At 35.0% G+C, this 121,896-nt stretch overlaps 3 protein-coding genes across 5 annotated transcripts; 1 reads left to right on the forward strand and 2 right to left on the reverse strand.

The window, feature by feature from the left end:
- Positions 1-5,880: 5,880 nt before the first annotated feature.
- On the reverse strand, positions 5,881-9,013 carry hoxc12a (homeobox C12a). Its single transcript, XM_067445725.1, has 2 exons — positions 8,325-9,013; positions 5,881-7,544 (listed from the first exon to the last, which is right to left on the reverse strand). The coding sequence occupies exons 1-2, from the start codon at positions 8,908-8,910 to the stop codon at positions 7,306-7,308; spliced, it is 825 nt and encodes a 274-aa protein (XP_067301826.1). The 5' UTR covers positions 8,911-9,013; the 3' UTR covers positions 5,881-7,305.
- Positions 9,014-15,826: 6,813 nt separating this feature from the next.
- hoxc13a (homeobox C13a) lies at positions 15,827-121,173 on the reverse strand. Of its 3 annotated transcripts, none has more exons than XR_010905305.1 (3): positions 121,090-121,173; positions 120,890-120,977; positions 16,863-17,000 (listed from the first exon to the last, which is right to left on the reverse strand). XR_010905305.1 is itself a non-coding variant. In XM_067445724.1 (2 exons), exons 1-2 carry the CDS (start codon positions 19,350-19,352, stop codon positions 16,744-16,746), a joined length of 921 nt encoding a protein of 306 aa, XP_067301825.1. In that variant the 5' UTR covers positions 19,353-19,437; the 3' UTR covers positions 15,827-16,743. The 3 variants fall into 3 exon arrangements, 1 of the variants encoding a protein (XP_067301825.1); XR_010905304.1 differs by lacking the exon at positions 16,863-17,000 and adding an exon at positions 97,980-98,206; XM_067445724.1 differs by lacking the exons at positions 120,890-120,977; positions 121,090-121,173 and adding an exon at positions 18,689-19,437 and having other exon boundaries at positions 15,827-17,000.
- On the forward strand, positions 67,866-107,739 carry calcoco1a (calcium binding and coiled-coil domain 1a). Its single transcript, XM_067445723.1, has 15 exons — positions 67,866-68,069; positions 70,043-70,195; positions 70,282-70,384; positions 71,818-72,020; positions 73,367-73,579; positions 73,763-73,911; positions 75,484-75,553; positions 75,641-75,796; positions 76,520-76,774; positions 76,858-76,983; positions 78,432-78,527; positions 104,366-104,453; positions 105,138-105,391; positions 106,153-106,244; positions 106,873-107,739. Exons 2-15 carry the CDS (start codon positions 70,064-70,066, stop codon positions 106,898-106,900), a joined length of 1,965 nt encoding a protein of 654 aa, XP_067301824.1. The 5' UTR covers positions 67,866-68,069; positions 70,043-70,063; the 3' UTR covers positions 106,901-107,739.
- Positions 121,174-121,896: the final 723 nt, after the last annotated feature.

The raw sequence follows: 121,896 nt of genomic DNA on the forward strand, positions 1-121,896 counted from the left end.
GGTTTCAGTCAACCAGGTCTAAGTTATTTTGAACGAGCTCAAATACACATAGCCATGTATTTGAGACAAAACTCCATCGTAAAACCGTTAATGACAGGGAACAATATCGATTTCTCTCATAGTGTAGTCATTCTATCTAGAATAAACTTGTTAATGCGAGAAAGGTTTTGCGAGATAATACTGAAAACTGCTGTTCCCACCTTGTGTATATTAGCTACTCGTTTCACAACTAAAGTCCAAGTCTTGTATTCACGCAGTGAATAACAACAACTAGGCCTACTAGCGTATCTGACACATTCGGTCTCTGATTTTGTAATAGCTGTTCTAAAGGAGACAGATTTCACATGTATGTCAACTTATTCAAAATCTTCGTACAGCTTCAACACTATACTACTAGCTGTAGGACCCTGAAATTCAACAAAGGTTCGTCCTTTTCTTTCTCTAAACAAGCACTATATCCCCACAAATGCTCTGCCCCTGCTGGAGATTTGGACAATTGTTGATATTGTGATGTAGCAGTTGAATTGAAGGGGCAAGTTCAGCTGGAAAGAAAAGCTAGAAAGGCGTTCAGAGTCTAGAGAGACAGAGGTGTTGTAAATGTTTGCCATTCTCCTCCTAAAAGCTTTACGACATTGTCAATGACATTTTTGCAATTCTTTGCAGCTAATGCATATAAATATAGAGTTAAACTTAAATTACAGAACCACGAATTAATGTTATACTCAGACTAAAATGGTGCGGCTAATGCTTCAGACAAGAGACCAGGAGAAATAGACCGCACGCTAAATGTTTGTATTTGTCCTGTCCCGGCGGTCAAATTCTTCGACTTTTCTTTCGTGCATTATCACCAAAATACTTTTTTGCCTCATACCTATAGAACATCGACAGAAAATCAAACACACAGTAGTTGTGATATAGCAACAACGATACCAAACAGCAGTTGCAGGCAACACTCAAAAGCCCTACAGTTTACCTCCAGGGCTAAAACCTCAGCAGGGCTAAAAAGGGAAACTGTGTAATAGCATTACTGTCCCCTCATGGCCTAGATAAATTTAATTGGATGTAAGTCGGGCTGTTAAACTCGCTCGTATGAGCTGTGAACAGATTCAAGCAACAACAAAAATGGCCCTTCTTTTTACAGAGGTCTCTTTGAGTGCATAGCTGTGGAGAGTTAGCACAGGCATCCAGTACCCAACTGTATTAATTGCACATCGCAATTAAAGAAATCCTAGAAGCTTGTTGCTCAAACGGTCAATTCTGAGCATGGACAAACAACAGTAGTAATCTTTGTTACATTGATTGATATGAATTATTTTGTTAGTGAGTGCATGTGATTATAGAATAACTTTAGCACGAGATGTGGCTAATTGTGTAGGCTGCATTTCAACCGTGTACAATTGAGGAAACTTAACGAATGGTCGTCTGTTTATGCCGAAAAGAACATCCATTTAAACACCGATAGTACACAAAAAGCTATCGTCTTTGTTGCAATACATTAGTACACAATTGTTTTCATATACTGGTAGCCTACACAAGATGATATTGCTGTATTCAATTATTGTCAATTATTTCCACGTCCTAAAATTACATTCTTAAACTTGACTGATAGGCCTACAGTTACGGGCTAACCTTTTGCTTTTGTTCTGGAAAAAAAAAAAAAACACTAATTACGTAACCTAATAGGCCTTGAAAGTCGACTAAAGCGGGATGGTCATTTATTCTACTATTATAAAAGATGAAAAGACAAATTATTGTTTCCAGAAACAATATTTAAAAATATTAATTGTATGTTTACGAAGCCACAATATGTAGGCCTATATATCCAATTGAAAAAAAACCCACCAAAATCAATATTTATATGTATCAAATATTTTAAATATCACGGGTGCAAAATGCACGTGAAACCCCATGCATCGATTGTTCTTCATGTCAGAACTTTATTATTCCACGATAATCATTTTTCCTTATTTGCATCGTGTTCCATAACAGTTTTCTGAAACGTAAATGCAACTTCAGGCACATTGCTTACATAATCTACCAAGATGTTTGCTTAATATTTGTTGATCAAACTGATTCGACGACAGTAAGCGGAATTTATTGCGGAAACCAGATTTCCGACACATGGCTTGTTGATGACAAGATAAAGGTATGTACTCACAACAAAACTACTAATATGACACTGCATGTCTGCGACACGACTTTTTTTTTATAAGCAGCATTGCATTTTTTACATAACAAAAGGTCAGTAGCCTACCGTCATTCTTCTTCTTTCTTTTTCTTTTTCTGATGGACGTGGCCTTGTTAAGACCAATACATTAATAAAAACACCGTAAATATTTCCAGGACCTTACTCCGCAAAGCTGATTCTTATACAACGAATACCCAGACATTAGTCTATAATCGCTTTAAATCCAAGATTAGCAAGACATAGCCTAAAAGGTTTGTCGCAACGAACATCGGAAATGTGTATTCGCCCCTTACATCAAACAACTGAACGTAGGTAAAATAGGGTGAATTCGGGGTGACTGGGACACTTTTTGCCATATAGATTACCCGGAAAAATCAATCTGAATTTGCCCTACGTTTATTTCGTATTAGGCTGCATCGCAGTGAAATTGCTATTTTTGCCAAACACTATGGAGCAGATAATCTTTTATAAAGGGTGGTTGTGTTATATTTGTAATGTGGATTGTTTTTGCTGAAATTAGTTTAAATGTTTATTCACTCTCATAGCAATTATTAGGAAAAACAATTAAACCGATTGAATTAAATATATGGTGTACTTTAACTTCATATTAATGCTTGAATTTTGTCTACAATGTCTATTGGATACTTGGTTCCTATATATGGGACACACTAACTTGACCTTCAATTTGTAAGTTGCTCCCGCCCACTAAGACAGGGCTAACGCGAGGGGTGGAAGCGGAAAGAAGGCCCCAACATTCTAGAAACAGTCACAACTATTGTTTGCAAATATATATATATATATATATATATATATATATATATATATATATATATATATATATATATATATATTCTTTATTAACTTAATACATGGTAGCCTACGTAGTAACCACTTTCATTCGTACTTTTCATTGCAACAAAATTCTCCCCTTGTTTGCTCAAGTAGGTATTGTACATAAACACGTTAATATCAGCCTTTCGTTTGTATTAATGGACTTATTCAGAACGTATTTATTAGTTTTGCGCTGTTCTGCATACGACAAGCATGCAGCGAGGTCTTATTTTCATGAATGTATCGTACAGTTGTGCCATTGCGCTGTATAAAATTCGGCATATATTTTCTAATCACTTAAAAATTAAGATACTGTAAGGGAAATAATTCTAATACTACTCAAAACAATGATATATTTAGTATACAGGATCATAGTTTATAGTTGTTTAAAAATATAAATAAGTATGCATGCTGTAATTATTTTTATATTACATAACTTTTATTTTTGACGTCGCGGCGAAGCTTTATAGTAACAGAAAATGTCCCATGGCTTAGGCTAACTGCATTTAAAGACTTGCTGATATGTTAAATGCTTGAATGTTTTATAATCCAAAAGCAAGACGTCAACATCCTTAAATGGATATGTTATTATGAACACTCTGTAAAGAATTTTGTATTTGTATACTAAATATTAGATACAACTGGAATGAAAGCTGAGTTTGCCATGCGAGTGCCAATTAATGACGCTACAAGTTAATAAAGTGAATAAAAAATAAATAAGAAAATAATGAAATTGATTATGCCGAATCTAGGCAGTAAGTACATAATAAAAAATAATATAATAAGGAACCATTCACCACCGTCATTACAGCACGAACTGCATAAGGCTTAATTAAAAATGCCATGCAGAAAGTTTATAAGAAATGTACGAAGACCATTCAAATAAAGATCATTATTAAAATAATTTTAAGAGATAAATTACAACTTAAAACAAATTACGCTACAATTGGAATAACATTTACCAGATTCGTATTCGGCAAATGTATTTGCATACAATTGTGTGCCAATAACTGTTTGCTTTTCAGATTACCTTTTTTTCTTCTTCTTCTTTTTAACGTAAAAGAAGTTATTTTTCCTAGTGCGGTATCAGTCATTGTAGTTTAAACTATTGGTCTTTTGGTAGGCCGAGCAAATGTTGATACTGCTTAAATACAGAAGTAACCAAACAGTTGCATGAGCTAAATACTGAAGTTACTAGCGCGTTAAGACGGGCACATGCACGTTTACAGAGTGTTTATAAAACTACTCATTGTCAAGAAATGTTTCTGTATCTCTCGAAGTTACACGTAAGCCTCATTTCACAGACATACACTCACAATCATGTGTGCAGTGCAAGAGACGCCAGAATTGACTTGTCCAGTCTCTACACGTCTGTGATAGGAGCAGAGCACTTAGTGAACCACATGACTACACAAGTTTTGTGTGAAGGGCACTGAGGTGCTCAATGACCTCTGAGCCGGGGAGACGAGTCGTCATAAACAGATTTGGCCAGTCTCAAAGTCAAAAGCGCCGCAAGCGCATAAAATGCCATTGTTACGATTGCAGCACATTTGCTTTAAAGGAAGCCAATAGACTTGACACTAGCCGTGACTATTGAACCACCTCAACCCTAAGATCCTCTTTATTTGCATTCGATGGAATCACCAGTGATTCTCCATTAATTTAGTATTTAAACAGATAACTTACAACAAATATCGTGCGGTTTAACAATGTAACATACCTCATGATGACCAATATTAGATTACAAGTTGATCCTAAAATTCAGTACAAAAAGTTCAAATGCCTTTTCGTGAGCAGTTAAAAGTAATCACCTATTAAAATCCTAGCAATCAAAAACAAAACAATCTTCTCACACTAGATATTTAAGCAATGAGCAATGAACTAGCAAAAGTTTGAAACACGGTCCAAAACGTCTTTAACTCTCCACAGTTCCAAAATAGGCAAGCAAAGTATTACATGTCCATGCAGTTAGTCCTCATGGGGCCCTGTTTTGGCGTCTGTTCCATTTATCCACTAGGTGGATGTCTTTACCATTTCCAACCACTGGTTAAAGCATATCATATCAATATTGTTGCACTACATGTGGCCATGTTGGCAAACATTCAGATAGCATTTTTAGTTTTCTCCTGAGTGTTAGAAACAACCAATGTTTTATGTCCTAACCGTATAGCTGGGCTACTGAAATAATTAAGAGCCAATATGGTTAAAATAAGGATAATGCAATGAAATGTTTCTGAAAACGGTAGTTTGAGTCGGCTTTCCTGCTGTTGCTGCATGGAAAAATGTGTTTAGATAAATTTATCAGATTCAAATAACACTCATAGGCCTTTCACAATATAGACATGGGGAAATAACTAAGTTTAAAGACTTTATTATTCAGAAACTGTAGGTTACACATATATGGATACATTCATGAACAGTATTTACAATACATTTTAATAGCAAGATACAAAGGAATGCGACACTGGAGCATTCACAAAATCACAGAACAACACAGAAAAATTATACATCGGAGACAATTTCACAAAACATTTCAAAGAGGGGGAAATGAGACCATCATTGTTATATAGTTGTTGATGTCATTCATATAATTGTATTTTCCATAGATTCACAAAAATAGGGTTTAAAGCAAATGTCATTGGCCAAACTATCAGACCAATAACAATAAAAAAATATAAAACGTAGCACCGACTTCTGCCAAACTCCTTAATAATAATAATAATAATAATAATAATAATAATAATAATAATAATAATAATAATAATAATAATAAAAAATAATAATAATAATAATAATAATAATACTTGCAAACGGATATATCTTCTACTTATAGATTATACCAACTTTTAACCAGTCCGGTGTCCATACATTTAAAACGTTCTTTTCAGTTTGATAAGGTGTTATAAAATAATAGCTACATGCGCCTTTTTGACAAAAAAAAAAAAAAAAAAAAAAAGCCGGAAAAAACATTTGCTTTTTGTAACCTTCTAACTACAGTCATTATAATCATGCAGCAAATAGGAACTATTTCACTGGCATATAATCCATGATCTGAGTAAATAATGTTTCTAACAACACAATGGGTCCCGCTAATTAGCAATTTAAATCTGATCTCTTCTGTATGATTGCTATTTTCATTACAGTTATAAATTGATTAATTTTTTTGTTTTAATTTATCATTGCGCGTCTTAATATTACTTAACCATGCATTTCTTTCCCAGAAGCATTGTTGTGAATTAATTAAGTAGACCTAAGCGAATATGTCCAAATAACCCTGATCAAGGGACAAGCAGTCGTTAATGGGAAATTTATGCTGTTAAAAATGCAAATATGATGGAGACGAGTATAACGTTTTTCACTATATCAAGAATAAATATTTTATTAGCAGGAAGTCGCGTTTGTGCGGCTTAGCTGGAGGCCTACTAATTTACACTTTGGCCAATATATATTTGTTGAAGTAATCATCTAACATTTGTCAGAATGACATTTCACTGGCTAGATCAAAGTCTATTCATAAAAGCTGTTCTGTAATTGCAGTTTGGTTCTCAAGGGCCCAAGATATGAGTTGGGTCACTAACTTTGTGCCCGTGACCGTGAACGTGCCATAGAACACGTGGCGATGACTGCGGAACGGAGATAAGACGTTGATGGCTTAACGCTTCTTATAGTTACAGTGAGTTTGAAACACCCTTTCTTAGCGACAACTGGCAAAAATAAAAACATAGATGGAAGATTACGAACAGTTAAGGATTTGAATTATGATAACATATGGCGTTTCATTTCTTTTTTCTTTTTTTTTGTAGCTTAGAACACTGATCATGGCACGAGTGTTATAATTTCAAAAGATCTTTTAACACTCCGAACAATAAATATTTAGCGATAATTCAATATAATTAAGACTGATAAGAAAACATTGTACTGTCCGAAATTCTATCTCACAGCTTTTATTTGTCTGAAGTTCTAACTAGCAGGTAATTATTTAAAGTGAGAGATGGTTTAGACAGCTTTTTACTTTCAAAACTTTCAAGACTAAAACATTACCACCGAACACATGCCCAAAATTGCTGGGCACAGACCCTCTTAAATAAACACTATAGACCACATCGTATAAGCAGACTTTTGGAGCTATCATTTGGTCGCGTACCCATAAATGTTGAACTCTTATTCGCGTTTTCAGAATGCGTCATGGGGCAAGACTTTCAGAGTAAAATGGGCCAATGGCAGATTACCCTTAACTAAATACTGCTGTTTGGGCTGGTACTGAGCAATGTATATTTTGTGCCTCCTTAGAAGAAGGACAAAGCCTGCTCCCTTAGTAACAGTCTCTTTTTCTTCATCCGCCGATTTTGGAACCAAATTTTAACCTGTTGGTCGCTGAGATTGAGCCTGTCAGACAGCTCCCTACGTCGCTGCCGGGTGATGAACTCGTTCAGCATGAACTCTCCTTCAAGCTCGGCCAGCTGCAGTTTGGAATAGGGCTTTCGTTTCTTGCGGGTCCGGGTGTGCATCGGGTACCACGGGGCACCTAGAGGGACATATCACGGGTTTATGAGAGAGCTTCAAAACATCTCCTAGGCCAACACATCAACATCTCTCCACATCTTCATGCCACGTAAAATACACATTTCTGATGCATTTGATATTGTGAGACTGTTAATATGACAATTAGATATGATTCAATGACAATCTGAGGTATAATGCAACCTGTCGATATGACAAATTTGTCTGTTTACATAGAAAGAATGCCTTAGAACGTTTACTGTTCTAGTTAAATGTACATTAACGCGGTAATTGTCCTATTTGCGAGAACCCTACTTATTTAGCGGTTTCAATGCGTATTAAACGACTTCTTGCTGCACGACAACAGATATTAATTCAGTTTACGAGTCATTAAAACAAACGTTCTGTTTTCTCTGAACAGAGCAATTGCCATTGTACAAATATGGTCCTCTTAATAAAATAGTGTCAATGTTTTAGCAAAACCTACGTCTGACAACAATAAAAATATGCTTTTTCTGTAAAAAGCGTCAAACATTGGCAACGGGATTGTTGAATTTTATGATGTTGTGTTTACTGGTTGTATAAATGACTGAGCGCTTAAACTGGTGAACGTGGAGCATTTTAGGGCAACCCCTAGTGGCCTTGAACAACCACGCAAGACCCATGCAGGAAAATCATAACAGTTGCCAGTTAATGCCTAAATAACCTGTCATGCAAAAAAACAAAAAACGAAATAGCTGGAGCAAGATAACTGTACTGTGTGCTTTTGTTGTCTTTCGGTTGTAATTAAAAGCGAGGGACAAACCTCCTCCACTGGCGATATTGCTTGCGTGGTTTCCTTGCGATACCAGGGTTTGTGGATCGCTTGCTGAAGTCTTTCCTCCTTCGTTTAGCACTGAAGAACTGGAGTCGGACTCTAGCGACTGACATGATGGCGGGTCTTGGGTCAGATGTTCGGTGCCATAATCATACTTTGAGAAGGTGCCACTGTTGCCCATCCCATTGTGCATCCCGTGATCAGACGGTACTGATGTATCTCTTGCTCGCTCCTCTCGTTTGAGATTGTTGCTGTCTGAACACGACTCTCTGGTGCTGCTGGAATTGCCATAATAACACTTGCTTTCCTCCAGTCGGGTTATTTCACAAGATCGATTAAAAGAGGGGTTAATGGATACGGGACTGCTAAAGTAAGACTGAGGATATCCATTGCACGACTCCGATGGATTCCACGGGAGAGAGCAAACATTGTCCCTTCTAGGGTACGAGAGAGACGGTAGCCCCGCCAGCTGTCCCCCAGAGGCTCTAAAATTCGGGAAGTAAAACCTGTCTCCAGTGTGGATGTTTACCAAAGGTCCCACAAACCCAGGATTAAGAAGATTATGCTCGCCCATTTCCGCGGGCCAGACCAACAGCTTCTAGTTTATTGCAATCTGACATTTAACGTAGTTAAACCTGGAGGTGCACCTGATTGGTCATCTCCACGTCACGTGCCGGAGCTTACTCGAACACTAGAAGGTACCACCCACTTGGTCCATTTCAGACAAAACAAAACATTAACTTCTGTATTACGGGTTTTATATGCTTTTTAAAAATACTATAAAATATCTTATTAAAAATGTAAAATCTTGTTATTCTTTTCCCCTAGCTCAAAGGTTCTAAACGGATCATCTTGCACTTTCCTGTTTAGAAATATATAGAAGTGTCCCTAGCCTCGTTTAATCTTTATTACATGGCAAATAATAAATAGATTAAAATGATTTTAAAAAGAAGAAGGAAAAAAAGAAGAGAGACTCGTTCCCTACAAAGAAAAGGCTATTTCCCCCTTAAAGCAGAGGATGCTTTCCCCATTGTTTTCAAACAAATTACGGTTGAATTCAGTGTCATATAAAGATGTGATGTTCATTTTTTACAGGCTTGTTTTAAAGAAATACTGATGCTCAGTGCTGAACTCCACTCATATTTACTGTAGTGGGGTCAGCAGGTTGAAACCATTGGCTCCGTAAAAGAAGATGATATTCTATAAGATTTTTTTTTAAGACCGTAGCCTATATTTGAGATAATATGCTCGTCTAGTACACCTCACATGAACAACTTTAACAGATACATCCTATAAATACTCGCAGTCAAACTCACGAAGAGTTGTTACACATCTCGCAATTCTTTTATTTGAATTTTACAAGCTGGCAGAGGGCATTAAAATGATTCTGCCACTCCAAATACACCACACTAGATCACATTAATTGATTTTTGATTGTAAATATATAAAGTACACGCAAATTTCCTTATATCAACTGCAACTTCGTGTCATTGTCACATTTAAGAACACAGTGAAGCGAAAATACGACAAAGACAATAACTACGGATTAACCCCTCTATTTTACATTGGTGTGTTTAGGTAACAAAGTTGATATAAGCGCAATTAATTGTTGGTCTAATATTTAAGGCCTTTCGTTATTGGGTTTTTTAATACTTTTATTTTATTGTACTTAATAATTATACATAAAAACAGTGGGTTGTTCAGTATTAAGTGTCACAAAACCTTGTTTTTTTAATTAGGCTATATCCTTTATATCATCTCTCTCCTTTAGAAGTGGAATGCAAAAAACATTACATGTAAATACAGCTGCCATGCTTATAATATTTAAAAACCATGAAATATATTTTTTTTTTAATAACATTAATATTAAACTTTTTTACCACTTTTTTGTTTACACGTTTGTGTAGCCTATTGATTACATGTTCATGCTAACATATTTATGAAGGAGCAAATTATATTTGCATTCTTCGTTCATTTTAAATAATCTGTGTTGTTTATTCCACGAGTCTCTCAAGTGTAAAACACTGAGTAGTAGTAACTTTGCGGCTGCTGTCAATCTAAAGCTTGCGTCAGCGTATCTGTGGGGCGTGTTTGTAAGAATGCATAGGACCAACTTATTTTTATTTTTGTTCAGCCTACTTTCAATTAAAACGACAGACAAAATAACCACAAACAACTCCATTAATGGCGATGGGTATCTACGCTATAAAAGCAATGATACGGTGTTCAACTCATTAGAAATATAGACCCAAAACAACCAAAAGACTACAAATGTTGTCCTCTAAATACCCCAATGGTTATTACATCTAAATTTGAGAGACACATGTGCATGTTTTACGGCTAGACTAGCTACTCCATACTTCATGTAACTAATTAACATGCTATGTAACACAACGTGCATATAAATTTTAAATGCTATCAGATATTTCACTAAAATGTCAGGACTTTTGTGCTAATATAAATGTAATCACCAAATATGAAGCTACAGAGACCTGACATTTAGTTACTACTTTGAGAAAACACTAATTGCTAATTATGACTATTCATTTGTGTCAATTTTTTAGTTATACTTCTGATCAGTTTTAGTATGGATACGTTCATTATTTTTACCCAAGAACAAAACAGAGTACAAGAATTTGTTCAAATAGTTACTAGTTCTCACTGAGAATGAATGGCATTTCAACAACTTAAATGTAGTCACAAAAAATATTCGCCTCAAACAACCTGACTCAAATAATAAAGCTTAAAAGTCAGATAAAAGATTGTATTTTCTTACCGCAAAGATGGCCAAAGTGAAAATCTCCAAAATCTCTGGAAAAACGGCTAAAATAGTTGTTAGTTCAAGGTCAGTGTCTAGTGCACTGTCTGCGCCGCTGTGAGATTGCTGTCTTGGAATCCCTTTCCCGTCCAGACAGGGCCATAGCGTAAACAAAGGCCTTTTTATTGTCTTTGATTTTGGAAGACAGGTTGGCTCAGTGAAAGCCTTGCAGTGAATGTCCTCCGAGGCCAATTTCTTGAGGAAACAAAAACGTATACATTAAAATGCGAATTAAACGCAAAATTCCTGTTCTCAAATACATTAACTCAATTTAGAGAAAGGATAAAAGTTTGATGATATAGTTGGGTATCCTAATAGCCTTTAAAAATGTAATACTACTAAGAATGCCAACTACAATAGTAAATTAAAATAATGAAGATTACACTAAAAACACAGCTATACAAAACAACGTAGAGAATTAAAGACGCAACTTCCAGAAATGGTGTGTATGATGATGGCACAAATGTAAGCTATGCTTTGCCCTATTGCATGTATTTTTTTAATAACAGGTAGAATTGTTGTTTAAATAGTCATTATAAACTGAGTTTAAACAAGACAATGGTAATATGATTAAACAGAAATCAATAGTTTCCGAAACACTTTAATGCGGTGTTTGAAAATTGTAAACCTGACATAAGTTTGTTTATATTTACTTATATTCAATTTTATTTTGTTTTGTTTTCGTGAACTATGCAACGATATACTTCCAGTTAATAATATTAGGCTACAAAATACAAATAGAAAAAAAAGAGGGTTACATTGAAAGAGTCGAGAATGTATCTTAAATATAAATCATACAATATGCAACACACATTATATATATATATATATATATATATATATATATATATATATATATATATATATATATATATATATATATATATATATATATATATATATATATATATATATATATATATATATAAAATACACACACATTTGGGAATTAAGCCGCACTAAATGAGCAAGACGAACTTGTCAAATAAATCCGGCATCGTGTATTACAAATATTGTCGGATCTTTGCTCAAATGCTGTTGTTAAAGCGCTTTAGATAAAAACATAAATATGCTAAATACATAAATATAAATGTCGATAAAATGTAATCAACCCAACCCATCCTAATACAGTTAAATGTATCTGGTATGCATGCCTTTTAGTAAACACCAGCTAGCTAATTCTTCAGAAATGCACTTTAATCTACATATTAGTTTATTAGTCATCTTCATCGTAAATTAAACACACATATTCAGTATAAGAGTAGGCTACACGTGAGCCAGACAAAAATGTAAACCTGTGCAAAGCATGTGTCTTCGTGTTAAATCTCCAGTGCTCACTTCCTGATATTTCCACCATACGCCACCAGAGGTTATCAGCCCCCTTTCTCCTCAACCCACTGATCTCTCTCTCTTCACATTCCTGGTCTGTTTAGAACCGGCGAATAAAAAAATAAAACACCTACGTAAGTCCATATGTTTGGCTGAACAGGCCTTTTGCACAAAATATTAACATGCATCTAAACCATATAGTTGTGAAATTAGTTTATTATATGTATTTAATCTCAAACTCGATATTGCCTGCTTAAAATGTAAATAAAAAATAAGTAAAAATCATACGTGCACTATATTTATATTTATAAATCAGGCTATTTATATAAATTTGATCAGTATAATCTAAGACAAATAGGTTATGGATTTAAGTGCAACATTGTTTATATTTTTAATTTAAAATGAATAATCCAGCAGTGGTGATAAGAGGGGTAATTCTAGATAGATCTACTATAATAATAATAAAGTGCATCAAATTATCTGCTTTCTATATTACAATACCACTATTTGTTTTATGCAAAACCAGCAAGAGATAATTGTAATTGTATTAAAAATGCTTTTATAAATCATTTTATAAATAGCAAGAAATAGTGCGCAGGAACCAACATGGGTTTTAACTAAACAGCTTGCAACTAGCAATGAGAAATATATATATATATATAATATAGCCTATATATTTAAATCAAGTTAGTCATTTGTACACGAACTTTAAAAATGCAACAATTTAATAGGCTAAATTAGTTTAACATTTTTTGCAGAGCGCATCAAATGATGAAATTATTACATGGGGCAATAAATTAATTTAAAAAACTGTTTTGAAGCGTGCTGTGACGAACGTTAGTAGGAAAAAGTATTTAAAGCGAAGAAGTTCTCTTTTTCCCGCACTGAACATAGCTACTATATTTACGTGTTTTCAATAGGCCTTGCGCCTAACCATACAGAAAACGGTTGCTTGACAGAACAAGTGCATCAATAAAAGATCATTAAAAAAATGTTATAGGCTAGTTCTATATTCATAAATGACCTACTCGTTTCCATATTTAAAACACTAAGGCAATGCGCATATCCATTACAAATAAATAAACTAGCCGTACCTTTTGACGTGACCCTGTGGCGGATGCATCTCTTGATATTTAAAGAAGTATTCCTCGGAGCACTGTCTTTTGCAGACGTAAAAGCACTACCTGCCTTCGTGGTCAATATAACCTACACCTCATGATGAGAGAATACAACCATTGGTGGTTTAAAACTTATAGGGGAAAGGGATCGCGGAAGAGAAAAATGGTGTGAGAAGTAAAAAAAACCGGGGGACTTAAAATGTACACAGTGTAGCCTAGATTTTCACAATGACAAGGATTTTGGATATTCAGAGCATTTTCTCTCTTTTTTATGTATTTATGGTGTGTCATTAACTCTCGCCGTCTAGACAGGGAAATAACACCTTGTTTGCCTGAAAACAAACCACGGGCAGTGGTGTCCAGCCCCTCTGTTTATTATTCACAAGACTCTGTGATGTCAAGGTCAAAGCGACTGCATAGTCATGGTCAAGGGTAACGCGCGATCACGTGACGCTCAAACATAAGGCTTAACTATCATGCAGTAAACATTACATTTCTCTGTTTTCAAAGTAACCAACTTCAAAACAATATACAAATAGTGCTGATAGTTGACTGATAAAAGAAAGAAGAGTTCTACCCGAGTGTGCACCCTGTTACTGGAGAATTTTAAACGCTCGTAAGACATTATTTTTTACTTATAGGCTTTTTTTCTTATAATGCTTCATATATTTTAATACCTCCTCTATAGGCCGCCTACATTTATATAACTTATAAATCTAATAGCATTTCTTATCCCTAAGCATCTAGACAAAAGGGAGTTAGCGACTATAGCATAGTCTCCTTGATTGGAAATTATAGGCCTGTATGCATATCCAATAGTCGCTAACTTCCATTTTATTCTGTATATTAGAACATTGTGACAATTGACCCTAAAGAACTGGATTACACACACACACACGCATAATGACACACACATTATATATATATATATATATATATATATATATATATATATATATATATATATATATATATATATATATATATATATATATATATATCATTTATTTATTAGAAAATTGTGACAGAATCGTTTTAATTAATTTTTTTTGTATTTTATTTTTTTCTAAAATCGGTTTAAAAATATTGGCATACAGTAGGCTTGGTATAATTGATTCTTGATTATTCCGGTGTACTATTGTATTTATATATATATATATATATATATATATATATATATATATATATATATATATATATATATATATATATATAATAGGAAGTGGAAGTATTTAAGTTATGCGTCAAATGTATACACACTGCCACAAGCAATAGCGTGTAGCCTACCAACAAAAATACTTAAGTTTACAATTTATAATGTTTCGGACAGTTAGCTTAACCATTTTAAAAGTTAATATTATATTATTAAACTGCTAATATTATTTAAAATTGGTATTATATCAAACAATTAATGAACACCTCCGACCATACCTGCAGAGTTTGAAACGTGGACGGGATAATTCATGAACCGGTACCAAACTGCGAAGATCAAACTGTGTCAGAATGTTGTCGTGGCATATTCAAAGTAACATTTCGTTGAAGATTCGCCTTCTTTTACCTTTATTCTTCAAAATTAGTTAAACTGTAGTACATTTTTTTTTGTCCGCGTAAGACATAGCCTATACGCACCTGACTCTTGCTTAATTTAATAATATAATATTCAATATAAGTACAGCAAAGATTTGCAATATTATTTCTGTAAATAAGTAAAATAAACACTACATGTCTAGATCTTTACATACACGTGCATCGCTCGCATGCTTTATATGCAAGGCCTATACAGGAGCACACGCATACACTACGTGGACATTCGGATTCAAATGATATTCAGCTCTAAACTTTATAGATGCATGTTTTTAAAATAGAACATGTAAAAGTCAAAAGTTAACTAATCATACTAGACCTTTTCCAGATGTCATTATTTGAAGGTTGTGCATATTTCTTATGATTGCTAAAATTCATCTTAGCAACGATACTGGCACTGCGCCTATTCAACAACCCTCACTTAAATGACACACAATCTATTGTAAGAATTCATTTACAAACTCATAGGAAGAAAGATGGACAGATAGATCTGCATGTATGTATGAAGCGGCCATAAATGAGCCACCGTAGTCATTGGCAAATGCACTGATTGACTTCAAATATGTACTCAACAAATTCCATTGTAATTTTTATTTATGAAATATGTCTCAATTCATTACTTTAGGAATTGAACACCACAATACAGTTCACATACTGCACGAAAAGAGATACAGACAAGTTGTGTGAACAGCTCCAATGCTTTACGATACACATTTCTATATAAAAACAAAAAGGTTGTGCATTAATGTTTAATACTAAATGATTTTAAATGCTTACAATCATTCCAGTTGCATGGCAGAGTCATATCCTTCACTGCTAATAGGGACACATACAAATGATCTTGAAACATTCCTTTTTACAGACCTGTCATACGCGAAATCTAAATTAAATAATAGAAGCATTAAACTGTACAGTTAACATTAGCAGCCTGGTTTACCCTCGGCATTAAAAAGCAATGTATCCCACAGTGAACCATTTAGCTTTTGAAGTCTCGCAGGCTCATTCTAGCAAAATCTTTTGTGATCTCCACGACAAACAAATTGCGGTTTCAATTCGTGACTCAGTTCAATATTTGCTACAGCCTTTCGAAAGTTTATACAAGTCTTGGTTCATCCAAAGTGTCCGATATATTTTTTTTCTCTTCTCGTGCGTGTTGAGCCTCTCGAGTGTTTTCTGCTGGCTGGCTTTGACGCACATATGAAGAGATGCAGAAGAATCGCGTCTCCTTTCGTTTTCAGATGCACGTAAACCATGTGTGTCTTTGATATTGGTGTAATTTTAAATATTTATTATTTATAATATGTACATTCATAGAAAAGGACGAAGTTGAAATGTTTTTTTTTCTCTGTATGTTCACAGTTTTGTATCATATGCCCAAAAAGCCAAAGAGTGAGCGGTTGTTGTACTGTGTGCATGATTTAAATTAAATAAAGTGAAAGAAGACAGGTTAGGCTTGAGGCTGCCCGGATGTTCTTCATTCATGATTTCTGAACAGAGGTAAATATCAGACTTTCTGGACAGAAGGATATAAGCTGGCGGGAAAATTAGGAAACATGCATCAAGTATGCATGTGATTATTAGTCTTGGATTTACTGACAAACTTTTTCTCCTTCACTCTGCGGTTCTGAAACCAAATAGTAACTTGGCGTTCTGAGAGGTTGGTTGTCGCAGAGATGCGTCGTCTCTTGTCTTTGGTGATAAACTTGCTCGCTGCATACTCCTTTTCCAGTTCCTTCAGTTGTATCTTGGTGTAGGGAACACGCTTTTTACGCCCTCTCCTATAACTGCTGACTTCTGGCTGCAACGGAACAACATCTGAAAAACAGAAAGTGAATGGAAGCATTATTATAACCCGCTTGTCCAATGAGACACTGGTGAAAGTTCTGCTCAATTTGACAAGATAGTTTTTCATTTCATTGTTACGTCAAATCATTTACATAGCTATATGGGACAGTTATGCTCTTATTGTGAGTTACCTTATGTATTGATTAAATAATATAATAATTATTATTATATTAGCTACTAATATATCTATCCATCTATAAGTGTGTGAATTATATTTTTCAGTCCAATTTACTGAATAGGTTAACCAACACTGCATAGCCTACTGATAATAAATATTTCTTGAGTTTGGATGGATGTGATTTGTGAAAAGACCAAATCGTCCTCATTTTAAAGTCTTTTTTAAAACTGTGGGTATATGACAAGTGTTTGTCACACAAACACTCCTCAGTTACAATAAAATATTCTGTTAAGTAAAATCACGTGCATTTTAATTATAATGTAACAGCACTGACGCCCAGCAATTCCCCAAATCTACTTCACTGTGCCATAGTAAAGGTAAAATAAGGTGAAGGCTCATCTAGCAGCTGAAACACAGACACATTCAGATGTATTCTAGGATTTTCTCTGTCATTGCATAGATAACATTTTAAACAGAGGCAATGTCCACTGCCCTTCTGTCAGAAACGTATTAGTGTCTAACGGTCCCAAACAGACTGTAAGAATCGGTAAAGAACTGGTTTGGACTATGTATGAAAACAATGTTTTTCGAAGTACTGCATAAAAAAAAAAAAAAGAAGAAGCCTATTTTGCTATATTTTAAAATATAGGCTACCTGTTTGTGCGTGACCTCGTTTGGGGGTGGGTGGGGGTGTGGGGTTGCTAAACGGGTCAGGGGCGTGTTGGTGGTGACAAGTATTCGCTATAGCCACTATAATGCGACATTATACCGAGTCCTAGCATAGTCTTGGCATTTTGTAATTTTGCACAGCTGAGCTAACAATACTGAACAATCGAGTCGTGCAATATTTTTGCCCACAGCTAAAATCAATAACTTGACTACAGAACGTCAGCTGCTATTAGAAAAATGCTGCTCCATGGCATTCACAAAATGTCCATAACAGATTGCGGGGCACCGCTCCCGATCACTGCTGACAAAGATTTATATGCGTGGTGCAAATAAGACCTATATTATCATACAGGAGGAGCAAAGGTAGGCAGTATTGCCATATCCCAGTTCCAAATTGCGTGACTTTCCTAGATTAAAAATCCTGTGACTCAATAATATCCAAGTTAATATATGACTATCCACTATAACCAGATTCAAAACCCAAACGTTGTACTATTTTATGTAAGGGGGTGTAAACAAAACGCATATGAGCGAACTAAACTCGGTCTTGCTATGGAAAGCCAGTTGAACATTTCCCAACTGTCACGTGTCAAAAATGAATAGACCAAAATCTGAACATTTGACAGGTTCATGCAGACCTTGTGGGTGCGTAATGCATTAATTAGAAGTTGGAGTTGAAATATCTTAAAATCAACTGATGACTTCAAGAATGTATATATATTGAAACATTTAATTAAGGAGAATACTATGCAGTTTTACAGTAGGAGAAAATAAGATCTTATAACATTATCACTGTTATAAATGTCCCTTGAGTTTTTTTTTCTTCTTCTTTTCAATACTTAAATGGTTTTACACCTGTGGTAAGACATACCTGGAAACGGAGATTTCCAAAGATGAGAAGACTGTGTTTGCTCCTTTGAACAGTACACCTGCCCATCCCAGCCATTCGACAGAGCCCAGTGTTGATAGCCCTCCATGGGGATCAATGCATCGTGACGTGGCTCGGGATGCGCGCTAATACTGGGAACCACCGACATGTCTAAATATCCTGGAACTGCCTGGTACGAGCTGGCAAAACTCGGGTAGAAAGCAAACTCTTTTGCCCTGCTGGAGAGCTCCTCCGTGGGCAAAGCGCTGCTCGTCTCAGCATACTTTTCTGCTGGGTGGTATGAACATGGTTTCTGCTGCAAGTTCACGTTGTGCGAGTGAGATAATCTGCAACCGTAGTAAGGGTTTCCAAAGGGGTAGCCATAACTCAGAGAGGCGCTAGATGACGTCTGAGGAGCGGGACACTGTCGCCCAGTTTCTGGGGAAGATATATCCGAGTACACGGATCCCTGGTGAGTCGCTATGGTGCCGGAATGCCGCCCCAGCGCGGGGTGTGAGATCAGTTCCCTGCAATGAGTCGCAGGGCAATTCCCGCTCAATCCTTCCATAATTTGGCTTTTATTTTGATTATTTTCATTCGGGCTTTTTTCATACACGTACATGAAGGTGTCCGCCCAGCGTGGATGCAGGACCAGCGAAGTCGTCATATCACGGGCTGCCGATGCTTTTTAAAAGTCGCCTACTCCAAGACTGATACCTCATTTCCAACTACATTTTACGCACGCGCATGCGCACGACTATATCCATGTGTCCAGTTCATTAAAGCGCAGGCACGTGATATGCTAACTAGCCCAAAGAGACTGGATTGTGGGTGGGAAGAATAATCCCTTTAAACAACTACTGGCTCACGTTTCACGCCTGGCTTCTAATGTCTTTGGTGCCCAGGCATTGGCTAAGTGAGTTGGAGATAGTCCTTCTTAAAGGGGAAGGCTTTAAGCTAAGGGTAACGAAAACAACCTCAACAATTCGGCCGACAAACGTCTGGACACTTAGCAGTATGCACTGCTTCATCATTTAAACTCCAGTATCAACATTCTGAAAAGTCGCAAATCTGTAACAACATAAATACATTCATGGGCGCGCATATATATTTATACACGATACATCATTTCACAAGAGTTTTACAGAATATGAGTAGCATAAGCGCACAGCATATGATTAAATTCGTATGAATTCAGATGTGTGTCGGCTATTTTATTACAATAAAAGCAACCTGGATGAACGGGAAATACTTGCGTTATTTAATATAGGCCTACGCATCAATTATTCTGCTGTAAATACATGCTAGAAACAAATACAAAAAAATCAACAATAATATAAAATAAAAATGGGCTGCAATCTGAAAAAAAAAAGAAAAAAAGAAAAAAAAACACTGCCAGATAAAATCAAACATACTACACAGAAAAAAGGGTATTAATGTGCGCTGTCATGTCATTTCGTGTCATTTTCACTATGAAACTAATGGCCCGAGAGCCCAGTTTTTTTCTGTGTTTCTCCATCTTTTTTTGTGTGTGTTTATATTATAATAATTATTATAATGATTTTCCATGTGCCGTTTTACATTTGGGACCGCATATTGATGTGTTGATGTGAATAAATTATTGACAATCAGAACAATATTGATTTTTTTTATAATCAAAAATGTAAAATTAAAGTATGGATACATTTTTACATTATTTAATAATACCTTCCCTACCACTGACTTGTTACAAAATTTTCACCGTTATGATTGTACACACTTAAAAAAAAAAAAAAAGAGAGAAAGATTTGCCGTTTTCCCATGAATGATAGTAGCTTAATATGTTATGCCTAATTTTATTCTTATTTAAATATAGATTGTATAATACGAGAATATTTAATTAGAGGCTCAGCTATAATTTTCATGACAAGAATGAATGCATTGCCCCTGGATCAGATGATGTTCTTCCGGTCTGATGTTGCACATTTACAATGCAACGTTTCAAGAGGAATGAATAAGAGTCCCATACCCTGTTAAAACATTCCTCTGTTATTAGTTTCAAATGTGTAGCGACGAGACAGCGAGAGAGACGGCCCTTGTGTACAGGTAATCTGAACAGTTTTTACCTTTTAGACAGTGTTGTGTTTTATATATAAATGTCGATGAGTTTATTGATTACTCCTATTTGCAAAGATACATCCATTGTTGTCTTCACAGACCGAAGAATGGACAATTCTTACAAACGGCAGCTGCATGGAAGTCCAAGGTCAAGGTAAAAAACGCAGACAAACAAGGTCGTAATCAGAGTCTAGACAGACAAGAATGAACTTCACACTCACTCGTATGCATGCAAACTCACTGCAGTTTGAAAGGCTAAAAGATTCAACCTGGGAAAGCGGAAAAGAAACTAGCAAACCATCCAACGCAATTTCTACTTTTTAAAGTTCACCGACAACTGTTAAACTGTTACGAGTAGGAAGACAAATACGACTAACAATGCAGAAAACCCCTTCCGGTGAATCTGCTTCTTCCTCTCGTAGTTCTGTGAACAGTTCCTCTATATGACATGTTAATTATGGAGCTTCTAGCTTTTATTCTCCAGATTTGTTGACATTAAACATGTTTCGCTACAAGAACCATGTTTGTTACAAACCACAGAACAATGTTTAGGCTAATGCAGCGATTTCTTACATTTTCTTCAGAAAAAGGTGAAGGTAGAACATTTGTTTCCTTATTTTTCCTTTTAATGTGAATTTGCAATACCGTGTGTAAACTAATTTTAACCTGGATTCATATATATTATTAACTAATAGATAATTCTCTCAACCTCATTTTTAACCATTTGATTAGATTTCAACTATTAAAAGTAGATTTAATTCGAGAGCTCATGTACAAGCTTATCAGTTATAATCCATATAGCACAACATACCTTTTCTTATAATAACAACAACAAAAAAATCCCAAGGGATATGGAAAATAAGTCTACTCAATGAAAAACACAGCACAGTCGCAGCTAAAATGTATTTACACGTATGAAGTTTGATTCAACTTCAAGATCGCATTCCACACGGAACGTTGTTATAGGCTACTGCCGCTTGTTTACAAATTGAAAGTATTAGTTCAAAACACTCAGTAATCTGTTTGAATAAAACAACTTGGAATAACGTAATTAATAGCTATATTTGAAACGGCCAAACAATATATAATTTAAAAGACTCTGTTGACAATATCCGAGCCATTCTTGTATGTTGAAGGTCCGAGTCATGCATTTTAAAGCGAATTATTTACAACTAAACGTTTAAGGTGTCTCCTCTCTAACAAATGCAAAATTCTGCGTATTGTAATCTAGGGCTTTGTACTTCCCTGGTTTGTTTAATATATTATATATATATATATATATATATATATATATATATATATATATATATATATATATATATATATATATATATATATATATATATAAATAATGAATGAAAAATCTGTAGGCCTACTTTTTACCCTCTCACTAAAATATTATGCGTTTTTTAATGGTTAAATATACGATTCAATAGGCCTGTAGTTACATTACAGTTCCGTAATAGCAAGTTAACAGTCAAATCAGTCAGCATTGTTTGAACAAGAGGGCTAACATAGCATAGGTTCCATCGAGTCTCAACACACGGCGCCTTTAAAACGGTGACCACAGTGTCAAACTGGAAGAGGATTTAGTGAGTGTGCTTGTGTCTGAGAGTCAGTTTGTGTCCATGTAAACTAGCGCCCCTGATTAATCACCTTTCTTCCTTGCAGTTTTTGTTTAAATGACAAAATACTAACGCATAGTTTCAAATGTCCAACGATTAATTTCAAATATGGCAAACGTGTTCCTTTTCATTACTGACAAATAAGACAAAACAATTACTGAAAAGGCATAAGAGCTCTAACATTCAAGTCTATACGTCTCCTTGTTTACAACTGTGCGTCTTGCACGTCTCTGCGTGTTTCACTTTGCCACTGGCCTCAAGAAGAGTTTTCAGGCATTATCTTTGACTTTGATGTTTTCACTTTTTGTTGCAACACACACACACACACACACACACACACACACACACACACACACACAATTCTCCATTTGAATTACCGTTGTGGTGGAATTCAGGTTGCTTCTTAATTACAGGGCCAAATGCATATTATAATTAGAAATGAGCTTTCTGATATCTGACTTTTTCCATTATCACACTCCTAAGAAGTAACAAGGAGTGATCCTTTGAAAATACATATGAAAATCTGAATATTTAAAATGTTTAAAAACATTAAAAAAGCATTATCCGTGCAGTTCGAGGTCTAAAAAGGTCTGACAGCTGACGTCATCGAACCTACATCTGAAGGCGACGCATCGATAATGCACAAAAAAGGATTTTTATTTTCTGACAGAACTGAAGAGAAACTGTCAGTCAATCACGTGGCACATTTTTCTAATGTTAACGCATATAATGGTAAAAATGAATAGATTTGTTTATATATTTTTTATTTCGTGTTTTACTTAGGCTACACTAAAAACTTCAGTCTGATTTCATTGCTCGGTTATGCATTAAATACCCTACCAATCTATCAGCCACTGCATTAGTAGAGTAAACCTGTCGGCTTCTCTATCCATCTCTATCACACTTTGCCCAAATCTTCATTCAGATTTTCACATGAACCTCTCGAATAAAACAAATGAAAGCATAACCATTTTAACTAATTTTGAGACATGAAAACAGGCAGACTCATTTAGATCATTTTAGATATTGAGTTGATCGTATATTCAATAATGTAAAAGTAATAATTTAAAGTTTTGCTTGTCAAGTTCAAGGAAACCTATCATTCAGGGGTTTGGGAGCTGCACTGTTGTGTCTGTGCGTCTTATGTTGTCATGGAGTGGTGGGTGAAAAATCGATTGCAACATCAGTTAAAGCTCGCTAGCCTCGGCCCTATTAAAAGGTGGCTTCTATTCTGGTCTCCATTGCACGCACAGAGGCCATCTGAATATTCACGCTGTACAGGTAAAATCGATGCAGATAACGTAGCCTATATAAATATAGTTAAAACAGCAGATTTTTTTATTAACCAAGTAAGAATTCTCTAAAAATACTCGATGTATAGGCTACATAAGACAGCATAATTGTATTTTGAACAACTGAACAAAGTTCTTCTTTAAAAAAACGCAACCTGTTATATGCGTAATTTGTAAAATAAAAGGGGTAATGTTCTCCAGGCACTTAGAAGCTACATCTTTGCCGCTGCATGCACATTGCGGGGGTGCTGCAGGCCTTGTTTAGAAATTGATTCTCATGCAACAAAATTACATCTTGCAGAGTGCCAGCGTTCATGAATATGTATCAATATGTCACTGCAGTGCCACAGTGCTCCTACATCATTCAATTCAAAGTTTAAGCTAAGAAAAGAACAGTATAGTTGAGTAGGAGCGGAGGCATTAAAAAAAAAAAGTCGTTCAAAACAACTCGTTATGGTCACCTCTCCTATACCAGAAAGGAATAGCGTCCCCTTGAAGGAACAAATCCGTAAAATCTCGCACAGTTCAGCAGAATAGGCTGAAGCGTCTCGGTGCAATGCGGTAAAATGTGTGGCTGATATGAAGTACAGCATGTGCAAATGAGATAATGTAAATCTACGGTCAGACACAATAAGAAATTGGAATAGTAAGAAATGGAAAGCGTTATTGCATAGCCCATAATAACAATAGACCAGGATCTTCATTTTTAGAAGCCTGACAGTGCATGCTCAGATTTCTTTGTTAATTACGTCATCTGCTTTGCAATTATTTATTAAAACAATAGGTTACACTTAAGTGAGAATGCAAAATATAAACCAAAAGCAAAATCACGAAAAAATGATTATGTAGGCTAGACTGTGGAGCACGTTTTCTGTTTTGCCGGTGTATTTATTACTTTTTTTTTTTTAAGTCGGTGTCGTAAAACTAGACAACATTAAAATCCAAAAGCACTGACTCAGAGGAGCTCATGCATGTTTTGACAACTCGTCCTTGTGCTTCGGATTTTCAACGTTACCTATTTTACCACGTTAAGCCCTTTGGATTCAGAGAGCTGCATTACAATGGCAACTAAAGGTCCGTTGTCCGTTCGTCTAGCAAAATGTCTCCCCCACTTTCAGGCACGTCTAGTCGGAAGTCCAAGTTCAAGTTAAAGGAGGCGGTCAGTTCCTCTGCAGACATGTTAATTGCGACAGCATGTAAGTGCAACTTTCTCGGTTTCTGATTAGCCTAGTTTCCTTTAAAAATATGGGTAAGACAGTCAAATATTTTATTATTTTTTATTTCCTCCATATCTAACGGAATACCAACGTGCCAGAAGGGGGATATAAAATGAACTTGGAATATGAGCTGGAATATTTTGGACCAAATTCATTGCACACACAGAGTCCATTTTTAACGGTTTTGGGGTCAGCTTGAAGAAAATAAAGACTAAATTATGTAGGCTAAGCAATGCTGCAAGGTCTTGTGTTATGCATTTAAAGTACACATCAATTTTGGATCATTTCAGAATTGTATCTTTAAAAAACAGTAGCAAAACACCGACAAACACCAATTTACTTCAAGATTCTACATTTAACAAATAAACTGGCCTTATTGTACTATACTGCACCTTTTAAAGCTATGCTGCAGGCCTATCAAACACAGACTAATTCTGATATATATATATATATATATATATATATTTTTTACAAAAGGCATGTGTTATGGTTTGTTGTTTTACCAGGAGGAAAAAGTAACAGAAGTTTGTTTATGCTACTAAAAATGCAGGACATATTTTAATAAACGACTAAAACGAGTCCACTAAACACGGAGGATGAATGCCGTTTTCAACTAAATGCAACAATTAATTTGAACAGCTGCGAGTTATTTTACGTGTGTCTATGTTTTCCCCCGTAACAGCTGCAAACAGCAAAGCTTGTATTTCCACAATAACTTGGTACCATTAACATCAGTTATTTTGCGTTATATTTTACAGGCGTTCAGTCGCCATTGGAAAGATATCTTTTTTTATTCACAAAACGTTATCAAGTTAAAACTTGTCGTATCGTATAAAATAACTAAATACATATAAGAACCCTTAATGAAAAGCTAATTAAACAATTTTGCTGTTTATCTCAAATCTGCCATCTATTTAAATGCGACGATACGCATGACTGAATACGTTTCCACACAACCGTATTCTACTAAATGTATAACCCCATCGCAGTATGTAAACAAATCTTAGAAATATCAAGTTATTTTTAGAGCTACATAGGTAGGCCTACACTCTTAAAAATAAATGTTCTTTATTGGCATCGATGATTTCATAAAGGACCTTTGCACGAAATGTTCTTTACTTTGGAAAAGGTTCCTTAGATTATTGTGACTTGAAATGTTCTTCACACACACACAAAGTTATTTTAGGAACTGATCGCCGTTTTCTGAGAAACCAAAAATTATTATTCTATGACATCATGGCGAAAACCGACTTTTGGAAACTATAACGCGTAAAACACAATTTACAACGATCATCCTGATTGATTCCTAATATGAATGCATGCACCTTATATATAGATGAGAGTTCATCAGCTGTCCTAAATCTGAAAAGCTGGATTATTAGCCACTGTTGGGAAGAGATCAAATGTACAGAAAATGCTGGACAACCAAAGTAAGTTGCAGTGCAAATGATTTCTCTAAAGTTCAATACTCAGGGAAAATCCATTTATAATCGAGGAAACAAGGGTGTGTGTGTGTAAATTCGCATATTATTGTTATTATATGTAGAGTACATGTGAATACATGTTGTGTAATTGCTTAATCTGTGCAGTTGTAAAAAAGAAAAAGAAAAGAAAAGAAATATCCCTCTTTATTATGCACTCAAATGTGTGTGGTGTTTGTACAGACGTGCAAAGAGTTGAACGGTGGAATGTTAAAGCATGGAGAAAAAAAATCTGGGAATGTGACGGCTTATTCTGACAGTGCTAAAATGTCTGGAAAAACACCACGAGCAGCCCCAAATAATCTATTCAGTTACATCTTACAACGATCCATACGACCCATTAGTGTGTCCAGGAAAGTATGAACACGTAGTGAAAAGTGGTGGTCATTCTGGCCTCCAATTCATTGCTATAGGGGCACAGCTTCCATTGTAGGTTTACTTTCTCTGGTACCTTGACGCGCAACTTAATTCTTTATATTCGGTTTCTCCATTTCAAGTACCGGTATCGGTTTATCTTTAAGGACAGTGCATTTTATACTCAGAAACAGTGGGTTACACTTTGTTCACACAACATTTTATATAAAGTTGCACACTTTATCAAATCCGTTCAGTATTAAAACAAAATAACTTTTCCCCACTAGCCACTACTGTGCGCACGTACAGATGATCCATCCTATATTTGGTAACATGTTTGTATACATGTAAACTATTAAGGGAAGCGAAACTGGATGGTTTGTTATTGTTATTATTCACCGCTGTAAAGAAGTTGAATAGTCCTGGGACCCAGTAATAGACTTTTGTCCACTGTAGTGGACATCATATTTTAGTGAGTTTCTGTGACATCATACACGTCACCGGTTTGTCCTGTAAAGAGCACAATCGGGGCTTTGGATAACAAATGTTTGGAGGTTTCACCAGGACAAAAAACTTCTTCTTGGTCTTTAAAAATGGCTGACATTAATATTTAGCACTCTTATGAACATTTAAATCTTATTACTTTTCAAACTGTTTGTTATAAATCAACATCTCCGGTAAATGTTATGGAGTTTCTAATCAAAATATGTCTGTTACAAAACATGTCATTTATTTTTTAACAACTGAATCAACTACAGAGGACATATAACATATGAATATATATATATATATATATATATATATATATATATATATATATATATATATATATATATATATATATATATATATATATATATATATATATATATATAAAGTCACTTTTTTCGTATGCTCTAAAGTCTAAACGACATGGGGGAAAAAACTAAGTAAAAAAAACTTTTTTTTTCTTGGTCCCAGGAGGATATTCTATCATTTAATACATGTATCTCACGAAAATAAAACAACTTGTATGATTTCAAAAGGGATGCGTGTTCGTTTCAATCGTCATATTGTAGGCGAATTAAACCAATCAGAATTATTTCCCCCTCTCTTTTACATCGTTTAACAAAACATGATGAAGTTCAAGGCACAAGATGGCACTTGCAGACTTCAATCGTCCCAAAAGCATGAAAAACGTCCATAATATTAGAGCATTTGCATTTGACTTGAAGTATAGTTTGTGATCTTCAACACGTAGCCACAATATAAAATCGACTGTTTTCTCAAATTGTGCGTACTAGAACAAATTAAAACGAGTTACAGCATTTAGCCATTCGTGCAGTTGTTTTCCCGACCTTATGATGAATTGTGTATGAACACATCCACATAATTACGAATTTAGAGTGCCTTTAAGGAAAAGGATGCTCTCAAATCAAGTCACGGGCATGAAAGAATAACCTGGAGCCCTACCAGTGAGCTCTTTGGACACCTTAATTGGTGTAGCCTACGAAATAGCCTAAAATCGCACTAGAACACTAAAATTATAGGCTACCACATTTTAAACCAAGGCATCAGGGAGAAATAGTCATTCATTCCTACGTACATGTCCTAAAAGCACGTTAACGCAAGGACAAATTACGCATTTACAAAAAGCGCGTTTTGAACATCATTATTAATGTTAATATATGAAATGAATACATTAGTATAAAACGTAGATAAGCATTTTCACAATCGATTCTTATTCGGGTGGACAGGGACAACAAGTAAAGTTCAAGTTCAAAGTCTCTCACAGCAGACAGCCAAGGAGAACGCGCAAGGAGACCCCTTCACCTCTAACAAAATAAATCACACTATGAATACACAACTTTTGTCTTGAATTTTTAAAACATCTTTCTATGTGCAATCGTGTTTTATGAAACTAACAGTTCAGTTGATGAATCAGAATTCCATTCTATAGACGAATGTGTTAAAATACGAGTTTGCAATTTATATACAATATTTACAAAAATACATTTCACAGTAGGCTGATAACTGATTTGAGAATCCACACGAGGAGAGCCACTTTCCCCTCACAATGTTCATAAACATGCATGGTCAGTGGTGCATTAGACATTTAGTTCACGGTCCGTCTTGATCCAAACGACACGTCTTTGGACAGATTCTGGACCGTTCCTCCGTTTATGTGCAACATTGGATATGTTATTTTCTGCCCATACATGCTGCCTAAAATTGCAGCTTCACAAACCCAACAATAACGGCCTGTTAAACTTAAAATAGTAAGAGATACTCATCACCTCTCCAGTTTAACATTCTATCATTCAAAATTCAATGTTTGCTTAACTGTTCCCCGTGTTCTCATTTACAACCAATATTTTCAAACGTTATAGTCTTGTAAAAACATATATCAATAAAAAGTGTACTTATTTTCTTTCGTTTCCTAGTATTAGATTAGATTTCAGCATAAAGAGACCAGAACAATACGGAAGTTACAGTTCAAAACATCTGCACTTTAGTGATGGTCTGGGGAACCACGATCGTGAAATGTCGTGGATAAATTTGTCTAGTTTATCAATAAATTAGAATTAAATAAATAAATAAAAATGTATTTTTAAACTATCATCTTGCTGGAAAAAAATATTCATTGTGAGCCATAATTCCAATTCAACTTTTCCACTAAAACTTTTCTTAATAACTTCGCTAAACAGCAATAAAAAAAAGTTTGCTTAGAGACAAGTTTTATCAATTTGCACCGAAGAACGCAACATGTAAAGTGTTTCTTAAATATGTCCACAAATGAGAACCTGTTCCAAATAATTTTAAATAACGGAATGTAAATCACATGGATAAATCTCTCGATATTTTTTCAGTTTGAAGCTATACAAAGGCGTGGGACGGTCATCAGATAAAGCCATTCTACCCTGAGTTCCAAATAAACATTTTAACTATGCTTAAATGTGTGTGCCTCTAGTCCTCCGATTGGTTTTATTGATTTAATTGGTATGTTTAAAGACCTATTCTTGTTTGGATAAAAGTTGTTTTTCTCAGTCAAGCCGTCCATAAATGCAAAGTAAATACAAACCAAATGTAATTTGAAATTAAAGCTTTTTTATTAACATATCCAGAGTGGTTATGGGGCATTGAAAAACCGCATTTTGCAACATTTCATCCTGCGTGGGATTTTATGAAGAGCCCTACAGAAGTGAGGAGTTGTGATTTTAAATTCGCCTATATCAACAGTGCGCGCACTCAGGGTGCTTAATTAATCCTGTCTTTAATTAGATAATTAACGCATCCTGCTGCTGTAAAATAATATGCATGAGTGAGATATTAAATGCTTGAAAGGGCTTAACGCGACTGTCGACGGCAATAATGTACAGTCTCTGAACGCTGGACAATACATGTACGTGACTTACAGTCATTGCAAGAGCTCGGATGCTAGTGAACAAGCACGTGATGGTCTGCAAAGTATAGACAACAAGAGGATGGAGACGAATCAAACACGTTCATGTTACTTGGCAAAGCAATATGGCCTCATTATATTATAAGAAGGCTTGCAGATTAAAGATGTGGGATGTTTTGGTACGGCCCCTTTCCTTATTTGCTTCGACTCTGTGGCATACTGGATGACTTTCAGAGAGAAATTTTAGTACTAAAAATTTCCAAACATTTTCCCCACTCATTTCCCCACACATGATTCACCACTAAAAACTGAGATGACAGTGAATATAAGGGGACACTTCATAAGAGATGGAGCTGTAGGGCTCAACGAAGGTTCATTGTGGTCAGCAGTAAAATCAGAGAATCAGCTGGTGAGATTTAGTGTAGTGTTGGATAAAACTCCACAACACAGACGTCTTGCAGAGATCTTGGGTCGCTAGCTGGGTGTTCAAGATCACTGCTGAGTTTGACATGAAGCAGTCTTAATACCTGCCATGAACAATCCACAAGCTTTAAATTATGGTCATTAATTTAAATTATGGTCATTACCTTTTGCAAGATACACTAGTTATACATAGTTGGGGTGTGTGGGGTGTGTGTGTGTGTGTGTGTGGGGGGGGGGGTGTATGGGTAAAAAAAAAGAATAAGAATGGACAACCATCAGTTTAAAAGAATAGTAAGTATACAAATATTTCCATATTGTTTTTAAATCAAAATGTGACTGCTGAAACACCCAGTGGACAGCAGTGGTTTAATCTTTCTTGTAATTTCTAACAAACCACCAGTTTAATAATAAATACTTATTTATTAGATATATCAGGTATTTTTGTGCCTGGCCAGTGTTCAATATAAATCTGAATTAATTATATTACTTACACTTAACTTTACACTGTAAAAAAATATTTAAAAAAATAAGTTACCTGGTTGCCTTAGTTGAGTTTATTGAAATTAAAAATTGAGTTAATGCAATGAACATTTTTGAGAATCGACAACCTTTATTTAAATATTAGTAAAATATTTACCATATTTGGTAATTTTGTGTTTTATTTGTGAAGACACAGTGAAGCATGCCAAATTGTGCTATTTTCATGATGTATCACATTTTATGTGGTTCAGATACAATAATATTTTGGGTTTTCTATTTATTAAACCAATTTTCTTCTTTGTATCAAAGAAGGTACATTTTTAATTTCAACAAATTTCAATTTTAAGGCAACCAGATTACTTAGAGTTAAACCAACAATTTTTTGTACAGTCATGGGGTGTCTGGGATCCCTAACCCCCTTCAATTTGAACACTGCACTAGAAGTCACACTTTTTTTAATAACCTTCAGCAAGATTCATCCCAAACATTTGTAAAACATAAGAGCGCACGCACACACACGAAAACGGATGAAAGCTTGGCATCGTTTTGGCTACCCTAAATTCCTGATAATGGCCTGATTTCACAGACAGGGCTTAGATTAAGCCTTTCAAACAAGTTCAATTAGGAGATTTAAGTAACTTTTATAAACATGTCCTAAAAAAAAAGAAAAGAAAGAAAACTTACTGGTGAGCAACTTGAGACAAAATGCTACTGACATTAAGATTTTTTATATTTCGGTTAAACAGCTCAAACATGCGTTTTAGCCTGAGACTAGCTTAAGCCTGGTCTGGTCAAAGAGTAAACAAAACACTAACACTAACTATTAACTTATTTTGTGGGAATTAGCATTAGTGAATAGTTTCAATGACACTATTGTTATTGTTCATATTACTGTGGCTCTTAGTGTATATTACTTACTGTGATGAATGGTTGTGGCATGGAAATGTTAATGAAAATAAATGTATTAACTGCTTTGTAACATTATAGGATCAAAGCACCATGATAGTTTGTCATTACAAAGCGTGATCAGATTCCCAAAAGCATCGTTCCATTGAATTGTTTCAGTAATGACAGAACTTGCAATCATTTTGGGAAACACACCCATTGGCATTGCACAAGAAGGGTCATCATAAAACCTGGAGAATCTGTTAACATTCCTGTTCACTTCAGCTGCAGTACACTTTATATTTGCCATTTGAAATTTGCCTTCTTTACTCATGGGACCACAGAAGTACCGGAGCTGTAAAAGTAATGTGACTAAACACTTCGGGGCTCAAGAAAAGTGTCATACTTTGACCCATATTGGTTAAATGTGGCGTTGTCAGGTATGGTTGGATGCAAACAGCAATGTTTTGATAGGGTTACAGAGCCACAGTGTTTGTACTTTGAGGGCAGATAATTATTGTTTACTACTTTGCATTTTGAGCTGGGATTGGAGAAAATATTTTAATTCAGTAAAGAAAATAGCAAATTAGCATTAGAAAATGACCAACTCATGCAATCATGTTCATATTAACCACACATTTACAGTATTATAAAAAATAAAAGTGTTTACAAAGAAAGAATCAGTTTAACTTCAACCTCTACTACCATGTTCAAAAGAAAAGGAATAAAATAATAAGAATAATGCATCAATGCATCACATCTCAGTACCATGGCTGTACAAGCCTTTGGTCACTTTGTGTGTCAATAATACATAATTTTAACCTGTACACTTGTTGATCTGAGGATGAACTGTCAATACATTAGACACTGAGAAAGAGAAAGATGGTATACATCAATACAACCCATTTTGTTCATTGTTTCTAGAAACATAATGAGCAATAAATAAATAATTTGGTGTACAAAATGTGATCTCAAAATGAAATTGATTGGCATCTCTGGCATCTGATCTCTGGCAAAATGATCGCTTCACAGTCAAATTACTATCAGAAAAAGGCGAAAATGCGAGTGCTCCCTGTTCCACATGGACCACCCGCATTTTCGCCTTTTTCTGATAGTAGTTTGACTGTGAAGCGATCATTTTTAATGGCATTGTATTAATGTACCTTACTAGCAATTTTATAGGATTTATATTTTTTATAGATATTTTATATCTATAAAAAGCAAGATAAATGACCAGGGAACACAATAAAAGTGCCTTTAAACAAAAAGTGTGATAACCAAACAGCTTTTACAGAGGTTCTTGGCATCAATGCATACAGATATGCATCACAAAGAATCACAAAGTAACATTACACTTTTTATTGTGCGGTTCAAAATGGTGACGAAGATACAAGACTCCCTCTGCCAAAAATCTATATCTCTCCCAGTGACATGCACTTGAAATTAGAGCTAGAGGGGAGATTTTTAATGCCAGGGTAAAGTTTACAAGTATTAAATTACTCCACAAGCCTGTACTGTTCATTTGCATGACAATATAATGGTGGTCTAGTTATGATGTTGTCATCTAGGAATCAACATCCTGTTGTAAAGATGAAAGAAAACAATGCTGTTACTATGTCTTATACTGAGAATCTAAACAAAACTTTTTTTCAGTTTGTAGAGCACTTGAATGAAAACAGCAGCAATTATTAAAACCTTTAATATAAAATAAGTAACATATTCACAGTAACATATAATATACTGTGATTAATCAACAGGAAAATCTATTAGTTCAAGTTTTACCCCATTCACCAGTGGTGTCATGCCTTAAAGGGTTAGTTCACCCAAAAAAATCATACATTTTTGGGTTTGGGACGACATGAGGGTGAAAAAATTAGTTTTGTTCATCTTTGAAAAACAAATGAAGCTCAATGAAATCTGAGATTTCGGTCGCTCCATTGACAGCTACACAACTACCACTTTGACACTTTCGTAGATTCATAAAGAGATAAAACTAATCCATATGAATTAGAAGTTTATTCCAAATTTAAAAGACTCAATCACTTTATTCATTTTTGTATGAACTAACCCTTTAAAGACATGTATCAGTATTTTACACGAATGCACAGCAATTAGCAAAGCATTATATGACAATATTGCATCTGACCGCCACATTCAACACAGTCTATAGTGTTAATCAGTCTACACTTATCATTGTTCTTCCCAGAAACATCTTGTTTAGAAACTAATCTAGAAACCCTTCATTTGATGCAACCATGTCTGACCCAATCCTTTAGTCTCCTGTCATGTTTTTACCAAGCATCATGTTATTTCACTCAACATAAAATAATAAAAAAAACTGCTAATGACAAAAGACTTCGTTGTCATGCAAAACAGTACACAGTAAGCTTTTGGAAAATGTTACTTGGTTTGTGTCTTAAAAGGCCAGGCCTCAAACCCAAGCCACACTGCGAAGCTCCTGGTCTCCATGACCCAATGAGGGAAAAATGTCTCTTGAAACAGGTCCATGAGAGGCAACCTGGTGTGATTTCTCGTTTGTTTCCTTCAGTTTTGAATGTGTATTGTTCCTCTATCTTTTTTTGACACCTGTATGCAAGCACTGATTCAGTTTCCATTACAGCATTGCCCTTTTGTTAATTAGTCTCCATCTGGTTCCAGTTAAAGTCACTGATGTCACCACTACCCTCCTTATAGTGCGCCAGTCACTCCAGAGAAACATGGAAAACATTAAAGCCGCCTCTAATTAAATAACCAAGGAGCATTTGTCACTATCTGTGTCTCTTGGCTAAGCTTTGACTCCCACTTATAGACTAAAACATTTGGATTTGTTGCAAAGCCACATGCAGTGGCTAACATTTATTGTCTTTCCACACCCACACAAACAAAGGAAGAGAACAGAGACTAAAAATGTCTAGGTATATGCATTAAAATTATTTATGGATCCTGGATCAATACAATCAGTGGTGATCTGACTATTTTATTTTTCATACAACAGCTGTACTTATCCCATATGTAATAGAATCATGAAGCACTAATATACATTAAAATTTCATCGGTTTTTGATCGGCTGATCGGTTTTTACAAGTTAAAATATAATATATACATATTTTACATTAAAACTCCAATTAATAAAATGTTGGAAGAGCAAAAAAATATATGTTGAACTAATTTTCTTACTTGTGCTTAGTTAAGAAGACATTATATTAAGTCTGCAGAAATATATTTGAAAAAACATTAAATCAATTGATATTTTCAAATCCAGAATTGCAAATGTTGACTGGACTAAAAAACGCAAATCCAGTCAATATAAAGGCTATTCGCCAACACAATATTTTACACAAAATATTTTACTATGGTAAATAGATTTTTGTTTGTGCTGTTGAAATGGGCTGTTAGAAATATTTGACAATAGCCTTTGACAATCAGAACAATATTTGTGAAATTAGATGTATTTTCGATGTTTTGTTTAATGGTAGGCCTATAATGAGAAGATCCTACAACACTTACATATTACATATTTAATATACATATAATTCATGAACATATGTAGTTAATTGTGGCATTTAATCTGCCTAATTTTAATGAATACGTACAAGAGTTTGTTTGACTACGCGGAAGGATCTGTGTTGCTCGTTTGATTTCGCGGAAGGATATCTGGGGTGATTTCAATCCGCGGAAGGATACAGATCAAAGGACATCGCGAGTGTCACCAGAGAGGCAGCAGCAGCAATTTTGAGGGTGCAGTTCACGCGTCAGGTAAGCGTTAATGATTAAATTGCAGACAAATATGTCGAACATATTAGGCTTGTGTGGATATTTAACGTTAGAAGTGAAGTAAGAAGTAAATTAGAAGTAAATATATCCAAGGGAAATAGGGATTATTTAGGCCCTAAGTAATGTCTTGGTCAAGTTCACTCGTCATCGAATAAATGATTTGGGCCTACGTTACGTTAATGTGGTCTTTAACCATGTTTAAGTAATAATACATAATTTTGTTTTAAACTATAATACTAGGCTTTATCTCAGCCTGTTGTGTGCTATTTTTGTGTCAGACAAACTTTCTCTCATTAGCTAGGCTATAGGCCAAGGTGCAGTGGTGATTTTTATACGAGCAAATTTACTGAAACATGTCAAACGTGTAACTTAATGTAGGCCAAATAATGTACGCTATTTAGGGTTACGTGGTTGTGTTGAACGGGATTTTTCGTGTTCCAACTTTTAAAATTGTCCCGTAAAGTTAAGGCAACAACATAACGACGAATACTATGATAAAATGGTGCTCATTTCATCGTCCTCACAAGTGGGACTAATTCTAAATAGCGTAAGAGAAAAAAATCAAGCCATGTAGGCTTACGTTGCAAAAAAGGGTTAAAAAAATAGTTTGCAACTTTAGTTTAGTCACACATGCAAGTAAATTCTTAATATTGATAAAATGTATAAAGAATATAATGTTATTTTTTTAAATTATTTTTTTCTCTCTTTCTCCAACAGTGACCAAGATATCCATTGATGCTTTGTCGTCGTTGCAAAGTTTCTCATCCAAGCCAGTCAGTTCATCTTAAAGGGATAGTTCACCCAAAAATGAAAATTCTGTCATTTACCCTCATGTTGTTCCAAATCCTGTATAATTTTCTTGTTCTGCTGAACACAAAATAAGACATTTGTAAGAATGTTTGTAACAAAGCAGATAGACCAACCATTCACTACCATAGTAGGGGGGGAAATACCATGGTAGTAAATGGTTGCTCCATCTGCTTGGTTACAAACATTCTTCCAAATATCTTTTGTGTTCAGCAGAACAAAGAAAATTATACAGGATGTGAACAACATGAGGGCGAGTAAATGATGACAGAAATTTAATTTTTGGTGAACTATATCCCTTTACCAGCTGAAACTCTGGCAAGTAGCAAGAATGCTCCATGTATCTACTTTGACTGTGTGTGCATTTTTTTAAACTAAAGCTGCATTAAAGGCATTAAAGAAAAGTGACATGGGCTTTGGTCATTTTTTTATTATTTAAAGAAATTTGAAATTAATTCTTGTGAAAATGTATTGTTTGTATGACAAATGTTATAAATAGAGATGATACAATGTGTTTTTATTTGTTTTTATCCTCGCTATAACATGTTGTTCCACTGCAATTTCTAGTAACAATTAAAACCATTTAAAAATGAAACCCTTAAAACGTTTTAGTTGAATTAATTATAAAAACAGGTTGAGTAAACATTCATTTTAAAGTTGAAGTCAAGTTTGAGCCAATTAAAAAATATTAATTCAGGTAAAAATTTCTAGAACGAAATTGAGTGAACGTAAAAAAATATGTGGAACTAGTTACTAAATAATAATCAATTTTTTACAGTGCACATTAGTTGGTTTTTGTTGGTTTAACTTAAAAAATGTTTAACCGGCAAGGCTTTAAAACGCGGCTAACATCCCCAAACTTTAGTGCATAACTCACAGGCACACTCAGAGCCGAAATAAACTGAGAGGAATATTTCAAATGGAGGGAAATGGAAATAATTAATTAAATGCAAAACCGGAAAAAAGAAACGCAATTCACCAGTGCATATTGAACCGTGAGTGCCGTACTGAACAGTTCAATATTATATTGAGTATTGTGACATCCCTAATATCTATCAGCCGGATATGCAGTTTATGGCGTATGCTATTATACATACAAACCCCCCCACTACCCCACTACCCTAAACCTACCCAAGAGCAAAATGCGTATAAATAGTACGAGTGTGCAATGTCGTGGAATGTATACGGCAAAACTCATTTTGGCGTGTCTATGGCACGCTGTTTTTCGCGTGCATGAGACACGCATTTTATGGCGTATTATACATACGAACCCCCCACCCCACCACCCTAAACCTACCCAAGAGCGTGTCATATATACGCCATAAAGTGCGTATCATATCCACACGAAAAACAGCTTATCATATGCACGCCAAAATGAGATTTGGCTGCACACTCGTACTATTTATACGCATTTATGTGTGATCGGGTTGATGATATACGACATAAAGTGCGTATCATATGCACGCCAAAAACAGCGTATCATATGCACGCCAAAATGAGTTGTGGCTTATACATTCCAAGACATTGCACACTCTATTTATAGCATTTACATGTGATCGGGTTATATGCGAATTAAATGTTTAACTGGCAAGGCACTGCATGCACTTGAGCGCGCCTAATAAACGTCTGTCAAACACACGTGATTACTGGACAGTCTTACTGCGCTATAGGTTAACATATACACAGTCGGTTGTATCTAAAGTGAAAGTAAAATCGCTTGCGTCTATATATGAGATGTGAGCAGGTCTTCAATTGACAGCAGCAGCCTAGTGAACTGCATGTCATACTTAAATGCTAGGCTACTGTACATCTCTGAGCTGCCACTGTAAATCTTTATACATGTATTTTATATTATACAATACACTGGAAGTGTGTACTAGGCTCTGTGAATTAAATAACATCAATTCACAGAATTTCAATTCGGTCAACTGAAAAATTTAGATGTGATCAGTCACTTGAAAATGTTCAATTGGAGACCTGATTTTTTTTTTTAGAGTGTGTATATTTTTGTAAAAGCATATACACTGTAAAAAAAATGTTGTTGGTTTAACTTAAAGTAAGTAACCTGGTTGCCTCAAAATATAATAGAAGAATAGAGAATAGAACAGATATATAGAGTAGAATATAGTATAGAATAGAAACTCAAAATATTATTGTATCTGAACCACATAAAAAATTGGATGAATCATGAAAATAGCACTGTTTGGCATGTTTCACTGCGTCATCAGAAATAAAACACACACAACTACCCAATATTCTTACAAAATCTTTTAATGATATTTTAATAAAGGTTGCCGAATCTCAAAAAAATGTTCATTGTATTAACTCAATTTTAATTTCAATGAACTCAAAATTAAGGCAACCAGGTAACTTTTCTATATAATGTTTTACAGTGTATATGATTTTGAGAAATGCAACAGTTAATTTTATTTAGAAGTCAAAATGTTAAGTGTACCATACAAATACCACATCATTAGAATAGACCTGACTATAATTTTGCATGCATGACATTGAAAGATATTAAAACATGGACAAAATTATGCAAACAAAGGATAATAATGTAATTGCTACAATTCCTTTGGCTTCTCAGTGCATACAATTTCAAATCTGTCAAATTGTTTCAAAGACTATAGCTTCCTTCTCTTAAAGAAACAACAAAAAATACCCAAAAATTAAACAGTGTCATCATTTACTTGCCTTCATATCATTCCAAACCTGAAAGACTTCCATTCATATCCGGAACACAAATGAAAATATTTTTAATAAAATCGGTGCAATTTTTGTCCCTCGATTGACAGCTATGCAACTACCACTTTAATGCTTAAAAAAGTCCATAAAGAGATCCTAAAATGAAACCATATGAATTGAGTGGTTTAGTCCAAGTTTTCTGGAGAGACACAATCATTTTATATGATGAACAGATTGAATGTATGCTTTTAGTCACATATAAGCATTGATCAGCAAACAAACAAGTTTAACTGAACCTGGTTGATGCTCAAACGTGCTGCAATACAAGAATAAACCTCATTGGCTTTTTAGGTAGCTCAAATGTGCTATGTAACCATAGAATGAAAGAAAAAAAAGAAAAAAAAAACTAAAACAAAACGTGGACAAAAAATGGACATAGTGTCCATGATGTCACCCACAGGATTCTGAAGAGCAGAGCTGTGTCCAGTTGGTTTCTAATATGCCCTACACTCGCTAACTTCCCTCAGTCTCGTTCACTCGGATGTGTGTCATTGCTTACGTTGCATGAGTGCCCACTACTGGCTGAACCTTTTTAATGGACTGATCACTTGGAAGCCACATTGGAGTTGATTTATTATTTATTTCCTTTATACCATCCACATAAACCTCCCTTGCCCACTTCACGAAGTGGAACGCACTTCAAAATGGTGGGGAAGTGCTAAGTTCGCAAGTGCGTGTCTAAAAGTGGAGTGGAACGCAGCACAGTTCTGAAGCAAAGTAGGGTCGAGCTGGCATTTGCCATCTGACAATGGGCAAAAAGGCAGGACGTGGCTGGAGCTGAGGTGACGATGACAGACAGCAAACAAACGGCTATCCACCTGTCACTCAAAGTGTCCGTTCCCTTAATTATGCAGAACTTTAAGGTTTTATATAATGTAAACTAATATATATATAAAAATTAACCCCCTCGCATGTCATGAAAGACAAAATTAGCTATATAGACAAAAACCACAATTTGTTCCAGGCTGTAGGCCCAAAAATGTTTCTTCTTCTGTAAAGTTGGGCATTTTTATATTGGGCTCAATGAAATTCTTGCCTAGCGGCCAGTCGGTGAATTGCAGTTTAAGTCACTTCCAGAGAGGTTGAGTGAAACTAGGGGAGGTTGCTGCTTGTGTGTAACACACAAGAATATCAATAAACCTCATTGGTTCTTGCAGAAGCTCAAATGTGATGCATAACAAAAGAGAATGAACCTCATTGGTTCTTGCATCTCAAGGAACCTTCTTGAGCTTCCATTTACCATCACTAAGGTGTGTGTTGATAAATGTGTGTGAATAAATGCCTAAATTAAATCTGTTCATCGTATAAAACAATAATGTTTCTTCAGAAAAGTCTAAACTGCTCAATTCATATGGATTAGTTTTACCATCTCTTTATGAACTTTTGGAAGCATCAAAGTGGTAGCTCTCAATGAAGGGACAGAAATTGCTCCGGTTTAATCAGAAATATCCTAGTTTGTGTTGTGAAGATGGAATGACATGAGGGTGAGTAAATGACAGAATTTTCACTTTTGGGTGAACTATCTGAGGGCAGAAAAACTCCCTAATGTCCAGTAGGTGCAATGCAAATGGATGATTTCACAACCAGTGTGAATAAATAAGCAGCTCTTACATTTTAGGTCAAGGGCCCGTTCTTCATACCTCGCTTAATACATCTAAGATGATTCGACAGATCCCAGATGTTTTAATCGTGATAGTTGATTTTTGGCTAATTTGCTTCTTCAAACGAATTTGTGGATTGGATTAAAATATCTGGATTAAATTATGAGATCACTGCTCCTGCCTGTGTTCCCTGAAGAGGGCAGATGCATCCATACTAGGAAACCACGATCAGCAATGCAGCGATTGGCTGGCTTCAAGACAACGTAATGACATCATATCATTAAAAAAGCCACCTGGCAAAAAACTTGTCAAAGAAAAGAAAAAGAAAAAAACAACAACGAATTTCTGGACCTTTATAAGGAAACACACAAACGACCAAACCAACATAAAAGTTATGTTGAATGAACATGAACATGATTCCACATATTATATATATATATATATATATATATATATATATATATATATATATATATATATATATATATATATATATATATATATATGATTTTATAATATTCGTACACACTGTCCATTTTTATTTCAATGTTTTAATTTAATTCAATTTGAAGCAGATGTGTTATGTATTAATTAATGTTTCTTAACAATCTAGATCAAGTTATCTGCATCTCTTGCGCTGCATCCAGCCACTCCCATATTATCCGTTATCACTCAAATTAATGCACAATGTGTGTAAACCTCCAATACAATAAAGTAATTATTCCATCACAATTCACAAATAAATCTCTCAATCAAGTGACTATGTGTATAGTATTATACGCAAATTTTGCACAACATTAAAATATTTTCTTATTAACGTTTATATTTATTTTGATAAACATTTATTTGAAAATATTTTAATGTTGTGTCAAATAATATGCTACTATAGACGTAGGGGGATGTGTGAAAGCAGACCCTATAGACATAGCCCTATACATTTCACTTTCAGCAGCCAGTTAGAATTAGTTAAATGTAACAATATGCAAGTAGCCTAATGACAGCACTGAGTTGTAAAGATACATTCAACCCACACAATTCATCTAGGAATTTCAACAATTATCATCCCCAGTGAAAAGAATGAGAGCATAACTCGGGGATCACATCTACAGTCGAACGTCTCAATACACGAGAAAGTTTAAAATCACAATTTTGGCGCGGCAGCCAAGAACATAAACATCTTAGCCTACCGTTTCAGAAGAGTTGCAGAGTCGACTCCCTTGAAAGCCAGGGTGCTCATTTCACATAAAATCAATTAGATTCACATGTTTCTAGGCCGCTGTAATTAGCGCTTCCGACAAGTCACTGGACTAAACCGATGTCACGCCATCGATTCTTATTTTCGTAACAAGCAGAGTGTCCTATAATCAATGAGCCGAATTCATGAAACTTTCGTAAATATATGAGAAAATTCTGTGTAATGTGAGTGTAAAATTGACCTTTACGAAAACTCTCCCCCATATTCACAAACGCTTCGTATACCACGGATTCAGTAGGCTAGTTAAACGTGCGTAGGCCTATATTAGTAAATTCCAAACATGCGTAAATAAGGAGCGCGTGTAAGCTCATTCATAATTAGCATAATCCCCGCCATTAGTTCAGAATCAGAAAGAGCTTTATTGCCAAGTGTGCCTTTCACACACAAGGATTTTTTTTTGGTGCTGAAGCTTCCAGTGCACATAAACAATACAAATACAACACGGTAATAAAAAAATTCTAAGAATAAAAATATGAAAAAAAAAATATAACAGTATAAGGTCACGGGTTACATTTAGTCAGAAAGACATAGATAATGAGCATTTAAAGTATTTGGGTGGTAAGAATAAATATAAATAATAAATAATATAGGATGTTTTTATAGGATGTTTTTATTTTTCAGTTTTTAGTTACAAATGATGTGACCAGAATCGCTTTGGAATCTTCTGGATTTCTTTCTCCAGCAGGATCTCACGAAAAATGCGTATAAATAGTATGAGTGTGCAATGTCATATATACGCCAAAACTCATTTTGGCGTGCATATGATACGCTGTTTTTCGCGTGCATATGATACGCACTTTATACATACGAATCCCCCACCCCACTACCCTAAACCTACCCAAGAGCGTGTCATATATACGCCATAAAGTGCTTATCATATGCACGCGAAAAACAGCGTATCATATGCACGCCAAAATGAGTTTTGGCAGGACAGGCTCCAGAAGGGAGCAGAATCTCATTAAAGGGTTAGTTCACCCAAAAATTAAATTGATGTCATTAATGACTCACCCTAATGTCGTTCCACACCCGTAAGACCTCCGTTCATCATCGGAACAGAGTTTAAGATATTTTATATTTTATGCATATGCATATGCAGTCAATGCCTACTTTACTGTCCATGTCCAGAAAGCTAATAAAAACATCCTCAAAGTAGTCCATATGTGACATCACTGGATTGGCTGCCAATGTCACAGGATTTCAGCAGTTCAGATCAAACTGCCAAACTGCTGAAATCACGTGACATTGACGACCCGAATTATTGATCGATTCACTGATTCATGAACCATTTGAATCTTTTTGGAGGAACACAGAAGAGAAGACAATGCTGAATAAAGTCATAGTTTTTGTGATTTTTGGACCATAATGACTCACCCCAAGTGTATGTACACTATACTGTCCATTTCCAGAAAGGTAATAAAAACATTATCAAAGTAGACAATCTAATTGGTTAATTAGGATCTCTTGAAGCATCAAATACATTTTGGTCCAAAAATAACAAAAACTAGGACTTTATTCAGCATTGTCTTCTCTTCCCTGTTGTTTTTAATCCTCAAATAAAGATTCAAACAGTTATGAATCAGTGTATCGGTTCATGATTCGGACCGTGTGTCAAACTGCTGAAATCACGTGACATTGGCGATCCGAATCATGAATCAATTCACTGATTCATAACCCTTTGAATCTTTATTTGAGGACTGAAAAAACAGGGAAGAGAAGACAATGCTGAATAAAGTCGTAGTTTTTGTGATTTTTGGACCAAAATGTATTTTCGATGCTTCAAGAGATTCTAATGAACTAACTGATGTCACATATAGACTACTTTGATGATGTTTTTATTCCCTTTCTGGACATGGACAGTATAGTGTGCATACACTTGCATACGCTCTCAGACTAAATAAAGAATATCTTAAACTGTGTTCCAAAGATGAACGGAGGTCTTACGGGTGTGGAACAATATTAGGGTGAGTCATTAATGACATAAATTTCAATTCTGGGTGAACTAACACTTTAATGCTCATTGGTTTAAACAACCGTGATTTATGGTTCTTTATTTAAATGTTTGATTTTAAAACTTTGATGTGTATACATTATGTGTGAATATTCCCAAACTCTCAGTGTGATTTCTCTGTGGGTTTTGTGATTGTTGACATATTTATAAAAATATATAAAAACATGTAATTAAAGTAAAAATTATTGATAAACATGTCTTTCGAATGGAAATAAATAACAAAAACGTTGGTTGTCTTGTTCATAATATTTACACTCACCTAAAGGATTATTAGCAACACCATATTAATACTGTGTTTGACCCCCTTTCGCCTTCAGAACTGCCATAATTCTATGTGGCATTGATTCAACAAGGTGCTGAAAGCATTCTTTAGAAATGTTGGCCCATATTGATAGGATTGCATCTTGCAGTTGATGGAGATTTGTGGGATGCACATCCAGGGCACAAAGCTCCAGTTTCACTACATCCCAAAGATGCTCTATTGGGTTGAGATCTGGTGGCTGTGGAGGCCATTTTAGTACATTGTCATGTTCAAGAAACCAATTTGAAATGATTCAAGCTTTGTGACATGGTGCATTATCCTGCTGGAAGTAGCCATCAGAGGATGGGTAAATAGTGGTCATAAAGGGATGAACATGGTCAGAAACAATGCTCAGGTATTTCCGTGTGCCAAGAAAACATCCCCCACACCATTACACCACCACCAGCAGCCTGCACAGTGGTAACAAGGCATGATGGATCCATGTTCTCATTCTGTTTACACCAAATTCTGACTCTACCATCTGAATGTCTCAACAGAAATAGAGACGTATCAGACCAGGCAACATTTTTCCAGTCTTCAACTGTCCAATTTTGGTGAGCTTGTGCAAATTGTAGCCTCTTTTTTCCCATTTTGTAGTGAAGATGAGTGGTACCCGGTGGGGTCTTCTGCTGTTGTAGCCCATCCGCCTCAAGGTTGTGCGTGTTGTGGCTTTACAAATGCTTTGCTGCATACCTCGGTTGTAACGAGTGGTTATTTCAGTCAAAGTTGCTCTTCTATCAGCTTGAATCAGTCGGCCCATTCTCCTCTGACCTCTAGCATCAACAAGGCATTTTCGCCCACAGGACTGCCGCATATTGGATGTTTTTCCCTTTTCACACCTTTCTTTGTAAACCCTAGAAATGGTTGTGCGTGAAGATCCCAGTAACTGAGCAGATTATGAAATACTTAGACCAGCCCGTCTGGCACCAACAACCATGCCACGCTCAAAATTGCTTAAATCACCCTTCTTTCCCATTCTGACATTCAGTTTGGAGTTCAGGAGATTGCCTTGACCAGGACCACACCCCTAAATGCATTGAAGCAACTGCCATGTGATTGGTTGATTAGATAATTGCATTAATGAGAAATTTAAAAGGTGTTCCTAATAATCCTTTAGTTGAGTATATTTTCATATAAAAGCAACAGAACTTAAATTACATCCAGTTTATCAGAAAACAGTGCACGAGTGTGAATCCTGCAATATCTGCCTTTGATCTCGCAGGTGTCTGATCCACTACAAAAAGAGAGAACTCTGTCTTGCCTGCACTTTTTTCACTCCCTTCACTGCAGCTGCCTAGTGTCGCCTTCATGTCAGGGGAGGCGCATCTCAAACAAGCACTTTGCAAGGGCATCGTTTTTAGTTACTAGTATCTCATTTTGGATTTTTTTTTACTGAATATAAAAATGCAGTATTAACTTCTCCATTGTTGTTGTTCAGTTGATGTACAAGTGGGATGATTGGTCGGTGTAGTTTTTGTCCCGCCCCTCCACTGTGATTGGACGGCCTGGTAAAAAGTGATGAGCTATTACCCCACGTTAAACAGTAAAAAAAGAAAAGATTGGGGAAATCAACTCTTGAAATATGATTATGGTAGGCCTGCATAGTGCATCAAAATACAATGTCATCAGTTTGCCTAAATTAGAACATGTTTTACGCACCATTTACATGTGGTAGGGAGCAGGTCTAAATTTCTTTCCTATACCCTCTAACATTTTTAAAATATGAACATTTTCGTGAAGCAACTTTACGAACGATTTAGCCTACACTCAAATTCGTTTTGCTCGTGTTTCATGAATGAGTCCCATAGTCTGCATATAAACTACTTTCAGACAGACGGAAATCAAAGTTAAAGGTGCACTATGTAGTATTTTTGCAGTAAAATATCCAAAAACCACTACGCCAGTGTTATATATTTTGTTTAGTTGAGTTCTTACAATATCCCAAATGTTTCCAACTATTTGCAAATAGCAAGAACAGGGAACGAACTGGGACGTCTGAGGAAGTCGTCTGTCAACTGCATCATATCTGTGTTACCCTCGGTTTCCGGTTTTATTCTGCAGAAACGCTTTACTCTTAACAGAGTGCAACAAGTGTCACAGATAACATTTTAAACACACTTAAATGTATCTGATATGATAAACAGAGCTGTTACCTCATACTCATGACGGGAAAAGCGGAAATGGCACCAGCGACTGTGTCCCGTCATAATAAAAGTCCCGCTGCTTGCGAGCTGTGTTTGCGTAACAATCGCTCCAGCGGCCTTGCTCAGCTCCACAACATTCGGTCCTGCTCTGCTTCATACTACAGTAAAGTTAATAATCACATTCATGAACTAGATTTCTGCCTGAGTCCTATCCTGATTTTTTCCCACCAGCTGTGATGTGAAGACTACATGTCCCAAGATTCTGCTCAAACTTGGCTTCATCAAACTACACCTTTGTTTTGAATAGGCACCCTCTAGCGGATGGAAAAGTTACATAGTATAGCTTTAATACACATTTTCATTAATTTCTTAAAACTTTTAACAGAGACATTTAGTCTGTTTTTATTCACTAATCTGATGCAGGACCACCAGAGAATTCATAAACTCGATCTTTCAGTGCTCATTTGTAATTGTGCCTGGGCATTTTTGTAGTTGTGTTCAGTGTGCAAATGTTTTATTGTCATTCAGGACAGGTGAAACCACAATCATTAATTAATTCATTTATATTTCATGTAAAAAGTTCCTTCATTTTTGTAAATTAGCAGGTTTTTGTTGTACACACTCAATTTAACAGTTATTCAAGAAATCGCGTCATTTCAAAATTATTTATTAATGCTTGCTTAAGATATCGTATGAGCTGGTATCGTAACATGAATGAAGCTTAAATATTCAATCCCATGCACACAAACCAATCGACCACCACAATTTTAAAAGCAACAGAATATAAGGAAAGTTTTTAGCTCACACAGAATTGGAACTGTTATATTTCAATAATAATAATAATATGTCAATAATTACTATATTATTTACATTAGATTGCAAAAGCAATGCTGTTGCTGATGATTTTTATTGATTATTATTTGGAACAGACAAATTTGTCATGGACGTGTTTCTTTGAAGAGGTATTCTAAATATACAAAGGGTGCTTGCTTAAATTTAACCACTCGAAAGAATTATATAATCCAGTTCAGTTGCTTTTCCACCACACAGTCGTCTGTCAGTCCATGCGGTTCAGTCCACTTGTCTTAATGGCTTTTCCTGATGGCTTGCTGTTCTCAGGTAATGACATCTGGGTGTTTACTGTGCTGACTGGCTGAGACTCACTGCAGGCTGAATGAGTACCTGAGGGGTGGCTGGATGGCGCGGCAGGCCGGTTTATGAGGAGGGATGGTAAACAGACAGCAGCGATGGCCAAAACCAAGGTCCTGCCCTTTGGATCGAGCAAGTAAAAGCCAGAGAAAAGAGCCAGCCAAGCAGGAAGCAAATGCACGCTCCCTATTCACTACATCATAAATGCTCTCTTCATTTCAGCCAAATCTGAGCTGTTCCTCAAGAACTTGGACATTATATAATGCATCTACTGATATAATTTATATCTTATCCTTCATTATCCATTATTCAGGTATGTGGATTTCCACAGCAACCTTCCATAGAAAGTTTATTAATATCATCATCGCAGGATTCTGATGTTTTTTCCCCCCCCCCACACAGACGGATTTGTTCTAAAATATGAGGGCAATCAAAATCCCACATGACTCAAAACTGGATCAGATCCAGTTTCACTTCATACTTCCTCTCCCATCCTTGTGATGTTAATCATTGTCCCACAGTTACCAGTGTTCTTTTATCACACAACACTTTTATAGGAAGACATAATGTTTGGCTGTAAACATGTCTCAAACAACATGCTGCTACATTTGTATGCCAACAGATCCTGAAACCCACATGAAACTAATTACATCATCCACCATTCTTACGTTTTTTCTGTGCCTTCAGCCAGAAAGAAAGATCGACAGAGAGACAGACAGATAAAGAGAGGCAGAAAGACAGGTTTGCGACGTTAGCTGAGATCTTCTTGTTGTGGTATATTCTCCTTGGCACTAAAAGTCATAAAAGGCCTTCAGGTTTTACAATGTCATGTCCAAACGCAGCATCCCCCATGGCTTCTCTTTTCCCTTCTCTCCCTTTCTCTCCTACCTCCCTCTGAGCTACCTTCACCTCCCCCCCATGCTATCTTCCTTCATCAGTTGAAAAAGACAAGCATATTTTTAACGCTGAAAAGCACTATGAATATTGTTGAAAAGTACAGACTAGAAGGAATTTAGTGGTCTTGTTTGTCTGGCATTGATTTTTTTGACAGTGGTCAGAATGTTCTAATGCATGTGGTACCGATCGAACAAACTCAAAACCACTTTTGCTACTGATGCCTTTCCAAGAACACATCAGAAGTGCCGGTTTAGGCTTAGGGTGCCAGTGAATGTCCATTTTAGTGTTTTTGTTGTTTTTGTTGAAAACGTATTGTTTAAAAAATAGTGATCAGTATAAAAAAAAAATAATGTTAAAAAAAAGTGTCAAACATTGTGAAAGTCATTCCTTTCTTTAAAGCTGACATTCTGATTTATTGTCGGCCTTTCAAAACAAAAGACTCAGAGGTGACCAATAAATCCGTCCGTACTTTGCTTCCTCAAGCTATTTGTCCTCTTGAGGTGTAAAACACTCTGAGGCAAGCCCTACTTGAACCAGAGCTGTGAACATATAGCGTCCACCAATTATCCTGTCTGTCTGCTCCTCTGCTAATTATGGCTTGCCTGCTGTGTTTGTGCGTGAGTGTGCGTGTGTCTCTCTTATGGACAGACGGGGGCTAATAACACCATATTTTTTGGAAAGACAGAAGGCCTCTGGCCATCGCTTTCAACACACATGCCACACAGGCAGTCCCACCCACAGTACTCAGACCTGTCATTGACGGCCATCCCCTTTCCCACTCTAGACTCACGGCAGCTGTGGCCTAGCGTGACAGAAAAGTGCAACAAATTACTTTGCTACCGCTTCTGGGGGCAAATGTCAAATATCCCTCCATATTTACCAGAATGGAGTCATGCACAGACACTAACACAAGGATGGGTATTTTCTGTGCAGGGTGTGGATGACATGTCAGAGAGAGAGAGAGAGAGCGAGAGAGAAAACTGGTTTCCTTTTCTGGATACCATCCAGGACTGTGCACAGTACCAGGCAGCTGTCAGTAGGATTGATGAGCCCAGCTGGTGAAGATGTGCTGGGTGTCAGCAGGGCAGCAGATTTTAGCGGGGCCAGAGAGCATTCGCCGCATGAGTTAGGTGTGATCTGAAGAGGACGTGATTTAGAGTGCTACGACTGGGCAGGTGAGATGACTGTGCAGCGGATACTTTGCTGGTGAATCAGCCGAAAGTCATTTCAAGAAGAGGGAGGAGTGTGCAACGGTAAGCAGAGGTCAGGTTGTGTTCTTTTGCGTAAATATAAGACATTGCTAGAGGTGCAAAATCTCTGTGCAGATGTCCAAATAAATGGTAAATCATTGCGGGTGCTCAAATGCTTTTTGCACTGAGTGTGTCTGCCACCCCAGGGGCTAGCGAATGACTAAAACATTAGCAGGAATCCTCAGGGCCCTCACACGCTCTCCCATCCCCCTCCGTGCTAGGCCTGTGCAAACACACACATGCACACTGAGCCAAAATGGTGCCCATTCACATGCACACTTTAAAACATCATGGCCTCTCTCCGGCTGGGGAATGCGTAGCCGTGCGTTGCTTCGCTCGTATACACAAAGTGTCTATTTAGGTGTGTGTCCTCATTCCAAGAGCTGTAAAGATGCCATTGGCATCTCAGCCCAGAACACTGAATCGAGTTACAGGTGTTCCTTTTAACACAGTTGCCCTGAGAAAAAAAAAAAAAAAAAAAAAAAACCTTTTATGACCAAGCTTGTATGGAGGCCTGGGGAACCAGAAGTGACACAGACCCACAAAACAAGTTAAAACCACGTACCTAAGATCATAGATACCAAACACACACACACAGAGAGGGAGAGAGAGAGAGAGAGAGAGAGAGAGAGAGAGAGAGAGAGAAAGAGAGAGAGAAAGAGAGAGAGACAGAGAGAGAGAGAGAGAGAGAGAGAGAGAGAGAGAGAATAAAAATCTCATATAATTCACAACATATCATCATTCTCTTGAAATGTTGGTCAGAAATTTTAATGTGTATAAACGGTGTGTGTAAATCATCTTGTTTTATGATGTAAACATTCTTCATTTCTTCAAACTGCATAACTAGTCTTTCACTAGCTAAAGTGAGCCGTTCGCTCTCCTTACCCTTCTTTTTACAGCGTGGTTGAAAATAAAAATAAAGCCACAATGAATCTCTCTATATTTTTAACACAGACATTTGCATTTTAAAGGGCATCGTGATGAGTTAACTTAACAGTTCCTATGTACAGTTACATTATTGCCTCTAATAATTATCAGTGATAAACTGCCTGAACATTAAAAAGAAATACAAATCCATTCACATTTTTATGGCTGGAAAAATTATAGCGTGACATTTGAGAGTCATTGAGCTGCAGCTTACGGGCTTATTTTGGAAAGTCAAAGACATCTCAAATGCTTTGGCAGTTTGTAATTTGGCCGTGGTTTGGGATGGTTACAGTGAGATGGCCTCGACAAAGTCCTTTTTATTTAACACAAACTCTTAAATGATAACTGTTGGGAGTAATACCTTGTTAAAGGCCTATAAGTTGACATGAACCATGAATATATGTATTTATAGTCGCAAAGAGTTGAGAGACAAAAGAGTATCATTTGCAACATGGCTCATTTCATTCACAAATGTCAGTGTCCAGCTAGGAATTCAAAACTTTAAGACTCATAAACAGAAGAAATAAATATTTTATATTATCATTATTACTACCACTACTTCTACTACTACTATTACTTCTGCTTTTATCACAACTATTACTTTTACTACTACTATTAATAATAATAAATACAATTTAACAACTGTAAAATATACTTCTCAAAATACATTCCTGCAGATATACAGACTGGAAGAGTTGCACTGGAACTGCAGTCTGCAGAATGTATGCGTTTATGTGTTTTGTGAATGTTTCACCGCCCTCTGGCGGCACAATAAAGTGTCGCAGCACGCTGCCCTTCCCCCAAACCTCCACAGCAGTGGTCCAACAACCTTGCTCTTGAAGGTCCCCCGGCCAGCAGTACAGATTTTGTATCTTGTGTTTTGTATCTTCCTACAGTCTAACATAAGTGAATTGACTCATCAGCTTGCTAGCAGAGGCTCAAAGACCCGAAAACGGTAAAAAAAAAAGAGAAGGTAGTTATGTAATGTTGGGAGTTGTCCCATTGCTCTACAGCAGTAATGTTGACATGCCAGCTGTTTGACAATCTTTTGGCATTATTTTACTCAGCCATTAAAATCGAATTAGTTTGCATGCGAAATATTCAGCATTTCGTATCCCTGCATGTCAGAAATGTTCTTGCATTAATTATTTTCACATGGTTAAAATGTTTGTGTTCCGTCAATTCAGTCACTTATGTTGCTAGCCATGCTAATAAAGATTAAATAATTCATAAATATTTCATCAATTAGAGGTGATGATATGGATATTAATTATATTTGATTTGTTTCATTTGATAAATGTATGATGGTTGCACAAAAGAATGTATGTGAAGTGACACTTTCACACTACTCAAAACAAACTACAATAAATTAATGCAAATATTTAGATAAAACAAGTATGGTGATTAATAACCATTTCATACCATTCATCATTCTTGTTTGTTGTGTAGTAATAAGCCCTAATTTATGGAAAAATCCTGTTTGTTGATGCGCGGCATTATTTGTATTAGGCTGTATTTTGACCTAATACAAGCACCAGTATCAATACAGTTAGCTCACAATAAAAATCAGGTTCAGTGAAAATGTGTTCACTTTTAAAGACGTGACTTTCATCATTATGAACTTGATTTCAGCCTGCAGTCCTATAGTGAGACTATAGGTGGCAGCACAACACCTAAGACATCAAGTAGAACTTTCCTCATGACCTAGGAAACTAAATCAGGCCCCATGTCTGAAAATGCAAGCTTGCCTGCTACACAGTATGCAATTGCAATATGTCAAATTAGTAATATGTCTGAATACTCAGTACTCATGAAAAATAATAATCTCATATTCTGAAGTCTGTGCAAGTCTTGTATTATTGTTGTACCTCTCAAAATCTATTACTGACTGATTTTGGATTCCTACTATGTCTTTTTGAAGATTTTTTAGTACTCGTCTTATGCCAACGCCAGCATTGTTGAAGAAAAAGTAGACCTATTTAAATGGTGCAAAATTTGAATGTGTCTCATATGTCTTTAATGTTTGTCTTTTTTGAGGGGTCATCACTCATCTTGTAAGCACTCTGGAGTCATTTCAAATTAATTAACAAAATTACCTCCAATTAAAAAGCGGCGCCGCAGACCTGACAATTCAGGCATCCATCAAGTCAGGGAGTGGCGCGCTGCCTAACAGGCTTGCAATGAGAAAAAAAATGAGGAACAGGGAAACGCTGGCATGACCGGGTGCTTTTTTACTCTGCATCTATGAATCTATCTATGCTGTTACAATTCAGTGCCAATAAATGGACATGTAATCCTGAGCCCCATCACAAATACTACCTTGTGACAGAATGCATAAAAAAATGGTACCTAAGAGGAAATTTACACACACACACACACACACGCACGCACACACACGCACACACACACACACACACACATGCACACACGCACACACACACACACACACACACACACACACACACACACACACACACACACACACACACACACACACACACACACACACACACACACACACACACACACACACACACACACACCTGTATCAACCAATCAAAGCAGGAATACGGCAAAAGAGGCAAGCAAACCAATGGAACAAAGAAGGAAACAAATCACAATGGAGATGAAAATAACAGATAGAGAAAATGAAAAAGAGATTAGATGTAGGAAGAAAAGATAAAGAAAAAGGGAGGAAGAGTGCAAATGAGGTGAGAGAAGAAGAGAGATGCGATAAAGTGGGAGATAGAGCGATGATGATGAGAGAGAGCCTGTGTGTGTGTGTGTGTGTTGGGCTGGGAGACTGTAGAGGAGATTTATGCTAGTTGTATAATTTCTTTCCCCCCCATCTCAAACTCAACCTCAGGCACCGGCCCACCCTCCCTGGGTCTTCTGCACCACACACACACACACACACACACACACACACACACACACACACACACACACACACACACACCTCTACCCACCCGCACCGGAGCCCGTGATTAAGATTCAGGCGGGATACGACTGCAGCACTTTGCAAATGGAAGACTAGACATAATTTCCCTAAAATGCTGTTTTTTATCACCGATTTCCCCTCCACCAGCCTCCCACCACACGATTGATAGCTGATGGCACCTCTGACAACTTAACATTTTTATGACCAGATTTATGGGCTATCTGCTCCTGCCTTTTTATAGCTAAAACTCTGTAAAAATGCTTATTTCTGTGATAAGGAGAGGGAGGGCGAGCGTGTCTGTATATATGCAGCCGAGAGAAGGCACCGGGCTAACGTATATTGTCGGTGACGAGCAGTGGAACCGCATTGCAGAGTGAGGAGCGTGAATCTGTGTCCTCCTGGTTCCCTCAGGCTCTGAGCTCCACTGATCCTGAACTAGAACATTCTATGAGGTGGCCAGGCTGCAGCTCTGTGACAATGGTGGGGTGTGTTCAGAGTGAAGGAATGCCTTCAAAGGGAGGGTCTTTTGCTCTGCATGAATTACATGGCGTATTCACTGAAATACCAAAGAAATGAATTGGATGCCTGGTCGAACTGACTTTGATTTTGCTGAAATAAATCACCTTTACATTTATTGGACTTCTCAGGGAGATTTGCAGTTCAATCAACATAGTTTTATAGTTATATTTAGGGGGCTTAAACTTGTACCGTAATACTGCCTTCTGAATATGGAATACTGCATGAGTATCATCCTGGCTGATACCTGGCTTTAATCATCAGTGAATCTACTCTGTCTAATTATTTTATACATAACAGCATTATTTGCATTAATTTGCAATGCTATTAAATTCTTCATGTAAGATCTCAAAACCTAACCATGAATTTGTCCTATAATGGTTTCAACACTATAATTCTTTTCAGTTATTGTAAGTCATAACGACTGGTGTTTGTTTTAATTGTGCATTTAAGTATTCTTCACCAGTAGAACATCATCAAAAACCACAGATTACCCAAATGTGGCATTCATTTGGCCACTCTTTAAATTGTGACAATGAATTTGATGAAATGTCCGATTTAACCGTAAACACGACAGACATTAAGTGCAGAGTTTATGTGGCTAAATTTTTATGTGCTCACTGTTTATGTCTCCATGGCAAACTGCTCTTTTTATGTGTCAGTGGAACCAACATTTCTTCCTGAATTGGTGAGGTATTGTTTATGTGTTGGCAGTGCCGTACAGAACGCCGCTGGAGAATTTTCTTTTCTCCAGCAAATCATGCACGTGCACAAGTTTGTGCTTTTTTTTTAATGAATGCAGATGTCCACATCTATTTGTTTATATTTTATCACTATGCTGAATTCAAACAATCATGGCACTGCAGAAGCAGTTTTAGATTTACCGGCATTTAAGCTCCTCTCACATTCACATTCCATTCTTTCACACACATTCATTTCTTTCTGCATACATACCTTCCAACTTATTTTTTAAGTCTTAATTTATTACATTTCCAAAATGACTCGCATTTCCTGGGAATAGAACCCATAACCTCATCGTTGCTAGCCCCATGTTCAACTGCTTGAGCTACAAGAATGTTAATGCTCCTTGCTGCTTTTCTCTCTACTCAACTCCACCATTTCTTTCTTTGCCACAGTGATTATTTGAGTGGACCTCAGTGTAAAATGATGTTTCCTTACCTCATCATAACCACAAATCATACACTTTGGATTTACAGAGGAATGAGGTCCAGTCACTCATTTTCCACACTACTCTTCCACAGACATTCAGTGTCACACTATTATAGCAGCTCTATCTCTCCATCCATCAATCTATGCATTTTTAATAAAATAATAATTAAAGTTTGGCACAGGAAGTTTATTTTCCCAGAGGCTCCATTATTAGGCCAAAACAGATCCCGGTCTTTGAGTACATTTTGCTTTAGCATGATGCAAATGCTTTCAGTGTAATTTTACTAAATGCTTTCAAAACCCTGCAGGGTTGTTCTTTTTTTATTTTATTAACGTTGAGTAGTTGCAGAATCAACACCTTTCTGTTTTCATCTCTCTGACTCTCCACCTATAGGCTCAAACTCCCTGAAATTTTCCATCACTCCGTTTTCCGTTCTGGGTGTCTAGAGAGGTGGTGGTGGGAATTTTACGAGAAGGAATCTGAAAACGGAAAATGTGTGCTTCTAAAGTGCTCATACCCAACAATCTTCCTAATGCAATAAAGTGGAGTGTTAATGTCTTCCAGAGCAAAATTCTCAACACTGATGCTGTACATGGTGATCATTGCTTTGTTGCTGACCTGCAACAGTTAGCAGTGCATGGAACTGCATTTCAGCTATTATACCAGGTTTGTGTCCTTGATATATATTTTTAAAACATGTGGGATGTTCAAACTCATTAGTTGGAGCTTCAGCTTAACCTGGATAACACAGGTGTGCAGTGTGTATGTGTGAGAAACAAGCTTGTTTGTCTTTATTTAGCCACACAAATAACTGCATAAGCAGCTCTGTGTGTGTTCACTCTGTACATCAAGTAGATCTGTAATTGGGCCCTGCTGATTACCTGGCTCCCATTAGGAACCCTGCGGATCACTGTCTGGTTTCTGAATTCTGGAGTTCGCCCAAGGCATTCACAAATGTGTTTGGCCTCCATGCTCGCTCTGGTATCTAATTGCCCTCATTTTCCTTGATAACTGGACAAGTACTTGCTGGTCATATTACCGTGACGAACAGGAGTGCTGTTCATACTCACGATGATTGCTTTGTGTATAGCAACCATAATTAACATACTGTAGCATTATTCTGTTAAAAGTGAAATGTGCCTGACTGAAATGCTTCTTAACTTCCACTTTTCCAAAAATAGACAAAAACATATGAAGCAGGAATGCACAATATCTCAGTTATTGGTTTTCAGCTGATATTAGAGATTTAAATGTATCAGTATCTGTTGAAATCGGATATTTAATAGATATTGTGTATGCTCATTTTACTTATCTTATTTAATCTTTAGCTAACCTAAAGGGTCCTATTATGTCCTTTTACAAACTCTTGATTATGGGGTATATGGGAATTTGCTTTCATGCTTGATTGTTTTACATTATTACAGCACCTCTCTTCCCAGTCTGTCCTGAACATGCGGTTTAGTTCTGGTTTCGAAGCCCCTCCTTCCGAAATACAAAATGTGCTGTGATTGGTTGGCTGGCCCAGTGTGTTATTTGGCACTGCTTAGTACATATTCTGGAAATGTCACGGCTCTTACCATAACCGCAAGCTTTACTCAGCTGTATATAATAAGGATGGTATCAATTTCAAACCAATTCAAGCCTGATTCAGATTAAAGAATGTCAACAAACAAGAAGATTGTCCAGGGGTCTGTTCTTCGTACCTTGCTTAATACATCTGAGATGATTAGACAGATCCCAGATCTTTCAATCATGATAACTGATCTCTGGCTAATTTGGTTCTTCAAACAAATTTGCAGATTGAATTAAAATATTTGGATTAATTCATCTTTTCAACGTAATGACATTGTATATTTAAAAAAGCCACCTGCAAAAAACTCAAACAAAAACAAAAACAAAAAAAACGATTTTCTGGACCTTTATATGGAATAAATCTGTTTTGATGAACATGAGTCCCAATTATATTCACGATTTTATAGTATTTGTACATTGTACACCTTTTACATTTTTATTTCAACATTGTAATTCAATTTTTAATTCAATTTGAAGCAGATTTGTTACATGGGTGTTAATTTAAGCTTCTTAACAGTCAAGATCATATCTGCATCTCTTGCGCTGCATCCAGCCACTCCCATATCAGTCATCACTTAAAGGGGTGATGAATTGAGGAATCAGCTTTCCCTTGAGCTTTTGATATATAAAAGGTCATGGTAAATTAAGAATATCCTGTAAGTTTCAGAACTGAAAACTTCCTTGTTAGTCAAACAAAAGCTTTTATAGATACCAGGCTCAGCAAACGGTCCTGTGCTTTATACTGACGTCAGTGCGTGACGAAACACCGCCTCTACGTGTCTATACGCATATCTACAGCGTGTCTAATCCAGTAGCCTCGCCCACCGACTCATGGAGGGCTCGTGCTAGCTGGTCAACAACAATTTCATGCCGAGGAAGATTAAGATATTGCGCTACTCCTAGTTGTGGAAGAACAGTCGCTGCATAAGCTTCCTTTGAATCCTATTAGGAATGTGTGGTTGAACTTTATTTTTAATGAAGTTCCAGCTCACGTGGGGAAGACATGTTCCCTTCAGTTCACTGCGGGATCAAATCTCCGGTCGATGCTGGATTTGGATCCGACAGGAATGGTGCAACACACCATGTGAGTAAAACGTGTTTTTATATGTGATAGTACTGCAGTGTTATAGATCGTTTTGCTTATGTGTCCGTGTCTAACAGAAACATACCTCAGCACGCTGGACTCGTATTCTTTAGACACGTAGACACGTATGGGCAAGGGCTCGCAAAGCCCGACAGGCCGATCAATCTCATTATATTCCGTTCTTATTCTGCTATTCTCTCTCTCTTCCTCTCTTGTTGACATCTGAAGGGCGGCCTAACGTGTATGTGTGTGCGCGCGCGGTTCACGCTTATATCATCCGATCTTGCAGGCTATGTGTAATGTAAAAATAATAGTCCAATCAATCGCGTGTCGATGAGAAATAAAACATTGTGTTTGTTTGATAAAGACGTTTAAGAGCCCTGTGATCAAAAAAAATGGTTGTCGGTTCTCCCTCATTCTCTCCTCTCTCATGTCACTAATCTGACAGGGGAGCTTAAGCTCATTAAATATGCAAATCTTCTCCAATCCTAGATGTGGGCATTTACTTCAAAGTATCCAGTGCGGCACGCCCATCAGAACCCAGCGTTTTGGAGAGAGCCTCAAGAAAATAGCCTATTACTTATGACGTTTTTGAATGTAAAAAACACACAAACGTCATTAGTTGACCTCAGACAACAGTATACATTTTTTTTAAAAGCCAGTACTTGACACCTTTAAATTAATGCACGACCACCATCTATACATTGATCAGTGTGCTCGACGCATATTAACTGTAACGTGTGTAAACCTCCAAAACTATAAAGTAATTATTCCATCACAAAAAATAAATCTCTCAATCAATGACTCTATCTATAGTATGCACCTTTAATATTATAATATTATTTTCAAATAAACTATTATATTCTCATTTAAAATTATTATTGCCCCTGGTTCAGTAAGGAAATCTTGTAATAAAGCAGCAGTGGCTGGAGCAGATTTTAAGTATCACCTCTAGATGCAATCTAATCCTGTTTACATGAAGTAAGCCTGCTCCCGAGCAGGTTTAAGCTAACAGACCTGTTGCTATGACATCAAGTCCTAGATGAGCGTTGAAGAACCAAACAATCCGAGATCAAGCCAAATCGTCAAATCCAGCTAACCGAGTTGGCGACGTACGAAGAGCGGGCCCCAGAACAGATTTCATGCATGGACATTGCAAGCACAGATTTTCACAAATTGAAAATTATGAATTTTAATTTTTGGGTGAACTAATGCAGCTCAATCAGGCCGTGCAGGCTCCCGTTCTTTTGTTTTTGCGTATATTGTGGGTGGGGATTATTTAATTGAGTAACATTATGACATCACAAAGCCTGGAAATTTTTTTGTCCAAACAAGCCATTCGTTGTACACTGTAAAAAAAAAAAAAATCATGGGTCTTGTAATTTTCACAAAACAAATCAAGGTGATTATTAAATTGTGGTGTTATTGTAAAATTGTGAGACCATTTTACAAATAAAACCAGATACATTTTCCTAATGTTAAGGCTTGAATTGAGGAACCGGTTAAGCTGATAAAATTAAGGGGGAAAAGGCTACCTATTTATTTTAATAGAATTAGTTCAATTATGCAATTTTATTTAGAGACACAATTGTTAGTTCCCAGCATGCTTTGATATGGCTGGAAATGGAGAGTTAATATTGAAATAAAGTGTTATTTTATGTGTTTTCAAGTTAAGGGAAACATCTGTTAATGTTTAATGACCATTATGTTTGACATTTGAAAGAGTTTCTGTTATGTTGAAGTTTTGATCGTTACCAATGTGCAGAAGAGCAGAGCTTGGTTGTGAATAACTGCATGTACTAAATATTATGAAGCATGTTGTTTTGTTCAACGAGTGTGATTCTACTTGTTCTGTGCTAGCAGCAAACAGTATATTAATTGTATAACGGTACTCAAAGTCAAATATAAACAGCTGATTTCCATTCACTTTAATGTGTACCTCTTTTTAAAGTCGATTCAAAATAAAGCACATTTCACTAAAAATATTAAATAAATTGTTTCATAGACTAAATAATTTAGGTGATTTTACATTATTTATTCAGGTAGATTGCATATTTTTTTTTTTTTAAAAATCACGCCTTAAAAACTACTCAATATTACTACTAAATGGTACTATCATTTTTTAAGTAAATAGCACATGCAATTTTTTACAGTGTATAGTTCTTGGAAAGTGAATTCTATTAAATAAAATATCTCCTTTTGGAGAGGACTTTGAGCTTTGTAACCTTGCAGATCTTTTTAATGCTCATACAGTAACATTACACACTAACTAAAGTTGAAAAAGCATAATTGGACCCCTTTAATTCTTCACATAGCCTTAATCTTTAAAAATAATTAAAACGGTTAATTAAAGTAATAAATAATATCATTGTTTAATTTTGTACATTATAATGTTTTACTTGTACAATTGAGAAAAAAAAAGTATGTTTATATACTGGCCATTTGTTGGTTAACAAATATTACACAAAAATAATGCATAGAAATCTTGATTAAAGTTTTCAGGAGTTGTATCATAAGAAATATGCTCTCTATTATCTAGGTGTGTTTACATACGCAGAGCGTCTCTCACCATACCACAAATAGAGTTTTTAAAAACACAACAACACTTGTGCTTCTTTTTCTCTGTCCACAACTTCTTAGTAGCAGTTGTGGTCAACTTTCAATTTGTTTGTGAAGCTGGATTTTAAACTCATAGCACAAGCAAACTCAGTGTTTACATAAAAGCATAAAAAACAAAGCAGCATAAAAGATCATTATAACCGAGAGAAACCTAAAAACTTGAAGTGAAAAGAAAATACATTATTTTGATTCAATATTTAATATTATATTAATAATATATTTTATATAAAATAATATAGCACAAATAATACATAAAAATAAAGATTTTTTTCCCATGTTTCATATCTGTCTTAAGATACATACATGATGAATAGTTGGCACAGAACTTCAAGGAGCAGGCTCAAACTGCTTCCCATGTTATTTCAAACACAGCCCATGTCTGGGATAAAAGGAATAATTACATTTTCCATTTTGCCAATGTACGCATTAAAATAAAGCCTCAATGATTGACCCTCAAAACTATAAAGGGTGATTAAATCGGGGAAATGGATCACGTCTTAGGCAAACATATAATCATAAGTTAGGCTTTCCAAATTCCTATAAATCATTTGGCATTTGTTTCAAATCCATCAGTAATGAGCATTCACTGTATTTGTACGTTTCTCTGTACCATGCCTGCATGTATGTATAGTTGCTTATTTGTTTCATCTTTGCCTGTTTTGTCTGGCTGAAATTTTCCAAAGCTTGCTCTTTAGGATGTTCCTCATTACTGTGAATATTAATGCGGCCAGAAAAAAAGGGGAAGGCAGTAGGACAGGGAGGAAAAATGTAAAAGGAATTTGGAAGAGCTTTTTAAAGGGGCCATTTCATCTGAATCGTTATTTTTTTGCGGTCCTCCCAAGGCTCGTAACTGGCGGTCTATGAAGAGAGACAAGCCGCAGAGGGGCTTCATTTAAAACCTAAAGGTCACAGCACAGAGAAAGGTCTCCAGCTCAGCCAAAAATATAAAGAAGTTGAGGTGGAGAAAGAGATGGAAAGAAAGAGAGAGAGACAGAGACAGAGAGAGAGAGAGAGAGAGAGAGAGAGAGAGAGAGAGAGAGAGAGAGAGAGAGAGAGAGAGAGAGAGAGAGAACAAAGGGGGAGTGCATGGGTAAAGTGATACAAGTGAGTAAATGGCAACTACTGAATGCAAATATATAAAGAACTTAGAGGGATAACACAAATCAAGCCAAATCTAATGACAAAAACAGAAGAAAAAAGACATTTCGAAAACATGATGGAGTCATTAAAGCAAACAGAACACAGTATTTTTCTAATGAGCTTATGTGAATCAATTCCATCCAACCACATATTTTCTTATCCTCATTCTGTCGATCTTCGTTCTTTCACATACAATTATTTTTCTGGACAACTCTTAGGACAAAATCAAAATGCTGTTAGGAAATGTGCCAGCATGCCCAGAAATCTGCACCAGAGCCATCGCTTAAAAGTGCATTGGCACTCTGCCTTTAATGCAGGTACCTGGCAGTCACGCTTTTCCAGCTTGGTTGAAACCCAGTCTTTGTCAGATGGGAAATTAATTTCGCTGTGTTCCTTCCCGTGAATAAACCTTTTCCCTTCAGCCATTATAAGCCAAGAACAAAAGCCACCTTTAAATTTTCAAAGCAAAGTTCTTACATTCTTACTGCTATCCCTTTTGACTCTGAAGTTGTTTCTATCAACAGTTGTTTAAAGGTGTTCAAGCATTGGCCATTAGCACTGGTTGTCTACTGCAGTGCAATCTGTGCCATCTCTCCAACCACCATGGCAGCTAGTCCTTTAAACACCCCTGTAATCAATCACTTGTTTATCTGTGGGCTCACTTAAATTACCCAGTGAGTACACCACACAACAGCACAAACCCAGAAGAGCAGTGTGAGGCAGACGACAGACCTTGATCTAAAGCCCTGCACTCTGCACTGATAACACACCGACTTCCCCTTTAATGTCCCCAGCACAGAGAGATGCACCAGGCCCCCTAGTAAAAGGAATGGCCCTGCTCGCTTGTAAAAGTAGGATCCTGGAAGACAGAAAGAGAGCGAGAGAGAGGGAAAGAGAGAGAGAGAGTGGGGGATGGGTAGGAACAGGAACGAAGGGAAGGAGGAAAATCACACATCCAGGAATTAACTCCCTCTATCCATTGCCTGGATCAATCCCCTCTGCAATTCCCAATCCGCCCCCATCTCTCTTAAACTCATACCCAATTCCAATCATGGCCACAGTAAAGCTCTCTTGTAAAATACCACAATGCGACCTCAGACTTCAGTAAATTAGATGCCGGTTGGACCCCTTTGCTTTGAAATACAGCGCAGGTCTGCCTAGAGCAGCATTAAAACTGAGGTCAGCCCAGCCACTGCACACAAGAGATATTCCTCCTGCCATAACGGTGTGTTTGTGCAGAGGTATGTTTGCAAACCTCATTTAAAGGAGCCGAATGAGAGGCTAAAGCCTGCCAGTTTGGCATCGGCTTTGTGCATGTTTGTCAGTGGGTCTGTGCGCGTGGGTCCCTGGCGAGGGTGTACCCAGTATGCGTCAACGTGCTGCTTGGGCCAGACATGGCCACCGATCAGATGGATGATCAAACTCTAATCATTCCCTCACGACCCATCCCGGGTAAAGCTGTCATTAATTTTGCGGAATTACATCAAATTGGAGACATTCTTTATGCGGCCCACGGCCTACAGACAGTTATACGATGGGGACTGCTGTGCTAAGCAGATGGGGCAGCTTGGCCGTGCATACTAAATACTGCTGCCCCCCTTCATGTTTCTCCCCTTCGCTTTGGCACACCAGCACGCTCTCTCTCTCTCTCTCTCTCTCTCTCTCTCTCTCTCTCTCTCTCTCTCTCTCTCTCTCTCTCTCTCTCTCTCTCTCTCTCTCTCTCTCTTACATACTTCCCTCACTCTTTGTCTTTTACCCTTCTGGGGTCTTTGATTGACTTTAAGATTTTACTTTACCTCTCTTCTCCCTGCCCTTCTATAATTCAATTTGGATAGCATTTTTTCTTTGTTTCTCATCAGTACTATCCACATGCTCTCTTTCCACCAGGAAGCACTATATGTTTAGGGTGTGGTGGGTGTTCGTTACTGACGTTTACACTCCCCTCCCATTTTCCGATGCCGCCATGATATAAGCTAAATGTCCCACCCCAGAAAGCCCACTGTCAATTCACTCTTGTTGCAACTATGCACTCATTCAGATGCTTTAATCTTTCACACAAGATATCATTTCTGTCTGAAACATGGTTGATCATCTATACTTGACCACTTCTCAATCAATAAAGTATTTAAAAAATATATATAACATACTTATAACATTAGTCCTCCAAAATGATTGGGTATAAAACACATTTTTGTATAAATAAATAAATAATAATAATAATAAACAAAAATAAATAAATAAATTGTTAAAAAAATGTGGGCTCTGTGAAATGTTTAAAATGTTCTTAAGTAAAAGTATCTTATGCTCACCAAAGCTGCATTTATTTGATTGTAATATTGTGAAATATTGTTACAATTTAAAACTGTTTTGTATTTTTAAGATATTTTAAAGTATAATTTATTTCTGTGATGGAAAAGCTGAATTTTTAGCATCATTACTCCAGTCTTACATGATCCAAACATTACTTGTTAACAAATTTTTAATCAAAACAGTAATATTTTTGTGGGAACTGACATTATTTTAGAAATTATTATTATTATAATGGTAATGTTGTGCATCATAAAATTATGATAAATTGGATTTTCTGATTGAGTACACCAATTCACTGGCTTGCCAGCTGATAGTAACTACCAAAACATGGTAGATTCATGTTAATACAGGTAACAAAGGTCTGATTTGTGGAAAACAATTCGAATTACCACAAAAACTCAATAGTCGTCATTCTTCAGGTTTTGCAGTATCTATAAAACAAGCATGAGGAATCCCTGACCAGGTTAGTAATGGGATGATAAAATGACTGGCCAACATGCACCAGATCTTCTCATTGATCTCCTCAGAAACACTTGACATGGAGCGCCTGGGAGGAGGAGCGAGGTTAGGAGTGTCATGGGCCTTAGGGAGACTCGTCATCAAGCAAGGTCAGTAACACACTGTCTGTGTGCCATCAATCACACGCCTCTGCCCTTCCCCCCTTCCTGCCTTCCTCTCACGCAGCCTTCGACGCATTTCTGCCAAGCTCACTCTGTTAAAACAATCTCAGCACCTTTATTGGGCTGCCTCATTTACTGCCTGCATGCAATTACAGGCTGAGGGTGGCCATCTTGTTTTCAGTGGCTACGACTAGGGCAAACTGGTTCTAATGCCATTATACAGGCACAATCAAGGTGATGCCGTTTTTCTTATACAAACTTTTTTTTGTTTTCTAACACACTTTAACACACATAAGGTCTAAAAGGGGGAACAACAGTATGGTACAATAGAATATACAGAAATAGGTGGAAACGGGATATGTGAGATATTGACATAGAACAATAAATAAATAAAAATTACAATAATACAAAATGATCATACTCCCAGGTGGTTTAATATAGGTTTCCACATTTAAAAAAAAAATCTGATTTGTCATTGTTTGTAATAAATTGTATTCTCTCTATGTTCACCAGTTCACTAAACCACACATCAAATGTTGGAACCACGTCCAGTTTCCACCTCTGAATAAACAATCTCTTTGCAAGAACCATAAATAAGGAGAGAGACTGGCGTTCATACAAGGAGGGTTCTGTAATAACCCCCAAATGCAATTATGTTGCCTGGAACAATCTTCTTTTTCAGTCAAAAATATCAGTCCAGTATCTGTGAAGTTTACAACATGTCCATTCAGGGTGATATTAAATCAGTTGATCATTTTGAATCTGATTTAGAGGATTCCATAATGTGCATGCAGCGCATTGAACAGTGTTGTAAGATCTTAAAATAGTGAAATGTTCACTTAAGCCCTAAATCCTTAACATCAAAGGCATGAGCGTGTTAAGTCAGCACTTCATTTAGAATGTATGTATGTACTTTGTATGTATGTACTTTGACTAAGTAAAAGTAATGTATGTACTTTGACTAAGACAAGGTAATGTATGTACTTTGACTTGTGACCTCCTAATAGTGCCATGAGACCTGGGTGTTATATGTGCCAAATTCCTCAAGAAACTTAAATATAATTATTCATGCATTAATGCCTTGAATATGAACGATAACACGCCTGGCTGATCCAAGCTTTTACTCCAGGCTATATAAAAAATTAATAAAGTGAGTTTTACTTGCGTATCAGTTTCTTAACAATTTAACAATTTATATCTGAAAGATATATTTGAAATGTATGGGCATTCACTTTTGAACTGTTACAGTGTCAATAAATAAAGGATATATATATATATATATATATATATATATATATATATATATATATATATATATATATATATATATATATATATATATATATATATATATATATATATATATATATATATAAACCCTAATCATTCTATAAAAACAAACTACATGATTATAAATAGTAATATGTTTAAAGAAAAACCTAGTGGACAATACACAGCTAGACCGCCACTCTTCCCTATTTCCTAAAAGTACACTGCCATCTGGTGTTCAAACCAAGAACATCAGACAACTAATGTTTTCGTCTCCTCTGTTCTTTAAAATAACAAATATTAAAATCCAATAACTATTTATTAAATATACAATACATTTATTTCACTTTTTTATTACATGAACTGCCAGTTAGCTTATTTTAAGAGAGCCTAAGAGTGAGAAACAAATTATTGTAGGAATCATTGAAAAATGATAGGCATTTAGCATCTGCTTTTCAGCTTCACGGCCAAGCATTCTAGTTTCAAGTTTCTGTGAGTAAGCAAATGTAGAGTTCTGTTTACTCAAGCTAAAATTGTGTCTGTCTACTGGCACTGCAGGAATCAAAGCAGAATAACCCTGGAAAGATGTCATTTGAAAGACATCAAGTCATTGTAGTCATCTGTCAAACATGTATCTGTTTGTCCCACGCAGGTGCTTTATATTATGTATCCAAAAATGATTACACATTATATAACGCCTCTTAGAAACCAGAACCATGCATTCAAATCGCTTTTTGAAGCGGATCTTTTAAAAGAGTCGTTTGAACTGCTTTACAAAAGACCGAGTTGAATCAGGTTAAATGGTTCTCGAATCAAACGACTCACTGAACCGAGTCTTTTTCTGACACCTCCGGTTCGTGGCAAGCCAAGAAGCCACGAGTGAGCTTAAATAATGAGCATTTTAAGTTTACCAAAGATTTGACTAATGTGGCGATAGATTACTGGGTAGTCTATTAGCAAAATGATTACAAATATAGCAAATATTATTTATTATAATTACAAATGTATGCATATAATATTACAAACATACTGCAAATATGTTGACTCAATTGTATGACACTTATTACCACACATACAAGACAGTTTGTTTAAACGAATATCACTTTTTAGTCATGAGACATAAATTAAAGAGATAGGTCACCCAAAAATGAAAATTACCCCATGATTTACTCCACCCTCAAGTCATCATAGGTATGCAAGTTAAATACAAAGACGGTTTGCCGGAAGTTAGAAATTGTACCTTATAAAATTTGAAATATGGATATTTTCTTTACACAAACGCATCGCTTCGCTTCAGAAGGCCTTTATTAAGCCCCAGAGACGTGTCGAGCAGTTATGATGGATATAGATGCACTTTTATGGACTTTAAAAACTGCCATTATAAAGCTATGAAGAGCCAGGACATGTTTTAATATAACTCTGATTGTGTTCGTCTGAAAGAAGAATGTCACATACACATAGGATGGTTTGAGGGTGAGTAAATCATGGTCATTTTCATTTTTGGGTGAACTATCCCTTTAAATCACTGAATTATTGCTTTGACCTGTTCGAAAGAACCGATTCGCGAAAATGAGAGTTCATTTCGCAATCGCGTTGCTTTTTACCATGCGTATTTCACGAACACGTATCGCATTGGCAAAAAGTTGATTGACATACACATTTAACCAATAGAATCTAAGTCGATGAATCCGATGAGAAATGTGAACCAATCAGAGCTTCAAACGCATACCGTTACCATGACGTTTGATTTCTCACGTCGACCTTCAAAGCATTCTTCGTTACAGATGGGGATTTTAGTTTTTTTGAGCGTCTGAGCCATGATTCAGAATAAGAGGTAGAACTTCGTTTCCCACAATGCAGCTGGCCTCTCCAAAGCACCCATGCTTCTGTTTTTGTTATTGTTGTGAGATGTTCGTGGCACAGCTCATCTCGGCGAATGTGTCAGTGTAAATTACACTTGTCATCAGTCTCATACATGTTTTCTTCTATATGACCGACCGTCGTTTTTCAAGAGGACATTTTTCTGATTATCTTCTCTAAATTGGGTGAGTTTTGTTATACGACGTTTGCGGTTTTTCCACAAAGGAGAAAAAAAAAAAAAAAAAAAACTGCTGCATGTTCAGTAGCACGCAGCTAAAGACAAAGCATGCCATGTTTATAACACCCAGAGACAGTCCCATGGAATGTATTAACAATAATTGTTATAAGGCGGTCATGGTTTTCTTTTTTAACTGCTGTAACAAAGTGTCAGATCTGCTCATGCATAGTTTTTTTCCTTGTTGCCACGCTGTACCGAGTAACTTGAGATTGTTTCTAACTTCGGGCCTCGCTTGCAATAGCCATCCACGATTGTTTACCATGCAAACAGGTTATTTCGCAAGTCAGCAATTTTATGCCACAACAACCAGGTGTCCTGTAATATTAAAAGTACATTTAATTATATTTGATTTATCTAGTGTTTTTGCCCACAACTAATTTATCCATCTTTTTTACTTTAAACGAGTCATGTACCGAGAAATCAAATTATCCTAGATAATTGTAGGTAAAATAGCTTGATACTGAGCTCTGAAATTAAGCTGCAAGTTTCTGACATCAGACAAATGACGTCAGAAAATGCCCTTGGTCTGTTCATGGAGTCTAAATATGGAGTTTGTAGTTTATTATGAGGTGCCAATAATGGGCCCACCTGTCATTACTTGTAATATATACATTTCACACAGTCAGTCACAGCATTTGTGGCACAAGACAGCCTGTCACAAATGCTCTCTAAGAGTTGATGTGTATCCGGGTAAGAGAGTCCACACTCATCATCGGTCATCTGCAGAAACTTGGCATCTAGTTTAACATAAACAGTACCTCTTCACTTGAGCAACACATTCACCTCTCCCCTACTGTCCTCGGTAAGCCTAGATAATAATGCCCATGCCAATGTCTATGGACTAATTAAAGCCTGTTTAAAATTCTTTTTAAAAGTTATATAGAGAAATATAAGGCATGCATATAGCGCTAACTACACATATAGACCGCATTGTTCTAGATAACATGTATTGCCTTTTACCTCAAGCCACATAATTAACTTGTCTATAAACTTTTTCTTAACATCAGAATTCTAGGACACAATTTATCTGGAATATATTGTATTTTAATTTAAAGGGGTAATTCACCCAAAAATGAAATTTATGTCATTAATGACTCACCCTAATGTCATTCCTCACCCGTTCATCATCGGAACACAGTTTAAGATATTTTGTATTTCAGTCCCAGAGTCTATGCCTACTTTACTGTCCAGGTCCAGAAAGCTAATAAAAACATCCTCAAAGTAGTCCATATGCTACATCAGTTGGTTAGCTGGTTGATTCAGACGGTTAATGAATCAGTGAATCGATCAATGATTCGGGTCGCCAATGTCACGTGATTTCAGCAGTTCGGAACGCGTCAAACTGCTTTCGACCCGAATCATTGATCGATTCACTGATTGATTAACCATTTGAATCTTTTTGGTGGAACGCAGAAGAGAAGATAATGCTGAATAAAGTCATAGTTTGTGTTATTTTTGGACCAAAATGTATTTTCGATGCTTCAAGAGATTCTAATCAACCAACTGATGTCAGATATAGACTACTTTGAGGATGTTTTTATTAGCTTTCTGGACATGGACAGTAAAGTGGGCATTGACTGCATATGCTCTGGGACTAAAATATAAAATATCTTAAACTCTGTTCCGATGATGAACGGAGGTCTTACGGGTGTGGAACGACATTAGGGTGAGTCATTAATGACATCAATTTAATTTTTGGGTGAACTAACCCTTTAAGTTTTTTTTTAAATAAGGTTAGCATTATGTATTGACCATTTTTATTTACCTTTGCAGTTCATCTGTCATTTTTTTTAACACTAATATTTCATGTAATCTCTCAAATAATGATAGCATGAAACTACATGCATAATAATTCAATAATTATAAAAATGGTCCTAAAGTAGTTTTAAACTAAATATGTCCATTTTAATAACTACCCAGGTGCATCACTATCCTGTTGCCATGGAGAAAACATGGGAGGTGGAGTTTCGCAATGTCGGAAGTTGCTATTTCCCTCAGAGCAGAGTGGACTGCCACTACACCATCAACTCGCAGCACACATGGGCCAGTAATGATTGGGTTGGACTATTTAAAGTAAGAGACAGCCATCTAAGGGACTTTTCAGCACTGATGTGGCCCTTTTGCTTAATTGAAGTTGATCTGTTTGCTTTTACCCTCAGGTTGGCTGGTCATCAATCAAGGACTACCATACGTTTGTGTGGGCAGTGGCACCATCCAACTACAAAGAGGAGACCTCTGTGAACTGCTGTGTTCATTTCCAAGGTCTCTAAAGCATTGATTTTGGTGTTCAAGCCCTCTTGAAAGTCAGCTGATGGTCTCAATACAGTATGAATAAAGAATAGTGTGCATTAGGGACATTTAAAGAAGCTAATTACAGTTTCTTGCATTGATTCACCCAGCTGCTGGGATCATTCACTGAGATGCATTCAGTACATTAGCAAATGTTTTCCCTCAGATGACCTGTGAAAGAGATAAAATGCCACAAAGGAATCCGTCTGTAGTTAATTATTAGTAGGATGGGCTGGATGCACACAAATTAGCCTAGATTGACTTGCTTCTCTACAATGTTTTGTAAATAATAAAGCTAAAATGCTTGTTTTGGCAATGCTTTAAAAAGAATGAAATTAGAGATGCAATTTATTTTAAAAGGTTTAACCATGCTGATGCTATAGTGTGCATTACCATAAGCATGGCCAAATCCTGTGACAGCCATTAAAGTGTTGTGAGAAACATGTCTGATCAGTGTCTAGTGAGCCCTAATTATTCAGGGCTTCCTAATAACCAAGTAGTCAATTAACCTTTGAGACGACCCAATGACTAGCTGATTTCTGAAAAGCACATCAGTATTAATTAAACTGAGTGTGTGAGCGCTACAGTAAATATAGTTAATTGAAAATAAAATGTACAACCGTTCAGAAGTTTAGGGTTGAGTTTAAGATTCTTACGCTAACAAAGCCTGCATTATTTGATCAAAAAATAAGTACAACCAATAATATTGTGAAATTTTCTTACAATTTAAAATAAATATTTTCAATACTTTAATAGTTTTACACTTTAATACTTTAATTATTTTTTCCTTTCTTTTTGTGATGGCAACGTTGAATTTTCAGCATCATTGCTCCATTCTGATATGTGGATTTGGTGCTCAGGCAACATTGCTGATCATAATCAATGTTAAGTTGTGTTGCTTATTGTGAAAACCGTGATAAAACTCTTTCTTTGACAAATAGAATCTTCACAAGAACAGCGCTTACTTTGAATAGGAGTAACATTACTAATATCAAGTCTAATTTATAGTCACTTTTTATCAATTGAACGCGTCCTTGCTGAATAAAATTATTCATATCTTATCTTTCACACAAAAAATGGACACTTATTAAACTTACTGTGAACAGTAGTGCTAGACAGAGTTTTTGCGAGGCTGTGTCATCTGGGCTGAGATTTGCACAGTGCAGAATGGCAGCATTGTAGTTTGTGGTGAGTATGACCTCAGAGGTAAACCAGATGAGGTCATCAGCAGTGCCCCTGGCTTCATGTGATTGTGTAGGAAATCTCCAAACTTATATAACTTAAATAACCAGACAGGAAATATTCAAATAGACTTCGCCTATATTCAAAACCAGAGCCCACACTACAAATGTTTTGTTGGCCTGTATTTGGCCTTTCATTGTTTCTTTTTTCTCTCCCCTCTTCAGCTTCTTACCTACCAGGGCCTAGTGCTCAGCAGTACCAGTTTGTGTATGTGGATGGAAGGGGAGAGGTTTGTTCTCGCAGCTCTGCCTTTACCTTCTCAGCCCCTAAACCCATGGAGGAGCTGGTGACTCTGGAGGAGGAGGGTCAAGGAGAGGAAGTGGGCGAGGACATGTTGATGGTCATCCCCAGAGCCCAGCTACTGCAGGTCAGATGAACTCAAAGAATATGTGAAGACTAATTCAGTCAGTCATTACATTCAAAATAAGACAATGCCAGAGGTCCGTCCACCTAGGGCTGTAGCATTCTGTTGGTAAGCAATGTAAGAGATAATCCACGGCTAGCTGTGCTTTAAATTATTTTAATGCATGTCGTGGAGGCAAAGAACCACCCGACATGAAGCAGAGTGCATTCAAATTGTTTAAAGCACAGCTAGCTGTGGATTATCCCACTTAATAGCCATTTGCCAACATTGACAAGTTAAAGCTGTTAATGATGTTTGCAGCACAATTTGACCAGAAAGGTAAAAAAGATCCAGAATTTTGCCCACTATTAATCAGACACAGAGATAAAGCAGTGTGGTAAGTTACATATCTGAATGAATTAATTATAAAACTTATTTTAATGAATTATCAAGCGAGAGAGAGAGACTGTGTGCGCATTACCTTCTACTAGCACACTACATTATATCTGCAGCATACTCTAATAGTGAAGCTGTGCATTTCAAAAACATCAGTGTTACCCCCTTGTTGCTCAGAAATTATACAGCATACCGTACAATAAAGGCTTTTTCCCCTCATACTTTTGGTTCACTGTTTGTGCAAGAAAGGGTAAAATAGAATAGATGTCAGTGTATTGATACTTTACTTCACAGAAGACCTCAGACAGAGTTTCCTTTTAACATTTCCACAATGTGTGGGTTTGTTGTGTGGTTTGAGAATCACATGAATGGCTTTAGAGCTTTACAACCAAGTCAGAAATGCTATTTTGGGTCCCACTTTATATTAGGTGACCTTAACTACTATGTACTTACATAAAAATTAAAAAAGTACAATGTACTTATTGTGTTGATATTGTATTGCAAAACACTTTTGCTCATATTGAGGTGGGATACGGGTAAAGTTAGGGACAGGTGTGGTGGTATGGGTAATTTAAGTGTAGGGTTAGGTGATAATTATATGCAGGTAATTTTTTTAAATGCAAGTAAAAAAAAGTGGGTCCCTATTTTTTTTGTGATAGCATGTGAAGACATTTAAGATGATTATTTATATTATATACAATAAACTTAATTATTACATTAAATAATGTATTATATAATATATTTGATTTACTTGGTCTGCTACAATAATGTTATGTCTTCACAGCAAATATTTATGTTTATATATATATAATATTAATAAAATAGTGCATTTTTTCATATTTGATTTACAATGTAAGGTAAATAATGGAACAATTTAATTGATTGACAGACCTAATTTAAAACTAGGCTTTCTTACTTTGTATTTTTTTATTATTATTAATAACTGTTTCTTTCCCTGTTGTTCTTCCTAACAGAGACGTCTGCAGGAGTGTTTGAAGGAGCGTGCTGAGCTGCTCCAGGCTCTGGAAGCAGCAGACCAGAACGTGGAGAGGGAGAAAGGCAGGAGAGACAGAGACAGAAACTCCTGGGAGCAGAGCCGCAAGGAGCTGGAAAGGAAGATCTGCGAGCTGAAGGAGGAAGTGAGAGAATATATAGAGAAAGTAGAGGAGATGAAGAAGAAGCAGAAGGTAGTGTAAACACATTCCAAGAGCCTGTGTGGTCAGCCCTGGGTTATGGTTTTGTGTATATTTTGTCTTTACTGTGTTTACTGTGGTGTATATGTTCACACACTGGCAGAAAGCTAACTGATAAACGATTTTAGTTTTACAGATTTGTTTAAACGCCTCACTATCATCACACATCTCTTTTAGGAAGTCGAGGATTTAGGTGAGGCCTTGACAGAGGAAAAGAGAGCCCTGCTAGCTCAAAAAGAAGCTAATGAGCAGCGAATCAGAGAGCTAGAAGAGGACATTAAAATACTGACCCAGAGAGGCCTGGAGAGAGAGACTGACCTAGAAAGGTGAGAGGATTTGTCTTTCCTAGTAATTGAATGATCTTTGTTACAAATGTGCAGAGTTTGATATTGATTCATAATAGATTCAGATTAGGTGCATTTCAGATATAATGAACATGTTGCTTTACATATGAAAGAAATTGCTTCTCTGTTGATGCTGTAAATAATTTAGGGCAGTGATTCAGGCTAATTTAAATTGGTAACCTTTGTTTTTGAGGAGGTATTCATCGAAAGAATCATCTCAAAAGAAACATTCATTTCAGGCTACACTGGTCACAGTCATGATGTATGTTATTGATCAGTGATGCAGAAATTTTGTGGGGGAAAAAACGGTTTTGGGCATATTCTCTAGTTTTTGATGGATGAAATCATTGATTGATACATCTTCTCTGATTACGTATTTTGACTGTGTCACTGTCTATTTCATGCAAAAACCAAGGATAAGCTACAAATGTTGGCAGTGTAGAGGAACTTCAATGTGATCAAATATAATGCTAGAGTAGCAATATATACAATTTGTTCTGCTGAAATATCAAGAAGCCCATTGTTGCAGTAGAATTTTACTATGACAGCACACTAGCTTATCGAGTTCAATGACCCAGTTACCTAAATTTAATTACCAAAACATTATTTTAGAATTTTTTTAAAACTGAAAACCAAAATAAAAGTTATCATGTCAGTGCATTAACTAGAAATTCACAAAAAATAGCCTAAGAACTAATAAGAGTTATTTGTTTATAACTGAGACTACATTGATTGTGTTGATGTTTGTTTACAACTATTGTGTCTTAAGTGACCACTTCTGATCCGATTTCTGTTATAAGTAGTCCTCCTGTGTTCTCTAGGACACATCAGGACTTAAATGTTTCATATATCGTGGCCATATGGTAGCCTAGAAATCTAGACGCACCCTAGCGGCAGCAAATCTAATCTGCCTGCGAGTGTCGTTTAGCAACTCTCAATACCCTTTTGAGCTGTAATCGCCAAACTCTTGCCGGACCAATCACATCGTGTATAGAGTCGATGGGCGGGGCCATAATGATGACGGCCGAGTTGCGTTTGAGTCCTTCTAGTAAACACAGAAACTGGCGAACGGCGGTCTTTCGAATCAGCTTTGACCGCGACTCTGGAAGACTTGGAGTTAAGCTTTTCTCTGAGAAAAGAACAAAGAACGGCACTGAAGTCATTCTTAAAAAGAGATGATGTGTTCCGAGTTTTGCTGACCGGATACGGCGAATGTTTAATCTATCAACGAGCTCCGTTTCACCTTCGTTGCTCTGGTTGGTCGTAGCGCTATCCTATCGTGTGCAGAGGGAGTTTGAAAGACAACCGTTTATCCCGCCCCTCGGATTGAGCCCTGTCTATGGTGAGTTTCCAGACCAAACATCTTGATGTGGGTCTGGCTTGTCAGGCTAGCCATATGCATGACCCTACCTCCAAATGTTGTTGAAGTGATTGGATCATCTACAAGACACATTAGACCCCTTCTAGAGCTTAGTTTAATGTTATGAACAGGGTCAGATTGTCTCTTTAAGTCACATTGTTTCATTGGTTCTCCTGTGTGCCGTTTCTACATAGGATGAGGGAACGGGCCAAGAGAGCAGCAGCTCAGAAAAAGGAAGATGAGGATGAACACGAGAACCTGAAGGTTTCTAAGCTAACACTTGTACATAAATAAACATAAACACAAGTACATGGTCATTATTGTGCCATTGTTTTGTGTACACTACACTAGATAAAGATGGAACAGACAGAGAAAGAGCTGCACAGTCTTTCATCAGAGTTTCAGAGTCTGAGAAGCTCACTGGCCCAGAGAGACACACATGCTCTACAGCTCCGAGACACCATCACCACCCTCACACACAAACTCAACAGCGCTCACAGGAAGGAGGTAACACTCCAGCAGTTTTCACACCCCATCTTTCACCTTAAATATTCAAAGGGGCGTATACAGGGTGTATTGTCTCAGAACAGATAACTGATGCCATTTATCTATGAAGTTCATGTTATTTATAAGGGGGTCAAGGTTTGGCTGGTAAGCATGGTCCAGACAGCCCCTGGTGGTCGATGCTGTAAATACAACATATGGGGTCAGAAAGCATGTCTTTCTACTTTGATGGCCATTCTGACTAAACATTATATTATAGTTTACACTACTGTTCAAAAGTTTGGGCACAGTGAGATTTTATGTTTTTTAGTGTTACATGATCCTTCAGAAATCATTATAATATGCTGAATTGGTGCTTAAGAAACATTTCTTAAAATCAATTTTGAAAACAGTTTTGCAGCTTAATAGAAAAATATTTTCTTTCAAAAACAATCTTACTGGTCAATAAACTTTTGAACAGTGGTGTGTTTTTTTATTACTTGATTTTTTATTATTATTTTTATTAAATGCTTTTTTTAACGATATATAACTTCCCATCTTCTGCTAATTGGCAAGTCAGCATGAAATACTGAGAAAACTGCAATGTGACATTTGAACCATATTTGTATAGTCCATCAAGTAAACACAAAAACAAAAACAAAAAAAACTAAACAAAAGATAACGATCAGATGGATGCTAGAGGTCATGCAAGCCCCCCTTAGATTGTATCTGTGTCTTGTTGATCAGGCAGCCAATGAAGTGGCATTGAGTGAACTCCGAAGTGTTCAAGAGCGTCTGAACGTGAGTGAACGCTGTGTGGAGACTCTGAGGGGGGAGCTGAGAGACATGGTCGCTCAAAGGGACACCACACATGCTGAGCTCCATCAGGCCCGTCTCCAGGCCGCACAGCTCACACTTCAGCTGGCAGATGCAAGCCTGGCTCTGAGAGAGGGCAGAGCTAACTGGGCACAGGAGAGAGAGACCCTGCAGCAAAATGCCGAGGTATGTATAGCAAACATTATTTATAAAAACACAAAGGCAATTTTGAGACTGTTGTTCATTGAAGTGACTGCATGAACTGACAGATGGACAAAGTCCGCCTGGAACGCCTAAATGATGAGATCCAGCAGAAGGAGAAGATGTTGCAAGAGGCGAGGATGGAGAGAGAAAAAGCAGTAGTGGAGCTGGGACGAGAGAAAGACTGCAATCGGGTAAATAGAAACAATATAGAAATGATAGATCATAGATGTTTTTTCCAATTAACATAATTAAAGCCTTATTTCAGCCATCTTAAGTCAGGGGTCGGGAACCTATGGCTCGTGAGCCACACCTGGCTCTTTGACAAAAATCAAGACCTTGTCTGATCTCTCACCCTTTACCAAAATATGATCTTATAATAAAGACATCAACAGAGATCGGCTCTCTGCAGAAAAAGCAGCCAATCTCAATTCCCTTGTTTTACAGTCTATCGAAGTTAATGAAAAGTTTGTGATGATAATAATAAGTTGCAAGTGTCACAAGTCGCAACAGCAATAAACAAACCACTTAAAGTCCCTGTAAAGGCAATTCTATAAACATGTGGTAACCTACAGCTCCTGCACTGGGATTCAAGCAGCTGCATAACTTGTTTAAGGTAATGGAACATTTTTTAGAACAGCAGCAAAAATGTAATAGTAGACTTAGGATATATAAACTTTAATATATCCTTTTATTGAAACTGGCATTTTGTTGTGCAAAGAGAAATTTCGAAACATTTCACCAGCTGGTACTTTTGCCTCAGAGCAAAGATCATATTTATGATAATCTGCATGGATTTTAAAGTTATTAGTAATGAAACATGAATGAATGAGAAAGAAAAGAGGGGATTGTGCTTTATATTGAAAATAAATGTTAAAAATATGAAAGAGAACTGAATTCTAGTGACATGATTCTGTGCACGTGCTCCAAGTGCAACACGGACAAGCCTAGCAAGGCTAGCCTTTGTTTCTGTTGTGTGCCTAAATGGCCAAATAAACATATATCAAAATGCCAAGTCGAGTATTCACGTAAACACATATTTAAGCATTGTCTCTCTCTCTCTCTCTCTCTCTCTCTCTCTCTCTCTCTCTCTCTCTCTCTCTCTCTCTCTCTCTCTCTCTCTCTCTCTCACACACACACAGACACACACACACACACACACACACACACACACACACACACACACACACACACACACACACACACACACACACACACACACACACACACACACACACACACACGCACAGGATTTGTGCTAATCAGTTGGTAACTCAACCTCACAGTGAAAGCTCTGCACAATTAATTCCATATTGCAACTTATTTATTGTCTGCTGCATATTTATCTCTTTGGTAAAAAAAGGTCCCCGACCCCTGGTCAAGCAAACAGTTTCATGTTTTTCAAGTAATAAAGTAAGCAAATGGTTTTTCTAGTCGATATTTAATGCCATACTTTGTAAGCGTTAACATGGTTGATATCACACATTTTCTTACATTTGTTTGGTGACCTAGAATTACCTAAGACACTTACATATTCATATAAAATGTAAATGAATGTATAAATTACATTTGCTATGTAATGTAAATCTAAATATTTAAAGAATTGTACTTTATAGTACTCTTGTGAAATTTATGTTCTCAGGTTCAGCTAAGCGAGACTCGTCGTGAGCTGCAGGAGCTGAAGGCTAGTCTCAGAGTGGCTCAGAAAGAGAAGGAGCAGCTGCAGACAGAAATACAGGCAAGATCTTGGCTGTTTTAGCAAAACTCACTGTTGTGGTAACATTCTTATCAAAGCAATTTTAAAGGCTTGTTCTAACAGCTCAACTAAAAACTGGGGATGCACCGATTTGAACATTTTGGCCAATACCGATAACCCATTATTCTTTATATTTGAAAGGCGATAAATCTAAATGTACATTTGAATAAACTTTGAATGCCTGATTACAAAAACAAAACAAAAAATGTGCAATTTTTGTTAGCATTAGTTAATCAACAATGAATGAACAATACTTCTACAGGATTTATTAATCTTAGTTCATGTTAATCTCAACATTTTCACATACAAAGTTGCACTGTGAATGAACTGTTAATAAACACAAAAATGTTATTACTAACATAAACAAATGTTATTGCTCTCTGTTTGTTAGGGTTAGTTAATGCATTAACAATTGAGACCTTATTTGTAAAATGTTACCGAAAACGATATTGCCTAACAAAAAAATAAAATACCTAAATAATGCAAACAAGTTATTGGACAACATTACTTAGGCAGCATATAAAGAATCAAAATTCTTGAAATGAAATGGCCTCTGCTTGGACAAGGAAATGGTTTCAATCAAACCAGATTATTAATGGAAATAATACGAGAACAATAAAAGTGCTAGTTATTAAAAATAAAACTTCTGTGTGTTTAAAAAAAATAATATTACAGTAATAGTAAAGTACAAGTAATAGTACAGTATCTTTAATATTAGTCTATTAGTCTATCAATTAGCATTGCTATTGAAAGCATGCGCTGAAGCTGAAGAGAATAAACAACCATAAATCCAAGGGATTAGAAGGTTAATTAACAACTAAACGTATCATATATGAGAACAATCAGATTTGTTTATAAAATAAATATAATATTACAACAACTTGCACAAAATCAAGCACAGGTGAAGGTCTATAACTCCAGTGGATGCTCTTCCCCCGTTTGAGAGTGTTGAAACTGAAAATGATCACCGGTAGGCTACAATGAAGCCCTGTGGGTTATTAACTAAAAAAAAAGCATCCTATATGAGATAAATCAGATGTTTAAACTACATAAATGTAATGCGTTGTAGAGAGGAAGTGCTTTTCCCAAAACAGCATGCTGAAACACAGCTAAACCTAGAGAATTCACACCGTTTTATTAAATAAATGATGTCATTACAGTGTTATGTATATGACAGTCCCAGTAGTTATTAATGCGTTTCATTTATGTTTGAAATATGCGCGCTGAAGCTAAAGACCAGTTCAATTAAGTGCTTTACTGCATATTGAACTCAACCAAGTGCATCCTGTGTGAGATCATCATATATACACAGAATAAATATAATATTACAACTTACAATGGCACAAAAGGCGAATGCACAAGCAAACTTGACTGTGCTTGTCATAAAGGTGTAACTCCGTGGACGCACTCTTCCCTCAACAAATGTTACAATGCTCTTTTACAGACGTGTTCTTATTATAATTTTATGTAGCCTATATGTGGGTGGCAGTGGCTCAGTGGTTCATGTAGGTGGTCTACAAACCGGAAGGTTGGTGGTTCTATCTCGGTTCATCTGACCAAGTGTCATGGTGTCCATGAGTAAGACACCTAACCCCAGCTGCTCCCGACAAACTGGCTGACACCGCTGTCGGTGTATGAATAAGAGTGAATGGATAAATGTGAGGCAATATGTAAAGCTTTGATGGCCATGGGTCTGTTGAAAGCGCTATATAAATGCAGTCTATTTACCATATGTCAGACTTGCGCTTCACATAATTCACATAACTGTATTTTCCTTTTTGAAGTAATTGCAATCATATTTCGAGCAATTCAAACCCATCATGACTATCTGTCTCAGCTGAAGGAAATAATACATTATCTATCGGTGTGAATATTTTGGCCAAATTTTCTTATCGGACCGATAACATCAAAAATTATAATTTATCATCCAATAACGATATGTTGTCGATATATCGTGCAGGGCTGAGTGATATGAAAAAAAATCTCTGTATTTTTTGGTTGAATGGCGATACACGCCATTCGCATCCTGTCCAATGTTATCCTAAAAACAATGTTGACATTGAAGGGTATAAACAAATAAATTGAATGTAATGTAGGCTATGCAATATATTATGTGCAAATTGGGGATTTACAATATAAAACCAAAAATTATTTTGTTTTTACTTTCACTAAACTAAAAATTTAAATAAAAACAAAAGCATATTAGCCTATATTTAGATATTACCCCATTATCAGTGTGACTTTCATAACAATATACTTACTTGTAGGGTTAAAATTCCACATATGGCACATTTATTGTCTGACAAGTATTTTAGAAATATTTATAGGCTACTTTAGTCAGAATTATTGCGTTTATATTTTATTGCGCTCCATGTTACGCATGCGGTGGCGCTCATCCAGTACAATACATGAAATGGAAACCTTTATGTTAAAAATTGTACGTTACGTTGTATGTTGTAAAAATGTTCCTTTTTATAAATAAAGTAAGTAATTATTTATAACAGCCTGCGTTTAATGGAGGTTTACTTTTTGAAGGCTTGTCCTCTCCGGACACCAAAATGGACATATTTGCAGGAATTTCTAACATTTACAGTTGGAGAATATACCTGTGAAATGTAAGTTATGCACTGAGGAAAGCACCACATTTCAAACACATTAAACAGCGCAAGTATTTTATCTGTCAGTCAGCACAAGTAACCTTAGCCTATCTCTCAGTCACAAATTCAAAATGGACAAAAACTCAAAATACAACAGTGTATACTATTACGTAAATGTAAATTTATTCAATTATCACAAAAAGTAAAAATAGACAAAAACCTCAAAATACGACAGTGTATACTATGACGTAAAAGTGAATTTATTCAATTATCACAAATAGTAAAAATAGACAAAAACCTCAAAATACGACAGTGTATACTATGACGTAAAAGTGAATTTATTCAATTATCACAAAAAGTAAAAATGGACAACCTCAAAAAACGACAGTGTATACTATGACGTAAAAGTGAATTTATTCAATTATCACAAAAAGTAAAAATAGACAAAAACCTCAAAAAACGACAGTGTATACTATGACGTAAAAGTGAATTTATTCAAAAATCAAAAAAATTCAAAATGGACAAAAACCTCAAAATACGACAGTGTATACTATGACGTAAAAGTGAATTTATTCAATTATCACAAAAAGTAAAAATAGACAAAAACCTCAAAATACGACAGTGTATACTATGACGTAAAAGTGAATTTATTCAATTATCACAAAAAGTAAAAATGGACAAAAACCTCAAAATACGACAGTGTATACTATGACGTAAAAGTGAATTTATTCAATTATCACAAAAAGTAAAAATAGACAAAAACCTCAAAATACGACAGTGTATACTATGACGTAAAAGTGAATTTATTCAATTATCACAAAAAGTAAAAATAGACAAAAACCTCAAAAAACAACAGTGTATACTATGACGTAAAAGTGAATTTATTCAATTATCACAAAAAGTAAAAATGGACAAAAACCTCAAAATACGACAGTGTATACTATGACGTAAAAGTGAATTTATTCAATTATCACAAAAAGTAAAAATAGACAAAAACCTCAAAAAACAACAGTGTATACTATGACGTAAAAGTGAATTTATTCAATTACCACAAAAAGTAAAAATAGACAAAAACCTCAAAATACGACAGTGTATACTATGACGTAAAAGTGAATTAATTCAATTATCACAAAAAGTAAAAATGGACAAAAACCTCAAAAAACGACAGTGTATACTATGACGTAAAAGTGAATTTATTCAAAAATCAAAAAAATTCAAAATGGACAAAAACCTCAAAATACGACAGTGTATACTATGACGTAAAAGTGAATTTATTCAATTATCACAAAAAGTAAAAATGGACAAAAACCTCAAAAAACGACAGTGTATACTATGACGTAAAAGTGAATTTATTCAATTATCACAAAAAGTAAAAATAGACAAAAACCTCAAAAAACGACAGTGTATACTATGACGTAAAAGTGAATTTATTCAAAAATCAAAAAAATTCAAAATGGACAAAAACCTCAAAATACGACAGTGTATACTATGACGTAAAAGTGAATTTATTCAATTATCACAAAAAGTAAAAATAGACAAAAACCTCAAAATACGACAGTGTATACTATGACGTAAAAGTGAATTTATTTAATTATCACAAAAAGTAAAAATGGACAAAAACCTCAAAAAACGACAGTGTATACTATGACGTAAAAGTGAATTTATTCAAAAATCAAAAAAATTCAAAATGGACAAAAACCTCAAAATACGACAGTGTATACTATGACGTAAAAGTGAATTTATTCAATTATCACAAAAAGTAAAAATAGACAAAAACCTCAAAAAACGACAGTGTATACTATGACGTAAAAGTGAATTTATTCAATTATCACAAAAAGTAAAAATAGACAAAAACCTCAAAATACGACAGTGTATACTATGACGTAAAAGTGAATTTATTCAATTATCACAAAAAGTAAAAATAGACAAAAACCTCAAAATACGACAGTGTATACTATGACGTAAAAGTGAATTTATTCAATTATCACAAAAAGTAAAAATAGACAAAAACCTCAAAATACGACAGTGTATACTATGACGTAAAAGTGAATTTATTCAATTATCACAAAAAGTAAAAATGGACAACCTCAAAAAACGACAGTGTATACTATGACGTAAAAGTGAATTTATTCAATTATCACAAAAAGTAAAAATAGACAAAAACCTCAAAATACGACAGTGTATACTATGACGTAAAAGTGAATTTATTCAATTATCACAAAAGGTAAAAATGGACAACCTCAAAAAACGACAGTATATACTATGACGTAAAAGTGAATTTATTCAATTATCACAAAAAGTAAAAATAGACAAAAACCTCAAAAAACGACAGTGTATACTATGACGTAAAAGTGAATTTATTCAAAAATCAAAAAAATTCAAAATGGACAAAAACCTCAAAATACGACAGTGTATACTATGACGTAAAAGTGAATTTATTCAATTATCACAAAAAGTAAAAATAGACAAAAACCTCAAAATACGACAGTGTATACTATGACGTAAAAGTGAATTTATTCAATTATCAAAAAAATTCAAAATGGACAAAAACCTCAAAATACGACAGTGTATACTATGACGTAAAAGTGAATTTATTCAATTATCACAAAAAGTAAAAATAGACAAAAACCTCAAAAAACGACAGTGTATACTATGACGTAAAAGTGAATTTATTCAATTATCACAAAAAGTAAAAATAGACAAAAACCTCAAAATACGACAGTGTATACTATGACGTAAAAGTGAATTTAATCAATTATCACAAAAAGTAAAAATAGACAAAAACCTCAAAATACGACAGTGTATACTATGACGTAAAAGTGAATTTATTCAATTATCACAAAAATTCAAAATGGACAAAAACCTCAAAATACGACAGTGTATACTATGACGTAAAAGTGAATTTATTCAATTATCACAAAAAGTAAAAATAGACAAAAACCTCAAAAAACGACAGTGTATACTATGACGTAAAAGTGAATTTATTCAAAAATCAAAAAAATTCAAAATGGACAAAAACCTCAAAATACGACAGTGTATACTATGACGTAAAAGTGAATTTATTCAATTATCACAAAAAGTAAAAATAGACAAAAACCTCAAAATACGACAGTGTATACTATGACGTAAAAGTGAATTTATTCAATTATCACAAAAATTCAAAATGGACAAAAACCTCAAAATACGACAGTGTATACTATGACGTAAAAGTGAATTTATTCAAAAATCAAAAAAATTCAAAATGGACAAAAACCTCAAAATACGACAGTGTATACTATGACGTAAAAGTGAATTTATTCAATTATCACAAAAAGTAAAAATAGACAAAAACCTCAAAATACGACAGTGTATACTATGACGTAAAAGTGAATTTATTCAATTATCACAAAAAGTAAAAATAGACAAAAACCTCAACATACGACAGTGTATACTATGACGTAAAAGTGAATTTATTTAATTATCACAAAAAGTAAAAATGGACAAAAACCTCAAAAAACGACAGTGTATACTATGACGTAAAAGTGAATTTATTCAAAAATCAAAAAAATTCAAAATGGACAAAAACCTCAAAATACGACAGTGTATACTATGACGTAAAAGTGAATTTATTCAATTATCACAAAAAGTAAAAATAGACAAAAACCTCAAAATACGACAGTGTATACTATGACGTAAAAGTGAATTTATTCAATTATCACAAAAAGCAAAAATAGACAAAAACCTCAAAAAACAACAGTGTATACTATGACGTAAAAGTGAATTTATTCAATTACCACAAAAAGTAAAAATAGACAAAAACCTCAAAAAACGACAGTGTATACTATGACGTAAAAGTGAATTTATTCAATTATCACAAAAAGTAAAAATAGACAAAAACCTCAAAAAACAACAGTGTATACTATGACGTAAAAGTGAATTTATTCAATTATCACAAAAAGTAAAAATAGACAAAAACCTCAAAATACGACAGTGTATACTATGACGTAAAAGTGAATTTATTCAAAAATCAAAAAAAATCAAAATGGACAAAAACCTCAAAATACGACAGTGTATACTATGACGTAAAAGTGAATTTATTCAATTATCACAAAAAGTAAAAATAGACAAAAACCTCAAAAAACGACAGTGTATACTATGACGTAAAAGTGAATTTATTCAAAAATCAAAAAAATTCAAAATGGACAAAAACCTCAAAATACGACAGTGTATACTATGACGTAAAAGTGAATTTATTCAATAATCACAAAAAGTAAAAATAGACAAAAACCTCAAAATACGACAGTGTATACTATGACGTAAAAGTGAATTTATTCAATTATCACAAAAAGTAAAAATAGACAAAAACCTCAACATACGACAGTGTATACTATGACGTAAAAGTGAATTTATTCAATTATCACAAAAAGTAAAAATAGACAAAAACCTCAAAATCCGACAGTGTATACTATGACGTAAAAGTGAATTTATTCAATTATCACAAAAAGTAAAAATAGACAAAAACCTCAAAAAACAACAGTGTATACTATGACGTAAAAGTGAATTTATTCAATTACCACAAAAAGTAAAAATAGACAAAAACCTCAAAATACGACAGTGTATACTATGACGTAAAAGTGAATTTATTCAATTATCACAAAAAGTAAAAATGGACAAAAACCTCAAAAAACGACAGTGTATACTATGACGTAAAAGTGAATTTATTCAAAAATCAAAAAAATTCAAAATGGACAAAAACCTCAAAATACGACAGTGTATACTATGACGTAAAAGTGAATTTATTCAATTATCACAAAAAGTAAAAATGGACAAAAACCTCAAAAAACGACAGTGTATACTATGACGTAAAAGTGAATTTATTCAATTATCACAAAAAGTAAAAATGGACAAAAACCTCAAAAAACGACAGTGTATACTATGACGTAAAAGTGAATTTATTCAATTATCACAAAAAGTAAAAATAGACAAAAACCTCAAAATACGACAGTGTATACTATGACGTAAAAGTGAATTTATTCAATTATCACAAAAAGTAAAAATAGACAAAAACCTCAAAATACGACAGTGTATACTATAACGTAAAAGTGAATTTATTCAATTATCACAAAAAGTAAAAATAGACAAAAACCTCAAAATACGACAGTGTATACTATGACGTAAAAGTGCATTTATTCAATTATCACAAAAAGTAAAAATAGACAAAAACCTCAAAATACGACAGTGTATACTATGACGTAAAAGTGAATTTATTCAATTATCACAAAAATTCAAAATGGACAAAAACCTCAAAATACGACAGTGTATACTATGACGTAAAAGTGAATTTATTCAATTATCACAAAAAGTAAAAATAGACAAAAACCTCAAAAAACGACAGTGTATACTATGACGTAAAAGTGAATTTATTCAAAAATCAAAAAAATTCAAAATGGACAAAAACCTCAAAATACGACAGTGTATACTATGACGTAAAAGTGAATTTATTCAATTATCACAAAAAGTAAAAATAGACAAAAACCTCAAAATACGACAGTGTATACTATGACGTAAAAGTGAATTTATTTAATTATCACAAAAAGTAAAAATGGACAAAAACCTCAAAAAACGACAGTGTATACTATGACGTAAAAGTGAATTTATTCAAAAATCAAAAAAATTCAAAATGGACAAAAACCTCAAAATACGACAGTGTATACTATGACGTAAAAGTGAATTTATTCAATTATCACAAAAAGTAAAAATAGACAAAAACCTCAAAAAACGACAGTGTATACTATGACGTAAAAGTGAATTTATTCAATTATCACAAAAAGTAAAAATAGACAAAAACCTCAAAATACGACAGTGTATACTATGACGTAAAAGTGAATTTATTCAATTATCACAAAAAGTAAAAATAGACAAAAACCTCAAAATACGACAGTGTATACTATGACGTAAAAGTGAATTTATTCAATTATCACAAAAAGTAAAAATAGACAAAAACCTCAAAATACGACAGTGTATACTATGACGTAAAAGTGAATTTATTCAATTATCACAAAAAGTAAAAATGGACAACCTCAAAAAACGACAGTGTATACTATGACGTAAAAGTGAATTTATTCAATTATCACAAAAAGTAAAAATAGACAAAAACCTCAAAATACGACAGTGTATACTATGACGTAAAAGTGAATTTATTCAATTATCACAAAAGGTAAAAATGGACAACCTCAAAAAACGACAGTATATACTATGACGTAAAAGTGAATTTATTCAATTATCACAAAAAGTAAAAATAGACAAAAACCTCAAAAAACGACAGTGTATACTATGACGTAAAAGTGAATTTATTCAAAAATCAAAAAAATTCAAAATGGACAAAAACCTCAAAATACGACAGTGTATACTATGACGTAAAAGTGAATTTATTCAATTATCACAAAAAGTAAAAATAGACAAAAACCTCAAAATACGACAGTGTATACTATGACGTAAAAGTGAATTTATTCAATTATCAAAAAAATTCAAAATGGACAAAAACCTCAAAATACGACAGTGTATACTATGACGTAAAAGTGAATTTATTCAATTATCACAAAAAGTAAAAATAGACAAAAACCTCAAAAAACGACAGTGTATACTATGACGTAAAAGTGAATTTATTCAATTATCACAAAAAGTAAAAATAGACAAAAACCTCAAAATACGACAGTGTATACTATGACGTAAAAGTGAATTTAATCAATTATCACAAAAAGTAAAAATAGACAAAAACCTCAAAATACGACAGTGTATACTATGACGTAAAAGTGAATTTATTCAATTATCACAAAAATTCAAAATGGACAAAAACCTCAAAATACGACAGTGTATACTATGACGTAAAAGTGAATTTATTCAATTATCACAAAAAGTAAAAATAGACAAAAACCTCAAAAAACGACAGTGTATACTATGACGTAAAAGTGAATTTATTCAAAAATCAAAAAAATTCAAAATGGACAAAAACCTCAAAATACGACAGTGTATACTATGACGTAAAAGTGAATTTATTCAATTATCACAAAAAGTAAAAATAGACAAAAACCTCAAAATACGACAGTGTATACTATGACGTAAAAGTGAATTTATTCAATTATCACAAAAATTCAAAATGGACAAAAACCTCAAAATACGACAGTGTATACTATGACGTAAAAGTGAATTTATTCAAAAATCAAAAAAATTCAAAATGGACAAAAACCTCAAAATACGACAGTGTATACTATGACGTAAAAGTGAATTTATTCAATTATCACAAAAAGTAAAAATAGACAAAAACCTCAAAATACGACAGTGTATACTATGACGTAAAAGTGAATTTATTCAATTATCACAAAAAGTAAAAATAGACAAAAACCTCAACATACGACAGTGTATACTATGACGTAAAAGTGAATTTATTTAATTATCACAAAAAGTAAAAATGGACAAAAACCTCAAAAAACGACAGTGTATACTATGACGTAAAAGTGAATTTATTCAAAAATCAAAAAAATTCAAAATGGACAAAAACCTCAAAATACGACAGTGTATACTATGACGTAAAAGTGAATTTATTCAATTATCACAAAAAGTAAAAATAGACAAAAACCTCAAAATACGACAGTGTATACTATGACGTAAAAGTGAATTTATTCAATTATCACAAAAAGCAAAAATAGACAAAAACCTCAAAAAACAACAGTGTATACTATGACGTAAAAGTGAATTTATTCAATTACCACAAAAAGTAAAAATAGACAAAAACCTCAAAAAACGACAGTGTATACTATGACGTAAAAGTGAATTTATTCAATTATCACAAAAAGTAAAAATAGACAAAAACCTCAAAAAACAACAGTGTATACTATGACGTAAAAGTGAATTTATTCAATTATCACAAAAAGTAAAAATAGACAAAAACCTCAAAATACGACAGTGTATACTATGACGTAAAAGTGAATTTATTCAAAAATCAAAAAAATTCAAAATGGACAAAAACCTCAAAATACGACAGTGTATACTATGACGTAAAAGTGAATTTATTCAATTATCACAAAAAGTAAAAATAGACAAAAACCTCAAAAAACGACAGTGTATACTATGACGTAAAAGTGAATTTATTCAAAAATCAAAAAAATTCAAAATGGACAAAAACCTCAAAATACGACAGTGTATACTATGACGTAAAAGTGAATTTATTCAATTATCACAAAAAGTAAAAATAGACAAAAACCTCAAAATACGACAGTGTATACTATGACGTAAAAGTGAATTTATTCAATTATCACAAAAAGTAAAAATGGACAAAAACCTCAAAATACGACAGTGTATACTATGACGTAAAAGTGAATTTATTCAATTATCACAAAAAGTAAAAATAGACAAAAACCTCAACATACGACAGTGTATACTATGACGTAAAAGTGAATTTATTCAATTATCACAAAAAGTAAAAATAGACAAAAACCTCAAAATCCGACAGTGTATACTATGACGTAAAAGTGAATTTATTCAATTATCACAAAAAGTAAAAATAGACAAAAACCTCAAAAAACAACAGTGTATACTATGACGTAAAAGTGAATTTATTCAATTACCACAAAAAGTAAAAATAGACAAAAACCTCAAAATACGACAGTGTATACTATGACGTAAAAGTGAATTTATTCAATTATCACAAAAAGTAAAAATGGACAAAAACCTCAAAAAACGACAGTGTATACTATAGACGTAAAAGTGAATTTATTCAAAAATCAAAAAAATTCAAAATGGACAAAAACCTCAAAATACGACAGTGTATACTATGACGTAAAAGTGAATTTATTCAATTATCACAAAAAGTAAAAATGGACAAAAACCTCAAAAAACGACAGTGTATACTATGACGTAAAAGTGAATTTATTCAATTATCACAAAAAGTAAAAATGGACAAAAACCTCAAAAAACGACAGTGTATACTATGACGTAAAAGTGAATTTATTCAATTATCACAAAAAGTAAAAATAGACAAAAACCTCAAAAAACGACAGTGTATACTATGACGTAAAAGTGAATTTATTCAATTACCACAAAAAGTAAAAATAGACAAAAACCTCAAAATACGACAGTGTATACTATGACGTAAAAGTGAATTTATTCAAAAATCAAAAAAATTCAAAATGGACAAAAACCTCAAAAAACGACAGTGGATACTATGACATAAAAGTGAATTTATTCAATTATCACAAAAAGTAAAAATAGACAAAAACCTCAAAATACGACAGTGTATACTATGACGTAAAAGTGAATTTATTCAATTATCACAAAAAGTAAAAATAGACAAAAACCTCAAAAAACGACAGTGTATACTATGACGTAAAAGTGAATTTATTCAATTACCACAAAAAGTAAAAATAGACAAAAACCTCAAAATACGACAGTGTATACTATGACGTAAAAGTGAATTTATTCAAAAATCAAAAAAATTCAAAATGGACAAAAACCTCAAAAAACGACAGTGTATACTATGACATAAAAGTGAATTTATTCAATTATCACAAAAAGTAAAAATAGACAAAAACCTCAAAATACGACAGTGTATACTATGACGTAAAAGTGAATTTATTCAAAAATCAAAAAAATTCAAAATAGACAAAAACCTCAAAAAACGACAGTGTATACTATGACGTAAAAGTGAATTTATTCAATTATCACAAAAAGTAAAAATGGACAAAAACCTCAAAATACGACAGTGTATACTATGACGTAAAAGTGAATTTATTCAATTATCACAAAAAGTAAAAATAGACAAAAACCTCAAAATACGACAGTGTATACTATGACGTAAAAGTGAATTTAATCAATTATCACAAAAAGTAAAAATAGACAAAAACCTCAAAATACGACAGTGTATACTATGACGTAAAAGTGAATTTATTCAATTATCACAAAAATTCAAAATGGACAAAAACCTCAAAATACGACAGTGTATACTATGACGTAAAAGTGAATTTATTCAATTATCACAAAAAGTAAAAATAGACAAAAACCTCAAAAAACGACAGTGTATACTATGACGTAAAAGTGAATTTATTCAAAAATCAAAAAAATTCAAAATGGACAAAAACCTCAAAATACGACAGTGTATACTATGACGTAAAAGTGAATTTATTCAATTATCACAAAAAGTAAAAATAGACAAAAACCTCAAAATACGACAGTGTATACTATGACGTAAAAGTGAATTTATTCAATTATCACAAAAATTCAAAATGGACAAAAACCTCAAAATACGACAGTGTATACTATGACGTAAAAGTGAATTTATTCAAAAATCAAAAAAATTCAAAATGGACAAAAACCTCAAAATACGACAGTGTATACTATGACGTAAAAGTGAATTTATTCAATTATCACAAAAAGTAAAAATAGACAAAAACCTCAAAATACGACAGTGTATACTATGACGTAAAAGTGAATTTATTCAATTATCACAAAAAGTAAAAATAGACAAAAACCTCAACATACGACAGTGTATACTATGACGTAAAAGTGAATTTATTTAATTATCACAAAAAGTAAAAATGGACAAAAACCTCAAAAAACGACAGTGTATACTATGACGTAAAAGTGAATTTATTCAAAAATCAAAAAAATTCAAAATGGACAAAAACCTCAAAATACGACAGTGTATACTATGACGTAAAAGTGAATTTATTCAATTATCACAAAAAGTAAAAATAGACAAAAACCTCAAAATACGACAGTGTATACTATGACGTAAAAGTGAATTTATTCAATTATCACAAAAAGCAAAAATAGACAAAAACCTCAAAAAACAACAGTGTATACTATGACGTAAAAGTGAATTTATTCAATTACCACAAAAAGTAAAAATAGACAAAAACCTCAAAAAACGACAGTGTATACTATGACGTAAAAGTGAATTTATTCAATTATCACAAAAAGTAAAAATAGACAAAAACCTCAAAAAACAACAGTGTATACTATGACGTAAAAGTGAATTTATTCAATTATCACAAAAAGTAAAAATAGACAAAAACCTCAAAATACGACAGTGTATACTATGACGTAAAAGTGAATTTATTCAAAAATCAAAAAAATTCAAAATGGACAAAAACCTCAAAATACGACAGTGTATACTATGACGTAAAAGTGAATTTATTCAATTATCACAAAAAGTAAAAATAGACAAAAACCTCAAAAAACGACAGTGTATACTATGACGTAAAAGTGAATTTATTCAAAAATCAAAAAAATTCAAAATGGACAAAAACCTCAAAATACGACAGTGTATACTATGACGTAAAAGTGAATTTATTCAATTATCACAAAAAGTAAAAATAGACAAAAACCTCAAAATACGACAGTGTATACTATGACGTAAAAGTGAATTTATTCAATTATCACAAAAAGTAAAAATGGACAAAAACCTCAAAATACGACAGTGTATACTATGACGTAAAAGTGAATTTATTCAATTATCACAAAAAGTAAAAATAGACAAAAACCTCAACATACGACAGTGTATACTATGACGTAAAAGTGAATTTATTCAATTATCACAAAAAGTAAAAATAGACAAAAACCTCAAAATCCGACAGTGTATACTATGACGTAAAAGTGAATTTATTCAATTATCACAAAAAGTAAAAATAGACAAAAACCTCAAAAAACAACAGTGTATACTATGACGTAAAAGTGAATTTATTCAATTACCACAAAAAGTAAAAATAGACAAAAACCTCAAAATACGACAGTGTATACTATGACGTAAAAGTGAATTTATTCAATTATCACAAAAAGTAAAAATGGACAAAAACCTCAAAAAACGACAGTGTATACTATGACGTAAAAGTGAATTTATTCAAAAATCAAAAAAATTCAAAATGGACAAAAACCTCAAAATACGACAGTGTATACTATGACGTAAAAGTGAATTTATTCAATTATCACAAAAAGTAAAAATGGACAAAAACCTCAAAAAACGACAGTGTATACTATGACGTAAAAGTGAATTTATTCAATTATCACAAAAAGTAAAAATGGACAAAAACCTCAAAAAACGACAGTGTATACTATGACGTAAAAGTGAATTTATTCAATTATCACAAAAAGTAAAAATAGACAAAAACCTCAAAATACGACAGTGTATACTATGACGTAAAAGTGAATTTATTCAATTATCACAAAAAGTAAAAATAGACAAAAACCTCAAAATACGACAGTGTATACTATAACGTAAAAGTGAATTTATTCAATTATCACAAAAAGTAAAAATAGACAAAAACCTCAAAATACGACAGTGTATACTATGACGTAAAAGTGCATTTATTCAATTATCACAAAAAGTAAAAATAGACAAAAACCTCAAAATACGACAGTGTATACTATGACGTAAAAGTGAATTTATTCAATTATCACAAAAATTCAAAATGGACAAAAACCTCAAAATACGACAGTGTATACTATGACGTAAAAGTGAATTTATTCAATTATCACAAAAAGTAAAAATAGACAAAAACCTCAAAAAACGACAGTGTATACTATGACGTAAAAGTGAATTTATTCAAAAATCAAAAAAATTCAAAATGGACAAAAACCTCAAAATACGACAGTGTATACTATGACGTAAAAGTGAATTTATTCAATTATCACAAAAAGTAAAAATAGACAAAAACCTCAAAATACGACAGTGTATACTATGACGTAAAAGTGAATTTATTTAATTATCACAAAAAGTAAAAATGGACAAAAACCTCAAAAAACGACAGTGTATACTATGACGTAAAAGTGAATTTATTCAAAAATCAAAAAAATTCAAAATGGACAAAAACCTCAAAATACGACAGTGTATACTATGACGTAAAAGTGAATTTATTCAATTATCACAAAAAGTAAAAATAGACAAAAACCTCAAAAAACGACAGTGTATACTATGACGTAAAAGTGAATTTATTCAATTATCACAAAAAGTAAAAATAGACAAAAACCTCAAAATACGACAGTGTATACTATGACGTAAAAGTGAATTTATTCAATTATCACAAAAAGTAAAAATAGACAAAAACCTCAAAATACGACAGTGTATACTATGACGTAAAAGTGAATTTATTCAATTATCACAAAAAGTAAAAATAGACAAAAACCTCAAAATACGACAGTGTATACTATGACGTAAAAGTGAATTTATTCAATTATCACAAAAAGTAAAAATGGACAACCTCAAAAAACGACAGTGTATACTATGACGTAAAAGTGAATTTATTCAATTATCACAAAAAGTAAAAATAGACAAAAACCTCAAAATACGACAGTGTATACTATGACGTAAAAGTGAATTTATTCAATTATCACAAAAGGTAAAAATGGACAACCTCAAAAAACGACAGTATATACTATGACGTAAAAGTGAATTTATTCAATTATCACAAAAAGTAAAAATAGACAAAAACCTCAAAAAACGACAGTGTATACTATGACGTAAAAGTGAATTTATTCAAAAATCAAAAAAATTCAAAATGGACAAAAACCTCAAAATACGACAGTGTATACTATGACGTAAAAGTGAATTTATTCAATTATCACAAAAAGTAAAAATAGACAAAAACCTCAAAATACGACAGTGTATACTATGACGTAAAAGTGAATTTATTCAATTATCAAAAAAATTCAAAATGGACAAAAACCTCAAAATACGACAGTGTATACTATGACGTAAAAGTGAATTTATTCAATTATCACAAAAAGTAAAAATAGACAAAAACCTCAAAAAACGACAGTGTATACTATGACGTAAAAGTGAATTTATTCAATTATCACAAAAAGTAAAAATAGACAAAAACCTCAAAATACGACAGTGTATACTATGACGTAAAAGTGAATTTAATCAATTATCACAAAAAGTAAAAATAGACAAAAACCTCAAAATACGACAGTGTATACTATGACGTAAAAGTGAATTTATTCAATTATCACAAAAATTCAAAATGGACAAAAACCTCAAAATACGACAGTGTATACTATGACGTAAAAGTGAATTTATTCAATTATCACAAAAAGTAAAAATAGACAAAAACCTCAAAAAACGACAGTGTATACTATGACGTAAAAGTGAATTTATTCAAAAATCAAAAAAATTCAAAATGGACAAAAACCTCAAAATACGACAGTGTATACTATGACGTAAAAGTGAATTTATTCAATTATCACAAAAAGTAAAAATAGACAAAAACCTCAAAATTCGACAGTGTATACTATGACGTAAAAGTGAATTTATTCAATTATCACAAAAATTCAAAATGGACAAAAACCTCAAAATACGACAGTGTATACTATGACGTAAAAGTGAATTTATTCAAAAATCAAAAAAATTCAAAATGGACAAAAACCTCAAAATACGACAGTGTATACTATGACGTAAAAGTGAATTTATTCAATTATCACAAAAAGTAAAAATAGACAAAAACCTCAAAATACGACAGTGTATACTATGACGTAAAAGTGAATTTATTCAATTATCACAAAAAGTAAAAATAGACAAAAACCTCAACATACGACAGTGTATACTATGACGTAAAAGTGAATTTATTTAATTATCACAAAAAGTAAAAATGGACAAAAACCTCAAAAAACGACAGTGTATACTATGACGTAAAAGTGAATTTATTCAAAAATCAAAAAAATTCAAAATGGACAAAAACCTCAAAATACGACAGTGTATACTATGACGTAAAAGTGAATTTATTCAATTATCACAAAAAGTAAAAATAGACAAAAACCTCAAAATACGACAGTGTATACTATGACGTAAAAGTGAATTTATTCAATTATCACAAAAAGCAAAAATAGACAAAAACCTCAAAAAACAACAGTGTATACTATGACGTAAAAGTGAATTTATTCAATTACCACAAAAAGTAAAAATAGACAAAAACCTCAAAATACGACAGTGTATACTATGACGTAAAAGTGAATTTATTCAAAAATCAAAAAAATTCAAAATGGACAAAAACCTCAAAAAACGACAGTGTATACTATGACATAAAAGTGAATTTATTCAATTATCACAAAAAGTAAAAATAGACAAAAACCTCAAAATACGACAGTGTATACTATGACGTAAAAGTGAATTTATTCAATTATCACAAAAAGTAAAAATAGACAAAAACCTCAAAAAACGACAGTGTATACTATGACGTAAAAGTGAATTTATTCAATTACCACAAAAAGTAAAAATAGACAAAAACCTCAAAATACGACAGTGTATACTATGACGTAAAAGTGAATTTATTCAAAAATCAAAAAAATTCAAAATGGACAAAAACCTCAAAAAACGACAGTGTATACTATGACATAAAAGTGAATTTATTCAATTATCACAAAAAGTAAAAATAGACAAAAACCTCAAAATACGACAGTGTATACTATGACGTAAAAGTGAATTTATTCAAAAATCAAAAAAATTCAAAATAGACAAAAACCTCAAAAAACGACAGTGTATACTATGACGTAAAAGTGAATTTATTCAATTATCACAAAAAGTAAAAATGGACAAAAACCTCAAAATACGACAGTGTATACTATGACGTAAAAGTGAATTTATTCAATTATCACAAAGTTAAAATGGACAAACTCAAAATACAACAGTGTATGCTATTACGTAAATGTGAATATATTCAATTATCACAAATTCAAAATGGACAAAAACCTCAAAATACGACAGTGAATACTATTTGTTACGAAACTGCTCTTAGACAGAAGGTTGGAGATCCAAACGCAGTATTTATTGAAGGGTAATCCAAAGTCATAGTCCATAGAACTGGCAAAAGGTCATAACAGGAAATCAGTCCGAAAAGGCAAAAAAAACAGGCAAAAGGGTAATCCACGGAGAAGGCAAGAAATCAAAGACCAAGATACATGAAAACAGGGAAACTCTCAGAAATGCAGTTGTGACACTAAACAAGACTTCGCCATGAATGACAGAGATAACCAGACTTATATAGGCAGAGGTAATGAGGTGATGAGACACAGGTGTAAACATTGAGTGCTAATGAGTCCGGGGAAAGGATTATGGGTAATGTAGTTTGTGATGGAGTGACAGTCCGGGGTGGAGTGCCCTCTGGTGGTGATCACGGGCACTCACACTGGTGAATTGTGACATAGCCCCCCTCAAAGGAGCGGCTCCTCAAATTGTCCAGGAGGGAAGTGGAGCAGAGGCGGACCCGGCGGCGGGATGGAGGTCCAGGCCCATGTAGTCGAAGAGGGCCTGGAGATTCAGGCAGAGCAGGAGGCCAGGGTGGCGCAGACCGGGCAGATGACCAGAGTGGCGCAGACGACAGGAATGGAGCCAGCAGTCTTGAAGACTCCCACAGCGGAGCAGACGACCACCACAGCAGATCAGACGGTCTTGAAGACCCCCACGGCAGAGCAGACGGTCTTGAAGACTCCCGCGGTGTAGCAGACGACCACCACAGCAGAGCAGGCAGTCTTGAAGACCCCCACGGCGGGCAGAGCAGGTGGTCCAGCCAGAGCCCTCTCTGGACTCGGGGCGCGGGCCGGCGCCCTCTCTGGACTCGGGGCGCGGGCCGGAGCCCTCTCTGGACTCGGGGCGCGGGCCGGAGCCCTCTCTGGACTCGGGGCGCGGGCCGGAGCCCTCTCTGGACTCGGGGCGCGGGCCGGAGCCCTCTCTGGACTCGGGGCGCGGGCCGGAGCCCTCTCTGGACTCGGGGCGCGGGCCGGAGCCCTCTCTGGACTCGGGGCGCGGGCCGGAGCCCTCTCTGGACTCGGGGCGCGGGCCGGAGCCCTCTCTGGACTCGGGGCGCGGGCCGGAGCCCTCTCTGGACTCGGGGCGCGGGCCGGAGCCCTCTCTGGACTCGGGGCGCGGGCCGGAGCCCTCTCTGGACTCGGGGCGCGGGCCGGAGCCCTCTCTGGACTCGGGGCGCGGGCCGGAGCCCTCTCTGGACTCGGGGCGCGGGCCGGAGCCCTCTCTGGACTCGGGGCGCGGGCCGGAGCCCTCTCTGGACTCGGGGCGCGGGCCGGAGCCCTCTCTAGAGTAGGCTAAGTGAATTAATTCAATTATCACAAAAATTCAAAATGGTAAAACAAACTCAAAATACGACAGTGTATACAATTTTTTTTTTTGATTTTTAAATTAAGTTCACTTTTACGTAATAGTATACACTGTCGTATTTTGAATTTGACCATTTTTACTTTGTGATAATTGAATAAATTCACTTTTACGTAATAGTATACACTGTCGTATTTTTAGTTATTCATCAATTTGGATTTGTGATAATTGAATAAATTCACTTTTACGTAATAGTATACACTGTGGTATTTTGAGTTGTCCATTTCCACTTTTTGTGATAATTGAATAAATTCACTTTTATGTAATAGTATACAGTGTCGTATTTTGAGTTGACCATTTAGATTTTTTGTGCTAATTGAATAAATACACTTTTACGTAATAGTATAACGCTGTCATATTTTGAGTTGACCATTTAGATTTTTTGTGCTAATTGAATAAATTCACTTTTACGTAATAGTATACACTGTCGTATTTTGAGTTTTTCATCACTTTTACATAATAGTATACACCGTCATATTTTGAGTTATTCATCAATTTTGATTTTTTTGATAATTGAATAAATTCACTTTTACGTAATAGTATACACTGTGGTATTTTGAGTTGTCCATTTCCACTTTTTGTGATAATTGAATAAATTCACTTTTACGTCATAGTATACACTGTCGTTTTTTTTAGGTTTTTGTCCATTTTTAATTTTTGTGATGATTGAATAAATTCACTTTTACGTCATAGTATAGACTGTCGTTTTTTGAGGTTTTTGTCCATTTTGAATTTGTGATAATTGAATAAATTCACTTTTACGTCATAGTATACACTGTCGTTTTTTGAGGTTTTTTGTCCATTTTGAATTTTTTTGATTTTTGAATAAATTCACTTTTACGTCATAGTATACACTGTCGTTTTTTTAGGTTTTTGTCCATTTTGAATTTTTTTGATTTTTGAATAAATTCACTTTTACGTCATAGTATACACTGTCGTTTTTTGAGGTTTTTGTCCATTTTTACTTTTTGTGATAATTGAATAAATTCACTTTTACGTCATAGTATACACTGTCGTTTTTTGAGGATTTTGTCCATTTTTACTTTTTGTGATAATTGAATAAATGCACTTTTACGTAATACACTGTCGTATTTTGAGGTTTTCATCACTTTTACATAATAGTATACACTGTCATATTTTGAGTTATTCATCAATTTAGATTTTTTTGATAATTGAATAAATTCACTTTTACGTAATAGTATACACTGTGGTATTTTGAGTTGTCCATTTCCACTTTTTGTGATAATTGAATAAATTCACTTTTACGTAATAGTATACACTGTCGTTTTTTGAGGTTTTTGTCCATTTTGAATTTGTGATAATTGAATAAATTCACTTTTACGTCATAGTATACACTGTCGTTTTTTTGAGGTTTTTTGTCCATTTTGAATTTTTTTGATTTTTGAATAAATTCACTTTTACATCATAGTATACACTGTCGTTTTTTTAGGTTTTTGTTCATTTTTACTTTTTGTGATAATTGAATAAATTCACTTTTACGAATAAATTCACCTTTACACTGTCGTTTTTTGAGGTTTTTTGTCCATTTTGAATTTTTGAATAAATTCACTTTTACGTCATAGTATACACTGTCGTTTTTTGAGTTTTTTTGTCCATTTTGAATTTTTTTGATTTTTGAATAAATTCACTTTTACGTCATAGTATACACTGTCGTTTTTTGAGGTTTTTGTCCATTTTGAATTTGTGATAATTGAATAAATTCACTTTTACGTCATAGTATACACTGTCGTTTTTTGAGGTTTTTGTCCATTTTTACTTTGTGATAATTGAATAAATTCACTTTTACGTCATAGTATACACTGTCGTTTTTTAGGGTTTTTGTCCATTTTGAATTTTTTTGATTTTTGAATAAATTCACTTTTACGTCATAGTATACACTGTCGTTTTTTTAGGTTTTTGTCCATTTTTACTTTTTGTGATAATTGAATAAATTCACTTTTACGTCATAGTATACACTGTCGTTTTTTGTCCATTTTGAATTTTTTTGATTTTTGAATAAATTCACTTTTACGTCATTGTATACACTGTCGTTTTTTGAGGTTTTTGTCCATTTTGAATTTGTGATAATTGAATAAATTCACTTTTACGTCATAGTATACACTGTCGTTTTTTGAGGTTTTTGTCCATTTTTACTTTTTGTGATAATTGAATAAATTCACCTTTACGAATAAATTCACCTTTACACTGTCGTTTTTTGAGGTTTTTTGTCCATTTTGAATTTTTGAATAAATTCACTTTTACGTCATAGTATACACTGTCCTTTTTTTAGGTTTTTGTCCATTTTGAATTTTTTTGATTTTTGAATAAATTCACTTTTACGTCATAGTATACACTGTCGTTTTTTGAGGTTTTTGTCCATTTTGAATTTGTGATAATTGAATAAATTCACTTTTACGTCATAGTATACACTGTCGTTTTTTGAGGATTTTGTCCATTTTTACTTTTTGTGATAATTGAATAAATTCACTTTTACGTCATAGTATACACTGTCGTATTTTGAGTTTTTTTGTCCATTTTTACTTTTTGTGATAATTGAATAAATTCACTTTTACGTCATAGTATACACTGTCGTATTTTGAGTTTTTTTGTCCATTTTTACTTTTTGTGATAATTGAATAAATTCACTTTTACGTCATAGTATACACTGTCGTTTTTTGAGGTTTTCGTCCATTTTGAATTTTTTTGATTTTTGAATAAATTCACTTTTACGTCATAGTATACACTGTCGTATTTTGAGTTTTTTGTTCATTTTTACTTTGTGATAATGGAATAAATTCACTTTTACGTAATAGTATACACTGTCGTATTTTGAGGTTTTTGTCCATTTTTACTTTTTGTGATAATTGAATAAATGCACTTTTACGTCATAGTATACACTGTCGTTTTTTGAGGTTTTTGTCCATTTTTACTTTTTGTGATAATTGAATAAATTCACTTTTACGTAATAGTATACACTGTCGTATTTTGAGGATTTTGTCCATTTTTACTTTGTGATAATTGAATAAATTCACTTTTACGTCATAGTATACACTGTCGTTTTTTGAGGATTTTGTCCATTTTTACTTTTTGTGATAATTGAATAAATTCACTTTTACGAATAAATTCACCTTTACACTGTCGTTTTTTGAGGTTTTTGTCCATTTTGAATTTTTGAGATAATTGAATAAATTCACTTTTACGTCATAGTATACACTGTCGTTTTTTGAGGTTTTTGTCCATTTTTACTTTTTGTGATAATTGAATAAATTCACTTTTACGTCATAGTATACACTGTCGTATTTTGAGTTTTTTTGTCCATTTTTACTTTTTGTGATAATTGAATAAATTCACTTTTACGTCATAGTATACACTGTCGTTTTTTGAGGTTTTCGTCCATTTTGAATTTTTTTGATTTTTGAATAAATTCACTTTTACGTCATAGTATACACTGTCGTATTTTGAGTTTTTTGTTCATTTTTACTTTGTGATAATGGAATAAATTCACTTTTACGTAATAGTATACACTGTCGTATTTTGAGGTTTTTGTCCATTTTTACTTTTTGTGATAATTGAATAAATGCACTTTTACGTCATAGTATACACTGTCGTTTTTTGAGGTTTTTGTCCATTTTTACTTTTTGTGATAATTGAATAAATTCACTTTTACGTAATAGTATACACTGTCGTATTTTGAGGATTTTGTCCATTTTTACTTTGTGATAATTGAATAAATTCACTTTTACGTCATAGTATACACTGTCGTTTTTTGAGGATTTTGTCCATTTTTACTTTTTGTGATAATTGAATAAATTCACTTTTACGAATAAATTCACCTTTACACTGTCGTTTTTTGAGGTTTTTGTCCATTTTGAATTTTTGAGATAATTGAATAAATTCACTTTTACGTCATAGTATACACTGTCGTTTTTTGAGGTTTTTGTCCATTTTTACTTTGTGATAATTGAATAAATTCACTTTTACGTCATAGTATACACTGTTGTTTTTTAGGTTTTTTGTCCATTTTGAATTTTTTTGATTTTTGAATAAATTCACTTTTACGTCATAGTATACACTGTCGTTTTTTGAGGTTTTTGTCCATTTTTACTTTTTGTGATAATTGAATTAATTCACTTTTACGTAATAATATACACTGAACAGGGCAAGGTGCTGTAAACTAAACATGTTAAAAATATAATACAAATTATTTTGAAGCCCTTATTATAAAGAATGTGTCATGTTTATTACAAACTGTATCATGCACTTTCCCTGCATCAGCTCACTCTGTGTACTATTTTTCAGATGCATTCGTATCAATCTACTGTATATTTATATAAACGGTATTGCCTTATTCCATATCGTCTCTAAAAAAAAAATATTGATATATTGTACAAACTCGATATACCGCCCAGCCCTAATATCATCCCAACTAAAAACTTTACAAAGTTTGTACAGTTTTTGCGATGTTGTCTTCATTTTCTTGGTAAACAACCATCTCATTCACATGAGCCTAAAGGCATATCAGAAACATGCTGTTGTACCAGTCCTAACCACCAGATGAAACCTGTCTTTCAAGAGTATGTTTTGGTCTGTGCCTGACAACACTGGATTCCTGGTTTAAAGCAATTTTCTAAATGGTAAATACACTCAGATTGAAAACCGAGCAGGGGAGTGGGGTTTAGATATTTTTCCTATTTAAAACTTGACTCTTTCTGTAGTTACATCCTATACGAAGATGGACGGAAAATGAAAAGTTGTGATTATAAATGTAAGATTTTAAGTAAATAGGAAACTCTTTGGTCATATTTTTGTCTAAAACAAAAAATGGTCTAATCAGATTCTATGTTAAGCTATGCTAAAAGTGCTACCACCAGACCTGGAGATTGGCTAAATTGATTCAAAAACGGTAAAACTCAACTGTTTAAACTCTACGGGAGTTGGAAAATTAACCTATTTTCAAAAATGGTGGCATGTTCCTTTAAGTAAATAAATCTTACATGAGCTATGAACTTTAACTGATCCTTTCTAGGTGGAAGAACATCTGGTTAGCATGTTACATATGTAATGGCAATGAATGGAGTTTGTAGAAAATCAACATAGGCATGAGGTCCTCATGTATATGCAGTTATGTGGCATCCCTTTGCGGGTACTGAGCGCAAGTAACTTTTACATTTTTAGAGTTGTGATGTAAGGTTAAAATTTGAATACAAATTTGCAGGGTTGATAAATTATTATGTCAGAAATGGTACATATTATGTTATGTTTATACTTGAACACAAATTTGTATATATTGAATGTTTATTCGCTTTGCTCTATGTTTTCCAACTGACCATTCACTGTAAATTAATACCTAAAACATTTTTTATTCTGTGAAGGCCGTGACACACCAAGGCGTTATCAACGAACTAGCAGCAGCGAAAGTCAAATGTGCTGTTCCCAAGTGTGGAACACACTGCAAAAAATAACCCCGAAACATGCTTTATGTCTAACCGGTAGCTTGGTATGTCACAGCCATTATTAGACTGAAAATTAACCAGAATATTAAAACTACATTAAGCTACATTTTTAAACTTGCAACAGTTTTACAAAGATGTAAGGTAGGGTAAAAAATAAATAAATAGCTGTGCTGAAATAAGAAAAATACAAATCTACATATACTTAAGTTGATTGCGCTCTTAGTGTGTGGTCTGGAACAAACAGGTTTTAAGAGCTAATAATAGTTTTTTTTTTTTTGTCCAAATAACAGTAAAAACAGAAATAACAGTTCATCCAACAATGATTGTTCAAATGCAATTTTATTGCAAATATTTAATTATTTCGAAATTACATTACATTGATCACGCACTATCGTGTTCAAATTGGTATTGGTAATTGGTATTACAGTGTTAAATAGCCTCAAATGTATTCATTTATACCCCATTTATACCCAAGTATCAAGGTTTTTACTGAAATCTGACCTGGATGATGGAGAGTATGGTATTTTAAACATAACAGTGTGACCATTTCAGTCTATACAATGTAAGTTTTGTTAACTGTGTGTGTGTGTGTGTGTGTGTGTGTGTGTGTGTGTGTGTGTGTGTGTGTGTGTGTAGGAAGTGATGGAGTATAGCCGTCAGCTAGAGAGAAGGCTGGAGGTGCTGAACGATTCTAAATGGAGTGAGACGGCCCTGCTGCAGAGCAGTGAGTCACTGTGCTTTCTTTAATTCTGTACAAACATCACTACACAACGACACTATTGTGAGTCTGTCTCCTTTCTTTATTGCCCTCTCACAACAATACCACAGAACTCCAGGCGGCAGACAGCTACATCATAAAATGCCACACACCACTGCACAACACTGTGTTATACAGCCCTGTACAATGACAAGACTTCACCACCGTACAACACAGCACACCAACCCCACCTTCCGGAAGCACACAATTTTAGACTCATTAACTTTAACCTCAATCCGCTCACACCTGATATTGTATGCAAAAAACGAACATTTTCCTACAAATGAAAATGGCAAGCTACAATCTGATTTGTTTTGCATTATAATTTCTAGTAATAAAGTTAAACGGGATTTTGGCCAGTATAACCTACACAATACTTTTTTTTTTTAAACCAAGATCTGTTTATAATGTCAAAATTATTATATTTATTATATAAATAATAATTATTATAGTTATATTTACATTGTATTTTTTTTTGCAGCGGTTAAATATTTAATTGTAAATGTAATAATATTTTATATTTAATGCCAGTTAAATAAAATCAGAGTCAATCATAATATCAACATAAAAAAACGGACAATTACTGCTTGGTTTTTGTTAGAATTGGGCAGTCACAGACACTTATTAGGATCCTGGTTATCCTGGTTTCAGGTCATGCAGAAAGCCCACTGCTGTCCGATTCTGAGGACGAGAACCCTGAGGCCTTGCAGGACGCACACTCTTCTGGGCCTCTGAAGCACTACAGTCTGTGTGAGCAGCCCCAGGCTGACCTGCTGCTCCCAGCCACCCCGCCACCCTCTCCCAGACACCCCTCTAGCATGGACAGGGTGGTCATCAGCCAACCTGCACCCCTCTCATCTCCACATCAGCCCAGTGGTCGCACACACACTCACAGCTCTGAGTCGGTGAGAGTTTGCATCACGTTATAGCAGCACATCCAAATATGATATTTTTGTGGTTACATAAAAAAACATTTTGAGAAGAATTGGCACATTGCTTGTTTGTTTAACTGTATGTGAAAAGAAAAAAGCTATAACATTTGTGCTAACAATTTGCACTAAAGCTATTCACAGATGTAAGAAAGTTACATGTACTGAAAGTTTGCATTACATTGCGAGCAACGATGAGTTCTGAAAAGGTGCTAAAACATATTCCCAACATTCACATAATAACCAACTCTCCGAATAGCTTTTAACTGAGTAATATCAATGCTTTAACCCTCATGTTCTATTAGGGAAGTGTCATCATTAACTTACCCTCACGTTCTCTGAATGGTGTACTCCTGCAACTTGTTCAATTTTTTTTGTTGAAACTTTACCCAAACAACGAATTACAAAATAATTTTCAGATACAGTTTATGATAGGTAGAGGGTTAAAGCTTCAATAATAATATCTGTATCCACTTAATTTTTAACGAATAAGCGGGCACGACCATTTCAAACCTAAATATGTCTGGCTTCCAATGTCATCGGGTTCCAGTTGTCTTACCTGTACAAAAACAGTCTATTATGCTTCTTTATATTGCAAACTGGTACTTATGATTTTAATTCATTATCATAATCATAAACAAACTGGTTTTATTTATAGCAGCAGATGGTCTTGTACATTCACACACTTCTAGTGAATAGGCCCTTTATTCATTCTTGTGACCACATGTGTTTTACAGGAGGAGGAGTATGAGGCCGCTTTGTCAGGAGGGCACAGCTCTGGAGAGGAGACAGCTCTTCTCCTGCCTGACAACAGAGACACTACCCTCGGGTACAGCACGCACAAACATACATTCACTGTCTATAAACCCCATCAGTCACACTGTCGTTATCTGTGACCTGCAGACACGGGCTCAGATAGATTTTCACATATACTCTTACACAACCCACACGAGTAAATATGTCACTGTCGCAAAAAACGCTCCGGCCTTCTCTCTCCCGAACGCCTCACTTTATATCTCCCTGTCACAGTCTGTCTCTTTTTCTGTCTTTGCACACTCGCACACGCTAATGTAGGGCTTTATTTATGGTGACAGTCCGAATATGGTGAGGAGATGGAAGTTTTGAATACCACCTCATAAAATTAGTGAGGGAGAAGAGAGTGAGAGAATGGATAGGGGGAGTTCTGTGAGGGGAGGACAAGAGGACAGATAAGTTGACAGGAAGCTGTAGCAATGATTTACTGAGAGGGTAGTCAGCGCTCACCGGCCAATTTTCAGCATCATTAAAAGCCTTTCTCCCTCACTTCTCTCCTTCACCCTCTTTCTTTCTCTCCCTAACTCTACACCTCCACCCCCGTCTGTTTCCCTCTCTATCCATCTCTTTCACCCCCTGTCATCTATAAATGCACTATTTCTTCCCAAACTCATGCTTGTCCTGTTGTGTGTGTCGTCATGCAGAGATCTGGCTGAGAGTCCCCTGTGGTGAGAAGCAGAACTGCAGGAATGGAGGGAACGGTGCCGCGTGGATGGCTTTGCACTAGTGCAACACGTGTTACGAGTTTTGTATTTAGAAGCATTTGCGCTTTACATTATATTGACATGAGTATTTAAATATGCAATTTGCTTTACACTTTATATGCACTTAGAATATGCATAAGCTATTAGACCCCTCTATGTCGCACGTGGTTTTACGGTAACTTGCACGGATGTGTTATTTTACACATATCAACTGAAGAGCAGAAAGTGTCTGTAATGAGCAGATCAAGGGAAAGGTTGTATTTGAGGAAATAATGAGTGTGTTTCTGTGTGTGTTAGGGTTTTATTTGAGTTCTGTCATAAGGCTTGTATGGATATAACATTTAGAATTAATCTTCATCAGCAATAATGTAAAGCACAATGTCATCAAGATCTTTTCAGGTTTTCATTGTAAGATTTAGTTTGGGTGCTCTTCATTTTGTGGGTCTTTGAAATTGTGTTTGTTTGAAGAAAGACTGTGTGAAAGTTCACACATACAGTGATTATGTGCAATGGGCTACACCCACGACTGATTGCTCTGTTCTGATGTAATAGTAAAGAGTGGCACTTTTGAATCCTTTCAGGAAGTTTACTGTCATCCCATGTAAAAATCATAAGTGCAAGATATTCTTTGGAGGAAATCCACTTCAGCATGGAGACTGGGGGTGTTATGAACAGTTGTTATTTTAATTAATTCGTTCAATTTAATTCCTTGAAATTTTTATTTGGTGCTTCATCTTAGTTTCCTGCATTGAATTGAAACACTTTTACATATAAAGGATGAAATTATTATTTGTATGCTTTATAATTTACTTGCAGTACTGTAAGGTTTTGTTTTTATATTTTAAGGCATGAATTGAACTGCTTTAAAATTGCGCCTCACTAAATTCAAGGAATCTCATGTTTAATTCAATTGAATGTGTGATGGCTTAACGGTGCATCACGTTGATCATGTGGAGAACATTATTTGGCCCTGTTTAAAAATTCATAATATCCAGACACCATGATTACATTTTAATTACATTCACAGGGAGAGTATTTTAATGCATATATTAAAAAGTGAAATAATGAAGGGGAATATTATGAAAAGGTATCATATTACAATGTCTTTTCCTTTTTTCTTTTTAATGTTTGAAACATTTTCCGGTTGAGCTCACTGTATTCACAGAACATCTGTTTAGCTGATTTGTTTGTTACTGTAGGTTGAAGTTTAAATAGCTCATGTATGTTATTTGCCTTTTATACAACATGTCATAATCTGTAATGACTTTAAAAGTGATGTTACCATTACACCTCACTGAAACAGGCTTATGCAGTCACTTTGTATTCATCAGTCTACTGTATTTGTATTGTGCACTTGTCACTGTACTCTAGAGTGTCGTCATAGTGTCGGGATATCCGAGACTGAAATCAGTTCTCATTTTCATGATTCACTTCACCTGAAATCTAACCTGAAAGCTTAGTTTGATCACCCAGTAGATGCAAAAACCTATGACAGCAAAAACATTTATTCCTGTTAGCCACTATACTACAACTGTAAACCTGTTTATGGCAAAGAATATGTTAAGATTAGTCCTAAGTAATGGTTGTCCATTTTATTGAGTTTCAGTAATGTCTAAGAGACATTGTCTTTAAGAACGCAGCTCATTCAGGGCAATACAATCAGAGAATTTGATTTATTGTTTGCTTTTTTGTGCAATTATTCCTACTTTTACTTATCCAACTTTTTTTGAGGTTAAGTCATTCTGTTCAGGATGTGGGATGGGTTTCATTAAAAAAATTATTAATGTCATGTTTTTGTGAGTCCATTTACTCTACGTACCACTTCACAATAAGGTTAATTCATTACACATTATTTGCAATCTTTTACAGTAGGTTAATATTAATTTATAAATACTGTTCATTGTTCATTGTTAATTCACCATACATTACCTAATTTATAGAACTTATACAATAAAAGATATTGGTATATGCAGAAATTAACATTAACCTAGATCTTGGATGCAGTTTATCTGTACCGTACCATTGTGATCATTATTCAATGACAAGTTTATGCCAGCTGCTGTAAGAAAAGGCCAAAAACGATCCACCATCTGCAGCATCCACACACGACAGCCTACTAACCTAGGCTGCGTTTGACTTCACTATCAGACAAGCACTTGCAAACTTCCCTAAGCACTTCTCCTCGGGGGAAATCCTTGCCGCCACTTCACTTCGTGAAGTAAATGAGGGAATTTTATATGGATCAAAATCGAGGGAGCAAGTCTTCTTCATATGTACACTTCAGGCAGCTCCATATACCACATTGCAACATGACTGCAACGTCACTGCATGTCGCATTCAATTTATCAATTATCTAATCAACCAATCACATGGGAGTTGCTTCAATGCATTTAGGGCTGTGGTCCTGGTCAAGACAATCTCCTGAACTTTAAACTGAATGTCAGAATGGGAAAGAAAGTTGATTTAAGCAATTTTGAGCATCGCTTTTGGTGCAAGACGGGCCAGTCTGAGTATTTCACAATCTGCTCAGTTACTGGGATTTTCATGCACAACCATTTCTAGGGTTTACAAAGAATGGTGTTAAAAGGGAAAAACATCCAGTATGCGGCAGTCCTGTGGGTGAAAATGCCTTGTTGATGCTAAAGGTAAGAGGAGAATGGGTTGACTGATTCAAGCTGATAGAAGAGCAACTTTGATTGAAATAACCACTCGTTACAACCGAGGTATGCAGCAAAGCATTTGTGGAGCCACAACACGCACAACCTTGAGCCATATGGGCTACAACAGCAGAAGACCCCACTGGGTACCACTCATCTCCACTACAAATAGGAAAAAGAGGCTACAATTTGCACAACCTCACCAAAATTGGACAGTTGAAGACTGGAAAAATGTTGCCTGGTCTGATGAGTCTCAATTTCTGTTGAGACAATTAGATCGTAGAGTCAGAATTTGGCGTAAACAGAATATTGTGGTGGTGGTGGTGGTGTAATGGTGTGAGGGATGTTTTCTTGGCAAACTTTAGGCCCCTTAGTGTGCCAATTGGGCAACATTTAAATGCCATGGCCTACCTGAGCATTGTTTCTGACCATGTCCATGCCTTTATGACCACCATGTACCCATCCTCTGATGGCTACTTCCAGCAGGATAATGCACCATATCACAAAGCTCAAATCATTTCAAATTGGTTTCTTGAACATGACAATGAGTTACACAGTTACTAGATCTCAACCCAAAAAAGCATCTTTGGAATGTGGTGGAACGGGAGTTTCGTTCCCTGGATGTGCATCCCACAAATCTCCATCAACTGCAAGATGCTATCCTATTATTATGGGCCAACATTTCTAAAGAATGCTTTTTAGCACCTTGTTGAATCAATGCCATGTAGAATTAAGGCAGTTCTGAAGCCAAAGGGGGATAAACACAATATTAGTAAAGAAAATAAGAAATATAAGTATTAGTATTCAAAATAAGTATGTGAACACCCTGCTATTTTGCAAGTTCTTCCATTAAGAAATCATTGAGGGGTCTGAAATTGTCATCGTAGGTGCATGTCCACCGTGAGACAATCTATTAAAAAAAAAGAAAAGAAATCACTATGTATGATTTTTTAAAAATATTTATTTGTATGATACAACTGAAAATAAGTATTTGAACACCTGAGAAAATCAATGTTAATATTTGGTACAGTAGCCTTTGTTTGCAGAGGTGAAACGTTTACTGTAGTTTTTCACCAGGTTTGCACACACTGCAGGAGGGATTTTAGCCCACTCCTTCTCTAGATCAGTCAGGTTTCTGGCCTGTCACTGAGAAATACAGAATTTGAGCTCCCTCCAAAGATTCTCTATTGGGTTTAGGTCTGAAGACTGGCTAGGCCATGTCAGAACCTTGATATGTTTCTTACAGAGCCAGAGGGTTATCCAGAGGGATGGTGTTCTTGGGATGCTAGTCATCGTTGTTCTTCCTCCAAACACGTTTAGTGGAATTATGACCAAAAAGTTATATTTTGGTCTCATCTGACCACATGACTTTCTCCCATGACTAGGGCTGGGATAAACGATTATTTTTTAAGCGATTAATCTAGCGGTTATTATTTCGATGCATCGATTAATCTAGCGATTCATTTTACCTGTCCGATTCGATTATCTCCCCATTAATTGCCTAATAGCAACAAAATCCTTACCATTGCAATATATGTTTTTTTTCATTGCAATATAAGCCGACATTGTCTTTGCTGTATCAGTAGGCTATTTATGTTTAACATTAAGAATAGGGCTTCCCTCCGCATCAATACCAGCAGTGCCGCGTCAGACACACTTCTAGTGTGCAAAGGCAGAGAAAACGCCAGACAGACGCCCCGTGGCTGACACGCAACAGAAACCCCACGCGCAACCGCGGCATGACAGTGAAAACAGTTACATGTGGAGTGCATTACGGGCATCAATATTCCGTTTAAAACCGGAAAAGTCTTGGGATGAAACTGTGCTCACTTAGAGGATGGTCACATCAGCGCCATAAGACATTGAAAATTTTCAATTTAAATCAGCTTATTATGTAGGTAGCCAATGTGCCCGATGCTTTCACTTGATGCAAACATTTGTTTTTTTTGTGTGATTAAAATACATAAAGTATTACCAAAACATCTGTCTTCCAGTGTGAAGAAATTTGTTTATGTAGCCGTGACAACAAAACGCGCGCATGCGCTCCTATGTTAAGTGTGCTTGTTACGTGCTCGCCAACCCGCAAGCCTTGCACTTCTGGAAGTCTGAAGAGCCACTCGTGTTGCTACCATAAATATACATAGTAAATAATATACTTATATGAATTACATAATATACTTTATTATGTATATCTATGGTTGCTACTACTCTCCGGCGCCACCATCTTTATTTTGAGTCTGACAGATCGACGCGCATATTTTGCGTCAACGTCCTACCCATGACTCCTCTGGATCATCCAAATGGTCATTGGCAAACTTAAGACGGGCCTGGACATGTGCTGGTTTAAGCAGGGGAATCTTCTGTGCCATGCATGATTTAAAACCATGACGTCTTAGTGTATTACCAACAGTAACCTTAGAAACTGTGGTCCCAGCTCTTTTCAGGACCTTGGGGTGGACAGGTGTCTTTATGCAGCTAACAACCATCAAATAGGTGAATCTAATTTTGGATAATAAATGAAGTGGAGGTGGACATTTTAAAGGCAGACTAACAGGTTTTGAGGGTCAGAAGCTGACAGACAGGTGTTCAAATACTTATTTGCAGCTGTATCATAAAAATAAATAGTTAACAAATCATATATTTGGATTTCTGGATTTTTTTTTAGATTACGTCTCTCACAGTGGACATGCACCTACAACGACAATTTCAGACCCCTCCATGATTTCCAAGTGGGAAAACTTCCAAAGTAGCAGGGTGTTCAAATACTTGTTTTCCTCACTGTAGGTAGCCTATTTAAGTTTAAACTAGTGGTGGGCCGTTACGTTAACGTGAGACTCTTATCGGGTGATAAAAAAAATAACCCTATTAATCTATTCTCAAAGTTCGGTTGGGAGCTGGCTCTATACCAGTGTTTCTCAACCGGGGTGCTGTCTTACGTGAGCAGGGGTGCCATGTAAAAGGTGCACTTGCACTGCGGTTCATCTCACATCCAATGACGCATATTTAATATGGGTTATAACTTGAAAATAATGCTTTATGTCTTTTTGTTAATTGATACACGAGCTGGCTTCTCAGTGATACATTACAACATCGATAATAAAAGAAAAACGTGGGCAAAATGGCCTCTCTTTGTAAACTTTTCAATGCATGCGAGTGCTGCCGTATATATCCGAATGACCAGTCGTTTTCACCGTCACATGAGTGTAGAGCCAAAGAAGACGTTAGTGAGAACTCACACGAGCTTTGAGAAGATCTTTCTCTGTGCACTCATCCCAAAGCGCGCAAACTTTTTTCACGCAATACAATATTTAGGTTACAGCTGGATCTGGGGTGAAAATTACTATCATAAAAAGAACTTTATTAACCTTTATTTATCTTCAACATGAATCCTTTTAGTAAGGAGACCTCAGAAATCTAAAACCAGAATGGAAAAAAAAGAAGAGTTTTTGCTCAAAATGGTGTTGAAAAAGGGGAAAAATGGGAAAAAAATAAACATATATCAGCATCGTCCAAAATGAGCTGAAAAATATCGGCATATCGGATATTGGCAAAAATCCAATATCGTGCATCCAATATCGTGCAGAAATTATCACAATCCATTATTTTACAGAACATGTTTTGAAACAATTAGCATTTAATTTCGTATCATGGCACATGTAGGCTATTGGGGTGTACGATAGTGATGATGATGTGATGAGTACCATTCATTCACATTAATAATTGCATGACAATTTGTAAGATTCGTATTATTATTATGATTTTTATTATTAATTACTACGCTTACGCAAAGAAGAATGTCGTTATTATTTATTTTATTATTATTATTATTTAAAAGAAGAAGAATGTCATTTTTATTATTTTGTCTGTCTGAATTATTTTCAGTCCCAGTCCTGGCGCAGCTGCCGGGCCTAACCCTGAACCGACAGGTAAAGCGCACAGGCTCGCAACTGGAGGAATACATATACCTACAAATCAAATGCTTTGGTATCACACAAATTAAACATTGAAGTTCATTGCACAAAAATAAACACTGACGTTTATAATTACTATGTTGTTGTTGTTTTTTTACAGTGGGTCATAATATAGCATATATTTGTCAGTGCGTTTTGTGGTGTTAGGAATTGTTTTTCTGCGCATTTTCGCACTAACTCAAAACGTGCGTACACCACCTCCTGAGCTGGTGTAGGATTTGAGCGTGCCGTACACCAACGTCCATATTGATAAATCGCAAAATCACCTTTAATATGAATCTATTAAGAATCTCAGAATCTATTAAGTTGTCATCAAATTGAGTTTTAGCCGTGCAAACTTTGATGAAAAACACAAGTGCTTTTTCCCCATTTTTGAACGGTCACTGCTGGCATATAATGCAATAAAGATTGCTAATGTCAACCAATTTACCCAATAGATCTACCAATCTCTGTGTGAAAATAAAAATGATGCTGCCGTCTTTCTAAAGCCATTTTTACACAACTGTGAAAATTGGCATTCTGACCCCACCAGAGGTGTAGTGGTAAAAAAAGAGGTGGGTAAACTATAAATTCTGGGTGACTGCATCATGGTCACGGTAAGGTGGGCCACTGCCTACCGGTGTATGCAGCCCGATCTCATGGCAATTCATAGTAAAACGAGGTGGCTAATATAAGCACATATAAGAGAACACACTAGAACATATTCACATTAAACAATCTGGAATCAAAGAATTTTACTTTTGTCTTAAATTACTTAAGCTGACTAATCGATTATCAAAATAGTTGTTGATTAGTTTTTGCCAATTGCTAACGAGGCAGGTGCAGATTAACGAGAGAAAGATGAATTTGGTGCCACATATTTTAATTTAAAGAAAACCCAGTGTTTGTAATTAACAGAAGAAAGACTATATAAGTTGGACTGTAGTTTCCACAAGTGTATAGCCTAATGGCTGCCGACATTAACAGATAATTTTGCTAAACTAAAAAAACAATAAAACCAAAAAATTTCTATTTGAACACAAAATACAATGCATCATTACAGTTTTTTTTTTTACAGGGTTTCGACATGCTCTCTATATTAAACCAGCTGCCTGTGATTAATTAATATCACAACAATGTCCAGAGTGCCTCTTTGTCCACTTGAAAAGTGATTAAAAAGTGTCACAAGCTGATTAAATGTACTACAAATGGATAATTATGTCCATAAATATTAGAAAAGATTGGTTCATTTTGCAGAACGAGGCTCAAAGATCCGAGTCAGTAAAATGATCCGAACTTCCCACTACTCTCACTGACAGTTGCAGCGCAATATGAAAGACTTCGTCTAACTGTACAACAAACAACCAATGAAAATGAACAATATGAAACTAAAACGACATAAGCTTAATTTACAATGTCTTAGGAACTGTAGGCTATTTAGAAGTGGATAAACTCTATTTAGAGGTGGATAAACGCACTTTGGAGGTGGGTAAACGCTATTTCTGAATTTTGGGAGGTGCGTAAACGGCGTTTACGCCAGTTTAGCCTCCACTACACAAGGTTATTATAGTTTTGCTTTTTGAAATTAGTTTTTATTTCAGTATCGTTTTCAATTTTGCTTCTAATTTCAGTTTAGTTTTAGTTAGTATTACAAATGGTTTTGCTAGTTTTAGTTTAGTTTTTATTTTGCAAATACATTTCTATTTCGTTTTTATTTATTTAGTTTCAGTTTTAGTTTTAGTAATTATAGTTTAGCAGAGTTAGCATAATGAAGTGTAGAGACCAAATCAAGGTTTTTAATTTCAGCAAAGTTTAATGTTTGCACAGATTAGAGTTAAATCTTACTAAACATCCTTAAGTGAAATAACTTGATAAACAAGCATTATTGTTTAAACCCAGGACGGTCTTACAAAACATGCATAAAGTTGGGTCTTCACCTTTGAGCAAAAAAGCTTGAGTCAAACTCTGACCTTTACAAACAACAATCTGGAGATTAAAAATGAAATAAATTATATTTTGATATTAAAAAATTATATTTTATATTTTTGACATAGGCTAATACTCAGAGGATCTATCTTAAAGAACAAAATAAATGCAACGTAAAATATAAAAGTAAAAATTATAAATAAATTCCAGACAAACTCATTCATAACAAAGATGAAATATTGTTAAACAATTAAAAGCTTATTTTAATTTCTTCAGTAGTACAAAGTCATCTGAATAGAGCCAACACACACTGTTGTGCTCTCTGTGTGTGTGTGTGTGTGTGTGTGTGTGTGTGTGTGTGTGTGTGTGTGTGTGTGTGTGTGTGTGTGTGTGTGTGTGTGTGTGTGTGTGTGGTGCTATAATTGTAAAGGGGACCAATGTCCTCTTATCTAGTAAAATATTATGATAACTGACTAGTGAGGACATTGGACTGGTCCTCACTAGTTAAAAAGGCTTATAAATCGGCCAAAACATGTTTTTATTTAAATCTATTGTTTTACACGTTCTTGGGATGGGTAGGTTTAGGGATAGGGGTTGGGTTAGGGGATATAAAATATCATTAACCTGATATAAAATCAATGGAAGTCCATGCAATGTCCTCACTTATATAGTGAAACAAACGTGTGTGTATGTGTGTCCTGGTATTCCCTACTTTGTGGGGAAATGTCTCCACACAGACAATAATATTATTAGTAGTAAATGATTATGATAACACCTTTGAGCCTGTCAATATTATGCAAACATGAAATATCAAACGGACAGTAGGCTAGTACTTGCTACTAGTTGCTGACTTTTGCGCCTGCGTCTCTCGTCGCGTAAGAAACGGCATTCTAAAACAGTGAGCTTAAGTTAAAAGAAGTTCAACGTGCATCTCATTACCTTGTGTTATTTCCCATTTCACTGCCACAGACGCATTGATTCTTTGTGAACTCCCGTTTAGGACTGGCGATGTGTTGCCTGTCTGCACGCGTCCGTAACAGGACAGCGATTACATCTCCTCCTCAGATCACTTCACGCGCAATAGCACAATATAGACACTCCCTCAACCGCCACAGTCAGATTTTCCACCACAGGAAATAGGGCTTATTAATAACGAAAACGAATATTTATTTTTGCTAAATATTATTTTATTTCAGTTAGTTTTTTAGTAAGATAAGTTAGTTTCGTTTAGTTTTAGTTTTTTATTTATTCAGATTTTTTAATTTTATTTCAGTTTACGAAAATGTTTTTTGACCAATAGTTTTAGTCTTAGTTTCAGTTTTCGTTTACGAAAATAACCTTGCATCCCTGGACCCTACTACAAAATATCGAATTACTCAGTAAATATACATCTGTAAATATACAACCCCATGGTATAATTTAAACAGTGAAATATGCAATTATTTTACATTTGATTACTTTATTCAATTTCTTTACCTAAAAACTAATGTTAGACACACCTGAAAAATCTGAAAAGCATTGTTTATTTTATTAGTATCTTTGCTCAAAAGTATTTATTTGTGTGCGGTTATTTGTTCTTATTTTCTTTATTTTTATTTGACAGTTGTCATTTTTTCCCTGAACACTGTAAATACAGAACCGTACTGAAACCGTGAACCTAGAACAGTGGTACAAACCGAACCGTGAGCAATCTGTACCTTTACAAGCCTTCGACAAAATTCAGATGAGCCATTTTAATCTAGATTAATTTCAAAATTAATATTAAAAACCACATGAACATCATTAGTTGACCACAGACAACAGTATAAAAAAATTAAAAAGCCAGTTCATGTAACCTTTAACACTTAAATTTTATATTTAGCATTAAAAATCTATGACAATTTTTGATACAGTAGTGTTGCAATGCTGAAATTCACTAGTAGCATTTGAAAAATGTATTCATATTTAAGCAAAATAGTATACTTTTAATATCGATCAGTTATCTGTTATTGGCCGTAACATGACAATTATTGGCTTATTGATATTGAACTGCATTACCCTAACCAAGATTAATATGCTTTAGACATACTGTTTATTGTTAATTCACAATAACTAATGCATTAACTAAGGTTAGTAAATTAACAAAACATTTCTGTAACAATTACACTTAAAGTTGAAAAAAAGTGTATATTTTTTTTTATGGAATTGGCTTTGTTTAACAACAATGTTAAAGTCCATATCTCTAAATTATTTCGGTCTATTTTCACTAGGTTAATTTTGGTCACAAGAATATAATTTACCGATACAGCAAAAGGTCCGACAGATATGTTAGATTATGGATGCACTACACTGGCTTTTGATTTACCTGTAAAGATACTTGTGTAGAATTGGACCATTGGCCCCCTGTTATCCTCTCTTGCTTTTTAACAACTTTTTGCTGACCTTCACCCCATTTTTTCCTCTGTTGCTTTTCCTATACCACTCCCTCTCTAGCTCTCCCATGTTTTTTCTTCTCCACACTCACTCCCCGAGCAGCATGACGGGAGCTAATTATAAAATCAATGGAGCTGGGCTGCCTGCTTTACGGCTACCTCTAAAACCTTAACAGGGAAATCACTGTAGGATTGATGACTCCTTCACTCTTTATCTCTTTTAATTAGAAATGTAAAAGATATGAAGAGCCTGGGGCCACAGCACTGCACACTGGCATTACAACATTCTACCTGCTCTCCTTCCTTCCTGCCTTCCCTCTCATTCTCCATCCTTTTCATGTCTTTTAGAAAGCCACTGCTCTGGTATCCAGCAGAGAACGTCTAACATATATCTCTCCTTCTCAAGAACACCTCCAGCCAGAATCTATTCTCTAACTTTAGAAAGGAAAAAAATATTATGGGTAATTTTGTCTTTTATTGCGAGTTGATTGAGCGGCTTTAAACCAGTGCAGACTGTATGATCTCCTCTTGCTGGGCAAGATATTACAGTCATTCTTTTCTTTTACATCTTAATACATTTTTTAGAGTTGTTTCATCTTTTTGTCTGAACACTTTTATTCGTCACTCTCATTCTGAGTTTACCCTGTGTTGCATCTTAATTTTTTTAATTAATGTTTCTAAACTTTGATGCACTATTATTACTAATATAACTAACAATTCTGCATGTTTATGCTATAGATAAATTATACCCCAAGTAGTGGGCTGTGTCCCAAAACTTGACTAGCCATGAAAGGTCATGACCATCAAGAAATGCCTGAATCTGATGTTAGCTTTGATTCCTGTCTCCTAAGATACCTTCATCTGATCCATTTGTAAAGGCAGCATATATGTATCCTTTGACATCCCACAATCCTGTGCGTTCCTTTCTATGACAATTGAGCTACAAAAATAAAGATGGTGTGTTCGCGTCTGAAAGTTGTGGTTGGGTGTTCAGTTTGTGTTTTTCACTTTTGAGTTCATTTTTTTTGCGAGAAATTACAACTGTAGTAACAAAGAATGTATATATAGGAATATGGTGCACTTTGATTACTTTTGAATAGGAGAAAGTGTAACACACAACATGGCGAATAAGCCCCACCTTCTAAATGAAAGAGCCAATCGTTGATTAGTAAAGTCATCATGCCACTGTAGCTAGAAGCTCTGGTTGCTATAGAAACAGGCAGTGTTCTGAGGACTGTGCATGTACAGTTTTGGAGAATTTGATGTTTTCCCATTTAAAAAGATAGGAGCTGCACTAGCATGCCCGAGAGGCGTTTCAAAGATGTCCGCCGAGTGAAATGACTTGTCTTAAAGGGACTTTGGTAATACAATTTTTTTTTAGTTCTAACACACCAACACTCACTCTATTTTGCTGTAAATCATTAAACCATTACGCTGCCTCAGAAGTCTGTCTGAAATCAGCTTTGTGAGGTATATTCGTGCATAAACGCTGCATGAAAAATATATTGCCTGATAAGGCTCTGAGGCAACAAATCAGCTGCCTAGGTTTACAGATGCAGCCATGCTGTTGTTTGTTGAGTAGAGTTGTGCTATTACTTTTCTAGTGATTTAATTTTTTTTTTTTAATCCGGGGGAAGAAATGGGGGAAAGGGGGGAAATCCTATCAAAAGGAGCCGTGTAAATCACAGAAATAAGGCCATTCAATCGACCATAATTCATATTAGCAAACACCATGGCAGCAGCTTTTGCCACTCAATTCTTTTTTTTTTTTTTTTATTGATAACCATTTAAAGGGCTTTAATCAGAATTAATAAATGAATGAAAATCTCTCCACATGTGCCTCTTTTGTTGTTTTTTTAATTTGAACTGCAGCCTAGACATTGCTCTCCCCTTTCATTATTGCTCTTTTCTCCTTCATTTAACTCTCATTACTCTCAGCATTATGCGCTGAACACCACAGGAAGCAGAGCATGTTTGCCGTGGATAGAAAAAAACATGTCCTGCCTCTTTAAATCCATCACCTCAACCTATCTGCCTTGTGTTCCCATGGCAACATCTCATTGGGATTGAATATATGGGGTCCTTGTAAACCAGTGTATAATGCATGGACCTTGTTTTTAATCTTAGCCCTAGTTTATTGATCCTTTTAATGAAACTTAATTATAGTAATCTTTTAATTAAGAGTACCATACCCCTGTTTACTACAATACCCTTGAGCTATGAATATATAGATTTGTATATTGTGAGCCCCTGTGTGCTCTTTACAAATAAAGTGGCCACGTCTGAATCCTTTAAGTACTGTGCCTGTGCAATAATTCAAATACATGAATGCATCCATATGAACTTGTCCTTTATGGGTTTTGAGAATATGAAAGCATGCTTAAAATGGTGTGGTCATATGTCTATAATCTCCATCATTTAGGTAATCACTAACAGATACACCTGAATAAATTCAATTTTTGCTTTGTATTATAATATGAAACATATCTATAATTTCTCATGACTGATTAAATTACTACATTATTTTCATGTTATTTCAGTCAAATTCAGTTATTTAATATCACAGTTAACATACTGTGTATTTATTTTTAATTATCATGTATTTAATTATCTAAAAGATTACATTCTTTCTTCTTAATGAAACTACATTTTCATAATAGCCATCCGCCCATGCCGTCTCATGTCCAAGCCTTTAATGCCCCTGTATGAGTAATGCAAGGATGTTTCTTTGTCCTCAGATAATTACTCTATGACACATTCAGACAAATGAGGGCACACTGGCAGGATCCATTAGTTTTGGTCTCAGTAGTGTTTGTGTGTGGTTAGCGTTTGATAAATTACAGTTCTTCAGCCAGCACGGTCATTAGAGCAAATCTGTGGTACACGGTCGCCCTCTGTTGGGGGAAGTAACTGCTTGCGCGGATTTGGATGGATGTTTCATGTTTCACACTTTGTTTGACTGTGAATATTGTCAGCAAAGCTAAAGTTCTGTCATTTTTCGTAATTTACTCACCCCCGTGTCGTTAAAGACGGGTACAATTATCTGGAGAGCACAATTTTCCGTTTTCTTTTCCCCCTCCATAGAACAGCGTGACCAGGCCCTGACAAGTTTGAAAAAAGACAACAATAAAACATGTAACACATATTCTCGGATTAAGCCATTGTATTTTAAATCTTATAAAGTTATATTATACTACTGTGTGAGGTACAGACCGAAATTTGAGTCGTTTTCACGGCGAAGCCTTCCCTCGACTGCAGCTTTCTTCCTCGCTTTTCAAACTTACTTGTTGACGGCGCACAAAGATAGCGTATCTGATTGACGTCATTAACGGTTTAATTGGTTTTTCAGACCGATCAGCCTTGATTTAATTTCACCAAACATTTTGCTTCCATAAAACCATTTGTGCATTGTGATATTATTTTATATAATAGGCCTATATGCAGTTGCAATTTAAATGTAGGATATTGACTTTTACCCATGTCAATCACGATCACAACACAAGTTATACTTTTTTTTTCTAGTGCCGTCAATCATTTAATCGCATCCAAAATAAAAAATGTATTTAAATAATGGGTGTGTGTACTAATTATTATGTATATAAATACACTTTCATTCATGTAGCCCCTGGTAGGCTACTCATGCATGTATAGGGCCTAGGCTATTTATTAGGCCTACATATAAATATTTATGTATAACACATTTCTCTTAAATATACATCCATGTGTATTATACATACATAATAATTATTATACAGTGTATACACACACACACACACACACACACACACGTAAACATAAACTTTTTTGGATGCGATTGCGAGTAGGCCTAATGGCGATTAATCGATCTGACAGCACAAAACAACAACATAAAAAATATTTTACATTGTGGTATGATTTTATATAATATATGCAGTTCCAAGTTAAATATTAACTTGTTCATTTATCTGTGTCAATCACAACACAAGTTATTTTTTTCTAGTGCCGGGTCAAACTTATTAATTGCAATTAATCACATCCAAA

The sequence above is a fragment of the Pseudorasbora parva genome, chromosome 6, assembly GCF_024679245.1.
Source record: "Pseudorasbora parva isolate DD20220531a chromosome 6, ASM2467924v1, whole genome shotgun sequence".
Lineage (NCBI taxonomy): Eukaryota > Metazoa > Chordata > Actinopteri > Cypriniformes > Gobionidae > Pseudorasbora > Pseudorasbora parva.

Coding starts and splice junctions, on each gene's coding strand:
- hoxc13a (XM_067445724.1), bottom strand. CDS start 19,352: ATGACGACTTCGCTGGTCCTGCATCCACGCTGGGCGGACACCTTCATG. Junction 17,001..18,688: donor TTGGAAATCTCCGTTTCCAG/GTATGTCTTACC, acceptor TCTGTTTTTCAG/ATGTTGTTCCGTTGCAGCCA.
- hoxc12a (XM_067445725.1), bottom strand. CDS start 8,910: ATGGGCGAGCATAATCTTCTTAATCCTGGGTTTGTGGGACCTTTGGTA. Junction 7,545..8,324: donor CAATATCGCCAGTGGAGGAG/GTTTGTCCCTCG, acceptor ATGTCCCTCTAG/GTGCCCCGTGGTACCCGATG.
- calcoco1a (XM_067445723.1), top strand. CDS start 70,064: ATGGAGAAAACATGGGAGGTGGAGTTTCGCAATGTCGGAAGTTGCTAT. Junction 72,021..73,366: donor CCAGAGCCCAGCTACTGCAG/GTCAGATGAACT, acceptor TCTTCCTAACAG/AGACGTCTGCAGGAGTGTTT. Junction 105,392..106,152: donor ACACTCACAGCTCTGAGTCG/GTGAGAGTTTGC, acceptor TGTGTTTTACAG/GAGGAGGAGTATGAGGCCGC.